Below are 136,913 nucleotides of genomic sequence, written 5' to 3' on the forward strand. Positions count from 1 at the left end.
AGACTTAAAAACGGAATCTATTAATGGGGTAATAAATTAGTTTTTTTAATTAAAACTGTTAGTTTGAACAAACAGATCTGGTAGTTATAAAGCAACTATATCAGTCTCCCACTGTCCTTCTACTCAGCTTCCCTACATCCTTGAATGAAATTGGGCAGGTTCCATAGCTTTTCTGGATACCCTTAGGCCACAAAAGTTTCTCTGGTGACTCTAGTCCCCCAAACAGTCTTAGTTCATTAATAAAATGGCCAGTCCCTTATACTTGTCAAATTCTCCAACTATGCTCAAAGTTAAGTTTTCCTCCATTCTGCAGCTAGGCCTGATTCGGGCTGAATATCTACAGTGGCAAAGATGCACACAGCGGGCTTCTTGACTCATTCTGCCAGTATTATCCTGCCCCTCCTCATCAGCCCCAACTCAACTCCAGTTGAGGCTTCAGACCTCAGGGTTGAAAAGGAATGGGAAAGGAGAAGGGGTAAGAGCAGCGATACACTGTGAAACTGTCTTCTTAAAGACGTTTATAGCTGATTCATTTTCCCATGGGCTCGTCAGTGGATTCTTAGGCAACAGGGGATCTTTTACCTATTAATACAATTTACCTGTCCTAGAAAAAGTTATCATCTTAGACTGGGAGCTTACAACTATCTCCCTCAGTCTCTGCAGTCTGACTGTACTCCTTCAACATCTTCCTGCCAAGGTCTCCTCACCCCTACAGGTAGAATTTTATGGCAAGGTCTTGGACAAACTCTCACCACCTCTTTCTCTTTTGTGGCCCACACTGGTTATAGAGAAGCTCTCGGGCATTTGTTGCAGTACAAACGCTGACTATACAGCCTGTCCCCTACCCAGTAATCAATATTTCCCCTTCTGTCAAAGCAAGCAACCAGTCTTAGGCCTACTGAAGTATCTTTTCCTGTGAGTAAAGTGAAAATAAATACTCCTGGCCAGGCGCGGTGGCTCATGCCTGTTATCCCAACACTTTGGGAGGCCGAAGCGGTGGATTACAAGGTCAGGAGATCGAGACCATCTGGCTAACATGGTGAAACCATGTCTCCACTAAAAATACAAAAAATTGGCCGGGCGTGGTGGCGGACGCCTGTAGTCCCAGCTGAGGCAGGAGAGTGGCGTGAACCCAGGAGGCAGAGCTTGCAGTGAGGCGAGATTGTGCCACTGCACTCCAGCCTGGGCGACAGAGCAAGACTCCATCTCAAAACAAAAAAAGAAAGAAAGTAAGTAAGTAAATACTCCTTTCTCCTCCCACTTTGGAATTGTAGAATATTTCCCAAATGCTATGGTTTGAATTATTGTGTCCTCCAAAATTCATATGTTGAAATCCTAACCCGCCTGGTGACAGTATTAAAGGTGGGGCCTTTGGGGAGCTGATTAGGTCATGGGAGCACAACCCTCATTAATGGGATTAATGCTGTTATAAAAGAGGCCAGAGAGAGACCCCTCACTCTTCTGCCCTATGAGGACATGCAAGAAGATGCCAGCTGTGAACCAGAGAGCAGTCCCTGAGCAGACACAGAATCTGTGGGTGCCTTGATCTTGGACTTCCCAGCCTTCAGAGCTGTGAGAAATAAATGTCTGTTGCTTATAAGCTACCCTGTTTCTATAATAGTGGTTTGTTACCCGAAGCAAGACAGACTAAGACACCAAGTTTGCTCCAAAATTCTTTTTCTTATTTTTAACTCTCCTTTTAAGTCTCCCCCAAGTTCTGATAGGCAGCTAAGGGTTACAAAACCAGTTCTCAGACAACCCTTTTACAATCCCCACCTTGGTGGTCCAGAACTTGGGAGTAGGTGGCAACTATTGTTTTGTAATCAGTGCCAGAACTGATCACATTTTTTAACATCCTGTTCTTAATACTCTTGCAATACCTGTTGAGATAATTAAAAGCACATTGGAATGTGACAAAGTCTGTGTCAGAAAATGTGGTAAAACTCTCTTTATACTGGTTTTAATGCAATATTTTTATACGTGATATTACATGTACAAGTAAATCTTTAAAAAGGGAAAATGTATATTACATTTGCATGCCAATATTAATGCACCTGAGCGTTTGCATCACAACACAAAATTTTAGTTGTACTATTAAAAGTGGCATATCCAGGTGTATGATTTCCCTCTTCAATTACCTCAGTGACCACATGCATTCACGTCCCTCCACAGAGCTCCATGGGACCATTTCCGAAGAATTCATAGGCCCCCAAATAGTACTCACATGGAGAATTTCCTTGCCACCAGAGACCTGGGGAATGAGCATAGACCTCTGGAAACTACTCGACTATGTTTTTTCTCACCTGTCTCCAATTTGTCTACAAGTGGCTAAATGTGATATAAAAGTAATTGCAAATAAAGTTGGCCTTAAGATTAATTATAATAACACAGCACAGTTTGGTTCTCTATAAAATATGTTAATATAAAGCCATTTGCTCTCTTCCATAGACATCTTTGTGTTTGTAATACTTTCTTTCCTTTCCTTCTATTTAAAAAGAAAGAAAAAACATATGATGGGTATAGAATCTATTCTACCCAAACTATTAATATTTCATGAAAATATTTATTTCTTAATTTATCTTTACCTGGCTAAGCAAACTATATGATTCTAACACTTTTAGAACAAAACAGATGTTAGGAATCATTTGTTCCAAACTGCCTATATAAGTTTTCTATGGCAGCTATAAATTACCACAAACTTGATGGCTTAAAACATAAACTTATGGCCAGGCGCAGTGGCTCATGCCTGTAATCCAAACACTTTGGGAGACTGAGGTGGGTGGATCACCTAAGGTCAGGAGTTCAAGACCAACCTGACCAATATGGTGAAATTCCATCTCTACTAAAAATACAAAAATTTGCTGGGTTTGGAGGCGTGTGCCTGTAGTCCCAGCTACTCAGAAGGCTGAGACAGGAGAATTGCTTGAACCCAGGAGGCAGAGGTTGCAGTGAGCCAAGATCACACCACTGCACTCCAGCTTGGGTGACAGAGAGAGACTCCATCTCAAAAAACAAAATAAAATAAAATAAAAACAGAAATTTATCCTCTCATAGTTGTGGAGGCTGTAAATCTAAAGTCAGTGTCACCAGCAAAAATCAAAGTTTCTATCCCCTCTGGGGGGTTTAGGGAAGGATGCATTTCTTACCTCTTCCTGCTTCCAGTGGCTGTTGGCATTCCTTGGCTTGTGGCTGCATCACTCTAACCTCTACCTCCATGGTCACCATATTGTTTTCTCCTCTTCTGTGTAATTTTTCTTTCTGTTTTCCTTTGATAAGGATACTTACAATTACACTTAAGATTATCCAAGATAATCTCCCTATCTCAAAATCCTTAACTTAATTACATCTGCAAAGACCCTTTTTCTATTCAACGTAACATGTATAGGCTCCACAGATTAGGGCTTGATATCTTTGGGGCCCTTATTCAGCCTCCCACACACTGCCAATGTTAGAAATGAAGAAACTGAGACCAAGAGAGAAATGTTGCCCAAAAGTCATGCAACTAGTTAGAAATAAAGTCAACACAAGAATATAAATGTCTTGATTCCAGTTGAGTATAATCCCCTTCATTGCAATGACTCTATGATATTATATCACCTTTGTAAAATTGCAAAATACATCTGAATATACATACCTATTTTCAAAGCTGGCATCCTAGTATATACTAGTTGTGCATAAACTTCATACCGTGTCAATTCCTTCTCTTTTAATCACTATGTAGTATTCTGTTGCATCAGCTTAGCAAAATCTGTATCATCATACCTAAATTATTAAAAATTTAGATTGTTTCCAGTTTGCTTGTTTGTTTTGCCAGTGAATATTCCTGTCCTGCAATGAATATCTCTGTGCATCTTTGCACCTTTGTATTCATTTTTGATTGATTTCTAATGACAAAATCTTCTTTCTCCCCCCACCCCCTGTCCCCCACCGCCCACCCTGAAACAGAGTCTTGCTCTGTCACCCAGGCTGGAGTGCAGGGGTGTGATCTCAGCTCACTGCAACCTCCACCTCCCGGGCTCAAGCAGTTCTCCTGCCTCAGTTTCCCAAGTAGCTGGGATTACAGGTGCGAGCCACCACACCCAGCTGATTTTTGTATTTTTAGTAGAGACAGGGTTTTGCTATGTTGGCCAGGCTGGTCTCGAACTCCTGACCTTGTGATCCGCCTGCCTTGGCCTCCCAAAGTGCTGGGATTATGGGCGTGAGCCACCGCGCCCAGCCAATAAAATCTTGGAAACAAAATTGCACAGTAACAGATATGCCTATTTTTGAGGCTGTAAAACAAATTGCCCTCCAGAAAGAACAAACAGCAGTATTTATGAATGTCCTTTGCCCGCCACCCTTACAACAGGATTTGGCATTCTTCTTAAACTTTACTTATCTGAAAAATTAAGAAGTGTCTTGCTGTTGTTTTAATTTGAGGTTTGCTAATCTTCAGCCATTTGATGTATTATCTGATGTACTGACTACTTATTTTTTGCCTATATTTCCTTTAGGAGCTGTATTTTTCACATTGATTTGCGAAGATCCTTAAATAAGTATATTAACCCCCTAAGCATAAAAATTGCAAATGTTTTTTTCCCAGTTTATTCATTTTTAATTCTTTTAATATAGCCAATTTGTCTGGATAATATTCATTCGTTTTTGAATTATATTTATTGCATTACATTTTCTCCTGACATCGAAAGCTTTACATTGTTTCTTGGTTAAATGTATCATTCTTTCCTCTTGTATCATTCTTTCCTCGTAAGGTGCCCACGGTTCTACTTGGTGCCCATATTTCTTAAAAGAGAGTGGCATGACATGTCTTGGGAAACAAAAGGGAGGAGCTGGCTCAAGCACAACCAAAGTAATTCCATCCATTGTGCCAATGTTACAGGAAAGGGGCCCCAGTACGGACCCCAAGAGGGGGCACTTGGATCTCGCACAAGAAAGAATTCAGGGTGAGTACACAGAGTAAAGTGAAAGTGTATTAAGAAAGTAGAGGAACAAAAGAATGGCTACACCACAGACAGAGCAGCCCTGAAGACTGCTGGTTGCCCGTTTTTATGGTTATTTCTTGACAATATGCTAAACAATGAGTGGATTATTCAGGCCCGCCCTTTTTAGACCATCTAGGGTAACTTCCTGATGTTGCCATGGCATCCGTAAACTGTCCTGGCGCTGGTGAGAGTGTAGCGGTGAGGATGACCAGAGGTCACCCTCGTGGCCATCTTGGTTTTGGTAGGATTTAGCTGGCTTCTTTACTGCAAACTGTTTTATCAATAAGGTCTTTATGACCTGTATCTTATGCCGACCTCCTATCTCATCCTGTGACTTAGAATGCCTTAACTGTCTGGGAATGCAGCTTAGGGGGTCTCAACCTCATTTTACCCAGCTCCTATTCAAGATGGATTTGCTCTGGTTCAAATGCCTCTGACAGCAAGACACATAAACAGCTGGAGAATGTTAAAGACGGCAGTGTGAAAGATGACTGTAAATATCATCAAGTTCAATCCTTTTCAAACTTTGGAAACATGAAATTCCAAAGAAATGCCACAGGGCCCCTGCTAGGACCATGGGACTTCTGAGCAGGTGGCCCAGGACTCTACTTCAGCTTCAAACAGAACAGCTCAAATTTTATCTTTTTCTGCATTGGACTAACACAAAATGTTTACATAATGTTACAAAATGTTTACACTCCTATGTGTTTGCCCTCTTAAACTGCCCTTAACACTCTTAAATTTGCCAACAAATGTTTAAGTGTATGGTACAGTAGATCATTAAGTACAATGTGCTAAACATGATGTACAGCAGATCTCTAGAACTTTTTCAACTTACACCACAAGAACTCTCTACTTATTGAACAGCAATGGAGGGGGAAATGGGGATTTGCTGTTCAATGAGTATAAATGTTTCATATTTTTAAACGGGCTCCTTAATCTGATCAAGAGCAATACACTTATTTATAAAAGCCACTAGATGGCCTCCACTTTCTTATCACCGTCACTGTTTTGGTCTGCACTCAGTAAGAACTCCCTAAATGTGACCTGAATTAATTAAGTCACTTGTCTGAGGCAACACAGTTAGTGGCCAAGCTGGGACTGGAACCTAGGTCTCCAGATTCTCAAGTCAGTGTTATTGTCAGAAGCGTGTGAACCAGAACAACTCTATCTTGAATGGGAGCTGGGTACAATGAGGCTGAGACTTACTGGGCTGCATTCCCAGATGGTTAAGACATTCTAAGTCACAGGATGAGATAGGAGGTCAGCAGAAGACACAGGTCATAAAAACCATGCTGATAAAACAGGTTACAGCAAAGAAGCTGGCTAAATCCCACCAAAACCAAGGTGGCCACAAGAGTGACCTCTGGTCATCCTCACTGCTACACTCCCACCAGCGCCATGACAGTTTACAGATGCCATGGCAACCTCAAGAGTTACCCTATTAGGTCTAAAAAGGGGAGGCATGAATAATCCACCTTTTGTTTAGCATACCATCAAGAAATAACCATACAAATGGGCAACCAGCAGCCCTCGGGGCTGCTTTGTCTATGGAGTAGCCATTCTTTTATTCCTTTACTTTATTTTTTATTTTTTATTTATTTATTTTTGAGATGGAGTTTTGCTCTTTCACCCCAACCGGAGTGCAGTGGCGCAATCTCCGCTCACTGCAACCTCCGCCTTCCGGTTTCAAGCGATTCTCCTGCCTCAGCCTCCCGAGTAGCTGGGATTACAGGTGCCCACCACCAGGCCTGGCTAATTTTTTTGTATTTTTAGTAGAGACAGGGTTTCACCATGTTGGCCAAACTGGTCTCGAACTCCTGACCTCGTGATCTACCCAACTCAGCCTCCCAAAGTGCTGGGATTACAGATGTGAGCCACCGCGACCAGCCTGTTCCTTTACTTTCATAATAAATTTGCTTTCACTTTACGGACTCGCCCTGAATTCTTTCTTGTGCAAGATCCAAGAACCCTTTCTTGGGGTCTGGATTGGGACCCCTTTCCAAGAATTTTATTGTCAGAGGCGAGTGAACCAAGCAACTCCATTTTTTTTTTTTTTTGAGACAGAGTCTAGCTCTGTCGCCCAGGCTGGAGTGCAGTGGCGCGATCTCAGCTCACTGAAACCTCCGCCTCCCGGGTTCAAGCGATTCTCCAGCCTCAGCCTCCGCCCACCACCGCGCCCAGCTAATTTTTGTATTTTTGGTAGAGACGGGGTTTCACTGTGTTAGCCAGGATGGTCTTGATTTCCTGACCTCGTGATTCACCTGCTTTGGCCTCCCAAAGTGCTGGGATTACAGGAGTGAGCCATGGGGCCTGGCCCAGAGAACTCCATCTTAAACAGGAGCTGGGTAAAATGAGGCTGAAACCTCCTGAGCTGCATTCCCAGACAGTTAACGCATTCTGAGTCACAGGACGAGATAGGTGGTCAGCACAAAATACGGTTCATAAAGATCTTGCTGATAAAACAGGTTGCAGTAAAGGAGCTGGCTAAATCCCACCAAAACCAAAATGGCCACCACGAGAGTGACCTCTGGTCGTCCTCACTGCTACACTCCCACCAGCGCCATGACCCAGTTTACAAATGCCATGGCAACATCAGGAAGTTACCCTATATGGTCTAAAAAGGGCAGGCCTGAATAATCCACCCATTGTTTAGCATATCATCAAGAAATAACCATACAAATGGGCAACCAGCAGCCCTCGGGGCTGCTCTGTCTGTGGCGTATCCATTCTTTTACTCCTTTACTTTGTTAATAAATTTGCTTTCACTTTGCACTGCGGACTCGCCCTGGATTCTTTTTTTTTGCCAGATTCAAGAACCCTCTCTTGGGGTCTGGACTGGGACCCCTTTCTTGTAACATTATGACTGCCATTGTCACACTGTCTACAGTTCTTATGGCACTAAGTTTAATAATATCTGCTGGATAATTGCCCTAATCTCCTGTTCCATGGAAACACAGATGCACACTTCAACTTTCTCCTTTAACCTTTTCCAGCTGTTTCTGTGTCTTGCCACAATGGATGGAATTACTGTGGTTGTACCGAAGCCAGCTCCTTCCTTTTATATATTCAGTTCATGGTTGGTCATGGCTGGCTGCCCTGGCTTTCTCTAAGACTGGCCTTGCTGGGATGGGATAGAGGGTCCCCTCGTGGCTGAACTTGAAGAGGACTGGCTATGGTAACACTTAAGAGGTTTGTGTTTGTTTTTATTGTTGTTGTTGTTGTTGTTGTTTTTGATACAGAGTCGCCCAGGCTGGAGTGCAGTGGTGCAACCTCAGTACACTGCAACCTCTGTCTCCCAGGTTCAAGTGCTTCTCCTGCATCAGCCTGCTGAGTAGCTGAAATTATAGGCACTTGCCTCCATACACAGCTAATTTTTGTGTTTTTAGTAGAGATGGGGTTTCGCCCTGTTGGCCAGGCTGGTCTCGAACTTCTGGCCTCAAGTGATGAGCCCACCTTGGGCTCTCAAAGTGCTGGGATTATAGGCATGAACCATCGCACCTGGCCAGTTTGTGCCTTTCTCACGAGCTCTCAGGTGTTGTGATGCTGCTGGGCTGAGGACCACACTTCCAGTGGTCTATGTGAAATTAGCAAGCAAGTCTCCAGAAAAGACCTAGAGGGAATAGAACACAGGGGATAAATTTGGTGACAATGATGCATGAGCTCTGGTCTCAAGAAAGCCAGCACTTGGGAGATTTCTATGGTGGGAGGCTCTGCAAATCCTCCAGGAAAGGCTTGAATATGGTCGCAAGCCACAGAAAAGTCAGGAAACCAAAACTTCTGTTTTGCTGGAAGCTGCCTGGGTTTACAAAAAATACACAACTGGGCTCAGAAAAGCTAATGGGTGAGTCTTCTAATGAACCATCTACATGCCTAGCACCCACCCGGGGATCAACGAGAGCCTAGAGTCCTGGATTGTTTAATAAGATCCACTTACTAGTCTCCCTTGACTTTCAAGTTAACACCTCACCGAGATAACTTCGCATGCACTGGAGTGGCACCTAGCTCCATGGTGGCAGGAACATTATCTGATTGGAGATGATCGTCATAAAGGCTTTGGGACAGGAGCATTTGCTAAGTTGGTTTCAGTGAGACTTCCACAAAGCTCCTTAAGCAGTTTGCCTCATAGCAGGCAATATTCAGTCTTCCTCCCTCTGTGGCGTTATGCGTGGGCTTGGAGCTTCATTAGCCTCAGTTTAATTTTTACCAGATCCCTGCTGAGCATACACAGAAGCGATTTTTTAATTGCCTTTTATATATATATATTTTGTGCCTTCCTTTCTTCTTTTCTTTCATTCAAAAAAATTTATACAAATACTTTCGCATAAGGGAGACAAGTCATTGGTGAAGTTTGAAGTTTTGTTTGTAGGGTGTTTTTCAGGCATCAGGGTAAAGAATATTATTCTCTTTTTAACACTGTACAATTAACCAGCACTTTGGGAGACCAAGGCGGGTGGATCACTTGAGGTCAGGAGTTTGAGACCAGCCTGGCCAACACGGTGAAACCCCATCTTCTCTACTGAAAATACAAAACTTAACTGGGCATGGTGGTGTGTGCCTGTAATCCCAGCTACTCGGGAGGCCGAGGCAGGAGAACTGCTTGATCCAGGGAGGTGGAGGTTGCAGTGAGCTGAGATTGCACCACTGTACTCCAGCCTGGGCAACAGAGGGAGACTCTGTCTCAAAACAAAACAAAACACTATACAATTCAGAAACATATACATATTTTTGTCAATAATGGGGGATATCTTCCTGTAACAAAATGAAGAAAAAACAGCCCCCAAAATATGTTTTCAAACACTGTCTTGCACGTAAAATTATATTATTCATTACTTTGCTAGAGTATAAATTTAATTTCTGAAAAAGATAGTTATATTTAATGCTCATCTTGCAAATATCTTTTATTAAAGAAAAACATTAGGCAGGGCACAGTGTGGCTCATGCCTATAATCCCAGCACTTTGGGAGGCGGAGGCAGGCAGATCACCTGAGGTCAGGAGTTTGAGACCAGTCTGGCCAACATGGTGAAACCCCGTCTCTACCAAAAATACAAAAATTAGCCCAGCGTGGTGGTGCAGGCCTGTAATCCCAGCTACTGGGGAGGCTGAGGCAGGAGAATCTCTGGAACCCGGGAGGTAGAGGTTGCAGTGAGCCGAGATCTTGCCACTGCACTCCAGCCTGGGCAACAAAGAGCAAAACTCCATCTCAAAAATAAACAAAAAAACAAAAAACCACATATTATTTTCATTTCTGTTTGTCAGTTACAAGCTTGAGACAAACCAGAGATAATTTCATTTTAACTTTCTGAGTTTGTTGACAGCACTTTTCCTTTCTAATCCTTTCTTGAAGATCCAGGATTGGGTAAAAGAGGGGTTTACATTAGTCACAAGTTGGCCTTCCTCTTCAGAGAAAAAAAACAAATGTTTTGCTGGTGTTTGGTACATTGTGGAGGGTTTTCTCCGGCTCTGACCTACAGCTACTACATTGAGAAGTCTTCCTGCTTCGATTATATCACTGAAAACTTCATGTTATTTTAAAATGTCCCCTGCCACAGCCTCGATTCTCCCGAGGAGCATATTCCTTTCCATAGAATGGGCATTTTTCAAACTTAATATCTTACATTTGATTACCATTGGTGCATATTTAAGTGTCGTCTTGCTCATCTTGTTTATTACATATATGTATTAAAAACTAATAAAAACAAAATAATGCAAAAAATGAGCGTTTCATTTTGGCATTCTCCCTATTACAAAACCCTGCAGATGTTTGGCTGCCTGTGATATATTTTGGGGGGTGGAATTTGCAACTGTTATAATTAAGCAATACCATTAAGTCACCCGAGAGTAAATTAGAAGCTAAACTGGTGCTGTGTGCTCAGGAACCCAAGATTATGGGCTGAGATCTCTATTCAGTGTATGAAGTCAGCTCCCTTCAAATTGATTCTGAAATAAAAGGTGTTATTTCTACTCCCCACCCCCAAAATACATAAGTGTATTAAACATGTCCCTAATATTGATTTGGCATGCCAGTTGTAATCTTAAATTGTAGGGGGAAATGTTTTTGTAAATAGAGCTATTTCTGTTTTGCTACTACTGTTTCAGCCATAATGGGCAAGAGAAGTGTGTAGGTCTGGATTATTTCCAAGGATTTGGCTGGGTTCCACTGACTAAGTAGTGGAAAAAAAAAAAAAGAAAAGAAAAGAAAAAGGAATCAGGAGAAAGAAATAGCGGAAAAATAGCCCCAGTATATATTGTTGCAATTAGAATTGGATAGTTAATGCTACTTTTCAGAGTCTTCCTTACATAATACTATCTGAAGCAAGACCATCAAATCCCAACAACCCAAAATACAAATTGTCAGCAATCTCAGTAGAATATTGATAACGATGGTTGTCACCAGTGGCAGTTTAAGCAACCTATAATCAAATATACCCAGAATATTAACAATTAAAAACATGTTGAATTGTCTAATACAATTAAAAGATAAAATCTTGAACACACCATCACGCTAAGCTCCTCTCTTCAAAGATAATTCAAGTTGACCAGTCTAAGACAAAATGATTACCTAGCCCCTTGATACTCAGTATGGTCTTTGGAACAGTATCAGGAGCATAGTGTGAGAACTGGTTGGAAATCCAGAATCTTAGGCCCCACCATGGCCTACCAAATCAGAATCTACATTTTAACAAGATCCCTCAGTGATTCGGTGCATATTTACATTCGAAAAGTACATAGACCCTTTACTTCCTATCTGCTTTTGGATACCTTGTTTAGCCTAAATTCACAAAAACTTTTAGTCACCAAACTGTGGTGTCTCCAATGCATATTTTCCCCACTTTTCCACTTGTCAGTCCTTCTTTGACTTTGATGATATGGCTGATCTTCCAAAAGCCACACTTTATTTTGGCAGTTTTCCAGAATTCTTTACAAATACCCACTATGCAGAGGATTGAACATCCTCTCTCGTCTTTCCAGAACAGCTTTCACTGAGGTTCTTAGAGGAATGTTGACAAGATATTGATGCTGTAAACATTTTCAATTTAGTCCTTAGACTGATCTTTCTGCACTTGAATTGTTAGGACAAATTGCTTTTATCTTCATAGTTGTCATATGTCTCTCCAATCTCACAATCTGCATCAAATTAGCAATGCAAGTTTAGGAAATTTGTTTGTTTGTTTTGAGACAGACTCTCGCTCTGTCACCCAGGCTGGAGTGCAGTGGCATAATCTTGGCTCACTGCAATCTCTGCTTCCTGGGTTCGAGAGATTCTCCTGCCTCACCCTCCTGAGTAGCTGGGACTACAGGTGCCCGCCACCACACCCAGCTAATTTTTGTATTTTTAGTAGAGACAGGGTTTTGCCATATTGGCCAGGCTGGTCTCGAACTCCCTACCTCAAGTGATCCACCCTCCTTTGGGAGCAAAGTGCTGAGATTACAGACATGAGCCACCGTGCCTGGCAGTTTATGAAGTTTTCTATTCTTCTTTCAGTTTTTCTTCTACAGATACTACTCAGCTTTTCTTCTTCATTAGTCTGGGCTTAATCCATTTTCATCTGGCAGTCTTTACGCAGAGGGAGCCTTTTTCTAAAGTAACATTTGTGACCAATCAGGAGTCTTCCCCAGAATAACCCTGAAGGCTTTCTTCCATGCCCTTCTCAAGCTTCCACTTTTTCACTCTTCCTTATCAACAGAGATGAATTAATGTTTCCCATTCTCCATGATTTTGTTAGAAGGTTGCAAAAGTATCAACATATGATGGCATATACCCTCTAATGTTTTGCTTTAAGAAAAAGGGAGACAAGGCTGCGCACAGCGGTTCACACCTGTAATCCCATCACTTTGGGAGGCCAAGGCAAGTGGATCACGAGGTCAAGATATCGAGACCATTCTGGCCAACACGGTAAAACCCCATCTCTACTAAAAATACAAAAAAAAAAAAAAAAAAAAATTAGCTGAGCGTGATGGTGTGAGGCTGAGGCAGGAGAATCACTTGAACCTGGGGGGCGGAAGTTGCAGTGAGCCGAGATCGTGTCACTGTACTCCAGCCTGATGACAGAGAGAGACTGCATCTCAAAAAAAAAAAAAAAAAAAAAGAAAGGAAGGAAAAGAAAAAGGGAGACAAATATAAACCTATCTGCATGAAGTTCATTGCCTTATGTTCCTAAAGGTAAAAAAAGATTTAGTTATGGCAAAGTCCAATCAACCACTAATAATAACTAGTATATCAACCAAAAGGTCAAAGTCAGCTTTGTAGTTGAGCCAGCCTCTATAGATTCTTCCCCTTCTCTCCCAAAATATGCTTACTTTTCAGTTGCCATCATGATTATATTCAATATAAGATTTTGCTACATAGGGTTTGCTTTTATTTCTAGCTTGCATTTCAGTATAGTCATGACATTCACAGTCTTAAGATCATGTATCACCTGAGAAAATAATGAGCCAAAATGCTTGAATCCAGGAGAAATTTCTACAGAGCTGCCTTTGACTCTCTATTCACATGGAGTGTGGTGTTTCTTGTTATGGGATAATAATCTGAGAAACAACATCTGGCCAGATCCACTGCTTGGTTTCAAACTGCACACTACTTTAGTATGTTAGAATAAACACTCCTTGAGTACCTATTACACACAAGGAACAAAAGAACAAAGGAACAACTCTGACAGTTATTTTGTCTTATTTCTTCAAGACTTTTCTTCTCAAATCCATCATGAGGGCCTCCCACCCAATTTGAAAGGTCTCTGTGGCTGTCCCCACTCCTGGAGGTGTTCACGTCAGCCCTGGGAACACTATCAATTCAGGAGAGGCCTTGAATATGGCTTGAATACGACTTTTCAACTCCCCATGGAAGCACTCTCCCAACCACCTCAAAGAGCAGAGCTCTTGATGGCAAATCAAACATAATTTTAGTTAATATGTGTCTTAGTCATCTCAGTTTAATTTTTTGCCCTCCTCTCTCCATGGGCCATTTTTCATATGACTTCCAATGGTATGAACAATTTCCCAGCCTCTTGAAACTCTATGTGCTTAGCACTGTGGGACCTAATCAGGTTTTCTGAGCAGCTCCATGCTGTGTTCTCAGCACTCGGGGGCAGTGGCAGACAGCGCTAAACTAAAGTGGGGGAAAATATGTTTTCCCTTCCCTATTCCCAAGTCTGTAGTTGGCTCTCAACAAGTTCGCTTCTGATATAGTAGCCAGTCATAAAACCTTATCCTCATATTGAGAATCACTGCCCTCAAGACACATCCAAAGATGCTGAGACACTTGGCTGATATCCGACAGCAATTTGCGAGAGACAAAGGAGAGAGCACTCGAGAGAGCACGTCTCTGCGCTGGATGCTGGATTTGTGTGTCATTGACTGGGCAGAAACATGCACACGAGCAAGTCAAATCTCATTTGGGCGAAAGTCCTATCAGGTTAAGCTATATCTGCTCCAATGTGGACTGTTTGTCCAACTGAGACGTTCTTTAATTTGGAGGGACTCTTCATTCTATTCTCCTCAGTGCTCCCTGGTAAATTTTTTCTTTTCCATATGGTAAGTTTTCGGTTTCTGAGCCTTTTTGTAAGCTTGCCTGGAGCTTCATACAACCACTTTTACAAAGGAGGATCACCAAGAGAGAATATGCAAACAGAATTATGAAGTTTACACAAACTCTGACTGATTCTAAAACTAGAAACAAGTTCGAGTCAGCCATTAGGATCTAGAAAAACAAACCTCACTTATAATAATAGGATGCTCTGAGACATTCCCTACTTTATACTTTGTAAATTAGGCTGCTGTGCTCATTATTCACCCCTCAGGGTTGGCGAGAAGAGCACTGGCACCCCAGGTAATATTTTTTGGCAACCCCTCCCCAAAACAACAAAGCCAGTCCCCCACCGCTCTCTCCTCTCCATTCCTCAGGTCGCCCCATCTCTCTAATTGGTATTCATCCAACGCTGAACAGTAGCTATCAGTACTTGATGATTAACAGCCTTGTGAGACCTTATGATAGCAGCAAGTTGGCTCTTGTATCCACCATTTAAAAGGGACGCTTGAATGTGAGATTCTTGTTTCAAAGAGGTACAGATGGATGGCATTGTGTTGCCACCATCTGAATGGGCAGCAGGAACAAGGGATGTATAGTTCAACGAAGTGAAGAGGAACACCAGAATCCCTCTGCAGTGTTCCCTGCAGCATCGCCATATCCTGGGGAACTTTTAAAGCTTGATCTGAGTCTGCATCACTCAAACATGAATCAACCACTTGATGGTTTAGTGTTGAAATGCCCCTTTGCATTTCAAAGGGCCTTACGATTCTCACTTTTCCCACATTCTGATTTCTGTGCAATCACATCCCCTTTACTCCCACCAACCCCAAATTGAGAATTCCTGACTCCCTATCTTATAACACCTTCACTGAGTCATAGGACATTGGATGTTCATCTAGACTAACTAGACAGCAGCCCAGAGGTCCATGCAGAAATCTACTTGTCTTCTGAATGGCCCTGAAAGTCTCTAGTTATGAAGAACTTTGCATGTTGGGATTATGCTTCCACCATATGGGGCTCTTTGCTTTGCAGTGGAGTTGGGCACAGGATTTCAGAAACATGTTTTGGGTCTCATGGAACTACCAAGTATTGTTTGGATTGCACCAGATTTTACAAGCCATGGAGCAAATTGTAAATATTTCTGGATACTGGTGCACATTTTATAAATAATTCTGGCAGGGTTTTAATTCTCTAGGACTTCAGGGGTTTGTTATATTCAATTTTGTATTATTTGTTCATTTCCATGTGGCCTTATTTCTGCAAACACAATTTCTTGAAAAATGGAATTAAGTCCAGATTTGGCAAATACAAAAGGATGATATGTAACATTTCTCTCATAAACTGGTTCTGAGCAAAGGCAAAATGAACTCATTTATACTTAGTAAAACATCATTGTAAATTTATACATAAACATCGAAAGGCAAATTTATATTTTAAATTTCATCAGTCTTTACAGTTGCTATTCTAGCATCTCTCTGGGGTGACAAGGACTCTCTCTTTTGGTCAGTTTTAGACCCAGAACCTCACAGGGCCGATACATTTGACTAGAGGAAGCAATGACTAAGGGGCCCCAGTGCCAAGTTCCCTTCAGTAGAATTATTTCTTTTCAGAATACTTCACACTTAACTACCTGCATTGATTCTGCAGAGTGACCCAAGGGGAAAGAAAATTGCTCTATTGCCTTTTTTTTTGTCTTTAAGAGACAGAGACTTACTCTAGAGTGCAGTGAAGGATCATAGCTCACTGCAGCCTCAGCCTCTTTGGCTCAAGTGATCCTCCCACCTCAGGATCCCAAAGTGTTGGGATTATAGCCATGAGCCACTGTGCCTGGCCACTACTACCTAATGTTTTAAAAAATTCTGAGCTGGCTGGGCGCATTGGCTCACGCCTATAATCCTTTGGGAGGCCGAGGCAGGCGGATCACAAGGTCAAGAGATTGAGACCATCTGGCCGACATGATGAAACCCTGACTCTACTAAAAATACAAAAATTAGCCGAGTGTGGTGGCAGGCATGTGTAATCCCAGCTACTCAGGAGGCTGAGGCAGGAGAATCGCTTGAACCCAGGAGGCGGAGGTCACAGTGAGCTGAGATCATGCCACTGCACTCCAGCCTGGGTGACAAAGCGAGACTCCGTCTCAAAAAAAAAAAAAAAAATTCTGAGCTGTTCATATGATTATGTTCTTTCTGCCTAAAATACTCTTGAAGCAGATGTCATGATGGGAGCCCTTCCTGGCCGCCTGCTTAAAATTGTAACCCCTCTAGCCTGAATCCCAATCCTCCTTTTCTGCTTTATTCTTCCCCAGGCCACTGCACACACACATCCACACACGCACACACACATGCGCACACATGCACAAACATGCATGCCTTACTAGACATCTCCTTGAGGAAACAGATTTTTGTCTTTTTTAAAGTCCACTCCACAAAAATCAAAAATAAAATAAAGTTGAGTCTAAAGTTTTAAAGTTCACTCTGCAGTTTTAAAGATCACTCTGATGTTCCCTAGTTCCGGGAATAGTGCCTAGCACAGGAGACACACTCAGTAAGTATTTGTTGAATAATCAAATGAATGCAAACCCATAAACAACATATGTACAAAAACACACTCTTACGACCACACCTTCAGTGTAGAGCCCACACTTCAATATTCGCTTTTCCCCTAGACCTTGTCTCATTAGGACTCAGCCTCTATTTGATATTTCTTTTAGCCTGCTTTCATCTCTATAGAAAAGTCTGAGGTGGGAGAAAATGGATTTCCTGAATTCTGCTCTTGACTGGAAGTAATAGCCAAGCTTTTTATATGACTATTCAATGGCTTTACTTCCTCAACAGCCTCCCTCTTCAAGTCCTTCAGTATGCACTGACTCTCTCTCCACCAGGCCACACACCACCACTGCAATTCTTGCTCAATCACTAAATCCAAATGGACAATTCTCTTTCTCTCTTTTTTCTTCCTAATTTCTTTCCTTCCTTCTTTCCTTCCTCCCTCCCTTCCTTCCTTCATTCCTTCCTTTTCCTTTTTGGTAGCCAACATACCACATTTGCTGGGTTGGCAGCTCACTTCATTGCATACATCTTGCCCTCCTGGCTTCTAAATGCCATCTCCCTGATTTCTGGTTAATCTTCAGTCGGCTGTGCATATCCATTAAATGCTAGAGTATTCAGGGCTCGACCTATCGCCTATAATCAATGACTCCCAAATGTCTGCCTCCAGATCAGCTCTTGCCTCTCAGTTTCACACTGTATTTTTACCTGCTCATGTGTCACCTCCCCTTGCTGTCCCACAGCCCCCACCCCAGGGCCATCTACCCAGAACCATCCTGCTCGTCTCCATGTGCTCTCACGGAAGGGCATCGCCATCTGCCTGCTTGACCAGTTGAAAACCTTGGATCTTCCTCTCACCCTCAAACTACCTTCATGTGAGAGTAGTCAGCAAACCAGGGGCAAAAGCAGAGGCTTTATGGGGGCAGAGCAAAGCCAGGCTTAAACCTAAACTCTGTGAGATCTTGGGCAAATCACTTACACTGTCTGAGCCTTAACTTTCTCACACGTAAAGTGGAGATATTTATTACCTAATAACACTATCTGGCTTTAAATTTGTCATAAGGCCTCATTTAAACATTTTACAAAAAGGTACCCATCAAGTGCTATGCTAGGCAGTAGGGTTTAACAGTGAATAAAATAAGTTGCTGCTCTCTGGAACACGTGAGATAATGAGGTACAGCTTTTTATCCTTAATCTAACAGAGCTCAGAACACAGATAATAGTTTCCATTCTCAGCAAATGCAAGCTATTTTTATTATTATCCCAGTCACTATGATATATTAAATCTACCCTATCAATACATATTAAATTTATACCAACCCCCTTGTTCCTGCCCCACCCCCCACCTCAGTTGAAGCTCTTAATATTTTTTGCCTGAATTATTTGCTGGAATTTCTAACCTTCTAAAATGTTTTCCAGGCCAGACACAGAGGCTCAGCCCTGTAATTGCAACACTTTGGGAGGCCAAGACAGGCAGATCACCTGAGGTCAGGAGTTCAAGACCAGTCTGGCCAACATGGTGAAACCCCATCTCTACTAAAAATACAAAAATCAGCCAGGTGTAGTGGCGTGTGCCTGTAGTCCCAGCTACTCAGGAGGCTGAGGCCGGAGAATTGCTTGAACCCGGGACGGGGAGGTTGCAGTGAGCCGAGATCGCACCATTGCACTCCAATCTGGGCGACAGAGTGAGACTCCGACTCCATCTCAAAAAAAGGTTTTCCTACTACCATTCGTACTATAGTGTTCATGCAAATATTTAAGCACCTACTTTGTGTTAAGCACTATTTAAAAACCTGAGGCCATGACAATGAACAAAACAGACCCCAAAATTTCTTGTTGTCATGGAAGTGACATCCAAATGGGTCATACTTACCTCACTTTAATTCATTCTCCACAATGATGTCAGAATGAATGATGTTCTGAACTTTATGCTCAACTTTCAGGCCTCAGCTGAAACGCCATGTGTTTTTCCTCACCCCTTGAACAGGGTTGGGTGCCCAGGACAGCTGTCCTCCTAATGTCCTGTCTTTCTTCATTGTGGTCTTCATCACTCTTGAAACTTTCTAAAGACAAAGTTCAAACTGTTTACCAAGGTATAATCTGTAGTCTTTGCAACTGCTCATGGGCCCAGCTCATGTCCTGCCACTTCTTCAGGAGCACAATCTGTCCCCACCACAGCAACTTACCAGCAATTCCCCAAATGCACGGCATGCTCTCAGCTCTCTAGGCCTTTGTTCATGCAGGAGCTGGCATTTCTTGAGACCTCTTATAGGTCAAATGTGGTACCAGGAACTTTTAACATATTATCTCATTTAGTCCTCGAAACAACCTATCTCAGTCAGTTTTGTTTTTATGTCAAGGGACAGAAACCAGTTTATGCATAAAGGAGACCTACAACAGAAGAGTCCAGGGGTAAAAGTGGTGTCAGGCTTGGCTTCACTGCGGAAAGAGCAAGAATCTTGGGGTCTGGTTCTCCTTTTCCCACTTCTGAGCTCTGGTTTCTTTATATTGGTTCCAAACTTCCTATGCCCTATGTAATTTTAGGTTCAAGATTATCCAGAAGAAAAGGAAGAACTCAAAAAAATGAGAATTCAAACAAAAATCTAAAAATTGAGTCTGGCTGGCCCTCCTCATGTGTCCATTCCTGAACCAATAGATGCAAGGTGCCGATTGCCCAGTGTCCAAGACACACACCTCCCCTCGAAGCTGAGAGTGAACTCCGAGGTTCACCCACAGATGAGACATGGTTTCCCCAAAGCAAAATTAGCATACAGTATAACCAAAAAGAGGGTGGAAACAATAATAAAAATAATGAACACCTATTAACTAAAACCATGATCACAAATAATGCCCTCTCTTCCCCAACACTGTCCTCCCTTTTTTTTTTTTTTTTTTTTTTTTACAGTTTTGGCAACTGAAGTGCATAAAGATTAAGCCACTTGCCTACAATGACAAAGGTCAGTTCTCTTTTGTGTGGCCACTGCTTCTTAATGCCTCTCTGTTCCTTTTACTTAGAATGGTCTTACCCTGTCTCCTCACCTGTCAAACTCCTAAAGGTGCTTTGAAACTCAGCTCGAGTGTGACTTTTGAAAGCCTTCATATACACATCTTCTCTACTACCCCAGCTGATAAACTCACACTTCACTGAGCACCCCCTTACTCCATAACTTCCCGTATATTCTTCCACAAGCCTTGACTTTTGTTTGTCTCTGCAGAAAACTGTGACTTAGGCTAGGCGTGGTGGCTCACTCCTGTAATCCTAGCACTTTGGAAGGCTGAGGTGGGTAGATCACTTAAGTTCAGGAGTTCAAGACCAGCCTGGCCAACATGGTGAAACCCTGCCTCTACTAACATACAAATAAATTAGCTGGGTGTGGTGGCACATGCCTGTAATCCCAGCTACTCAGGGGGCTGAGGCAGGAGAACTGCTTGAATCTGGGAGGCGGAGGTTGCAGTGAGCAGAGATGGCACCAGTGCATTCCAGGCCAGGCAACAGAGTGTGACTCTGTCAAGAAAGAAAGGAAGAAAGGAAGAAAAGGAAGGAAGAAAGGAAGGAAGGAAGGAGGGAGGGAGGGAGGGAAGGAAGGGAAGAAGAAGAGACAGAAAGAAAGAGAGAGGAAGGAAAGAAAGAAAGAAAGAAAGAAAGAAAGAAAGAGAAAGAAAGAAAAGAAAGAGAAAGAAAACTGTGACTTATTAATCTGTAGACCCCCGGTGCCCAGTACAGTGGTTAATAAGTTTGATGAATAAAATTGAACTAACGTGGTGCTTTAATTTCACAAAATAAAAGATAGCTGATTGGCTCCATTATCCACATGAGGAAAACTGAGGCTCTGAGAAGTTATGTGTAACTCTCATCTCACAGGCTCTTGGGTCACCAGGGGTTGGTGCTGGGCTGGATAACTGAGCTAAAAGAGGCTCAGGGGGAAGTGAGTCTGAATTGCTGTGAAGTGAGTGTGAAACTACATTCCAAACAATGTTGGGAGTTAAGAGAGGAACAAGACAGAAAAATAGAATGCTTGGGAGCAAGTCGGCATTAACTAAGCAAGGAAGGTTCTGGATAATAGCCACGAAACAACAGAACTGTTCACACGTCCAAGATTTATATTTACTAGCAACTGGGTGGGATTAGTCAGGAAATGTTGAAGCCAGGGCTCAAGTAGAGGTTCTCTCCTTCAAAGCCAAACGCTGTTTACATCATTTTTTAAGGTATAAAGCTCTTGGCTTACCTTAATCCACTTTTAAGGGTTGTAGATGTCATTCTCATCTAAAAATTTAATTGATAATTTTCCTGTGTGACTCAATCTTGGAAGAAGATTCAGAATCAATGTAGAAATGGAATATTTACTAAAATATTCATTTCCATCTTTATGTTAGCAGCAAAATGGCAGGCGAGGCAGAAAGAGAATTAGGGGGCACATCGCTTCAGATAACATGGCAAACAGGGCGCACCCTGCCTTCTCTGGAATCCGACAGGGCTATCCCCTGCTGCCCAGTCTTGCCAGGTACAGAGGATCCCAGTACCCGGAAGAGCAGCCTAACACCCGGCTGCTCAGATCAGACCGATTGTTCTGAGCAGAGGCGCTGATAACAGTGGGCAAGAAAACTGCCTTCCAGGAAGGGTGAGGTATTCAGAGAAAACAATCCTTTGTTTCCTGGAGGAAGGTAAAAAAGATTCACAAGAAGGGGAAACATGAATAAACATGACACATTGACAATATTTTGGCCTACTAATAATGTGATTTGGAGGACTTTTTTATGACTCCTGTTTTGAGAGAACTATTTTAAAGCCTTTCACCCATCAGGCAGACCTAGTACTGTTAGCTAGACCGATTAATTTTACATCTGTTCTAACATAAATAGCCAACAGGCATATTATTTCCAGATTCCTAAAGGTTAGTGAATAACAGTGGAATTAATTCTTAGTACATATGAGAACAAACATGCTTTCCCCCTATTTATGTCCCCTTTTTTTTGTTTGTTTGTTTTTAGTAGATGACGGTGAGCAGAGCTTTCATTTACAGTCCCTGGTTTCCTACCAAGGTAACATGATCCTTTGGAAATTTGGAACTACAAGGTTTTGGAATCTGTATTACAAGGATGCTACAAAATTATGAAATTCACCAAAACTGTTATCCTGGATTTGGTTTGGATATGCTCCTAATAACATAACAATTCCAATTTTGTTAACGTTCAGTCTTCCTCATGGATTTACCCTGAGACTAGATTCTCCATCCAAGTCTAACCCAACTGGGGAAAGATATATATATTTTTAAATTTCACATTTCATTACTTTAGCATTGAATTGGATATTATTCAAATAGAAAGAATAGAAGAATACCTCTGGAAGCCTAGGCCTTCAGAGAATATCAAGATGAATTAATTATTGTCCTTACCCCCAAGAAGTATATAATCTAGCAGGAGGTTAAGACAGTAGGCTGTGATCACTTATATGAGAAAGCTTCATTCAAAATACAATGTGGATTCAAAAGAAAAAGATGGGTTGAGAGACAGAGGTTGTTGCAATTGAGAAGAGCCTTGAAGGATTTTAATAGTAATCTATGGGGGTGGGGAGGAGAAGATAGAAAGTTGAGGATGTCCCAGAGGCCAGGAATACATGGGACACTCTTACTGTTGATTTAGAAGAACTGCATGACTCCGCCGGATGCAGCAGCTCACACCTGCAATCCCAACACTCTGGGAGGCCGAGGCGGGAGGCCAGGAGTTTGAGACCAGCCTTGCCAAAATGGTGAAACCCCATCCCTACTAAAAATACAAAACTTAAGCAGGCATGGTGGTGTGTGCCTGTAATCCCAGCTACTCAGGAGGCTGAGGCAAGAGAATTGCCTGAACCTGAGAGGCAGAGGTTGCAGCGATGTGAGATTATGCCACTGCACTCCAGCCTGGGCAACAGAGCAAGACTCTGTATCACCAAAAAAAAAAAAAAAAAGCTGCATGACTTTATCTTTCTCTGTGAAAACAGATTGAGTGTTAAAACTGCTCCATAGATTTTTTTACATTTTGTTTTAATCATCACTGCTGTTGATCACGAATCAGTAAGCAAATCCTTAAATCTGTGAACATAACCATCAATAGAATCTGCATAAATCAAGCTAGTTTAATGGCTAATGTGGATACACTAGATTTTCTATTAAAGATTCAATTTGTTATCTGCCAATTGACCCCAAAGTTCTGGTCCAGGTATAGACAGCAAGTAGACAAGAGAGCTCAAAGTCGGAACTCACCCCTTGGTTCATGCACACATGGTATTACGTAAAGCCACTGTCTCCACTTTCACAACAGGTTTCTCAGAAACCACTCCCCTGAGAAACAGTAGTATTAACTATTTATTAGTGAAGTTTCATCATACATTGTGCATCTTTCCTTTCCCTTTTCTTCAGCAATATTGCAGAGGAAAAGCAAGCTTAACATAATATACATGATCATAACCCAGCAGATGAACTGTAACCAAGGAGAACGGCTTCATCTAGTACAAGAGATGCAAGGGCTCTTTACTTGGTCTCAGATGTCCTCAAATGACCACCTTCTCTATCTCTTTAGGTTGCCCTGCCTGGAAAATAGGGCTAATTCAACTAACCTAGATAACTCGCACATGATGGGAAAATTAGCTATTTGGGGTTCGTTGAGTGCATTCAATATGAAAAACACGACGTATGTCACAAACAGGGCTGTGACTTCAGGGAAGACAAGAAACAGCAGGCACAAATGAACTTTTAGAAAACAAAGGCCCTATTCTCATGTAAATACTCCACAATAAAGGCTATAGAAAGAAAGCAGCAGGAAATATAAAATATAAACAGAATATTTTCCATGAGGAGTCAGCAGATTTTATCAAGTTAATAAATTATTACAATAGAGCATATAAAATCAAATTCATGCAGAATCAGACCAGAGAATATAATGTGTGACTGCTGGGATTATCTGGTGGGAAGGATCGCATTGATTTTTATAGAGCACTGGATCTGGGAGATTTTAAAATTAGGCAACGATGATGACCCAGTTTGGGTGGGAAAAGCTTAGAGAATCCATTCAAGGAAGAATACAGCCCAAGAAGAAGTCTCTGGAGGTACAGTTATTTCTAACCTTTCAGACCTACATGACATAAGGAGAATTCTGAAAACTGAATGCAAAGAGGAAACATTTTATGAACTTCAGTATCCATTTCTCATTGTCATCACCCTGGCACAGAATTTTAAAAGGCAGGCAAAGTTTATTTACACTTAAATAGAGATTTGAGGAAACTAAAATCAAACTTGTTTTCTCGTTTTTACCAGTATATGAGAGAACAAAGTTGGGTAAATTTTCTTCTGGGCTCTGATGAAACCAAGAAATCTTTACACAAAATAAAAACCATAGCATTAAATACAAAACATATTAGAAGTGGGTATGTCAAATTTGAAACTTAGTGGTGGCCAGGCACAGTCGCTCACACCTGTAATCCCAATGCTTTGGGAGGCTGAGGAGGGCAGATCACTTGAGGTCAGGAGTTCAAGGCCAGCCTGGCCAACATTGCGGAACCCCACCTCAACTTAAAATACAAAAATTAGCCGGGCCACCGCACATGCCTGTAATCCCAGCTACTCAAGGAACTGAGGCAGGAGAATTGCTTGAACCTGGGAGGCGGAGGTTGCAGTGAGCCAAGATTGTACCACTGCACTCTAGCCTGGGCGACACAGTGAGACTCTGTCTCAAAAAAATAAAATAAAATAAAATAATAAAAATCAGTGGAAAATTTGTAGGAACACTAAAAACTACAAAAAAAAAATTATGTATTAGTTAGCTATTGCCAAAAACAATGCTGCATAACAAACAACCACCAAAACCAGTAACACACAAGAAGCACTTGTTTTCATGGTTCTGTGAATCAGACAGGTGATTTTGATCTATGTGTCTTTCATCCTCCTTGGACTAGTGGGCTAGCCAGGCATGCTTACCTCATGGGTCTAGGCTCAAAACTATAATTTTCACCCAATTCTGTTAGCCAAAGTAAGGACTATGGACAAGCCCAAAGTCATGAGCATGGACATATACTCCATCCATGTCATGAGGATCCAGCAAGAGTAAAGAACTGAGAATTCAATCAACCACATTTTGTTTCAAAGTTACATATCAGTACAGCTCTGAAAAAATGGTCCAGAGATCAAAATGGACCTGAATACAGAAACACAGACTTTTAACAAACTATTCATTGTAATGATGATGTTTTCAATTTCCTTTTCATCTAAGTGTATATTTTCCCTTGTGCATATAACAATTGTAATGGCTGACACTAACTTGTTTTGTTATAACTGCTTAAAAAATCTACAGCAGCCAGGCACAGTGGCTCACGCCTGTAATTCCAGCACTTTGGGAGGCCAAGGTAGACAGATCAACTTGAGGTAGGGAGTTTGAGACCAGCCTGGTTAACACAATGAAACCTCGTCTCTACTAAAAATACAAAAAGTTAGCCGGGCATGGTGGCATGCATCTGTAGTTCCAGCTACTAGAGAGGCTGAGGCAGGAAATCGTTTGAACCCAAGAGGTGAAGTCTGCAGTGAGCCAAGATCACACCACTGCACTTCTGCCCGGGTAACACAGTGAGGTTCCGTCAAACAAAACAAAACAACTAAGGCATTTTTCTTTTTAAACTTAAAGAACTTTATAACGGTTCTATAATACGGAGAGATCAGATCCCCTGAGATGCATTCCCCATATACTGAAAGGTTTTGAAAGTGTTATTTCTGCAAACTACAAGGAAATTTTTAAGAAGAGTTCTACCATGTTACTGCCTCCATCCTTAGAGGCTAATTCCACTCCATGAATGTTGGGAGCATTTCAAACTAAATGAGGAGTGGAGGCAGCAGCCCCCAGATTTATATTCCATCTTCATTAACCCAATGAAACTCACAACAGGCTCTCAGAAGAGTTAAAGGCTCTCAGAAGAGTTAACTCTCAAAAGAGTTAAAGACACACTTTTAAGCTCAATTACCCAGAGAATCTTTTCCATTTGCAATATCAACTGTCCCCGTGCAAGTCTTCCTTCTTTATCACCAGAAATATTAAAAATGGCTTCTTAAGATATAACTTTAGCCAATCAGATAAAAATATCAGTAATGTTCTATTCTGGTAAAGAAACAAACACTTTAACACTGTTGGCTAAGAAATAAGTTTATACAAGTTTTTTGAAAGCAATCTGGTGATGTACATAAAAGTTAGCTAGCTGATATGTGAAAATATCATATCCCTTGATACAGTAATTCTACTTCTGAGAGAATCTGAAATAATTAGCTAAGTGTAAAAAGAAGTATATATACAATGTTCATTGTTGCATTATTTACAATAATAAAAAAAGCAGAATCTACCTAAATCTTCATCAATGGGAAATTTGGTAAATAAGTAATGGTACTTCCTTCCATATCATTGAATATTAGGCAGTTCTGAAAAAAGGCAAAACTATTTATCCAATCATGATAAAAACCCAAGATGTATTATTGACTGAAGAGTAGCAGATTAAAAACTGTAATCGTATATATAATTTGTTTGTTTGTTTTGAGACAAGATCTCATCCTGTCACCCAGGCTGGAATACAGGGGCATGACCCCAGCTCACTACTGCCTCGAACTCCAGGGTTCAAGTGATCCTCCCTCCTCAGCCTCCTGGGTAACTGGGACTAGAGGCATGCACCACCACACCCAGCTAATTTGTGCATTTTTTGTAGAGATGGTTTTTGCCATGTTGCCCGGGCTGGTCTCAAACTCTTGGGCCCAAGAGATCCACCTACTTTAGCGTCCCAAAGTGCTGGGATTACAGGCATGAGCTACTCCATCCTGCCATACATACATATAATTTGTGTGTATATTTTCATATATTATATGTACATTCTATATGTGCATATGTATGTGTGAAAAGCTACATACCAACCTATTCACAATAATAATCTCTTGGGGGAAAGGCTTGTTTTAGTAGTGTGGAGGTAATAGTTACTTCTGTTTTTTTTTTTCATGCACTTCTGTATTATTTGGATTATTTGTAAAGCATATATATTACTTTTACAATACTTTTTCAACTAAAAAAATCCTTTCAACTGTTTTCACTTCCTCTGTCCTCCATACCATCTAAACACAATAAAACCCTGCCAAAATCCCACATATGCAGAAACCAAAATATTTGTGTAAAATGTGTCATTGTAAAGTAAACAAAAGGTTGGGGAGCCTCCACAGCTATCCACTGGTAGTTCTGGGTCAGGTGCCAGATCCAAATGTAGTTTAGCTGTGGTTTGGTTTGTCTGCTAGTAGTTGTGTCTATTCTGGTTTAAATATCAATAGAGACAATTCTGGGCTCTGTGCCTGGCTGGGATGTCAAAGAGTACCAACGAAAAATTCCAGTTATATCCTGGTTAATCAGTATCCGTTTCATAGCCATGAAACAGACGCTAAGTCTAGAAGACTTAGTATCTAGAAAACTTAGTATCTAGAAGTCTTCTAAGTCTAGAAGACTTAGTATCTAGAAAACTTAGTATCTAGAAGTCTTCTAAGTCTAGAAGACTACTGGGATGTGGCAACATACCCTTTTCCTTCCCACTTCCAAAGATTGGGTTTACCTGCCCCTTCCCAAATCAGGCTCCACCCCAAACCATTCTCACCCCTCTACCCCCAGTATAAGAAACTCAGGCTGCCCCTGTTTAAGAATGGAGGCTGAATGAGGACAACAGTCAATACCAATCCCTCTAACTTCACTTACTGTGGGTGTCTTGTTACAGGATCTACCATATTTCTAAACCACAAGTCCCTAAGCAGAATGCTTTCATGCACTTTTTTCATTCCCTTCCATATTCCCCCAGTGAGAATTTTTTTCCATTGTCCCTTCAAGAGCCAATTCAAATGTTGGCTCCTTTATGTGAAGCCATAGAAATTCTCCTTCTTTACTCTGATAAAATGCTTCACTGTCCTCTGATTTTCCCCACTGCTTTGTACTTCTGTCACTGCAGTGAGACACACTGTCTTGCTCTGCAGTTTGTTGTGTACATGTGTGCCTTCTCAAAAGGTCATAGGAGACTTCAATAACTCTCTCATCATCACCCTCAGATGTCTTACCCTTTTTGCTTGCACCATGCTTACCCAGCAAAATCTAAACTACTTGTCTTTTGCACTCCTCCACTAGGACTAATGAAGAATGAATAACAATGCAAACTGCTGTCCTTACCCACTCTATGGTCTCCAACAGTAACTATACCCTGAGCACTGTTCAGAGTGGCCCCTTTCCCATCATCTACTCCAAACTTCCCCATCCTAATCAAGCCCCCTGCCCTCACCAGGACCCTTCCCCACCCTGAGCAGTTAATTTGGATTACTCTTTGAGAAGGAGAAACCACTCATCAGGAACTGTCTCATTTCCTTCTCCCATTTCCAACTCTCCCAAACTTATAACAATGTATGTATCCACACTACAGAGGATGCGGTTGGTGCCACTCCAATCCCCTTCACTGGCAGGTGCTGTTGTCCCTCGGTTGTTCTGAGTGCTGACTGTTTAAAATTCACAGTTACCCCCTTCTCTACAGAACTGCCCTCCGTCAGACAGGATCCATCTAGCCTGGAAGGCTATGCCCTGTTCCCCTGGTGGGCAGACCTTGGCCAGTGTATGGCCAGCACAGGGAGAAAGGCCAGTCTCCTGCCTCAAGGTGGGGATAAACTGGTGGTGCAGTTTGTGATGCAGCACCTCCCTCCAGAATCAGGCTGAAGTTAGTTTCCAGTGAAGGTCACACTGCGGCTTAGCTTCCTTCCCCTGCCCTATCCTAATTCTCTCATTCCCCTTCTCCTGAGAGCATTTCCCCTGTGTTAGTCTGTTTTCCTACTGCTATAAAGGACTCCCTGAGACTGGGAAATGTATAAAGGAAAGAGGTTTGACTCACAGTTCAGCACGGCTGGGGAGGCCTCAGGAAACTTAAAATCATGGTGGAAGGCCGAGGGGAAGCAAGGCACCTTCTTTACAAGGTGGCAAGAAGGAGAACTGCCGAGTGAAGGGGGAAGAGCCCCTTATAAAACCATCAGATCTCATGAGAACTCACTATCATGAGAACAGCATGGGGGAAACCTTCCCATGAACCAATCACCTCCACCTGGTCTGCCTCTTGACACGTGGGGATTATGGGTGTTTGGGTGAGGGAGAAAGGACAAGATGGAGGAAGGTGAACAAGGCAGATAAGATGGCGCAGTTCCGGGTTCTTCATCAGCGACTTTCCCGTGCCCGGGAAAAACACCGACTGTCTACGCCTGCGCATTGTGACGTCAAAACAAAGAAATCCAAACTTATCCAGCCACGCCTATAGAGACGCCCTTATCCCCGCCCCCGTCTTGCCCACCTCAAGCCCCATCCATAAAAGGCCGCTCCCGGAAGACATCGGCGCTAGGAACCTCCCCCGAGAATGCCGGAGCGACTTCCTCGGCCTCTACCGCAGGAGACCAGTGAAACTTGCCCTTTCCTCCTTTACATTGGCTAGCTAATAAAGTTTTCTTAGTTTGCCTACTCGCCTCATCTCTGGCGCCTGCTCCTGTGGTCACATAAAACAAATCAATGGGGATTACAATTCGAGATTTGGGTGGGGACACAAAGCCTAACCATATCATCTCCCAAAATCATTTGAAGAATCTCTGTCCCAGGCTCTGCTCCTAGGGCATCCATGCGAAGACACACACCGATACTCATTTTCCTTCCCCGTCAGTGTGGAAGAGATGACGCTTCCCCGTCAAAGGCCAGCGTACTCTGGATCCCACCCGCTCCAGCCTCATCAGAGTTCTGGTTCTGTCTTCTATCTTCTCTCTCTCCTGGAACTTCCAATGTGGCCTTTTTTCATAGGGTCCTTCCCATGCGCATATCTGTAACATCACCCTTTCTGAAACCTAAACTAAACAAAAACACCATCAGCCCTTTACCTCCCTCTTGCCTTCTTTCTTGCCTTCATAGAAAAGACATACTGAAAAAGCAATCTACAGATATTGTTCTCAGTTTTTTACCTCCTTAGGATAGCATAATTCTCCAAGACACAGTATACTAAAAGTTAAAGATTTTAAGAGAAACATAAATTTAGTTTTGACATGTTAAATAAGTCTGAGATGCCTATTATATTACTTTTAAAATGTTGAATAGGCAATTGATAATAAGGGTCTCAAGAAGTGATGTGCTGGTAAATATTTAACTAGCTCTCCAGAGAGGGGGCCCTGCACACATACAGATGTACATAAGTTTGTATATATTTTACCGACATGAAGGATGTTGCAATGGCTTGTATGTTTGTGTCCCTCAAAAACTCATGTTGAAACTTAATCCCCAATGCTATAGTATTAAGAAGTAGGGGTCTTTAGAAGGTGATAGGCCATGAGGGCTCTGCCTCCATGGATGGGATTAGTGCCTTATAAAAAGGATGGAGGGAGCAAGTCTGTCCTTTTTTCCCTCCACTATGTGAGGAGGCAGCAAGAAGGCACCATCTTGGAAGCAGAGAGCCAACCTTCACCAGACACTAAATCTGCTGGCATCTGGCTCTTGGACTTCCCAGCCTTCAGAACTGTGAGGAATAAATTTCTACTATTTATATTCACTCCAAGGTATATTATTATAGCAGCCTGAATGGACATACACAGATGCATAGTACCTAGTGTATAAATAATAAAATACACAATACACTTTATTGTAAATTCCGTATCACCAATCAATTCTCACCAAATGTTTTCATTGATTTTTGCCAAACTCGTGTATCCACAGTCAATCAATGCTTGCAATTGATGAATGAGTGCAGTCACCACATGAATGTTGGTTGATATTTATGTTTATATTAAGGAGTAAGACCAAGTGAAATGACGAAGTTGTGGGCCAGAACTGCTCTTGTTCTTCAATAATATGAGTGATTTTGTGCTGAATTGGATCAGTTTTTGAGTATTAGAAGAATATTTCAATTGTTTGTGTTATTCATAATGTAACACCTATAGATATGACACACTATTCAGCTTAATCTACATTAACATTTTCTTTATCATTTTCTGAAGTCTAGACAATCAACAAAAATAATAAATGAAGTACCAATTTGTAGCATTTCCCAATTTCCATGGTGTAAATATTTCTACTGTGGCAGTTTTCAAGTGACCAATGTAACATCACTAAACGCAAAGTTGGAAGTGATGTGTGGTAGTATACCATTAAATATTCTTTCTGCCATACAGATGCAATAGACATACATAATCTCAAGAGCACTGATAACACAGAAATGTAGCAAACTAGAAAATAATGAGTTTTATTACTTTTGTCTTTAATATACTTTATTTCATTGTAAGTTTGCACAATTTTAATAATGTCTCGGCTTAGCAACTGGCTTACAAAATTCCTGAAATTTTAACAATTGGCTCTCATGAGATGGTGCAACACACACTATTGGTTTAAGGTGAAGTGGAGAGGTGTAGGCTGGGACATTAAGCACACAGGTAGCAGTCTAACCAGGGATATGGATGAAATTCCTCCTGGGAGAATATATTTAGTAAGAAGGTAAGAAAAAGCAGCAAAGGATGAAACCTGGAGGATACCAATTTTTTTTTTTTTGAGACAGAATTTTGCTCTGTCATCCAGGCTGGAGTGCAGTGGTATGATCTCGGCTCACTGCAACCTCCGCCTTCCAGTTTCAAGTGATTCTCCTGCCTCAGCCTCCCGAGTAGCTGGGATTACAGGTGCTCGCCACCAAGCCTGGCTAAGTTTTTATTTTTAGTAGATACAGGGTTTCACCATGTTGGCCAGGCTGGTCTCAAACTCCTGACCTCATGATCCACCCGCCTCAGCCTCCCAAAGTGCTGATATTACAGGCGTGAGGGATACCAACATTTAAAGGGCAGGCAGTAGGAAGCGAGTAAGAGATGAGAAATAGCAGATGGAGAGGTAGAAATGCAGCCAGGAGACAAGGTGGTCAAGAAGCCAGTGGAGAAGAGTGATTGAGAAAGAGGGAGTGGTCAGAGGGTAAAAGAAAACCAAGAGATGATGACCAGGAATGGAAATTATGCAGTCATTTACAGGATCTCTTGTTATTCATTCAACGTTTTCTGAGAATTCACTTTTAGTGAGTGCTCTGGAATGCTTGGAAATCAAATGTACTAAAGTAGGACCTTTCAGTCTTACTGTAGACTGAGACCCAAAACACACTCCACATGAGGCCCCAGCCCACCTAGACGAGGTTTGCCAAGGCTTTCCTCCCAACCCCCATCTGAAGGCCATAAAGAGAGTAAAGTTAAAGTGATATCAAAATGGGAATTTCTTTGAAGAGTTTTCAGGGCTGTGTATGATAACTCCATGGGCATTTCAGTTACTTCAAGCCCAGGATGCCTTTCAGAACCACCTTGGAATCACCTGAAGTTTCTGGGGCTTGGGAGACACAGTAGACTGATGTCTGACTCATTCCAGAAAAAAAAAAGAGTACAGGTGACAGATGGCCTGAGGTGGCACAGAATACATTCCATAGACACAGAGTCCAGGGCTACATTTGAGGACTTACTGTACTACCTCTAATAGGAACCTCAGCCCGGAAATTTTGTAAGGTATCACGCTGAAGAGTTTTGCCAGAGGGCTAGGTGACCTCTGCATAAATGTTGGGGGTATCATATGTCTGGATGGAGATCAAGGGGACAAAATAGTCAGCAGTAAAATTCTCAGGACCAGAATTGGACACAGCCACACATTTACTGTATTGAATTTTCTTTCCTTAGTTCCTGTGACACAATTTCTCCTGCTTTTCTCTCTCTTGATTTCTCACATTGTCTGACTAGTTCTTCTTTATCCACCCACTCCCTCCGAGTGTTTACATCTTCAAGGTTTCAGTTCTCCTTATATTTCAGTAACTCCCCTGGCAGTATCATCCTCTCCCATGGCGCCAAATGTTACCCCTGTGTTTTATGACACATCCTATAGCTCCAGCCCATCCTATCTCTTTGGTTCGGTACTTAGACTCCCAATGGACTATAAGCAACTCTAAATTAGCTGTCTCATGGGGTCATGAAACATGAACCCTACATCTTCCCTCTAAAATCTTTGCAAACGGCCAGAAGTATATTAAAAACTTTTACCAAAAAATCCAAAGTTCTACTCCTAGATTTTTACTCCTATTCACTCCTAGAAATGAAAACATATGGCCACACAAAAGAATTTGTAAATAAATGTTCATAGCAGCATTATTCATAATAGCCTAAAACTGGAAACAATACAAATGTTTATCAGCTGATAAACGGAGAAGCAAAATGTGATATGTCCATACAATGAAATATTACTCAGCACTACAAAGGGGAAAACTGTTACACATGACATAGATCAGTCTCAAAATCATGCCAAGTGAAAAATTCAGAAACAAATGTTTACGTACTGTACAACTTCAGTTAAATGAAATTTCTAGAAAAGGAAAAACTATATAGCAACAGAAAACAGATCTGTGGTTGCTGGAGCCAGGGATGGGGACAGGTTTTGCGTACAAATGGGCATGAGGAAATGTCTTGGACTGGTGGAAGTGTTCTAAGATTGGATTGGTGATGACAGCTACCCAATTCTATGAATTTAGTAAAATTCATTGAGCAGTACACTTAAAATGTGTGAATTTTATGGTATGTAAAGTATACACCAATAAAGTTATTTAAAAGGAAGTTGCAGAGTAATATGTAATGCACATAGCATAACTAAATCATTTTAAAAATAAACACAATGTAATATTTACATCTGTGTGAGCCCAGAAACAACTCTGGAAGGATACATACCATTTCATTACTGCTGATTATCTCAGGGGTAAAAGGTGAAATGAATTATATTCTTTACACATATTTAAATATGTTTAACAGTATAAATAACAGATATACTATGCTTTGAAATTTATTTTTTAAAATAACAGAGGAAACTAAAGATTTAAACAAAACAGAAGGGCAGCAAGAGACTCAGGTCTAGCAAGCAGCAGTAGACACTTATATATGGTAGAAAGAGTAACATGGGCCAGGCATTGTGGCTCACAACTGTAATCCCAGCACTAAGAGAGGCTGAGGCAGGAGGACTGCTTGAGGCCAGAAGTTCAAGACCAGCCTAGGCAACACAGCAAGATCCTCTCTCTACTTTTTAAAAGAGTAATAGAATCAATTGAAAAGGTGGACTGATCTGAAAATAACTCAGTTGGCCACTCCCTTGAAAGTCAGAGAGAAATCCAAATGAACATGAGTAGAAGTAAAAAAGAAGAAAAGTGCTATTCCCACTACTGAAAGAAAAGCAGAAGAAAGGAATATTTCTGTGTTAAGTAGCAAAGCTTTCTCGAGTACTTGAAAAACCAAAAGCTGACAGAATTATATGGCCAACCAAAAATAAATAGATACAGTCAAAACAAGAATAATAGGAAGGGGGATTTGCCCTGCTACATATGCATTCATTCATGTTTTCAGTAAACATTTATTGAATACTCGTATATACCAGGCTCTGTTCTGGGCACAGACACTGTAACCAAATACAAAGGAAAACACAATCTCAGTTCTTGTGAAGCATATACTCTAGTGGAGAGAAATAGGCAACACATGAAAACTCAAAATATGTGTGTGTGTGTGCATGCATTACAAGTTTATAATATGGTATGTGAGTTGATGATAATAAATTGGAAAAAAATTAAAGAGGCATATGGAGTACCCAGGGGGAAGAGGTTTCTATTTTAAATGGGTGGTCGGGGAAAACCATACAATTGAGGTGACATTGTGCAGAGACTGGAAGAGAGGAGAGTGGAGTGAGCCACGTGGATACCTACGGAAAAAGCAAAAGCAAAGGCCCTGGGACAGAAGTGTGATTGGCAAGTTCAAGAACAACAAGGAGACATGTGTGACCTCCTTACATTAAAACATACTTTAAACCTAAAACAGTTAAAGGGGTGGGTTTTAGGGCAAGGATAAAATAAAAAAACAAGATAAATAGCCCAGAAAAAGACTTCAATATATGATAAAAGAAGCAACAATAAAGCCAGAATGACATCACGTAAAGGGGGCAAAGGGGAAAAAAAGGGAGAAAATAACTTCAAAATGTTAATGATGTTTATCAATAGATAGTAGAATTATAGACAATTTTAGTTTTCTTCTTTATGTTTTTCTGTATTTTTGAATTTTTCTAAAATTAGCACGTATTACTTTAAGAATGTTTTTAAGAGCAATGAATTAGTCTAAATGTATTGGTTAATATATTTAAGGAAAAAATTTTATTAAAAATTACAGATTAAAGTTATATGTTTTAAAAATCTAAACATTATAAAACAAAGAAAACATAGGTAAAAGTTAAAGGACTTTTCAAGCTTTCAAGCAATAAAATAGACATATTCACCTCTATTAAATAATCAATCTTATATACATATAAAATACCAAAATGAAAAAACTACTTTTTAAGTATAAATTACTGCTTAATTATCTTATCCAAGTAACTACATTACAAAAGCATGATTTATTATCTATTGAGCTTATCCAAATATATAAGGAACCATTTAAAACCAGTAAGCAACAGATAAATAGGCAGACATGAATAAATAAGGAAATACAAATGGCTAACACATAGAAAATACTTAATTCAACTCATACTAATAACCAAAGAAATAAATATCAGAATAAACTACCACTTTTATCTGTGAGATTAACGAAGACTTACTTTTTAAAAATGCTAAGCCAGGCCCAGTGGCTCACACCTGGAATCTCAATATTTTGGGGAGCAAAGTCCAGAGGATCACTTACGGCCAGGAGCTCAAGATCAGCCTAGGCAACATAGGGAAACCCCAACTCTACACAAATTTTTAAAAATTAGCCAGGTGTGGTGGTGCACTCCTGTAGTCCTAGCTATTCAGGAAGCTGAGGCAGGAGGATCATTCACCCCCAGGAATTGAAGGCTGTAGTGAACTATGATCATGCCATTGCACTGCAGCCTGAGTGACAGAGCAAGGCCTGTCTCTAAAAAAATAAGTTATTAGTTAAAAATTTAAAAATGAAAATGCTAAAAATTGACGAAGGAGGATTAATATATACTCAGTCTATTCTAGGAGTATAAATTAGTATAACCTCATTAGAAAGAAATATGGCAGTATTTATCCAGAGTGTTACAAAAGGTTTATATCTTTTGACAAGATAATCCCATTTTAGGAATCTATCCTAAAGAAATAACCTCAAATAATAACAATGTACACTTGTCTAGCACTTACCACATGCCAGGCGCTACTATATCTAACGTATTAACATGCAATAACATTGAGAAATATGAGTAATATATGTATATTAACTCATGTAATCCTTACAACAACCCTGAGGTAGGTAAGTATACTATTCTCTCTAGTTGGAGATACAGCAACTGCAGCACAGTTTCAATTGTTGCCCAAGGTTTCAAAACTAGTTAGTGATGAAACTAAAGAAGCAAGACTCAAACCCAGGCAGTCTGACTCCAGGTCGTATGTGCTTAACCACTCTGCTGCACTGCCTCTAAGGATAAACAGAAATACAAAGATGTTTGCCTCAGTAATACTGATGATAGGAATTTCCATAAGAAAAGCCAAATATTCTACAATAGGGGAAATGATTAAGCAAAAGACAGTGTAGATAACATAGTATACTTATTTTTTAAAATACAGTTTTTAAATTATAGGTTATTATTTAGGTTATAGACTCTAAGAAACTTTATTAAGAAAATTAAAATGACATGGTGTACTGAAAATGCAAATAATATGGTGTGGTTTTAAAAACATTTATATTGTACTTTCTCTAGTCTAAAGCACTATCAATTGTAAGAGTAAGACATATTATTATTTTACGTTATAAAGAAAGAGAACAAATCCCAATTTCAGATATATTAAAATGTGAACTCAATGGATCTCAGATTTTAATTCCAACTAGGAGGTATTCTTTCTCTGAAGATAATTTTTGATCTGAGTTTCCAAATATGAAACTCAATGCAGTGTGGCTATTCTTTTAGGCCTGAATGTTTATACAAAGTCCTTTCTCCATTGTGGCAACCTTATTGATCCATTAGCCCAAATATGAGTCAGCGATCCTTCATATCAAGGAGCCCTTGCTATCTATGTTGGATAGAAGAGGAGAAATTATTACTAACAATTACATATGCCAGACCAGAAGCCCATCACTCCCACTGTAAGGGAACTTTATAGCAGAGGAACTTGGGAATTCTTCAAAGCCGTAAAATATTATAAAGACAATAGGTTTAAGAGGTGGCTTGAAAGAACATGGTTGAGTGAATACTATGAAGTAAGGAAAGCCATTTGGAATATCACAGATTATTTAGGGAAAATTATGCAGAGGGACAGAGCAACACTGGGAAATAGCAGGAGCACTGTTAAGGTGGAACTGGCATGGAGCCAAGGCTATGACAGCATTGTGAAGCACAGAGGCGGAAGGAAGCTCATGATGGTGAGACTGTTACAGGTATATTGTTGTCTATACTGATGAAAGAGCAAAATAGTGCACGCTTTCCTAGCGAGTCGGATTCTAACGGTTTAGCTCTGGGCACAGACTAGCAAATAACAGACACTAAAGAGAGAAAATGTTGTCATCAATGTCATCATTCCATCTGCATTCCCAAAAAATATCTTCCACCAAGGAGACTTTTATTTTATTTTATTTATTTTTATTTATTTTTTTTTTTGAGACGGAGTCTCGCGCTGTGTCACCCAGGCTGGAGTGCAGTGGCGCGATCTCGGCTCACTGCAAGCTCCGCCTCCCAGGTTCATGCCATTCTCCTGCCTCAGCCTCCGAGTAGCTGGGACTACAGTCGCCCGCCACCACGCCCGGCTAGTTTTTTGTATTTTTAGTAGAGACGGGGTTTCACCATGTTAGCCAGGATGGTCTCGATCTCCTGACCTCGTGATCCACCCGCCTCGGCCTCCCAAAGTGCTGGGATTACAGGCTTGAGCCACCGCGCCCGGCCGACTTTTTTTTTAATTGAGGGGCAATGGGGCAGTTAGCTACGTTTATCATTCTAATTATTGCAATGCTACAATTCATTAATAAATCAGTGGTATGACCAAGCATCTACTCTAGGCCTACTCAAAATGAAATGTACCCTTCTAGTATACAGCTTAAGTACAGACATTTATACAGGTTCACAATCTCCTCTCCAGCCTCGTGGGGCCAGATGTATGCATGGACAGTATATTACATGGCACCTCCAGGGGACTCTGAGTCAGATAAAGAGACTATAACCTCAGCATGGGTCAGACCAGGTTTTACAGCCAAATGACCTCAGGACTGGTCAGGATTTTGGAATTTTGCTAAGGCACCACGGACTCAGGTTAAAACCCTTTTACCTCTAACCCATCTATTTTACTACTTCATTTTCAATGTATGAATCCTAAATGTCTGTATACATCCTAATTAATAACATTTCTAATACTCAATTCAACCAATATTTATGGAACTCCCATTACATAACTGGGCATTATTCTAGGCATCATTCTAGACATGGAGTGATCAGTAGTAGACAAAACAAAACCACTGCCTTCAGGGAGCTTTCGATGACTCCCCTTGGGCAATAATTCATAAATGAGCTATAAATAAATTAAAGAGTTTAGTGTTTGATTCCTAAATCTAGTCATAGCTGCCAAAAAGACCAGTGACCACATCATATAACACAGCTACTTACATTTTATCATATCAATGTCAAATACAGGAAATTCATAATCAGGCTTTCCATACAGCTTTTTTTTGTGCTATTCTTTTAGTAAACATTTAGAATATATAGGATATATGTAGTCATATCCCCATTTCCCTCCCTAAAACTGCTTATTAAAACTGCCACCCTAGCTGGGCACGGTGGCTCACACCAGTAATCCCAGCACTTTGGGAGGCCGAGGCCAGTGGGTTGCCTGAGCCCAGGAGTTTAAGACCAGCTTGAGCAACATGGCATCCCAGCTACTTGGGAGACTTCAGGAGAATCGCTTGAACCTGGGAGGTAGAGGTTGCAGTGAGCCGAGATCGCACCACTGTACTCCCACCTGGGCAACAGAGACACTGTCTCAAAAAAAAGAAAAAAAAAAGTGTTCTGCATCCTTAATGTTTTGTCTGTTTTAAACAGAGTTTCTGCTACAAGTGGACTAAAATCTTTTCATTATGATTTTGGACTTTAAAATTTTTGCTTATAATTCTGTTTTTGCTTATATAATCCAAAGTTATATCTTAAATAATTACTTAGGATCCTTTCTTATCCCTATTAATGCTTTTTGCCTTACAGTTTGATATTAATATACCTGCATCTGATTTCTAAATTTTGTTTAGTAACGTCTCTTAATAAGCAGAAGTTGGGTTCCACCCAACCTAATGTCCTTAAATGAGTTTAATCTATATACATTTATTGTGATCACTGATGTATTTACACAATTTTATCTTCTTTTGTATTTCCTAAACACCTTCCCCACTTTTTTCTCCATCCATTCCTCCCATTGGATGAGCATATTTTCTCTATTCTTCTTCTTTTTTCCTTTCTTCCCTTTACTGGCTCTAAATTTCTGAATTGTATGCCTTCTCTTAATAATGACTTTTACATTTTATTATTATTAAGAGAGTCTGGCTGTGTTGCTCAGGCTGGAGCGTAGTGGTGTGATCTTGGCTTACTGCAACCTCTGCCTCCCAGATTCAAGCCATTCTCATGCCTCATTCAGCCTCCTGTGTAGCTGGGATTACAGGCGTGTACCACCATGCCCAGCTAATATTTTGTATTGTTATTAGAGACGGGATTTTGCTATGAGACGGGATATTAGAGACAGGATTTTGCTGCTCTGGAACTACTGGCCTCATGTGATCCACCTTCTTCAGCCTCCCAAAATGTTGGGATCACAGGCGTGAGCCACCATGCCCAGCCTATGTTTTATTGTTTTACCTGAACATTTTCCAACTAAGTTTTTCAGTTTTCCTATTCTCCTGACCATGAAAACCCTTTAGCATGCTAACCCTTTTGTTGCATGCATGCAACCCTTTATCATGACCTATAATCTATTCATTGGTCATGCTTCCTATCTTGTCATTGTATCTTAGTATTGTATCAGCTATTTATTGCCACAGTAATGCTGCATAACAAAGAACCACACACACAAAAACAAATCAGCAGCTCATGTAACAATAAACATTTATCTTAAGCTTAATAAACATTTAAGCTTAAGAGTTTGCACAGCCCAGCTGATCTGTGCTAGACTTGCTTATGCTTCTGCAGTCAGCAGACTGGTTGGCTGGGTGACTCTACTGATTTTGGTTAGGGGTTAGCTGGTGTTGATTGTGCCAGTTCAGCTCTGCCCCATGTGTCTCTCACATTCCTCCAGCAGGTTAGCCTGGGCATTTCCATGGCAAGGGCAGAGGTACAAGAGTGGAAGCAGAACTCCACAAGGGCTTTTACAAACTTCCCTATGAGTCAACAACCAACATCCCCTTGGTCAAAGCAAGTCACATGGCCAAACAGAATCAAGGGGCAGGAAAGTAAGTCCCGCTCCTGAGAGAAACATTTTAAAATCTGTCTTGACTTTTATATAAAAGGGGGACATGGACTTAAGGGCTACAAAATGAGGTCATTAACGGAACCAATGTATCACACTTAACGGTACCCTTTCTCACACCCAAAAAAGTAATGTTTCCTCTCCATAATTATTTTAGTTTGACAAATTTTATATAGTCTCTATTCTTGTTTACATCCTACACCTTTCTACTGGATTATTTTCTTTTGCTCCAGTACATCTTCTATGGATGATGAACTCTCTTGGTCTTTGCAAGCCTGAAATGTTCATTTCGCCCTCACTTTAGGATTATATAGCTTGGTGCAAAAGTTATTGTGCTTTTTGCCATTACCTTCAGTGGCAAAAGCTGCAATTACTTTTGCACCAACCTAATAGTTTAGCTGGGTGTAACATTTAGACTGATTTATTTTCCCTCAGTATTTAACTCTCCTATCTTTTGATTACTGCAGAGAATTCTGTCTAAATTTTCTTTTTAGTGTGTGCCTTTTCTTTCAGGTAGTGTTGAGATTTTAACAGCAATGTAATGTGTCTGAATATGGATGGGATTCATTTTTACTAACTCTCGTTGTAACTTGGTTAAGTTACAATCTGCATATTCACACAGTTGTGGAAAACTGTGAGCTTTCATTGTTTTATATTTTACTATTATTATTTTATTTTTACCAATGCTTCCATTTCCTTTTGCTGAAGCTCCCATAACATGTCTTAATTTTTCCTTCATATACATCTATTTTAAAAATCTTGTTTCTTGGTGCTCTGGTATGGGGCAATTTCTCACACCTTCGTTTCACAGATTTTAACTGTGTACAGCCTATAGTTTATGCCAATTGAACTGATCCAATTACTACATTTTTCACTTAAAAGCTTTTTTTTTTTTTTTTTTTTTTAAGAGGCAAGGTCTTGTTTTATCACCCAGGCTGTTCTACAGTGGTGTGATCATAGATCACTGCAGCTTCAACCTGCTGTGTTCAAGTGATCCTCCGGCCCCAGTCTCTGAAGTAGCTGGGACTCCAGGTTCAACACCCAGCTAATTAAAAACAATTTTTTTTGTGTAAGTAGAGACAAGGTCTCACTATGTTGCACGTAATACGATTTCCAAATGGTTTTTACACATACCTGTTATTTCACTTGTTTTTGTTTTATAATATCTGAAAATCTATGTGGATGGATGGGTTATCTCTTTAAACATTCCAAAATACATTATTTTAAAATCTGTCAGACTTTTAAATAAAATGAATGTTACGTGGTGTGAATGCAAGGTTCCAAGTTAGTTCGTTAACATATTTTGAACGTTTGGTTCGTGGGCTTGTTTAAAACCAGAGGTTCATTTTTCTCTCTCTTCCCCACCCTTCCTGCTTCCTTCTGTGCATCCATTTGTCTCCCAGATCCCAAACCAAGTCTAGAACCAAAACTTTGAGAAAATTTCTTCCTATTCTCCTAATGATTCTAGAAATTACTTAAAATCCAATACTAACCTTCAAAACAGCTTGGTTCAGTTCTAGATCGAGAGGCTAAATATGTATCTTCCAGCATCATTATGTCCAGCTTCCTCAAAACAAGGCCCTAGGTGGTGGCTGGCAAGAAGCGAGCTTTTGTCAGTTTTCTTTTATAAATAGGTGGGAAAGTGGGAGAGTCACATTCTAGCCTCTGCCTTAAAGCAGCAAACCTGGCTCCATTATCTTATTGTATTATTATATTATATTATTATATTGTTATTATGTATAGTATTTTTCAGCTCAGTTACTCCACAGGAACCAATTTCTCAAGTATCACTATAAACTTCTACACTCAGAACCTAGGAGGCTCATGGTTTCTGCCTTCCTTTGTTACATTTTTATTCCACTTTTGGTCCATAGAGATGCTTACCTTGTTTGAAACTGACTCTCTGTAGTTTAATTCTTCCTTGATTGGTTTCTATTAGTAGTAGCAGTATTATATGTATGGAGGGTTACATCAAAGTATGATATAATGCCTTCTCGATCAGAAGTCTTTATATGGAATATTCAAATAAACACATACACCAAAACACACACACTTTCTGACCTTGAATGACATTTGAAATAAAGAATTTATTAAGTAAAAATGTAAGATACACATTTTTAGTGATACTAATGACTAAACATGAACTGTTATTATCTTCCAATAGATTGTTGCAAATTATGGTTCAAAGCCACTTAATCATCAAACATTCAGGTAGAATTTTATTTCACAGAACCAAAAACAGTTAAGTGCCACTGATTTGCAGCTTGGAATTCAATTCCTTCTTATAAAATTCCAGTTATAACTTATCAAAAATGGGGGTGTGGAGGATGAATGACTTTCAGTCTAGCCTGAGAGTTGTGAATAAAAAAAAAATGCTGTGTTTATTTAGAGAGTATTACCCTTTGGAGCCACCGTTTGCACTAATGCATTTTACATTAGCGTGTCGCATCAGGAAATCCTGACTTTTTGGTGCCAAGGGGGTAATTAATATCAGTTCATGTTTTCAAAATGGTTGTGTTTATGTGAGAATGAGGACTGAACACTAACATGTAGAGCTTGAAGTATGAAAGCTTGCTGTGAAGCAAGATCTTGGGAAAGAATGGAATACTGAAATTAATGAACAGGAAACAGGATTTCTTTGGATAGAATATTAGTGCTAAAAAGAAAGCCAAACTACACTTCCTTGCTCTTAATTTTCTAAGCATTAACAGGCAAAATTCCCTAGTATAGCCATATTGATAGAAAAGAAGGTAAAATCCTTGATAGCTATATGCAATATTTTCATCTACTGATATCAGGAGTCCTGATAAGTATCATTTCTAAATACCATTCCATAGCTAATATAGTTACAGCTTCTGTAGACATAAAACTCTACATTTGCGCTAAGCTGAGTAAGACCTACTATTAGAGTAAAATGAAAACACTTTTGGTGCATGTTTTTATCTTCAAAGAAAAGATGGCAGAGAAACTAGAATCAAAGTACGCATACTATAGAGTGAAAGTCAGAAAACTAAGGAAGCAGCAAGAAAGCAGAGAAAAAAAATTCAAAGAATCAATTAAAGTGATAGAAGTCAAAACAAAGCTAAAATCTTCAGAGATAATATGAGGTACTACTTATAAAATGCTCAAAATAAGTACATAGAAAACATGATATTTATAAAATATATAATTATACAGATACCAAAGATCAATATTAAGTATATTTTTACCAATACTTTTCAAATTAACCAAATTGATTGTTACTAAATGTGGCATTCCCATTCATTCAACTGATGGAAAGCAGAGAGCGATCTTAGAGAAAATGCTACAAAATTTTGGCCTATTTCACCAGTCATGAACATGAATGGAATGATTGTAACATATGCTAAACACACAATACACTCACTTGTCATTCCTAAAAATTGATTCAATTCAGAACATATCATAGAGTAATATGAAGTGGCCACTACTGCATCACCTTACATCAGAGTACAGGATTTGCTCCTATCACAAAGGGCTTAATATCATAGAAGTGTTATTTCTCTCATGTCAAAGTCCAAGTTGATAGGTGGGAGAGGAGAAGGCTTCATGACAACCATTTTCAGGGGACTTTTGATTCTATCTACCTACACTGTCATTCTCTGGAGTATCTTTCTATCTGTAAAGCCAAAGCTCCCTACCAATAGGTCATGTTCCAGCCCATTGGAAAAAAGAAAAGAAAAATGAAAGCACCGTTTTAAGAATGTGGTCTAGAAGCTGTACACGTTACAACACATAGCCTCCTGGATTGAACTTAAAGTCATATGACCACACCAAGCTGCAAAGGAGGATGTTAAATGTCTCTAGGCAGGCAGCCATGCACCCATCCAAAACAAGGGGTATGTTTTAAAAATAATAATGGAGGAAAATCATTATTCCTAGGAGAGACCAAAAATGATAACAACCTTTCAGAATATTCAGGATTTCTTATTCACCTATTTTAATATTAAATAATATTTTAATATACTATATCATGAGAAACCCTCTCAGGATATCACAGTTCAAAATTATAACATAAATGCATCAACTCACATATCTAAGTTTCTTTTTTGTTTTTTGAGACGGAGTTTCACTCTTGTTGCCCAGGCTGGAGGGCAATGGCATGATCTTGGCTCACCGCAACCTCTGCCCTCCTGGGTTCAAGCGATTCTCCTGCCTCCTGAGTAGCTGGGATTAAAGGCATGCGCCACCACCCTGGCTAATTTTGTATTTTTAGTAGAGATGCGGTTTCTCCATATTGGTCAGGCTGGTCTTGAACTCCCGACCTCAGGTGATCCACCTGCCCCAGTCTCCCAAAGTGCTAGGATTACAGGCGTGAGCCACCACACCCAGCTCTAAGTTCTTAAACTATGGATTTCTATCAGGAAAAGACAAAATAAAAAATATATACACATTTACCCATATATCTAACATATCTGCATATATAATACATATATACACACACATATGTATATATGTACATATGTGTGTGTATATATATGTAAAACAATCTCCCATTCTCAAGTTTATAAAATTGGGCAATAAATTACACATTGTCACCCTAATTATAGGTCTTTATTAATAAAAATTATATTGCATTGTCTATTTCTGAGACTTCAATTTGTAAACAATAAAACAAGGTTTTCTACTGATTTCTTAGTTTTTTTGTTGTTAGTAATCAAACAGAGATACTTTGGGGCAGCTAAAAAGATAGTCTATTAGCAAGGCACAAAAAAATTAAAGAGCTTTTAAACATCAACAAGCAAAAATCTCTAAAAGGTTGTAATCATTCTTTATAAAAACACACTTCAATAATTTTCTTACTATTAAGAAGCTAGGGGACGGGCATGGTGGCTCATACCTGTAATCAATCCCAGGACTTTGGAACGCTGAGGTGGGTGCATAACTTGAGGCCAGAGTCCGTGACCAGCCTGGCCAATATGGCGAAACCATGTCTCTACTAAAAACACAAAAAAATTTAGCCAGGCATGGTGGCACACTCCTGTAATCCCAGCTACTTAAGAGGCTGAGTCACCACAATCCCTTGAACCTGAGGGGCGGAGGCTACAGAGAGCCAAGATGGCGCCACTGCACTGCAGCCTGGGAAACAAAGCAAGACTCTATCTTTACCAAAAACAAATAACAAAAAAGCTAGTGATTATGTATAACTTTGCAGATAACTTTTATCAAATAAAAAAAACACTGTGTTACAGAAAAACAACTCACAAGTTTACGCCAATTAAATTAGATAGTTAAATGGAATTAACTAGTCCTTGAAATGGAATACATAAAACATAAACAAATAGCTTTAACTATAATTAATTTTTTAAATTAAAGGAATAGAGTGGCTTCTCAAATCACTGGAAGAAAAATGATGCTTAAGCAACTAGTTATCCATAAGAAAAAAATTAATGTCCTAAATTATACCATGTACAATAAGTTTCAGAAAAATGGAAGCAAATATGCGGAATATTTTTACAAATTTGACAGCTGGGGGGAGTCATAAGCCAAACTTTTGACTACATAAAATCTTAAAGCTTTAATACAGTGAAAGACATCATAAGTTACAAAATAATGGACAGAAGAGACCTGCAACATATAGAAGAGAAAAAGGATTAACTGTGCAGGGACATATGTAATTTTACATGTGTGTGCACACACCTGTGTGTGTCTGGGTATAATTTCCTCTCTCTTACACAACAAACATCCCAACAGAAAAATAGACAAAGAACATTAAAAGGCATTTTATAGCCAAAAAAAAAAAAAAGTGTAATAGGCATTTAAAATGATGTTCAACTTACAAATAAATGCAATACAAATAAAATTCAGAGATAACATTTTAAAAAATTGATGAGAATTGCAAAAATTAGTAAGACTAATGAACTGGTGCTGCCAATGGCATACTTTTTATGTTGATACTTTTTGCAACATCCATAGCCTTACACCTAAGATATTAAAAATTTACTATATAGAAATACCCCAACAACACACACAAAAAAACCCCCCAAAAAACTCTGCAATATAGCTTATAAAAGCTTTGTTTCTGCAACAGTAAAAAATTAAGAGGCAACAAGGGAACTGGGAGCATTCAAGATATTTCTAAGTTAAAAAGAAAAGAAAGTTGCAAAATAATATGTAGTATAATTCCATCTTTGTTTTAAAAAACAACATATACATTGGCTTATTACGTAAAATTAAATTGGAAGAAAAGTACCAAATTTTTAATAACTGTGACTTTTAATGGATGAAATTATGAAGAATGTTCCCTCTTTGTCTGTCTGTTAATCTTTTATTTAACATGAATGACTTCTTAAAATGAAAGAAAAGGCAATGACTTATACGTACAAATTCTGAGGTGGTTTCTAATTCAATGTTAACATTGAAAATACAGAATTTAGGAGTAAGAAGAATCTTCAAGTCCTTATTTTTTAGATATCTTTACTGGAATTATCTAAGAGATTAAATAACAGTGTTTGCTTCTATTTGGGGATGAGTGTATGAACAATCAGAAGTCTGGCCATGAGTTGCTAAGTATATAAACTGGGTTACCATTACATGGGGGCCCACAGCACCATACTCTGCTCTACACTTGGGTATGTGTTTAAAAATTCCATTACAAAATTTTAAGACAAAACCAAAAACAATGTGCCACCTGAATAATGCTACAGAATAATAACATACTCCCAAATAACAGAACTAGCACACTTAGCATATTTTGAAATGTTTATTAATAGTCACCCCACTCTTTTCTTAGTAATACTTTGTTTCTGGAATTTTACGGGATAGTATATTACTTTGATAAAATGCAAACTTTAGTTGTAGAATATATAGTCTGTACAGAAATGTCAAATCTAGCAGACAGCTACTGGTAAAGTTATTCCTCTTACTAGGTATCAGAGGAGTAAGGTAATTTTTGTCACCACCAATTAAAAACTTTTACGAAATAGGACTGTTATAAAACAATTAAACCTTGCAAATGCACTAGTCTCCAGGAAGAAAGTCCTGGAGGAAATTCTGCTTATTAAAATTGCAATTTTAGTTTCCATTAAAAGGAGAATAAGACAACAGAAGATGAGTTGGCAAGACAAATTATTTCTTAATGTCAGTTGAGCTTATTTCAAATGAGATAACGTATCTACACCAGGTTGGGTTCAGTACAATTCTGACTCCTCAACTCATTTATCTAATTCAGTCATCTTGATTATAGCCTCATGGACTTCATTTTCAGAGAAAGAATTCTGTAACAAACAGCCTACACAACATGCTGATTACTGAACAGTTAATTCTAATTAACTTGGGCATGGCAAGAGAATTTTGATAAAGTCCTAGAATACAAATATAGTCTGCTTATACTGGACTAACTTATACAAACACCCACAGCATAGTCTCCAGACAAAACAAGAGAGTCAAAGAGATCTAATTTAAAGAAACAAATGAGAAAATTAAAATCACAAATAATTTATTCTTCCGTTAGAGTTGATACAGTTTTAAATAGCAACAAAGTACACAGTGGTGGAAAATTGGCACAGAACCTACAAGCATTTCAATCACAATAAGGCTGTCCATGCTTTATCTGTTCAAACTTGATGTCCATTTTCTACTGACTAAGTTGAAAGAAAAATCCTGTTCTGGCCAGGCACGGTGGCTCACGCCTGTAACCCCAGCACTTCAGAAGGCCGAGGTGGGCGGATCACCAGAGGTCAGGAGTTCAAGACCAGCCTGGCTAACATGGCGAAACCTCGTCTCTAATAAAAGTACAAAAATTAGCCAGGTGTGGTGGCAGGTGCCTGTAATCCCACCTACTCAGGAGGCTGAGGCAGGAGTACTGCTTGAACCCAGGAGGTGGAGGCTGAAGTGAGCTGAGATTGCACCACTGCACTCCAGCCTGGGCAACAAGAGCAAGACTCCATCTCAAAAAAAAAAAAAAACACACACGCACAAAAAAACCCTATTCTGACCTTGAAACACACAAACACACACACTCTCTCTCTCTCATACACACAGAGACCCACTGAAATTCCTCCTTTTGATTACAGTATGTTGAGAACAGTATGTTCTGTTTATTCAAATTTATGGCACCCCTTCTGTTTTGTTTCCAGTTAGAAGCGGGAAAAACCAATTCAATTATAAAGAATACATCTTATTCCCTGGGCATAGGCAACTGTGATGAAAATAGCAACTTACCTTTGGGCTAGATGTTTTCAGATTATGCTTAAATAACCGTGGTTAGACATTTTTCAATGCATGCTTTCCTGCCCCACCAATCTCCCTGAATTCAGCTAAAATAATCAGGCAAAGGACAGTCTCAAATAATGATTAAAAATATGCCATGCTAATAAACAAGGTTATCTAGAATGCAACCTCTGTGCTTTAAAAACAGATAGAATAAACCTCATCAATAAGCATTTTCCTAAATATCTCTTTGTGTTATATTAACCAACATAGAAAAGGGAAAAACATAAAAGTGTCCCTTTATAAATGATATTATTTCCAAATAAGAAAGTTGAAATAAAGGTTTGTAAAGTCTCCTAAACTATTCTGTTCAATAACCAATTATCCCTCAATGTTACAAAATAAAATTACTGGATCAATGTTGACTCTTCTTTGATATCATTTATAAAATGTTTTGATATTACTAAGTTCCCTGATAACTCAAACAAGGTAAAATTAACACTTTCATTTTCAGTTATTGCTATTTTAGAAGAGGATTACCACTTTCATTTACATGAAACTGTTTTACCAAAGCCTCCTCACATCCAACATAAAGTAATTCTTATTGCCTCACATTTTAAAACAGTATTATAAATGATCTTTATAAAAAGGTTTAATCCACAAAACTGGAAGGCTTTTAAAAAATGTCTTTTTACTCAAAACTGTATCACAGTGCCCTTGATTATCTAATAGATAAAAGGGATTTGAATTTCCTCTATGAGAACAGAACAGTGGACATATGGTGTGCTTTGTCTTCCCCTCACCTTTATCTTTATAGCACATCATTTTGAGACCAAAACAATCAAGCATCTACCATGCTCCAGTCCACATCAACAGAGGATTTCTGATTCTGTCCAGTGCGTAGTGTACCGCCTTGCATATTCACCACATGAAATAAACATAATATACAAAATATTGCTGCTGTAAAAAGTGTACATTTCCCTCTTCCCCTTACAAAAAAATCTGTGGAAAAGTATTAAATTCCCTTACCCTTCATAAACATACAAAGCTGTTCACACCTTTCAGTCTGTAACAGTCCATTTGAAACACAGTTCCAAAATCATCACAAATTGGTTATGTCATTGCATTTTCTGTCCAATGTTGCCATCTAGAGTAGAAATGTGAAATCAAGAGTATTTTTGAGCTACTAAAGCCTTTTATAACTAAACCACAAAGGCTGCTTACTGATGAGACAGCCACTTATCCACAAGGTTTTTCCAAAAACTAGATGGAATGGAAGGATCTCTTCACAGGGAGGTGTCCACAGTGCTGAGGTGACAATATGGCTGCTGATAGATACTGGCTATTGGAATGTAAGTACTTTTTCACTGCTGGTAATTTCCATACTGTCCCTAAAAGATAAATTTAAAAATATAATTAGATAATAGTTACAAACGAATCATTTCTAACATTGTAATACCACAAAAAAGCGGCTGTACCTACAATAAACAAATTTTTTTATATCTTTAGGTACACCGTATCACCCTGTAATTTCTTCTGATATTATATTCAATTACAAATGAATTTCATAATCCAAAATATGCTAGGGATTAGCAAATGAGCCTAGAATAATACTTGTCAGGGTGGGAACTTAAATGTTTAGTGAATTTTGTTGAATGAATTGAGCAGGTATTGAGTGAGAAGTTCTAGTTCTAAACTCTGATGTAATATATATGGAATGGAATATATATGTATGAAAATATATGGAATGTAATATACATATATGAAAATGGAAAGGTATGTGGGAGGTAAAAGGTAAAGAACCTTCTATTCATACTAACATATTTGAGCCTTTCTTTGAGGTCAACAAAGTGTCAGTAGAGGTATTTAGACAGGCCACAGGGACATAAAATCAAGGAAAGTTGGTTTTTTTGTGTTGCCTGTTTTGTTTTTTTAATAAGGTAGACTTGAAGACCCTCAGGATGACAGGATGAGACAGAAAGGGAATATAGATAAAAAGGACACAATGAAGCAGCACAATTCTGTCGGGGGGGTGAACAATGTCCAGTATACATCTGTTCAGGTTAACTTTTAGAGAAGAGAAGCAACATCTTTTCCTTTAAAACAGAAGAACGGTAGAAAAAGGACATACTATGAAATATGTATTTCATTAAAAATTTCTTAAATGTGTTTAAAATAAATATTCATAAAAGCACTAATTTTCAAAAAGCATGACTCACTGGAAGCATATAATTAGTTAACTGTTTCCTTTGGCTAAACAACTCCCTCTCCAAGTCATAATATAACTTGAAAACATTCTACACTTGAAATACTTTTCTACCATAAGAAACGGTACCCTAAAAATCTACATTTCCACAGAAGTAAATACACATCACAATGTGTTGAATGTCACCATAGATATGATGGAATAATGAATTAAACAGAAATAAGGATTTTTTGGGGCTGGGCATGGTGGCTCACACCTGTAATCCCAGCACACTGGGAGGCCAAGGCAGGTGAATCACTTGAGGTCACAAGTTCAAGACCAACCTGACCAACATGGTGAAACTAAAAATACAAACTAAAAAGACATAAAAATACGTCTTTACTAAAAATACAAAAATTAGCTGGGCGTGGTGGTGCACACCTGCAATCCCAGCTACTTGGGAGGCTGAGGCAAGAGAACTGCATGAACCCAGAAGGCGGAGGTTGCACCACTGCACTCCAGCTTGAGCAACAAAGCGACTCCATCTCAAAAAAAAAAAGAGAGATTAGGGATTTTACACTAGTGTGTTTTACAAAGTTATATTCAGTTAAAGTCAATGATCATCTTGAAGGATTTATGGATAAAATGACATCATGTCTAAGATTTGCTCTAAAATACTCTGAAAAAAATAGTGTGGGGGCAGATAAAACAACACTGGCAAAATGTTGATAAACTGATGAAGTTGGGTGATGGGTACACAGATGTTCACTATACTACTCTCTTTATTGTATGTGTGTAAAATAAACATAATAAAAGGTTTAAAATAAGAAACTTATTGCTTAGCATACTGGAGCTTATTATTCCATTGTTATAGATTGTCTAAATATTAAATCTGAGTTTAAGTCCCAACTCTATTGCTAACTTCCGATTTGAGTCTAAAAAAAGCTCTGTTAGACTCAGTTTCTTCACTGAGCAGTGGGAGAGTAACATATACGTCTCTGGATCACAATTTCCCTTCTGTTAATGGCTACATTAATTCCTGTACCTCATTTGTTTGCTATGATGCTTAAATCATAACAAACATGAGAGGACATGAGAAAGGGCTTTTTAGAATTATAAATCAGTGACTCCCAATGCTGGAGGGAAATACTCCCCTAGTCAATGTGTAAAATGAGATGCTAATGATGAAAGTGAGTTGCAAATATAAATGATGTGAAAGCAGAAGAGAGGTTAAGAACCACTGTACCATAATAAGCTATAATTTATCAACTATATTATGAACTACTTGAAGAATGAGATCAGGTCAATAATGTATACCAAATAAATTATATCCAAGCAACTGTGAACACTTATGGAAAAAATACTCATCATCATCATCATAAATATGGAAAACAAGACTCAGAAATTAAGTATAATTACAAAATAGGTAAGTTCTCTAAGTCTTAGCAAACTTAGGAGAGTTCAGACAGGAAAATGTTAACACAGCCTAAATTAATTAGAAAAATATTCCCAAGAATGTGGGAGCCTTGAGAAAATACTAAGATCTGAATAGCAGAAAAAAGAAAAGAAAAGGGGGCAATTCAAATAGAAGCAACAGCTGAAACAAAGGCACAGAGGATAAAATATAGAATACTTAGGGAAATGAGAAGAAAGAATACGCAATAATGAGGAGTAGAAGCTAATAATATACCCCGATAATAATACCTTAGTATGTGTCACACATTGTAGTAAGTGCTTTGTGTCCGTCTATAATCTATATAGTAAATATTATCTCCATTTTATAGATGAAGAAATGGAGGTACTGAGAGTGTATGTAATTTGGCCCATACTTGATCACAATGCTAGGACCAAACAAAATCACAATCATGCCTAAAAAGGTAAGCTGTGTATCTGTAACCATTAACAAATTCCAAGGTGGCATTAAGGATTAAAAGTATGGGTTTTGGAGCCAGAAACCAATTTCTAGTGCTAACGTCACCACTTAACAGCTTCTTATCCTTGGGCAAGTTGCTTAACCTCCCTTGAGTTTCAATTTTATCATCTCACAAGGGTAATTATAATCTCTATTTTAAAAAGTTACTCAAGAAGAAAAACATGAAAATGCTCTGTGAACTACTCAAGTACTCATTAACAGTATGGGTGGCAGTGTGGTACACAGTGAATAGAGCATGGGCTTTCAGCACTCAGCAGTAGTCATGCAGCTTCACCATTCCTCAGTTGTGTCATCTTGAGTAAATCACTTGAACACTCTAAGCCCCACCTTCTCTCTCTTTGCTTCTTCAATTTTTAAAAAAATTCCTCTGACTACAGTATAATTTTAATGGGAAAGAAGACAGTATGGAAGATCCTGCTGTGATGAAGATGGGAGATGAACACGGTCTAAACTAAGATAAGGGAGTAGGTTAGAGAGAAATGGCTGGATTCAAAAGCTTTTCGAAAAGAAGATCAATAACATTTGTCATTTATCAGAAACGGGAGGAAAACAAGGGACACTTAAATATCAAATAGGCACTTGGCATTCTAGTTTGGTGATACACTCCTCTCTTTGATATAGAATACAGAAAAGTTTTGTCAGAAAAAAATACAAATTTATTTTGTTTCTGTTACATCTAAGCAGAGCTGGCGAGTAGGCATCTGATTTCCAGAAGAGAGATCCAGACTATAAATAGAGATTTGGGAGTCAACAGCACGGTGAACTGAGACCTTGTGAATAAATGAGAATGCCTAGGCAGAGTATATTGAATGAGAAAAGTCCCTAAGGTAGAAACCTGAGCAATACCAACATCTTTACATTTCTTTCCTTCATTCTATTTATCTAATCAGTTTAAAATCTTAACATTATTCCTTCACAATACATTTTAGGGGTTTCCTCTTATCTCTGGTCTTGTGATCATGCATTCAAATCTAGAAAGTAATGGCCTTATTTACTCAGTGGTTTATACTTTATTCACCAATATTTATTGATTATGTGCTGTGCTCTACTAGGTGACAGAGACTCAACAGAAATAAAAACAGACAAAGCGATGCTTTTAAAGAGGTTACATTCTAGGGAAAGAATATGACAATAAACAGTAACAATCTGTCAAATGAAGAGAAATGTTGAAAAATTAATGCACATTTCTATTCAAGATGGATTTATTTGGCAGCCTGAAACAATATTAAAAAAAAAACTACACAAAGCCTATGATAATCATATTCAGGACACACAGGACAGAGCCAACAAAGGACAATGATCCCTCAGACATGGTAAACAAACGAGGCCAGCCCTCTGATTACCACAGCTAACTGCCTTGAGAGTTTCCAGTCTGCAGTACATGAAGGGGAACTGAGGCTAAGTCTGCCAGATGTTCTGACTTAAGGCGATAAGGCTTAGAGTCTGGAGAGAAAAAGGTAGCTAGAGTTAACAGGACACAGTACCCTAGAAGAAAGATCTGCCTAAAGAGACAACTCTGGAGATCTGCAGAGGAACCCTCCTCCTATTCAGCATAGTACAGATATGCAAATGTGTGAGGAAAATACCCAAGGCTGAGGCAAGAAACACCCAAAAGGATTAGGGGAAACAATACTTGTTTGTCACGTAGGAACAGAAACAGTGCTTATTCCCATCTGCCAGAGTAAAAAGCCTTACAAAAGAAAGGGCATTGGGCAAAATACCCAAAAGGCTCTTACCTTACCAGTGATGAATATTTAGCCCAGGACTAAACACTGCTCTTTGTCCTGCCTAAAATATCTTAAAAGCAATTTCAGAAAGTTCAAACTGTTTGTAACTTACTAAACTGAATCCCAAAGCAAAACTTAAGAATATTTCTAGGCATACAAATATCTTCATAACCCAACAACATAAAATTCACAATGTCTAGAATTCAATCAAAGATTATCACACACACAAAGGAGGAGAGAAAAAAAACCTGATTAAAACTGACCCTAAAATGACACAGATTATTAGAGTTGGCAGAAGAGGATATTATAAGAATTATACTTGTATTCCGTATGTTCAAAACAATTAAGGAGAGACACGGAAGATATTAAAAAGACCTAAACCAAACTTCTAGAGATGAAAACGACAAAGTCTGAGGTTAACACTCAACAAACTCCAAGCATAAGAAACATGAAGAAATCGACACCAAGGCATGCTCTCACCAAATTGCTCAAAACAATTTGGGCAAGAGAGAAATTTCTTCAATCAAACAATTTGATAAAGGGAAAATCTTAAAAAAAGAGAAAAAAGACATATTAACTACAAAAGAACAAAGATAAATGACAGCAAATGTCTCCTTGGAAACAATGTAAAGAAGAAAAGAGTGGAACATCTTTAAAGTATGGAAAGGAAGAAAAGCGTGGAGCATCTTTAAAGTATGGAAAGAAAACCAAAACAAACTGTCCACCTAGAATTCTATACCCAGAGAAAATGTTTCAAAAATGAAGGCGAAATAAACATTTTTTTTCAGACATACAAAAGCTGATTATTACCAGGACACCTGTATTTTAAGAAATGTTAAAGTCCTTCAGGCAAACAAAAATGATACCAGAAAGAAATATGAATCTACACATAAATAATGAAGAGCACCAAAAATGGTAACTACATGGGTAAATTTTAAATTTTTTTCCCTTACTAGTTAAGTATCTCTAAATTATTTCTCTTAGACAAAAATAAATTCAATATACTGTGGTATTTATAGCATATACAGAAGTAAAATTTATAACAATAACATACAGATCGAGAAGCAGACTATCTTACGGTTCTTGCACTATATATAGGCATACTATCACTTGAAGACACTGAGACACGCTACATAGATGAATCTCGAAAATATTAAGTAAAAAAAAAAAAAAAAACCACCAGTCACAAAACTCCACATACTGTATGATTCCATTTATCTCAAATGTACAGAATAGGCAAATTCATAGAGACAGAAAGTAAACTACTGTTGCTGGAAAATCTCCAAATATTTGAAAACGAAATTACAGACTGAATATTTATGTATTTAAAGCTGAGTAGTTCAAGGGGAATGAGGAGTGACTGCTAACAGGTTTATCAGGTTGGTGAAAATGTTTTAAAATTAGAGGGTGGTGATGGTTGCACTTTTTCTTGAGACAGGATTATTAGCTCTGTCACTCAGGCTGGAGTACAGTGACACAATCACAACTCACTGCAGCCTCAACCCCCTGGGTTCAACCCCCTGCCTCAGCCTCCTGAAGAGCTGAGACTACAGGCACATGCCATCGTGCCTAGCTAGTTTTTTGTAGAGGTGGGGTCTCACTTTGTTGCCCAGGTTGGTCTTGAACTCCTGGGCTCAAGCAATCTTCCTGCCTCAGCTTCCCATAGTGCTATAATTATAGGCAGGAGCCACCAACCCTAGTCTACCTTTTTGAATATGCTTAGAAACCACTGAATGGTATACTTTAGAATGGTGACTTGTATGACATGTGAATTATGTATCAATAAAGCTGTTTTTGTTAAAAACATGAGAAAAATCAAAGGAAGGTAGAAAAAGAGGAAAGGGAGAACAAAAACCAGATGGGACAAATAGAAAAAATAAAGATGATATACTTAACCATATACATAATCACACTAAACATGTCAAAAATCCCAATTTAAAGGCAGCAATAGTCAGACTGGATTTTTAAAAAAGCAAGATCCAACTGACTACATATGCTGTCTACTTGAAATATAATTCAAATATAAAAACACAAATATGTTAAAAGGATGAAAAATATATTATTCTAATACTAATCAAAAGAAAAGTGGTATTGTAGTATTGATATTAGACAAACTAGATTTCAGAGCAAAAAATATTAGCAAGGATAAAGACAGTTATTTGACAACGGTAAAGGAGTAAATTCATCAGAAAGATTTGAAAATCTCCAAATATTTGAAAATAAAATTGCACACCTCTGATGTGTCGTGGGTCAAAAAAGAAATAAAAAGTGAAACCAGGATGTATTTTGAACTGATTAAAAATAACAGAATCAGATACAGTTTAAGAGTACTTAGAACTAAACATCTATATCAGAAAGAAAGACAGTTCTTAAATCAACGGGATTACAACTTCAAACTTAAGAAACTGGAAAAAGAAGAACAAATAAAATCCAAGCAAGCAGAAAAAAAAACAAATAATAAAATTCTGGGCAGAAATCAAAGAAACAGAAAAGCAAATGGGCAAAAGGCAATCAATAAAATCAAAAGCTGCTTTTTGAGAAAAATCAATAGGTAGATTAAAACTAGCCAGATAAATGAGGATAAAGAGAGAAAACACACATTATTAATATCAGAAATGAGAAAGGTAATATCACTATATAGAGATATTAAGTGATGATAAATTATTCAACAACACAGATAAAATGGACACCTCCTATGAAAAATACACAAAACATTTACTCAAGAAAAAACCAGATAACCTGAAAACCCCCTATATTTCATGAATTAAATTTATAATTTAAAAATTTCTCACAAAAAAAACTACAAACCCAGATGGCTTCACTGGTAACTTGCAGCAAACATTTTAGAAAAAATAATACCAATTTTCTGCAGATCTTTCCAGAAAATTGAGGGGAGGAAATTCTTTCCAACTCACTCTATGAAACCAGTGCTACATCAATAACAAAACCAGACAAAGATGTTACAAGAAAAGAAAACCAGATTCCAAAATTTGTCATGAAAATACAGATATTCCTTGACTTACCATGGGGTTATGTCCCAATTAACCCACTGTAAGTTGCATACATCATGTAATTTATTAAACACTGCACTGAATGATTGTATGGTTACCGGAAGTAGAGCTTCTACTAAATGTACATCACTTTTCACAGCATTGTGAAGTCAAAAAAAACCCGTAAGTTGAACCACTGTTAAGTCAGGATGCATCTGACTGGGACTACAGGCACATGTCACCATGACTGGCTAGATTTTTATACAGGTGAGGTCTCACTTTGTTGCCCAGACTGGTCTTGAACTCCTGGACTCAAGAGATGCAGATGCAGAAATTCTTAACAAAATTTTAGCTAATCAACCCAACATATAAAAAGAATATACATCATGACCAAATGGATTTTATCATGACCAAATGGTATGCAAAGTTGGTTTACATTTGAAACTCAAACAATATAATTCAAAAATTAGCAAACTAAAAAAGGAAAACCATAATTCCCTCAATAGACAAGGAAAAATTATGTGACAAAATTCAACATTTATTCTCAATAAAAATTCTCAGCAAACTAGAAATATAACACCTAATAAAGGACAGCTACAAAAAACCCTACATTAATATCTTATATAAGGATGAAAAACTGACAACTTTCCCCCTAAGATCAGGAACAAGACAAAAGATGTCTACTTTCACCATTTTTATTTAACATGGTATTGGAGTCTCTGGCTGAGGCAAGCAGGAGGGTGGGGAAGGAACATGGGGGAGTATTCAGATTGAAAAGGAAGAAGACTTTCTTTATTTACAGACAACATGATTTCTATGTTTGAATATTCAATGAAATCTGCAAAAACACTACTAGATGTGTGATTTTAGTAAAGTTATAGTTTTGATAAAATATCAATACACAAAAATAAGCTGGCATTTGTATGGACTAGCAACTAATAACTGGAAATTAAAATTTTAAAAAATTTACAATAGCATCAAAACACATAAAATACTTAGAAAATAAATGTTAAGACCTATATACTGAAAATTATATGACACTGTTAAAATTTTAAGGGACATAGGCCACGTTCATAGGTTGGAAGACTAAATAATACTGTCAATTCTCCCCAAATTAATCTATAAATTCATGGCAATTCCAATCAAACTCCTAGTAAGCTTTTATGTACAAACTGACAAGCTGATTCTAAAATTTACATGGAAATCCAAAGAACCTACAGTGTCAAACAACTTTGTATAAAAAAAAAAGTTCAAAAACTAATACTACCTAATTATAAAACTTATTATAAAACTTATAAAACTATAGAAATGAAGATGGTGTGGTGCTGGCATAAAGATACATAAACAGATCAATGGAACAGAATAGAGTTCAGAAACAGACACATGTTTATGGAGAACTGATTTTCTGCAAAGGCAAAACGACAATTCAGTAGATAAAAGATAGTCTTTTTGGCTGGGCATGGTGGCTAACGCCTGTAATCTCAGCACTCTGGGAGGCCAAGGCGGGCGGATCACAAGGTCAGCAGATCAAGACCATCCTGGCCAACAAGGTGAAACCACGTCTCAACTAAAAATACAAATATAAATAAATAAATAAATAAATAAATAAATAAAAGTAGCTGGGCGTGGTGGTGCACGCCTGTAGTCCTAGCTACTTGGGAGGCTGAGGCAGGAGAATCACTTGAACCTGACAGGCAGTGGCAACAGTGAGCTGAGATCGCGCCACTGCACACCAGCTTGGTGGTGACAGAGCAAGACTGTCTAAAAAAAGAAAAGATAGTCTTTTCAACAAATGACGCTGAGAAAAATAGACATGCATCAGAAAGAAAAAAAGCCATGCAAACTTTATTTCGTACTTCACAGCATACATAAAAATTAACTCAAAATGAATCATACACTTAAATGTAAACTCTAAAATTATATAACTTCTAGAAGAAAGTACAGGAGAAAATCTTTGTGACCCTCAGTTAGGTAAAGATTTCTTACACATATGATCCCAAAAGCATAATCCATAAGAGAAAAAAACTGATAAACTAAACTTCATCAAAATTTAGATTCTCCCGTCTTTGAAAGACACTATTTACAGAATGAAAAAACAGACAGGATGAAAATATGTGCAAATGAAACCTGATTAAGGACTTGTATCTAGGATATACAAAGACCTCTTAAACTCAACAATAAAAAAAAAAAGAATCTTCAATTTAAAAATGAGCAAAAGATTTAAACAGACACTCCTGAAAAGAAGAAATATAGATGGCAAATAAGGGAGAGAAGATGGTAAACATCATTAGTCCTTGGGGATACTCAAAGTTATGAGGCGTTATAACACACCTATTAGAATAAATAAAATTTAAAAGACTGATTCATACTACATATTGGCAATGAGTTAGGAAGAATATGGGAGAAATCATATACTGCTGGTAGGAATGTAAAATGGTAGGAATGTACAATGGTACACTACTTTGGAAAACATTCTTGCAATTTGCTGAATTAAATATATACCTATCATATGATCCAACCATTCCACTCCTAGGTATTTACCCAAGAAAAATGTCCCCAGGGACTTGTCCATGAACGTTCATAGTACTGTGTCTGTAAAGCCAAATGTCCCATCTGTAGATCAAAGGATAAACATAGTACTTTGTCTGTAAACCCAAATATCCCAACTCAATGGACAAACAAATAGCCATATAATGGAACACTGCTTAGTAATAAACAATTATTGGCACAAACAACATAAGTATCAAAACAATTACGCTGAGTAAAAGAAGCCAGATAAAAAAGAGAACATACTGTATTATTCAATTTCTATACAATTTTGGAAAATGTAAACTAACCCACAGTTTAATTAAAAGGTCAGTGACATGGTCTGGAAAGGGGATGCAAGTGGAGGGATTTCAAAGGGGCACAGGGAAAACTTTTGGGCATGATAGATACTCCATTATTTCGATTCTGCTGATGGTTTCACAGGTGTGTATAAACATGTCAAAAAAGATCTGTACACTTTTATTACATGTAGTTTAATGGTATGTAAATTATATTTCAATTAAGCTGTTCAAAAAACTATGAAAAGGGAAAAAGAGTGATGCAATGGAGGGTGTTACTGTCTTAGGTGGTCAGTGAAGGACTCTCTGAGATGATATGGTGACATTTAAGCAGAGATTTTAATAAAGTGAGGTTGGAGGCACTGCAGGCATTCAGGCAGAAGAGGGGGTAGCAAATACAAAGGTTCTCAGGTAGAAACTCACTTGATGCATATAAGACACAGCAAACAGGCCAGTGTGACTGAAGCAGAGTGAATTAGGGCAGCAAGTAGTTGGGACATAAATACGCAGGCACGAGGAGGGTAGCATAGGAGGTAGGAACACAAGTCCTATACGGCCTTGTAGGCCAGTATATCATATGGCTTTTACTTAAAACATCACAGGGTTTTAAGCACAGAGTTGACTAATGTCTTTAAAACATTACTCTGGGTTCCATGTGCAGAGTATCTTGTAGAGGAGGCAGGATAAAATCAAGAAAACCAAAAAGAAGGATATATTGCAACAGTCCAGATGAGTGCTAGTTGTGACTTTCAGTTGGGTGAAAGGAGACTGTGAAAAATGGCTAGATATTGGATATATTTTGAAGGAAGAGGTGAGGAGATTTGCTAATTGACTGGATGTTTGCTTTGCAAAGAGGGGCATCAAAGAGGACTGTAGGCTTTTAACCTGAGGAACAGGAAGAATGGAGCCACTGTTTATTGGGATAGGGAGGACCGATGGGGAAGTATCGTAGCAATTTCTACCCTTTTAATTTCTCCCCTTTTATCTTGCATATTGCTATAAGAGTAATCTGCCTAAACTACAATTATAATTATGTTAGTATTGGGTTTCAGAATCTTCATTGGCTCTTCCTTGGTACTTCACACTTAAATATAATATTTCCCAAGGAATATTTCTCAAGATCTGAGTTAGAAGCTCCTTCCACATAAATCTTAGCTTCCCTTATCTAAGTATTTATCACACTATATCATATCATATGTTTACCTGCCTGTAGCCATCTAGACTTAAGTTCATAAAGGCTGAGTCCATGTCTATCTTATTTCCCAGTATGTTCCCAATCTTCGCATGGCACTTGGTATATAATAGTTGCTCAATAAACATTTGCTTAATGAACGGCTTTAAGTTTAGGAGATTTGGAAATACATTGACTTAGAAAGGAAAATGGTGAGTTTAGTCTACAACATGCTAAAGCTGAGGGAATCCAAAGACAAGAGATGTTCTGTACATTTGGATAAAAAGGAGCTGAAACTGGGTTGAGAGGTAAGAGCTAATACTGAAAATAGAGGGCAGGATGATTCAGAGGCTAGAAAAAAAAAAACAGAGTCAAGAACTGGTATTAGGGTAAAAAAAAAAAAAGGAAAACCAATATAAAAAAAAAAGAATGAACCAATGTAAACGCAAGAGGAACAAAATGGTTCAGAAATATAGAAGCTAAAGAAGACCATTTAAAAATGAAAAAGGAAAATGTGCCAATAGCTAAAGTGAGGTCAAGGAAGACCAAGATAGCTGGTTGACTATTTTACCTCTGCAGGACCTACTACAGTATCAAACACGTGGAGAATAAATATTTGTTGAATGACGGAATACATGATCAGAATCTCACTTTTTAAAAAGTTCAGCCGTAGATTAGATTGAGGCTAAATTTGTTCTGCTCAGGAATCCTGCCTTTAAATACTCACTAGCCACGACTTATTTCACTTCTAAAACTTAATAAAACCTCCAACTGATCCTTATGTTTTGTTCGAGTATATTTTGGAAAAATATTACTTATCTATTCTTGCTTTTTGTATCTCCTTTGTCTTAAATAAGAAGTGCCAATACAAGAGGGTTGCAGGCGTGAGAGAGGGTTGATAAACGAACTGCTCACGCCTCAAATTCTAGTTATCACTGCATCTGAGTTTTTCCTCAAACCAGATACCCACGTTGGCCCTGAAAGCCTAAACTGCATATTAAAGACAGTTCCATGTTAAAAAATAACCTATTTTAGATAGTTTAAGTGGTGAACAAACCAGACCACCTTCACTGAAAAGCACAAACCTGAAACCAGCCTAAAGGAATTGCCATAATAAATCATTTCCATAATAATTCAGAGTATATATGAGTACATTCATAAAACAATGACTGTGGTACAAGTCTGAGGAATTTAATGACAAAAAGAAGAAACTTAAATGAACACTGGGTTCAAGGGAATCAGTCATCATAGGATGAGATACACTTCTAAATATCTGAAAGTAGAATGACAAGTAGAGGAGAAATAACAGTTGAAACAATAGTAATGTGTGGAAGGAGGCAACAGAGGGCAGAAAGTTTGAATTTAAAGAGATGGGATATTATGGGTGTGAAGGAAGTGTAGTGGATATGCTGGAGTGAAGTGGAGTGCTAATGAAAGCATCAACACAGATGGACTCCACATCTCAGTAGCTCAAGGCAAAGTCTCAGCAATAAACATCAGGGAGGATCATAGAAATCACTAAGGTTACCAGAGGTTGGGAAGAAAAGGGATGAGAAGGGATCAAGGAGTGGGAAATAAATGAATTAACACTGAACTGTATGTACATTCAAAAATGGTAAATATGATAAACTCTGTATATATATTTTACCTCAGTAAACAAAGTATGCCTGAGGGTAAAGACCAGAGAGACAGAGAGAGAGAGAGAGAAGATATATGTAGTTGTCTTATGTTAAGGCCATGTTTTATATGATAGCGTAACTATGATCAACTGTGTTATTAAATAGTATAAGACTCTAAAGTGACATACTTCTTAACAAATGTACCATAAACATTCCCTCATGAGGGAAACATGAGGCTTCAAGTTAAATTAAAAAAAAAAAAATGGCCGGGCACGGTGGCTCACATCTGTAATCCCAGCACTTTGGGAGGCTGAGGCGGGCGGATCACGAGGTCAGGAGCTCGAGACCATCCTGGCTAACATGGTGAAACCCCGTCCCTACTGAAAAGACAAAAAATTAGCTGGGCTTGGTGGTGTGCGCCTGTAGTCCCAGCTACTTGGAAGGCTGAGGCAGGAGAATGGCGTGAACCCGGGAGGCGGAGCTTGCAGTGAGCTGAGATTGTGCCACTGCACTCCAGCCTGGGCGACAGAGCGAGACTCTGTCTCAAAAAAAAAAAAAAAAAGTTCACTTAATCGAGAGTGAACAAACAATGTGGTAATTCTGCAGCCGTTCAAACTACTTACCTGGTCGTATCCATAAGGCCTCTGCTGGGGTGGCTGTGGTGGTCCAGGCTGTGTTGGTCTATATCCTCCATACTGCTGACCTTGTCCCTGTGGGTAGTTAGGATACTGAGGACCTGGACCACCCTGTGAAGGACCTGCAAATAATTAACACAACAAAAACCCACATAAAAAGTTAAGTCCCTGGAACTCAGGGAAGGATTTGAACTGGAGAGATGTTACAATATTTTTCTATCTAAACTTAAAAAAGATAGTTTGGTACCTTGATTTCCTCAAATGCTTTCTGAAATAAATCTGGATGGTAATAATAAGAGTAAAAATACTGTAATGCTACTTCACTGTAATTATTGTACTATGCCCTAGCCATTACAAAATATATTTCAAAATGGGTAAAAAAGACTCAGGGAGTTGTAAAGCAGGTTAATTCTATGATGATAAGAAAATTAATCAATATATCTGGTAGCATTAACCAGTATGAGCAAGAGGAAAAAGAGAAAGCAAGAGGCAGATTCAAAGAAAAATACTGAAATAACTTCTGAATAAAGTGGAGGAATAAATGATATTTACAACTGTATGACTCTAGATTTATATTTGCAATCACCAAAAGTATATGTCTATACTATGCATTGACAAATTACCAAAGTATTTTAAAATAGAAACTAAAAACTTGAAAACCCACAGGTTACATGTGAAAAAACTTGATTCAAAAGTTACACTGAGAATTAATCACCTTTAATACTTTATCCATAAAAATGATTACAAATTCCAGAGATGGCAAGGGACTGATTTGGTTTGCTAAACAATTATGTCTGTTTTATAAACTCTACTACTTTCCATTGTAAGGAATGCTTCAAAAAGCATAAGCTGGGCTGGATATAGTGCCTTACGCCTATAATCCCAGCACTCTGGGAGGCTGAGGTGGGCGGATCACCTGAGGTCAGGAGTTTGAGACCAGGTTGACCAATATAATAAACCCCATCTCTACTAAAAGTACAAAAATTAACTGGGTGTGGTGGCACATGACTGTAATCCCAGCTACTCAGGAGGCTGACAGGAGAATCGCTTGAACCTGGGAAGCAGAGGTTGCAGTGAGCCAAGATCGCAACATTGCACTCCAGCCTAGGCAACAAGAGTGCAACTCCGTAGGAAAAAAACAAAACAAAACAAACCAAACCATAAGCTGAAAAGCTTTGACACTTAAATGTTTTCTATCATAGCCATTCAAAACCTGCCATAAAAACACTGATTTCAGAGAAAAGTGTCAAAAGAGAACAAGTTTTCAAGCTTAAATAAATTATATCAATCTTTTATTTATTATATATTCAATTATTAAAACTTTATCTCTAGTGGAAATAAAGGTTTTTTTTGACAATACAAGCCTATAGATAAACAAAATAGAAATTTCTCTTAGGATTCCTGATGTCTAACAAAATAGCATTTAACTATAATATACTTTAACAAAAATTAAGCTTTCTTTCACCCTCTCTTACCATTGAAGATATTTGGAAGCTATTTCTCTTAAGTCAACGAATTGACCTGATTTAGCTGTATTACATCTGTTTTCATGCAAATGCAATAAAACCAGAATACTGTATTTATTCAAAGTATAAATACTAAGTAGTCACAAAATGAAAAGACCGTTTGGGAAGGGCAAGAAAGTTCCTTTATGAAAGAAAAAAACCCATGGAATATTTCTAAAGTCACATCTAGAATTTGGAAATCAGAATTTAACATTTTTAGAAAAATACCTGACTCCCAATATCTGACTGAGTTTCAACATATATGCTGAGGGGGCAAGAGAATTTTAGTCTGACCTTAGTTCTAAGATTTGCTATCACAGGTAGACAGAGATGTCTATAGCAATGGCAGAGCTTAAGTCAATGACTAAAAATAATAAGGTATTACCTATGTGAAAAAGAGACCCTGGTTAGGAAGAGGTGGATTCAGTATTCGTAAGCAGCTACTTTCCTTTAAAAAGAGTTATATCTAAAATGGTGATAGTAGCCTGAGAGTTAAGACTGAAATATTAGGTCCTCATCATTCCCCACTCCCTATCTAATAAGTTAGTCAGATATCCAGGTAGTAGGTATTGTGAGTATATAATAGGAAAATATTGCTACACTTCCCCCAAATTCTGTATGACACATAGCTGCAATAATTCATCCCGATGGATATGTATATTGCTATTTAACTAGGGAATGTCAAAACATTTTCATTATGCATTCTGAATAGATCCCATTTTTACTCAAAAAACAAAAAATCAGTATATCTTAAAAAAAACTGTATTGGCCATTAGTTTTTAAAAATAAATTTGCTAAGCAGATTATATACATATGGTCAATAATTATCCAATCATCAGTTTTCCAAGCACACACAAGGCTAGGCATGACAAATAGGTCTGATAATTCATTTTTCATGTCTTTTAAATGACTCCACACCTTACCTTTGGTCAATGAACCATCTCCAATTTGTAGTTCTTTTTAAATGGATTACTAGCTTATCTAAGAGCAACATTTTAAACCAACATTTTAATAGTAGATTAGGCTAAAACTGAATTTTCAAGTGATAATTCTTGGAAAAATAAGTATTAAACATCCACTTCCATATTTTAAAACAATCAGCACCACATTGTTTTCGTGATAAAAATAAACTGTACAAAGCTTTACCGTAGCCCTGTTGCTGTCCTGGGTAACCTTGCTGCCCTGGGTACTGCTGCTGCTGGGGTGGATATCCCTGTTGTGGAGGTGGTCCCTGGTATGCATCTTGCTGTTGGCCATACTGTGAATTTCCTACAGGATAATTGGAGAAGAGGAAAAAAAACTGAGAAGTCTGCTTAAGTAACTTTTTTCCCTCTAAGATGCATAGCCAACAACACAAGAACAAAATGAAATGCCATATTGATTTTTAGAAGTTAACAAAACAAAGAAAAAACTCAAACCAAACAGAAGGATTTCGGCCAAACAAACTGCAGTTAAAGCCAATTTTGCAAGGTTGAACTGCAGCATTTTCAGCGTCTCTGCCATACGAGCATTACATTTACTGGAACATCACAGTCATAAGATCATGACTATGCTAAATAAAATAAAAAAGACAAAATTAAAGACAGCTACAAGAGCACACACTAGCTACACGAGATCAGCAAGCTGTTTCCTAAAGGCACTATACTTATATGTAAAATTATACATATGTAAACACACACGAGAAAAAAAAGTTGGATGGATTTATGTTCAAATAGAAAATTTCCACTGAGGAAAAAATTATTTTTAATGTTTTAGTCTTTTTATTAATGTTAGAAATGGCAAGTCATGGTTATACATTTTAAATATTTGTAAGGAAATTATTTTGATTGTTTTGGGCTCCCTGCACCTTTCAAGACAGCCAGCAACTAGTATTCTACAAGAGCTTTGCATGGGTAGAAGTTGTCTTATGCAAGAATTTTCATTCCTGTAGAAGGGGATATATATGTGTATGTGTGTGAAGGTATATAGATACCTCCTTCGTAGTAATGTTGTGAGGAATCCTCATAAGGCCTATCGTAGCCTTGTTCAGGATACGACGGTTGCTGATAACCGTAATCATTATGACCTACATCAATTCGACAAGAGACAGGAAGAAACGTTAATGGCCACTGAGTGAAAACCCTAAAAATATTTAAACTTTCAGATAAAATTGAAAAAAAAGGAAAAGAAATGGAACATAAAAAATAATTTCAATTGCATTAGCCAAAGATTTACCAATGTGATTGTTTTCATATTGAGATAACGTGCAATTTTTTTAAAAGCAAAAAGCAGTAGTTTTAGAAACATTACACTTATTGTCTTAAATCTGATAATCCTCATTGAGGGAAAAAAAAAACTATCTCCCATTTTAAAAAAAGAGAATAAAAGTATCTAGGTCTTTCACATGTAAATAACCTAAATTAAATTAGAATGAACAAAGGAAGTAATTATCATATTTTGTCAAACACCTGTTCTGCTGGTCTCCAATTCCACAGCATATGCTAAAAACAATGCAAAATATAAAAGAGCTCCATAAGTTTCTCCCCTGAAAGAAACTGAAAAATTTTCACGTTCTAACATTTACTTGCATAAACTTAAGTATCTCAAAGTATCTTCAGATGCAAAATTATATATCTTAATGCTGCCATTTTGGAAATCTTTAGAAAATATTTCAAGTATCATAAACATACATCTTCATAAAATTAATATTGTGTTGAGAGTATATCTTCAGTTTTAAAGCACAATAAATTTTACCTTCGAGATAATTGGACTCTAGTGAAAAATAATTGTCTCACTCTCTTTTTAAGTTTCACTAAGAAAATGTAGGAAATAACCTTTTAGTTACCTAAAATCTAAACTCAATTTTACAAAAACGCCTAATTAAGGACACAGGAATAAAAATTACAAATAAACGTTATTCAGTGCTCTAGTATTCTAATGTTCCCAAGCCACCTCATAAATAGCTACATGAAGGGTTGGCAAACTATGGCCTACAGTCTTAATATGGCCAGTGGCATGTTTTTGTAAATAAAATTTTATTGGAATACAGTCATGCCCATTCATTTCAGTATTGTCCACAGCTGCTTTCATGCTACAATAAGAGTTCAGTAGTTGAGACCAAGACCATATGGCCCACAAAGACTAAAGTATTTATTATCTGGCCCTTTACAGAAAAAGTTTGCCAATTCCTAATCTATATATTTACTAACATAAATATCCGGACATGAGAGAAAAGAGCCAATGTTGTTTACAAATATTAATTGTCAATATAAATAGAATACTCTATGTAAATGTCAGATATAAAGTAATACACACCTATGCAAAAATGATACCCTTCAAATTAAAATCCACTAATAAAATGAAAGAAAGTAACCTTAACGTTTTGATATTTACAAAATAACAAACCAATATATTTTGAACAGAAAGGTTATACTATAACAAAACAAATTTCACATTTCAAGAGACAGCCAGGATCAAAATAACAATGTCAAGTTTAACTCTTTAAAATGTAATTAAAATTTAAAAACATAGAAACAATCATTTATTTTCGGCCAACTTCTCAATACATATAATTTAACAAAGATTTCACCTCTTTAAAATATGTATAGCTTACAACCTTACTAAAGTTTTTAATTAAAAAAAAAATCTTAATACCATGTTTACATATGAAAAGAAAAACAAAACAAAACAAAAACCAACGTCCTTAAGTACAAATGTACCTTTATGCTTTAGGTATTAATAAAAAATGACAGGCAAGATGTTTTTTCAAATATCCTAAATTATATCTTCTTGCTAGCTTACATGGGCTGCTAGTCAATGTCTGCTAGTACTTTAGCTTTAAGTTTCTTAGTTTCTCTGTTCAGTAATTTATATTTACATCAAAGGATCATATATGTGAACAAGGCTTTTGGCAAATCCTAACAACCCACATCATTTTGTAATGTATTTTTGAATTACTTTTTTCTTCTACATTGTATTACAAAATTTTCAAGCATACAGAAAAATGGATGAAACTACACTGTGAAAACCTACTTGTATGCTTGGATTATTGCTATTCAAATTTTCCTAAAGTACTGTGCATCTTACTAACCAATTTTTCACAAGCCACCTTCTACAAAAAACAAAAAACAAAAAACCCTAACTAAAAACCTTATTTCCAAATGCCTGTCCCATTCTACTCAATCTCTACACAGCTATATTATGGATATAATTTGGTCTCCCAAATTTTTCTCAAAGGCAAGCACTAATGTAAACCTTAGTTTGTTGAGAAGTATGAAACATTAATTAAAATGATGAGATTTGGAAAAATAACTCAAGAACTACATTCTCTATGCATTTGTACAATGAATACAAGTCAACTAAGGGTGAACTTTATGTTATGTGAATTATATCTTAATGAAGCTCTTATTAAAAAAAGAGTAAATCAAAAAACACAAGCTTTTGCTGAAATCAAACAACCCTAAATATATTACAAAAGGATCCTCTTTTATATAAGGATTCCAATGACAGACTGTGATTCCTGATGGTATTAATGGAACAGCTACACAAAATACACTTTGAATTAGATTATAAACTAATGCTATCATTGGTACTTTAGAGTACTGAAGTGTTTCTAAATTTAGAAGAAACAAATTGTTAGCTTCTTCATCCTCATTAAAATGTTTTTATATAACTCTCTACATGAATACTAGGCAGAGATAGAAAGTGGGAAAGTTAACATCAGGAGAGATTACCATCAGGGTAATACTGCTGGTTCATGCCTTCTGGAGGACCTTGTCCACCATGACTGTATTGGTCCCCGTAATAGTCTTCCTGGCCTGAGTACTGCTGTGGTGGGCCTGAAAAATGACAACCAGTCAAGAAATAAATAATGTATTCTCTATGTCATCAAAGGCTTTCTTTCTAATTTGATATTATGAAAGATTATTTCTCAACTATAGATTCCTGTCTCCTGATACCTGCATTTCAGATACCTTTAGCTATTCATATACATACGCATACAGATACACACACAGCAGCTCCACATACCACATTTACTAAAATCAATGTTAAGACCATACATGCAATATCAAAAAACACCAACTCAGAAAAACAAACGCTAACTTCTTAAAAATAGGTTCTAACTGGTAGCAAATGTATTTCCTTTGCTGTGAAGTAAAATTGGGTTTATTCCTGATCCTTTATTTAATAATTTTTCAAAAACAAAACAGTATTTTCTGTTGTAAATTAGTGAGCTTTCGATATATAATTTTATGACATAACTTTTTCCAGAAAATAATAGATAAAAGAAAGCTGTGTATCAAGAAGTTCTTATCTACTTTGTGACAGTTTTGTACCTAGTAGAACCCTATCATTTGTTAAAAAAACAAAAAAAAGAAGAAAAAAGAAACACAAAGTCCTGACTTTGTCTAGATTAAAAGGTCATTAAAATGTACAGCCTTTCAATTACATGAGGTAGCAAATTTTCCACATGGAATCTCACCCTGTTGAGGAGGTCTATAGGGAGGAATCTGTCTCTGACCCATCATATGATTGCCTTGGTTAACTTGACCCATCATTCCCATGGGTGGCTGCTGTCCTTGGTAATGCTGTCCGCCTCCCTGTGGCATATTGTATTGCTGAGAAGGAGGCTGCTGATGCATCATTGGACCTGAAACAAGACACAACATTATATACATAATTTTTTGTATATAACTTTAACATCTCAAGAGAAATAAGATAATCTTTTATCATATAGTCCCCAAAATATATAATGAAATGCAGTAAAAACTGATTTCAAATAATAAAAATAAGTCTTTGAATTAAAACTCACATGGCTAAAATAATCTGCAAACAAAACAAAATAACCAGTCCATGGTGGTTAACTTGAAATCCGGCCGGGCACGGTGGCTCACGCCTGTAATCCCAGCACTTTGGGAGGCCAAGGAGGGCGGATCACGAGGTCAGGAGATCGAGACCATCCTGGCTAACACGGTGAAACCCAGCCTCTACTAAAAATACAAAAAATTAGCCGGGCGCAGTGGCAGGCGCCAGTAGTCCCAGCTACTTGGGAAGCTGAAGCAGGAGAATGGCGTGAACCCGGGAGGCAGAGCTTGCAGTGAGCCAAGATCGCACCACTGCACTCCAGCCTGGGCAACAGAGCGAGACTCCATTTCAAAACAAACAAACAAAAATCCACTAGAAGATGATTCTTAGTCATTTTTTAAAACAAAATGATATAATATATGAACATCTTGAATGTATTTTCCATTACACACTATCTAATATTTATCTATACCATCTTTCTTGAGAAGATATCATCCTCATGCTACACTGGGAAATACACCAAAAGTAAACTTTACAAAATCACACAGCAAATCAGTGGTTAAACAAAGGGAGAGAAACCAAATCTCTAGATTTTTACTTTGTTCTTTTTCAATACTCACTATATAATGGTAGACAGGGAAACTATACAAACACTAGAATTTCATAAGTTTTAATTTAGGACAAAACCTTAAAAAGTCTTCTTTCCCTTTCCCAACTACAAGATTTACAACCTAAAAAGACCTCCTTGAAATCAAAAGGCTATAGTGCTTAATATGTTAAAACACACATACATTACATAAAGACTCTCACACCTCTAAAAACACACAGCAGAGACATGCAACAAGGTGTAGGCTAAGAAATCTGAACTACAGAGTTTCCAAAGTGAGCAATACTGGGGTAGCCAAACTACCACTGCTATAGTATCACACTGGCAACAGTAAAAACATATCACAGGAAACAATCAACAATGGCCATAAAGTCCCACATTGCCATCTAATAATGTTAAGCAGCTCCTGAGAGGTTTACTGGGCCAAGTTATGGTATGGTGAACTCATCATTTTGCCATTATAACCATTACTATCTCAGAAGTACGGATGAGTCCTTTCCCAACTTGCTGCTTATATAGCTACATATTCCTCCTCCCCCTTGAGTGACTTGGAGAAAATTTAAGTACAAAAGGCAAAGTACTAGAGAGCCTGGAAAGGTTTCACAGATGAAACTGCTCAAATGAGCCAAAGTTCACTATTTAATTACTTAAACAATTAAAAACAAAACAAGCCCACCTCTTGAAATACATTACTGACTTACAACAGCAGCAATGATATAAACAGAAAGACTTCACATTTTCAATCAGAAGAACCGTTTCAGAGCTGTTTTTCTCCTATTTGCCTTCCATGCTTCTGTTTCTTTTTTCCTTCTTTTCAATTTTATTATCATAAATGTGAATATAAGCCTCTCAAAAACTCTGGGACCTTTCTTTCAACAAGCAAATACACTCTTAGTAGAGACAAAGTGGCTGGGTGAGAGTACAGGCGAAGAGAACTTAATACTGAATGTACCCTACAACACTGCCAGTTACATGCTTTCACAGTCATTTCCTATAAACTCCTAACAACTACCATAGGTAAGGACCCTAATTCTCAATTTTTTTAGCCAAGGAATCTAAAAATCAAGATTACACAGCTAACAGATATAAACTGAGAATAAGACAAACCTCAAATTTGATTTCAAAGCACATGTTTATTCTATTTTTCACTGCCTCTGTTAAAAAATAAGCTATAACAAATTTGTAAGCCCGGCGCAGTGTCTCACATCTGTAATCCCAGCACCTTGGCAGGCTAAGATGGGTGGATCACCTGAGGTCAGGAGTTCGAGACCAGCCTGGCCAATATGGTGAAACCCCGACTCTACTGAAAGTATAAAAATTAGCTGGGCATGGTGGTGCACACCTGTAATCCCAGCTACTCGGGAGGTTGAGGCAGGAGAATCGCTTGAACCCGAGAGGCAGAGGTTGCAGTGAGCTGAGATCATGTCATTGCACTCCAGCCTGGGCAACAAGAGTGAAACTCTGCCTCAAAAACAAAACAAAACACAACACAAAACAAATTCAGTAGTTCCAAAGCAAATAATCTGCAACAAAAAAGTTCCAAAACACTAACTAGTTTAATAGCAGTTATAACTTTCAAATATATGTTGTACATACTAAACTGTTAAACACTAACATTCATAATTTAATAGGTAACCTGATCGGACATTTATGTAATTCATTTTCAGTAAATGAAGGTTTTGCCATTTCTTCTCCAACACTTTCTAAAGAACTCCTGTCTTAACAGAAGGTAACTATATAACTAAAACCTGTAATATTAGAACCAAAATTAAAAAGTAAGCAAAACCACAGTAGCCAAAAGAAAAAAAAAATCCAAAAAGATACATAACAAAACACTAAACCTTGCTCTAAAGGAAAGCAAAGTAATTGTAGCTTAAGCCCTAGATAGAAAAGACCATGCCACTTGTGCTTTATCGTTTGGGACTGGCAGCAATTCCAATCCCAAAGAGCTCAATTACTACCCTTCTTTTACTGTCACTTCTCTCCCTCAGAGGATCCCAACATCCTCTGATCCTGAACATTTCAGGATCAAACCTAAAACCACAGAGAGAATGGAGTCAGCTAACACTACCAAACCACAGTACATTTCATAATTTTCCTTGAAGCCTTATTTATCCATTAAACAAAAAAAATTATGACTTTATGACATCAATTCTGATTGTTTAGGAAGTATATTATTTTCCTTCTTAGGATAATTAAATTATGCTACACTGGCAATGTATATTATCTCTTGAGATACTAATGAAACTAAGAGAAGTAAACTCAAAAGGTTATCCCAAAATGTGTTCTAAAAATTTGTACTGCAGAGTGAAATAGCATTACAAAATGCGTCTTTTATAACTATTTTCTGCAAACAATGGTATCATACATTACTACAGACTTAAAGGTTATTCTTCATCTTTTACATAAACCATTTTGATGTTAAGACACACTACAAAGCATGACAATACATATGCAAAGACCCTACTGATATCTTAATTACCTAGAATATATTTTTGCAAGTGTTTTGCAAGGGCATATAACAAATACTTACCATCAGCACATTATTTCTTCCCATTTTGAGTTTTATATTCTAATAGACATTCTATGAAAACAACACCCTTTATTTTAAACACATGTAAAATCCCCCCAAATTACCATATCTTATATTATTGGAATTCTTTGCTCCAATGAGATGGTTAATACTTAATTTTATCTTAAGTCAGTGGTCAAAAAGAAAAAAAAAATTTTTTTTGAAGAGTAAGTCAAGGATCAAATTTATTGAGTACCTATTAGGTTCAACACCCCAGGCTAGAAGCCATGGTGATACAGAGATGTGATGAGCACTGTTACTGTCTATAGTGACACACAATTAGCTAGACTGAAAAAAATAACTTTTAAATACTTAACTACAAAGAAAACATTGTTTTAATCTGTCAAGAATTCTGAATGATGTAATTTTACAAATATTCTACATATATAGAACGTTGATACATATACACATGTATTTCACATCTTCAGATGCAAACCAATACACTAAAATTTTAGAAAAACTGTACCATTAATCTATGAATTATTTTAAATAATATTGTTTAAAATGACAGCTGACATTTAATGAACACTTATTATGAGCCAGGCACTAAGCTAATAGCTTTACCTGTATTATTTATCTTCCCCAAAGCCCTAGGAAACGGGTAGTATTATTATCAACTTCTTCACAGACAACAACATTTAAGGCTCACAAACATTAAGGATCTTACCCAAAGCTGTACTGCTAAGAAAGGCTCTAAATTAGTTGCATAGCTACTAAAGGGTCCAAAGCACGTGCTCTTAATCACCATGTGTACTTCCTCTCTAAATTGAAATCACACTTTTCCCATGCCACTATCTCCTGTGAAAACAGTACTGTAGAACACATCTCTATCACTGTAATATAAAAATCTTAAAATACAAGAAATTTCTTCACCCCACCTACCTTTTGTAAGCTTAAGACCATGAAACTCCATAGATAATACCCTCCTCAGGCCTATTTTCACATTCACATTTCATCATTTACTGCTCACATTTTACTACTTGTTCCTTAACCATTTAATCTCAAACTAATCCAATTACAGCTCTTATTTGGAGTTATTTCTAATAATTTATTTGCAAGAATCCCTGTATTCCAACAAACTCAATTAGCTAACTTACTATCTGCTTAAATAGCTGCTTAAAAAGAACAGGATTCTTTACTTACCTAAATTATACACCTGTCCACATCAAGAATTTTTAGTAGTTAATAGGATGTTTAGACATAATATCAAGGATAAAAGAACAAGAGCAAGAAAGAAAATGTAGGATGACTATCCCAGCTCAGTAAGGTCACTGCAGCCAAGCACAAATTTAGCTGAGTTTGACAGCACCCAATGAAAAAATGGAACCATGATTCTAGCTAGTAAAGAGAACAGCTCCATTAAGAGATACAAAATCTTTCGTAACATTAAAACTTTAGAAAAAAATTTCATAAAAGTTTTAAAAGGTATAAAAAATAGTATCAATAACAATTTTGTTATTGCCATTTGTTTCTTTAGTGACACAGACCATGTTTACACACAGTTATTCACGCTAACCATTTCTTCAAGCTGGTTATTCTCAACTGTGGGCAATTTTGTCCCTCAGGGGACACTGTTATAGCAAGAAGATACCTGTCCAGCTAATCAGTCAACAAACAGGATAAAGCAATGAAGACAACAAGATACAGTTCTTCAATTCATAGAACTCAGAGTCCAAAGAAAAATAATTAAACACATTTTTAAAAAAATTATGTAATTATAAGTAGTACTGCTTAAAGGATTTTAAGTATATAGACTACTATACTTAAGTGAATTTGCCTAATAATTTAAAATATAGTGAAGAGGTGTTTTTTATTTTATGTTGTATGCTTTTCATATTTTTTTAAATTTTTTTTTTTTTTTGAGACGGAGTCTTGCTCTGTCTGGAGTGCAGTGGTACAATCTCGGCTCACTGCAACCTCCACCTCCCAGGTTAAGCAATTCTCCTGCCTCAGCCTCCCGAGAAGCTGAGACTACAGGCACACACTACCACGTCCAGCTAATTTTTGTATTTTTAGTAGAGACGGGGTTTCACTATGTTGGCCAGGTTGGTCTCAAACTCCCGACCTCAGGTGATCCGCCCACCTCAGCGTCCCAAAATGCTGGGATTAGAAGCATGAGCCACCACACCTGGTGAAGATTTTTCAAATTTAACATTAGTTATTTTGATAATCAGAAAAATTTACTGATTACTAAAATCAGAAAAAAAATCAGAAAAATTTAGTAAATTTACTTAATTGGGATTTCCTGTAGCTCCTTTCATCCTGGATGGGGGTTTTAGGTCATGCAGGCGGTAAAGGATCGAGATTGGAGACTGAGATCAACCACATGGACAAGCGATTTGTCAAATCTACATAATACAGCCCCAATAAAAATTCTGAACACTGAGGCTAAGGTAAACTCCCCTGGTCAGCAATATACCCTGTGTGTATTATCACACATCTGTGAGAAGAGCACAACATATACTGACTGTTCAAGGAGAGGACAACACAAACTTTGCATTTGTTTTCCACATTTGATCTATCAGCAAATCCACCCTACCTTCAAAATACATGGTAAATATCCCAAAACTGACTACTTCTGATTACCTCCACAGCTATCATACTATTTAAAGCCACCATCATCTCTTACTTAAATACAACAAGAGCCTTTTAACAGGTCTCCCTATTTCACCCTTGCCCAATTACAGCCCATTTTCCATACAGCTGCCAAAGGCATTTTTTCAAAACCATATATTCAGATCATGCTATTCCAGAGCTCAGAACTTTCCAGCAGTGTATCTCCTTCCACAGAATAAACTCTAAAATCCTTATAGACTAAAAGACTTTCAAGGCCTAGCCTTCAACTATCTCTTGGACCTTATTTCTTACGACTTTCCACCTTCACTCACTCAGCTCCAGTTCGACAGGTCTTGCTATACCTCAAACACACCAAGTATGCTCCAGCGCATACTTGCTGTTCCATCTGCCTGCGCCACACTCTCTTTCGAGGTATCTGCTCACCACCCTAAAATGGCATACATCCTTATTTTTCTTTTTCCCTTTACTTTGCACATTTCTCTTCATAACACATAACATTATCTGACATATTTGTATCTGAATCCTTAAGATAAACGGAGAGCTTTTAACCTTATAACATTTATATTGTTAGGAACTTACTAGCATTTCCCAAAGTGTCTATAAAACTTCATAGTCTTCACTTTACAGAGTAGTTATCAGACCATATCAATGACCATGCAAGCTGAAATCATGCAAAATGATCTTAATAATCAGTAGGAAAAAAATCGTAATTATTCCATGGCCTTTAAAAATTCAGTCAAAACATTGAAAACTCTATTCCTGTCAGTTAAAAATACATAGGAAAATGAGAAAAAATTTAATTCACTGTAATTTTAAACATTAGAAACATTGAGAATTGGCCAGGTGCAGTGGCTCACACCTGTAATCCTGTACTTCGGGAGGCCAAGGTGGGTGGATCACTTGAGCAGGAGTTCAAGACCAGCCTGGCCAACATAGTGAAACCCCATCTCTACTAAAAATACAAAAATGTGCTGGACATGGTAGCGTGTGCCTGTAATCTCAGCTACTCGGGAAGCTGAGGCAGGAGAATTGAAACACTTGAACCTGGGAAGTGCAGGTTGCAATGAGCCAAGATTGCACCACTGCACTCCAGCCTGGGTGACAGAGGAAGACTCCATCTCAAAAAAAAAGAAAGAAACACTGAGAATTAAAGTGTTTCACTTCTTTGTAAAAATCCTATCAAGAATAATTTGAAAAGTAGTTCCCTTCTCCTAATGGTATATATGACAATTTAGAGTAAGTCTCTCTTCCACAGCTTAGCAAATTGTCATACTCCTTTCTAAGTTTGGACTGGCATCCAACATTTTATCCTTTACACTTTCAAAGTTGTGAAATAGGCCAGGCGCGGTGGCTCAAGCCTGTAATCCCAGCACTTTGGGAGGCCGAGACGGGCGGATCATGAGGTCAGGAGATCAAGACCATCCTGGCTAACCCGGTGAAACTCCGTCTCTACTAAAAAATACAAAAAACTAGCCGGGCGAGGTGGCGGGCGCCTGTAGTCCCAGCTACTCGGGAGGCTGAGGCAGGAGAATGGCGTGAACCCGGGAGGCGGAGCTTGCAGTGAGCTGAGATCCGGCCACTGCACTCCAGCCTGGGCAACACAGCGAGACTCCGTCTCAAAAAAAAAAAAAAAAAAAAGTTGTGAAATATTTCCAAGAATTTCTTTAATGTGAAATATTTTGCCAGTCTTGCTTCCTCTGGGACATCTTCATCCTTTTCATCACAACTACTTCTCTCATTTGTATCAATGAGTTCTCCTTCATTAAGCACCTGCAGTGCATACCCAGATTCTTTCAAATGGCAGTTACGTCAACATTCCCACAGTCAGCAATTTCTTCAATAACTCCATTTACATTGAATTTGGATTTCATTTCCAGCATTATCATTTTTCATTTCTTTGTTGCACTTTTATCTATGTTGGCCAAGTCCCTCTTTCAATTATCCAGGTTTGTAAAATCTCATATAGGTTTACTGCTGGGAGCCAAGGAAGCAACACAACAAGCTTTGCTGTATGTGCATAAACTAACTGACAGATGCACAGTGACCAATCACTGACAAAATCTAAAAGTAACACCCATCACTTATCATGACAGGCATCTGTTATTTATGTAAGTGATTTGCAGACTGAAGAGACAGCAGCTAAGAATTCGTACTTTATATAATTACTCTTAGTTAATGTACCATAGTAACTGAAATTCAAATGGTGGTGTTGGGGGAAAAGGTGTTATTTAACTTAACTGTGGTAACTGATATTCAATGTGTATCAGAATCGCATACAGCAAGGCCTGCCTGTTTTTCCATAGGATGTCTGCTTCCTCATGCACAGAATGACAGTAATAGTACCTTACCTACTACCTCAAGGATGTGAGAATTATAGAAGACATGCAAAGCATTTTGATAGTTTCGTTTCTGTTAGTGTATGGCACTAACAGGTACTCATTGAATATTAGCTGTTACTTTTGATAAGCAATATGCCAAAAAAGAAAAGAACAAAAGCTCCATAGTAATATACTCGTGTTAACTGAAATCAAATCAGTTTCTTTACTAAAAATCTTCTCAGGCCTTTTAATAGTCTAATAACCATGCTGAACCTTCCAAAGTATTTTACTAGTAATTAGTAAATCTATTAATACCATAACTTAGCAAATGCTGGGTCAAAGTTCTGATATAACTGGGAAAGAATTACGTTTTTTCATGAATATTACCATTTCAGAATCCTATCACTAAAACTATTTTAAAAAGTTAAATTCCAGCCAGAAGCGGTGGTTCATGCCTATAATCCCAGCACTTTGGGAGGCAGAGGCAGGCGGATCACAAGGTTAGGAGATTGAGACCATCCTGGCTAACACGGTGAAACTCTGTCTCTACTTTAAAAATAGAAAAAACTAGCCGGGCGTGGTGGTGGGCGCCTGCAGTCCCAGTTACTCGGGAGGCTGAGGCAGGAGTGAAATTTGGGCGAGCCAGTGAGCTGATTCAGCCACCGCACTCCAGCCTGCAGCATTGAGCCATGACCCGGCCAAAAATTATATTTCATCATAAGGAATTATCAACAGATTAACATTAACTTCTTTTATCTGGGTACATTTTAGTGCTGTTTATTTTATAATCAAAATCTAGAAAATTTTATTCCAAATACATTAAATCCTATCTTACAGTCTTTTTTTTTTTTTTGAGACGGAGTCTTGCTCTGTCGCCCCAGGCTGGAGTGCAGGTCAGATCTCGCTCACTGCAAGCTCCTCCCGGTTCACGCCATTCTCCTGCCTCAGCCTCCCGGTAGCTGGGACTATGGCGCCTCGCCACCTCGGGCCTCGGCTAGTTTTTTGTATTTTTTTAGTAGAGACGGGGTTTCACCGTGTTAGGCAGGATGGTCTCGATCTCCTGACGTTGTGATCCACCCGTCTCGGCCTCCCAAAGTGCTGGGATTACAGGCTTGAGCCACCGCGCCCGGCCTTACAGTCTTAACTTCACTACATTTTGTAACTGAAATCGTGTTAAGCTGGAAATATGCCAAATATTTTAACAAACAATTACCAGAGCAGAGCGCCACTTACTGGCTTTTAGTTACTATTCACAGAATACTTAAAAGAGAAACATGGTACAATTTCATTCTGAGATTGGTAATAAACTTTAATGGACTTACACCACTCTTAAGACGAGTATAGCAGCACCTCCACTGAACATTCTAATGGCAAATTATTTTAGAATTACCTTTTAATGCTGAAACACACCATCAGAAAATATCCATGGAAATCAAGGGAAATTCATATAAATTAATACATCCTTAATAAGTAAAATGAACTACAGAGCAGGTGTTTATTTTCTCAACTTTCTAGCTCTAAACCAAATGTTTGGTTCGTCATTGCTTGGCTTCAAAAAATAATTCTCAACAATAAAGAACCTCAAACAAACTGTCCAAAAGACATAAAAATAAATAAGCTTAAACAGCTAAATTGAGCAAAGAGATTTAAACTAGCTTCAAACTCAACATTTCCTTTTTATAGGCATGACTGTCACTCACTTTAAACTTATATTTTTATGAACCAGCTAAGAACCTGACAATAATCATTTTACTTTCAAAGGTTAATAGAGCACTCTAGTCAAGAAGGACATAAAGCTTAGTTACCTTGGTTTGGCTGTATATTCATATTTGGTCTGGGACCATAGTTTCCCATTGGCTGCCCTTGACTCATTGTCATCTGATTCTGTACTGGCATGCTCTGTGACGATGGCACAGAATGGTTGTAACCTCCCATGGATCCATGGCTACTTGAAGGCATATTCATGGAACTGTTTGTCATATTGAGTTGATTGGGTCCAGGTCCCTGCATAGGCATATGGTTAGGCCCTTTGAAGAAAAATGATCAGAAGCAAAATACGAAAGTTAAACAGATGGTCCATACAAAAGTACCTGGAAAGAATATATTTTTTGCATTATTATAGTAATACCAAACAATAATTAATCGATAGCAAAGTAAATGGTTTATAGGAAAGACTGTGAGGTAGTTATTTCCATTTTACAGATTAAGAAATTGATGCTTTTGAAAAGTCAGGAGCACTCTGAAAAAGAAGGGAGGACTAGCTTCTTTATAAAAGAGCAAAACATATCATAAGGTTGGAGTAATTAACTGTGAACATAAATGAATAGACTAACAGATCGATTGACTAGAACACAATCTAACAATAGACCCAAATACATAGCTGAGTAAATAATCACAGTAATATTAAGTATTAGTGAGCAATAGAAAACTAATTCAGTAAATGGTATTGTGACAACTGGGGAGCCATCTGGAAAAAACAAGTTGGACCACTATCTCCTTTCTTCCACTAACTAATTCTAGATGAACAGAAAACTTAAAACATTTAAAAAGAAGAAACCATAAAAGAATTTCAAAAAGGAGAATTTTAAAAATAATAATGGAAGGACCTTCTTAAGTATGCCAGAAAACTCAGAGCCATAAAACATTGATAAATTAGACTATATAAAATTTAAAAATTTGCATGACACAAAAAACTCAAAAATAATAAAAAGGTAAATCAGAAAATATTACTTATAGATATATCACAGACCAAATTAATTACTTAACATATGAAGTAAGTAAAAGATCACCACCAATAAAAGTATGGGCAAAGGACATAATGAGGGAACGACTCGTTCACACAAAAACTACAAAAAGGTTCACCAACATTAAAGGATTGATTGCCTCACTTAAAATAAGAAGCCAAATTGAAACTATGAGATCGAACTTTCACCTTTCAGATTCTCAAAACTCAAAAGTTTGATCTAACTATATTATGAATAAAGCAGCACTTTCATCCACTGTTGAAGGAATATAAATCTTACTTATATTTCATGGGGAATCAAGCTTGTGGAATCAAGGGTGGGATCAAGCTTAAGGAAATTTGTGATGACAAACAACAATTCAAATAAAGTAGTTGTCTCTCAATATCTGTGGGAGATTGGTTCCAGAACCACCCACAGATTTCAAAATCCATAAATGCTCATGTCCCTGACATAAAATGATGCAGTATTTCCACATAGGCTATGGACATCCTCTCATATACTTTAAATCATCTCTACATTACATGTACTACATAATACAATGTAAACGCTAAGTACATAGTTGCTATACTGTATTGTTTAGGGAACAGTGACTAGGAAAAAAGTATGTACATGTTCAGTACAGTCGCAATTTGCTTTTCCAAGTATTTTCAATCCACTGTTGGTTAAATCCATGAATGTGAAATTCATAAATGCAGAACTGATGGATATTACTATTTTTACACAAAGCAATTTGGCACTGTCAAATTTTAAAATACGTATACCTTTAACCCAGCAATTTCAGTTCCAGAAATTTATGCTACAGATACACAAATTTTTGTGAGCATGTGCATTGACACACACACAAAATACATATATATGTGCATATATATTTTTACAGGCAAATTCATGGCAGTATAATTCATAATAATAAAAGACTAGAAGCCTATATTTCCATCCCAAATGTTCGAATAAATTAAACTTGTAAAACAGAACATGATACAGAGACCGAAAGAATAAGGCATCTATTTACATATGTAATAAAATAATGGTCTCCAAGCTATATCTTTGAGAAAGAAAAGATACATAATACGGCCGGGCGCGGTGGCTCAAGCCTGTAATCCCAGCACTTTGGGAGGCCGAGACGGGCGGATCACGAGGTCAGAAGATCGAGACCATCCTCGCTAATACGGTGAAACCCCGTCTCTACTAAAAAATACAAAAAACTAGCCGGGCGAAGTGGCGGGCGCCTGTAGTCCCAGCTACTCAGGAGGCTGAGGCAGGAGAATGGCGTGAACCCGGGAGGCGGAGCTTGCAGTGAGCTGAGATCCGGCCACTGCACTCCAGCCTGGGCGACAGAGCGAGACTCCGTCTCAAAAAAAAAAAAAGATACATAATACTATTTAATGAGTGCTATCATTTGTACTTTTAAAAAAAAAGAATAAGAAAAAAGGAAATATACATGCATTATTTTATATAGAGAAAATATCTCTTATGTTTGTTTTCTTTTTTGAGATGGAGTCTCGCTCTTGTTGCCCAGGCTGGATAGCAATGGCGTGATCTTGGTTTACTGCAACCTCCACCTCCCGGGTTCAAGCGATTCTCCTGCCTCAGTCTCCCAAGTAGCTGGGATTACAAGTGTGCGCCACCACACCAGCTAATTTTATATTTTTAGTAGAGACGGGATTTAACCATGTTGGTCAGGCTGGTCTTGAACTCCTGACCTCAAGCGATCCACCCGCCTCAGTCTCCCAAAGCGCTGGGATTACAGGCATGAGCCACCCCACCATGCCCGGCGAGAGAAGATCTCTTAAGGACAACTAGAAACCAATGACTCTCTAGAACTATCTGGAGAGGTGGCAACTAGGCATCCTTTGATACCCTTTGATTTTGGTCCCATAGGCATGTGTTACCCAGTTTTTTAAAAATCAATTAATTTTTTTAGGCTGGGCTCAGTGGCTCATGACTGCAATCCCAGCACTTTGAGAGGCCGAAGTGGGTGGATTACCTGAGGTCAGGAATTTGAGACCAGCCTGGCCAACATGGTGAAACTCTGTCTCTGTTAAAAATACAAAAGTTAGTCAGGTGTGGTGTTGTGCGCCTGTAATCCCAGTTACTCGGGAGGCTGAGGCTTGAACCCAGGAGGCAGAGGTTGCAGTGAGCCGAGATTGCACCACTGCACCCCAACCTAGGTGAGAAGAGCAAAACTCTGTCTCAAAAAGAAAAAAAAAATTAATTTTTTTAAAAAGGGAACCTGAGACTGAGTAGCAATCTGACCAAGATCAATGAGCACATAAGTAGATCTAAAACGGAGTCTACATAATGAAATATACATTAAAAACAAAACTGAAATAGGAAACGAGCCAAGATGCAAACTTGTGCGCATAAAAAGTTGGCTAAACGCTATAAGGAACAAATAAAGAAAATGTAAGTTACTGGCCTTCCAATTTCTCCTGCGCTTAACTGTAACTCCATAACTATCGTTAGCGGAAATTATTGTTAGCAGAAATTCTGTTTTGTTTTTTTTTGATGGAGTCTCACTCTGTCGCCAGGCTAGGGTGCGGTGGCATGATTTCGGCTCACTGCAACCTCTGCCTCCTGGGTTCAAGTGATTCTCCTGCCTCAGCCTCCTGAGTAGCTGGGATTACAGACGCCCAACACCACGCCCAGCTAATTTTTTGTATTTTCAGTAGAGATGGGGTTTCATCACATTGGCCAGGATGGTCTCGATCTCTTGACCTTGCGATCCGCCTGCCTCAGCCTCCCAAAGTGCTGCGATTACAGGCGTAAGCCACCGCGCCTGGCCTGGAGAAATTCTTAACTATTGTTTTGGAAGCTCTACAGTATTCTGAACAACCTAGGTCATAAGTGGTTGATAATAACTAGCTTATAAAAGAATATAACTACTTCAGAAGGCCTTACACAAAACCAAAATGTCATGTTAACCATAATTGTACTGCTGCTCAAATACTTCTTTGGCCTTAGGCTTCAATATTACATAGAGAATTTAAGTCAAAATCCTAATTCAAGGTACCATCATAAAAAGTCACAAAACTCCTAACTAGCTAACCTGCACTACCCCTACCTTCCCAGTTCTAAAAACTGTGTGTGCTGGTGAACTAAATGTTGACTTGGCAAGAAGTTTTCTCTTGACTACAATATGACTACAAACTGAAAAGTAGTGATGTCTTTATTCCTACCTCCATACTGGATGTGTGTCATCAATGTTGCAAGCCTTAGCAGGAAATAGGAGACCGCCACTGAAACACCACTGCCCTCCTATATGATCAGTCACACCTCAACCTTCTATAAGCCAGGCTACCTTGCCTCTTTTGCTCTGTGCTCTCTTTTGTTTCTTTACTGCACCCATCATCCTTGGCCACCAATGCTATCAATCAACACAATCGGCTACAGAAAATAGTATCCTAAAGATGCTAATTACTAATTTTAATAATTGGTCTGTTATTTTATTTCCGTTACTGCTAACTGTATAATGCCTTCTTTTTATCAATGAAAATAACTTTTGTCTTAGAAAGTAAAAATATTCTGATACCTAATATAGATAATATTCTACCAAAAATTATGGCTATGGATTGATGCTACTGTTACAAAAACGAAATAGTGTAAAGATACTTTTCTGATTAAAATTTCAAACCAGCAAAAGGTAACTAAATCAGCATCCAATGTCTTAAAGCCTATCAACCTAGTAACCCTAAACTTAAAATTGACAAATAGAAAAGAGAATGGCTCAGTGTATAAATAATGTAAGAAAGTTTACATTATTTTTCAGCCTTTAATTTTTGCTTTAAAATCCATTCCCATATTTATGTTATGCCATAAACATATATATTAAAAAATATAGATTCAGCTTCAATAGTATCAATGAGGAAATACTAAATACACCAGCACTTCAGAGACTGTTTTGTTTGTTTCTCCGTGTGTTTTTCCCAGTGATACTGTTTCTGAGATCAATCAATATTTAAGTAAATAAAAACTCAGGGAAATGTTATATTATCTTTTTTTAACAGACTTTAATTCTTAAGCCATGGTGCAATGCCCTTTTTTTCCAAAAAGCTTCTAAAGCCAACTGTATTGCAGTTTCAGACAGACTAAATTTAGCCAGTTCTGTTCATCAGAGGAATGCTGTGTGTCAGCTACATCAAAGCCCAAGGGCAGCCTGATAAACACTGAATACAGGTCACGTAGCTCTGTAGCTAACAAACTCTAAGAGAGCTTGTACTCGGGGGCATTCAAAGCAGTTTTGTCATCAACAATCTAGTATCCCTTGAGCCCCCATGTCGTTTCAGTTGCTAAGCAACTCTGGTGTTAATGTCTTAGAGGAGAAAAACTTACCAGGCATCTGGCCGTTCATCTGGTTCTGCATGTGTGGTGCAGGAGGACCCCCACCTACCATTCCATCTGAAGGCATGTTGTGAGAGCGTGGAGCGGGGGGAGGGCCGCTCTGATTCATCCCTCCAGGACCCATAGGCATATTCTGTGTGGGTGGCTGAAAGAAGACAGTTTAGTAAAACAAGAGAAACAGACTCATATATTAAAGATGCATAGGATAAAAGAGTTGCTTATGTTACTAAATTGCATAAGAACAAAAACACAAATGCATTTCAAATTCTTCTAATGCATTTTCATGATGAACATAGTTAATAACGCCCAAAACTTTAAAGCATATTTACTTTAAAAAAATCTCAATAGTGAAGATTAAAATGTTAACATTCTATACAAAAAATTCTCATATGTTAAGCATTTCTAATGTGTCTATTGTTATTATCTAAATTACGTGAAAAAAATTAAGTGTCCTTTCATTATTGATGTATTGGACATATTTATTATTAATGATGGATTTTACCTAAAAATATACAGTAACAAAAAATGATGAAAGGACTCTAAGTCCCAAAATGTGCCATACTTTACACTATTTCGGGGTGGAGGATAGTGGCAGCAGAGGAATGTTTTAAAACATGAAGACAACAGTTCAACATTTTTGTGCCGACTCGTGCTATAGATTGGAAACATTACTGATGGCCTCCAAGGGTACAGAGACAGCTGCCTCAAAAGGATGCCCTTGGCAAATTTCCTAATGCAATTTTGAAGAAAACCACTAACTAACCTTCAGAGTTCACAAAAGGGCAAAAGGAAAAACATAGATATTAGGTGGTCTGCCACAACTGGGTCCCTTCTTAGGGATATTTTGGTGGAAAAAGCAAATGGTTAGTTTCTTTCCAAACCCCCATTTTTAATACTGTAGGAGGAGAGGGACGCATTATTCTTTAGGAATCTATTTCTGGCTTCTTTCTGTACTTCGATATTCTAAATGTAATGTCCATTCCTGTAATATCAGTTGTTCTCTTCTTCCTACATTTAAAAATGGGCAGTTACTGTACACCTTTCCATTTTATGAACACAATTCTCTTTGGCACACTTAATAGACATACATTGTTCTTTGGCCAGCACATTAAATACTCAAACCTCCAAACAGTTAATAATCACTAACATTTACAGAAATAAACAAGTTTACTCTAATAGCACACATTTTAAAATCAGAATTTTAATTTCTTCACGACTAAATCCAGATGAATGCTCATTATTTTCTCTTAAATTCTCATATTATTTCTCCAACTTGTATTCTTTAAACACTTGATAACCTTGTTCAGTTTTCACCAAAACAAGAAAGAAATACCAAACACCAATTTCAGACACATTATCTTACTTTTAATCATACTTATTTATCATCCTTCAAACCTGGCTACCTTAACCCTCTTCTGTCTGAAAACAGAAATCCTTCTTCCCATATTCTTGTCCAATTTTTCTTTTAAAAATTCATGTTCTTACTCTTAATAGTGAGGTCATTTTCTTGTAATTCAACTAATAAAACATCATTACTGTTGCCACCATGCTAGAATAACTTGTATCAAACTAACCCTCTGCTAAATAAAACTCATAAAATCTAGACAAAAAGTAAAAACTGAAGGCACTAAAGAGTGACTTATACAAAGAGGAACAGAAGGGGCTACAACTCTTGAAAGAACGGAAGCATATACAACCAGCTCCACAATTATCTTGGCTTTTTCCTTGAGTTTGCTGAGTAACAGGGAAATGGAGCTCAAGTAGAAAGTGCAGTCCAATCGGACTAAAGAAAAAAAGAGTCAGAATTTTGACTATCAAAGAGCTGGAAACTAAAGAATAAATTTCCAGAGAAAAAGGACCACAAGAGGGCAAACATTCAAGAAAACTAGTTGAAATTGCAGATAGGAGGCTAAAGAGCTCAGCAGAGATTCCAGCTGCTGCTCACTGCTGTGGAGACAAAGACTGGAGTGTAGGCCCCACCAAGTTAGAGGAGCCTTCATAAATAACTCCAGCTCTCTGTTGAGACTACCAAAGGGCCAGCTACTCCTTAAGACTAAGGTCAAAATTGAAATAGATCAGCCCTAAAAAGTCTTACAACCAACCTTTAATAGATTCAAGGTGACCTCTTAATACTTCACATACCAAAGGAAAACTTAATTCTCTTTGGAGCAAAGTAACACAAACTAGAGCTTCTATAATTGTTCAACCACAATGTCTAACACTCTTAAAAATTGCAAGGCTTTCTAAAAAACAAAAATAAATGACCAACACCCACTATGATAGCTGCAATAACATAAAAATTAAAAGTCCAGAAAAATAACAAGTGTTGTCAAGAATGTATAGAAATTGCAACTCTCATATACGCTGGTAGAAATGTAAAAGCGTACAGTCACTGTGGAAAAGAGTTTGACAGTTCCTCAAGAACTTAAACAAAGAGTTACCATATGATCTAGCAACTCCATTCCTGGTACATACTAAAAAGTATTGAAAACACACACTCATGCAAAATTTCTACACAAATGTTCACAGTGGCATTATTCATAACAGTCAAAAACTGGAAAAAACTCAAATGTCCACCTACTGATGAATGGATAACAAAATGTGGCATATGAATACAATGGAATATTATTCAGCCAGAAAGAAGAAACACTTACACATGCTACAACATGGATGAACCTTGAAAACACTATGCCAAGTGAAAGAAGATGGACACATAAGGCCACACAAATTTTATGATTCTATTTATAAGAATGTCTGGACTAGGCAAATTCACAAAGACAAAGTAGATTTGCTGTTGCCAGGGGATGGGCAGAGGGGGAGAATTGAGACTGACTGCCAACAGTTTTCACTTTATTAGGGTAGTGAAAACATTCTGAAATTAGATAGTTATGATGTTTACATAATTGGGAATATACTAAAAACCACTGAATTGTGTACTTTAAAATGGTTAAAATGGTAAATTTTATATAAACTGTATCTCAATTAAAAAAAAGAATGGACACCCAAGAGAAATAACAGAAAATTTAAAAAGACACTTAAGTCATTCAGATTTTGGAGTTCCAGGCCAGACGTGGTGGCTCACGCCTGTAATCCTAGCACTCTGGGAGGCCAAGGTGGGCAGATCACTTGAAGCCAGAAGCTCAAGACCTGCCTGGCCAACATGGTGAAACTCTGTTTCTACTAAAAATACAAAAAAAAAAAAAAAAAAAAAAAATCAGTCAGGTGTAGTGGCACATGCCTGTAGTCCCTGCGACTTGGGAGGCTGAGAAATGAGAATCACTTGCACCCGGGAGGTGGAGGTTGCTGTGAGCTGAGATCACATCACCACACTCCAGCCTAGGAGACACAGCAAAACTTTGTCTCAAAAAAAAAAAAAAAAAAAAAAAATTATAGAGTTACCAAAGACTTAAAATAACTGTGAGTGGTATGTTCAAGAAATAAATAAGGTCAGGCATGGTGGCCCACGCCGTCAGGAGATCGAGACCATCCTGGCTAACATGGTGAAATCCTGTCTCTACTAAAAATACAAGAAGTTAGCCAGACGTGGTGGCATGCGCCTGTAGTCCCAGCTACTCCGGAGGCTGAGGCAGGAAAACTGCTAGAACCCGGGAGGCGAATGTTGCAGTGAGCCAAGATTGCACCACAGCACTCCAGCCTGGGCCGCAGAGCGAGACTATGTTTCCATAAATAAACAAATAAACAAACAAACACAGGACAGATGGAGAATTTCAGCAAAGTCCTGTAATTCTATAAGAAAGTCAAATGACAATTCCAGAACAGGAAAATATAATTACTGAAATTAAGAAATCATTAGGTTAGAAACAGCAAAACAGAGATTTAATGAAGAAATGAATTGAACCTAGATACATCAAAGTATTAAAAACTAAAGTCAGAAAAAATCTTAAAAGCAGTCAGTGAAAATAAGACATATCACCTGGAAGGGAAGAGCAATAAAACTAACAACTCATTTTCATCAGAAATTACAGAAAATGAAGATAACAAAATGACATCTGTAAAGTGCTAAGACAAAAAAAGAAAACAAGAAAACCAACCAACCAGCCCGGAATTCCACACTAAGAAAAAAATACCTTCTAACATCAAGATGAAATAAAAATAAGTTTAGATGAACAAAAGTTAAGAAAACACTTGTTATAAGAGAACAAAATATATCAAGCTAAAAGAAAATGGCCCCGCATGGAAGTACAGAACTAGAGGAGTTAGTTAAGAGGAATGGAAAAGTAAGTATATATGGATAAATATATATTAATATTAACATTTAAAATAACAATAACAATGACTCTACTGGTTTAAACAAATGTAGAAAAATAAAGTATAGGACAAGACACACAAAAGACTAAGCTAGGCCAGGCGAGGTGGGTCATGCCTGTAATCCCAGCACTTTGGAAGGCCGAGGCGGGGGAATCCCCTGAGGCCAGGAGATCGAGACGAACCTAGCCAACATGATGAAACCCAATCTCTAATAAAATTGGAAAAATTAGCAGGCGTGGTGGCGGGCACCTGTAATCCCAGCTAACTCAAGAGGCTGAGGCAGGAGAGTTGCTTGAGCCCAGGAAACAGAGGTCGCAGTAAGCTAAGATCACACCACTGCACTCCAGCCTGGGCAACAGAGCAAGCCACCATCTAAAAAAAGAAAAAGACAAGTGAGGTAAATGAAATTAAACCACTATAAGCTTCTTGCATTTTTCAACAAGTGTTAAAAATGCAAATTTAGACTAGAACCTAATAAACTAATATTTTAATATTTTAAAGATGAATATTTTAATCTCTAGGGCAACTACTTAAAAATACATGCACACATGTTAAAGATATATACTGTAAAATTATGTGTAAAACCAAATAGAAAAAAATAACGCTTGATTAAAGAAAGTCAAGAAAGCAACAAATAGAAAACAAATACCTGCCTTGTCAGACACAAATCCTCGTATATCATGTTCCACATTAAATGTAAATGGACCCATCATTCCAATTAAATATCAAATACATTATATTGGATTTCAAAACACATAACTATATTCTATGTACAACATAACTACTTTAAATTCAAGGGAACAGATACGTTAAAGGAAAAAAATAGAAAAAGATATCATGCAAATACTAATTAAAAGTATGATGATATTGCTATGTTAACATTGAATAGCTGCCTTAAATTATTAGTGATACAGAGAGATGCTTTATTATGATAAAAGTTCAACAGGAATGTTTAACAATCATAAATACGTATACATCTCACAACACAGGTTCAAAAATTTATAAAGCAAAAGTTGACAGAACTAAAAGGAAAAATAGAATAATCCAAAATAACGACTGGAGATTTTAAGATACTTCTCTCAGTAATTTATAGAAGAAAAAAAATCCAATGAATACAAAAAAAATTGACATTACTAGTAACAAATTTGTTTGATCTAATTTGTATGTATAGAATCCAGTAACTGTTCAATACACATTCTTCTTAAGTACTCAAGGAATGTTGACTGAGCTGAATCATATACTGGGCCATAAAGCAAGTCAATAAATATCAACAGACTGAAATCATATAAAATGTATTTTCTGAGCACAGTGGAATTAAATTAGAAATCAACAGGCCAGTGCGGTGGCTCACACCTGTAATCCCAGCACTTTGGGAGGCCGAGGCGGGCGGATCACGAGGTCAGAAGATTGAGACTATCCTGGTTAACATGGTGAAACCCTGTCTCTACTAAAAATACAAAAAATTAGCCAGGTGTGGTGGCGGGCGCCTGTAGTCCCAGCTACTCAGGAGGCTGAGGCAGGAGAATGGTGTGAACCCGGGGAGGCAGAGCTTCCAGTGAGCCGAGATGGCCCCACTGCACTCCAGCCTGGGCGACAGAGCGAGACTCCGTCTCCAGGGAAAAAAAAAAAGACACCAGTAACAAAATTAATCATAAAATAAGAAATCACAATGGATATTTTAAAAGATTTTTAATTGGTCATGAAAATGTAGTATCAAAATTTGTGAGATGCAGTTTAAGCTATGTTTACAGGACCATTTATAGCTTTAAAATGTCTATTTAAAAAAGGAAAGTTGAAAAATAACACTATCATCCTTTATTTTCAGTAGTTTAAGATGGCAAATCAAACCCAAAGTAGTAAAAAGAAGGAAATAATGTAAACAAGAACAAAACTCAATGAAATAAAAAGCATTAGGAGAAAATTAAGCTAAAAGTTGGCTGTTTGAGAATATTAATAATCAATGACCCTTGGCAGAAATAATCAAGAAAACAGACAGAAATTCCAATTTCAGAAAAATTAAAAGGGGCGGCATTAGTACATATGTTATAGATAGTAAAAGGAAAATAAGGGGATATTAATATAGGCAGTAAAAGGAAAATAAGGAGATATTAACAACTTTATGACAATGTATTTAATAATTTAGGTAAAATGGACAACTTCTTTGAAAAACATAACTTATAGAAACTGGCACAGGAAATAGAAAACTGGAACAATCCTCTATCTGTTAGAGAAACTGGATCCATCATTTAAAATCTTCCCTGAAGAAATCTCCTGACTCAGACAGCTTCAACAGGAAATTATTCTAAACCATTAAGAATAAATAATACCTCACACTATTTTCTTCCAGAAAACAAAAAGAATGGGATCAGTTCCCAATTCTTTATGAAGCTGCCAAAACCTGACAAGGACATGAAGAAAATGACAGGCCAAAACATCTCTCATGAATACAGACACAAAAATGTTAGACAAAATTTTAGCAAATCAAATCCAAACTTATGAAAAAGATAATACATTATAACCAATGAAATTTATTACAGGAACATAAGCTGATTTAACTTTTGAAAATTAATCAATGTAATTCACCAAATCATCAAAGTAAAATCCATAAAACCATCTCAACAGATAAAGAATTTAATGAAATTCAGTATCTACTCACAATAAAATCTTTCAGAAACTAAGAATAAAAGCATTCTTAATCTAATAAAACTAACTTACAAAAATTTGTACAGCCAACGTCATCTTACTAATGAAATATTGGATTCTTTCCCCTTGAATTCAGGCATAAGACAAGAATATACATCACCATTTCTACTGAACAAAATAAATAAACCAACACAAATCCATGGTATAAAGAATAAAAGAAAGGAGAAAACAAAGTAAAAAGAAATAATGATTTATAAAGAAGACTTACAATTGTCATTATTTGCTGATGACATAATTAAGTGCATAGAAAACCCGAAAGAACCTATAACAAACCATTAGAATAAGTGAATATAATAATTAAGGTCAATATATAAACTATATTTCTATATATTTCAAAAAACAATTAGAAAGTGAAATTTAAAAACCAACAGCATAACTGCATCCAAGAAAACCCAAAACACTAGGAATAAATCTAACAAGAGATGTGCAATACCTCTACACTGAAATATTGTTGAGAGAAAGAGTTCACAAAATGGAAGGATATGCCATCTTTGTTGACTGGAAGATTTATCAACAATACTGTAGAGGATAATCAATTTCCCTGATGCTGACCTCAAAATTCCATGCAATCCCAATAAAAATTCCACAAGCTTTTTGCAGACTCACAAGCCGATTCTAAATTTTGCATGAAAATGCAAAGGACCCAGAATGGCCAAGAAAATCTTGAGGAAGAACACTAGAATATACATACATTTATCATAAGCTACAATAAATAAGACATAATTAGTACAACGACAAACAGACCAACAGAACAGAGAATTAAGAAGCAACCCACATATATAGTCACAACAAAACAACTTACATCTAATGGTTAAAGAATGATCTTTCCAATAAATGGTGCTGGATCAACTATCACATGGACAAAAATGAACCTTGAGTCCTATCTCAGATTATATACAAATTTAATTTGCAATGGGTCATGAATAAACAAACTTATACAACAAAATATACATGTATCTTCATATCATCATGACTATGACATAGGAAAATATTTCTCAAACAGGATACAGAATTATCTCTTCAAAATATTGATAAGTTGGACTTCATTTAAATTAGAAACTATTAATCAGACACCACTGAGAATAAAAAGACACAATTTTCAAACTGGGAGATACCTGCAATATATATAGCCAACAAAGGACTTGTTCCAGAATATATAAAGAACACCTACAAATCCATATATATGTATATATATATGACTATTTTAAAATTTTAAGCCCATTTTTAAATTGAGTTCAGTCTACATACACAGAACTCAACTTAAAAATGGGCAGAAAAGGGATATTTGGAAAACCTTTTGGGGATAAACACTGTTACCTTGATTATAGTGGTGATTACATGGATTTGTCAAAAACTCATCTAACTATATACTTAAAATGAATGGATTCTATTGTATGTGAATTATACCTCATATCACTTTTTCCCTGAGCACCAGAATTATAAAGTCCCCACTGTCTGCTCCAACATTTTCAGATATTCTTCCTTCATAATACTTACTACAGCTATAATTTCAAATGTGTAATGATTTAAGGTCTGTCTTCCCCGTTACAGGTTTAAGTTCTGTAAGGACTGCGCCCATGATTATATTTGCTTATTACTGGAGCCCCCAATCATCTAGTAGCAAATAGAGGAACTCAGTAAGTATTTGTTGAATGAAAAGAGATTGTGCAATAAGAACACCTCAAGATTTAAATTAGGAGGCAGTATCATTCTGCCAACTTTCATGTGTTTTAATTATCAAAATTGCCTACTCCACCTTCACATCTCCACTTGGAATTCTATCAGACACGAAATCTCTGATACTTCCCCTCACCCTCAAGTCGCCTTATCCATATTCTCAGTGATGGTAATTCCATCTTTCCAGTTGCCCTTCTGAAAACCATGGAGTCATCCCTAACGTCTAAGGGACATTCTTTCGGTTCCCTAGTATTTTTGCAAGCTACTTTCGCTGATTTTAATATAGTTCTGGAAATCTGCGTGCGCACGCGCACACACACACACATTTCTGTTCTTCACAGTAAGATATATCTAATCTCTTTACCTATCTGGACTCAATTAGTCTTCTGAATTTTATATATACTGTCCAGCAAACAGTGAACATCATTTTTTTTCCCTAAGATACTTGAAAAAGAAGGTAGGCAATGATGTTGGTAAAACACTCCCTATAATATCAATTCAGAAAAATGTGCCCCCGTAGACAAATTTTCTATGAAATACAGGAATACTGCCTTTGTGGAACTTTCCACAATCCTTAATGGCAGAAGTAATCACATCTTCTGCTGTTTCAAATGTACTCTGAACACAAAGTATTTCTAAAATAGCATGTTATACTGTAGAATAACTATTGAGTTGTCTTTCAATTATATAATTTTTTGGTATATAAAAAGTTTTGTTACACATTCTTAAAGGAATCAATTATCTTTCTCTATAGTTTTCTCTTTTGCTTTTATTCTCAACACAGCCTTCCTCACTTCAGTATCAGAGAGATACAGATGTCTTAATTTGCACTAAAACTCACAAAAATAAACACTTCAGAGACATTTCACTCATAGTCTTGCTTCCTGTTTTTAATATCAAAATGTTTTAACTAGACACCTTTAATTGTGCAGCACCATGCTAGGTACCACTGAAAGAAAAACACTTGGACACCAAGCTATGGCAGGTGGAGGAAAGGGGAGAACTCTGAGATGACCACCAAGCTTCTGACTAAGAGAACTATGTGTTTATAATACTACTTGCTTGAGACAGAAAATATGAAAATACTGGCTGTGAACTTTTTCCCCCTTTTTATAGCAGGGAACAACAGAGGGGGAACTGAGGAGAAATGAGTTTTGTCCATATTGTTTTGAGAGGCCTGTGGAATGTCCAAATGGATATGTATATTGGAAGCTGGATTCATGGCTCATACTCATAAAAAGATCTATATTTGGTAACCATCAATGTTTAGATGGAACACCTGAAGTCAAGAATATAGGAAACCATGAGTATGGATAAAATCTCTCAGGAAGAGTGCATATAATGAGAAAATGTTCAATAATGGAATAGCAACATTTAATGGACATGGTAAAAATGATGAGCTGAGCAGTCAGAAAGAGAAAAAGATAACTATCATGGACACTAAAGAGTAAGTTTCAAAGGAGAAAATAGTCAGTATTATCATGCTTACCAAAAAGACCAGTGGTCCCCAACCTTTTTGGCACCAGGGACTGATTTTGTAGAAGGCAATTTTTCCACTGATGGTGGCCGGGTGGTGGGAGGGGCAGCGAGGGATGATTTCAGGATACAACTGCTCCACCTCAGATCATCAGGCATTAGATTATCATAAGGAGCATGTAACTTAGATCCCTTGCATGCACAGTTCACAACAGGGTTCACCTTCCTAAGAATCTAACGCTGCCACTGATCTAACAGGAGGCAGAGCTCAGACAGTAATGCTCTCTCACCTACCGCTAACCTCCTGCTTTGCGGCCCAGTTCCTAACAGGCCACAGACTCATATGAGGCCATGGCCTAGGGTTTGGGGACCCCTGAAATAAGACATTACCCTGTTTATCAAACACTTAAAACATTATTAAAATATCAAAATTTAAGAAAAGTTATTTCCATAACTTTAAATGAGAATATAGATGCTTTCTTTTTTTTTTTTACTGTAATTAAAAAAACAAGGTACAGAACAGTGTACATGGCAAGGTTCTACTTGTGTAGAAAAGAGCAAGGTATGTATTTATATTGGCTTTTATTGCATAAAAAGCAGGTGGAAGACAGAGGTTGACAGTAGGTTTTTGCATGGCTTTTTGTAGTCCTTGGTGTTCTAACCATAGCAAAGTTACCTATGGTAAAAATTTAGTAAATGTTACAAATGTAATATAACCTGCTAATCTTCAAAATGTTCCACAGCTCTAAGCATGTGTTCCTTCACCTTACTTGAATCACACCTGTAAAAAGGAAACTCTATAAGACCAAATTTTAGTCAGAGAAGTACCTTAACAGATGCTCTGCCAGGACAGTTGCTGAACCTGAAGACTAATATTATCATTTTTACTAAAGCGTGTGGAAGAAACAGCTAATCACACGCTACCCAAGGGCTCTGCTCAGAACGTCAAATATGATGTTATCAAAAAAAATGCAACTTAATTTCAAACAATATATAAAATATAATACTACATAGCTTCAACCAACTTTTATTAACAGGTCAGACTTTTATTCTTTGTACAGATATCTTTGTAAAAATACTTACAAAAATTTTAAGTATATATTTAAATAAATTTAAAATTCAAGAAGTGTATTTGGCTAAACTGGGGATATTTCAAACTCAGTACTCATAATGAATTAAGTAAAAACAAGATAAGGAATTCCAATCAGCTTTCAGCCTTCTTTTAAAATCAAGACATGCTTTTATGTACTCAACTTAGTGGATGGCATCACCATCAGTCAAGTCTCCAAACACTCTCTTCTACTCTTTATATCTACTCAGTAACTGAATTCTGTTAGTTCTACTTCAAATACTCCAGAACCTAATGCCCCTTTCCATCGATATCCTCCAATGTGTACCTATATCTTTATTATCATCATCATCACCAATATTCACGAGTACCTTTACATGCTGGACACCATGAACTGTTTTACTGCATTCTAATAAAATATATAATAGGTATTATCTTTCTCATATTGTAAAAATGATTCATGTTAAAAAATATCAAGTGAAGCTGACACCACAGAAACAGGAATTATATTTTTCTGAAATCCTCAAAATGTCACTGGATACTCCCTTTGAAAGGCAGAGAAATTTAAGGTTCTTTATACCTAATTGTACATTAGAATTACCTAAGAAGCTTTTGAAATACTGTGACAGGTCTGCCACAAAGACCTACCAAAGGAAAAAAAAAAAAAAGAAAGAAATACTGTGACAGGGCCCTCAGCCCAGATCGATTAAGTTACTGGAAGTTTCTAAAAGTTTTCCACATAATTCTAATGTGTAGCCAAGGCTGAGAAACACTAGACTATATGATTATCTAGGTTCTTTCTAGCTTAAAAATGTTTGATTATACAGAAATACTTTCAGATTGTGTGCCTTAAAATGAACTACCACAATAGAAAGAACTATTTTCTCCCCAAGTTTTTCTCAAAGAAAAATTAATGAATAAAAACTTTTCTTGATTGAAATTGTTCTCTCATAATTCTTTGCTAAACAAATGGTGCCTACCACTTTGTATATGCTAATATTAGATAATAAAAAATAAATTAACAATAACTAACATGAAATCAAAACTTAGAAATGCCATCTCTTCAAAGTATGTTTGAGAAGGAAAAATCTGCATACACAAAAAAATAGCCGCACTTTCTATTGGTAAAACTGTTCCTAGGTGGGGGCAGGGGATGAGGACTGAAAAATGACCTATTGGGTACAGTGTTCCCTGCTGGGGGTAATGGGTGCACTAAAAGCTCAGACTTCACCACTACACAAGAAATCCACGTAACAAAACTGCACCTGTACCCACAAACCTATAAAAATAAATTTAAAATGGTTCCTAATTATGAAAAGAATTATGTCAATAGTTGTTTCAGAAATTAAACACCAACTCTGAGAACCAACATTTAAATGATGCCTGCAAGGTTTGCCAAGAATAGAGTAATAGAGGCCCTATCTATCTACACTAAATGGAGCCAAAGCAGTGCTCATTTTGAATTGTCAGCTTTTTATAAATTCTATGTCTATTTCTCTGCCATCTTGGCTGTTAAGTAACACTGCATGTATATATGTCTGTTTACAGAACAACTTCTCCCATTTTTGCTATTTGCTGCCTCCTGGCTTAAAATTAAGAAAACAAGTCGGTTAAAATGTGTGTAAGGTGAAGAGTAAGTTTGTTATAAAGTTATAATGCTTTGTCATCAAGAAAAAAGACACAAGGCTGAAACTAAGAAGCGAAACGCCTAAGTGTTAGTGCACTGGCATTAGAAGTTATTTTCCTCCTTTTATTCTCAGTGTTTAGATTCTTGACTTTTAGATTCTAGCTAGTGCTCGATCTTGGCCAGTTCCAGACACATGAAATAGAACTATAAATAAATAATAATTATCTTTAGAGGACATGAGAAAAAACTGAAAGATAAACTTACATATAATTATGAACACATTTCTAATTACCACCCTATTAACTGAAATGAAGTGAAAAACCCCATTCTAGAAAACTTAAGGAAAATCATCCTAAAACATAACAGTTCTTTTTCAGACTCAAATATCTCAAACTATAGTTAGTAACACCCCATCAGCAAAGAGCAAAAAATATTTTTAAAACACCAGAGCAGATCTAAAAAAGAACTTATAGAAATTCTAGAAATAGAAAAATATATATGAGGAACTCAAGGGATAGGTATAACAGATTAGGCCCAGTGAAAAATGAACTGGAAAACTGGTCAGAAAAAAATATACCTAGAATGATAAACGGTTGGAAAAGTCTAGAGGGATTGAGAAACATAAGGATACAGTTACAAAGTCTAGTCTAAGTTTAACTGGAGTCTTATGGAAGAATTATTTGCTTGAAGAGATAATGACTGAAAACTTCCAAAACCGATGAAAGACATGAACCTACAGATTTCAGAAATCTCAACAGACACCAAGCAGGATAATTAAAAAGAAATCTTCCAATAACTAACTACAGTGTGAGAAAAAGAAAATTTAATTAAAAAAAAGAAACCCACAGCTAAACATAACTAAAACCGCTAAAAATCGTAGACAAAGCAAAACTCTTAAATGCAGTCAAATAAACAATTACCTTCAAAATATCAACAATTACATTGATAGCTGAATTTTCAATAGATACAAGACAGAAAACAATGCAAGGATAAATGTAATGTGCTAATAGTAAACAACAACTAACCTAGTATCTGTCCTTGGAAAATATCTTCTAAGAATCATAGTGAGCCAGGTGTGGTGGCTCATGCCTATAATCCCAGAACTTTGGGAGGCCAAGGCAGGAGAATCACTCGAGGCCAGGAGTTTAAGACTAGCCCGGGCAATATAATAAGATCCCATTTCTCCAAAAAATACAAAAATTAGTCATACATGACGGTGTATGTCTGTGGTCCTAGCTTCTCAGGAGGCTATGGCAGGAAGACTTCTTGAGCCCAGAAGCTCGAAGCTGCAGTGAGCTATGACCATGCCACTACACTCCAGCCTGCGTGACAGAGCGAAACACTGTCTCCAGAGGGAAAAAAAAAAAAAAGACTGATGGTGAAATAAAGGCATTTTCAGACCCAAACCAAACCACAACAAAAATACTGAAGGTATGTCTCACCAGCAAAGCAGTGCTAAAGGAAATACTAAAGTATGTTCTTTAGGAGGTGGAAAAAAAAGTGATTTAAGCTAGAAGGTCATAAATGAAGAGAGGAACAGAAAGCATCAGAAATGGTAAGTAACTATGTGAATGAATCTAATGAATACTGATTTCAAAAAAAAAACAGTAATAACCACCACTTGTGGGTAAACATACAGAGACTTAAAATACATGACAACAACAATGAAAAGGTCATTGAGGGAAGGAACAGAAATGAAGTATCTGATGGTCCTTTGACTGGGATGTATGTTATAATCTATACAGTAACCAATAAAAGAATACTAAATATGTAAGATTTCCCAACTATAAAGAAAAAAAAGGAATAATAAAAAAAAATTAATTATTGGCAGGGCACAGTGTCTCACACATGCAACCCCAGCACTTTGATAGCTAGACTGAGTTTAAAAAAAAAATCTACATCCTACTCATAATATCGTATCTCTAACACAAGAAAAAAGAAAGGAGAATATCATGGAAACACCAAAGAAAGCTTATTTAGCTATACTAGTATCAGACAAAGTAGACTTTAAAAGCATTACTAGAGATAACAAGGGATAATTCATAATGATGTTACAGGTGGGGCACAGCACTTTGGGAGGCCGAGGCAGGCGGATCCTGAGGTCAGGAGATCGAGACCATCCTGGCTAACATGGTGAAACCCCTTCTCTACTAAAAATACAAAAAATTAGCCAGGTGTGGTGGCGGGTGACTGTAGTCCCAGCTACTCGAGAGGCTGAGGCAGGAGAATGGCGTGAACCCAAGAGGCGGAGCTTGCAGTGAGCAGAGATCACGCCACTGCACTCCAGCCTGGGCAACAGAGCGAGACTCCGTCTCAAAAAAAAAAAAAAAAAAGAGCTACAAGGAAAATCAGTTAATCCACAATTTGACTTGTACATTTTAAACATACATCTCTCAGTAATTGATGAACAAACAAACAAAACACTGGAAAGGCAAAAAAAAAAAAAAAAAAAAAAAATTCATTAAGGCTAGAGGATTCAAACAAGATTAACACACTTGACCTAACCTAATAGACATATATAGAACTCTGCACTCGGTGGCTAGACAATACATATTCTTTTTAAACACACATGAAACATTTGTAAAAACTGACCATATGCTGGACCTTAAAACAAATCTCAACAAATTCCAAAGAACTCAAACCGTAAAATGTTATTTAACCACAATGCAATAAAGCCAGAAATGAAGAAAATAAAATACCCATGTTTGGAAATTAAGAAATATATTTTTATCAACCAATGCATTAAAAAACAATTATGAAAATTAGAAAATATTTGGAATTAAATAAATGTAAATATACTACATATCAGAACTATGATTAGAGGAAAACTTATGCCCATTTTAAATGCATTAGAAAGCTGAAAATTGATGAAAGAGGCATTCATCTAAAACTCAGAAAAACAGCAAAATATACCAAAAGAAAGTAAAAGGAAGAAAATCATAAAAGACCAGAAATAATCATAAACAAAAACATACATAAGGTGACCAAGGGCAAAACTATTTCCATAATAATAAGATGAGGTTTGCCTTTTATGCTAAGTTCACATTTATAATGATGGTACAAAAGCAATAGTGGATATAATTGCTGGAATCTCATTATAAATCAAGGCAATGACATCAAACTATTATTAGTCAGTGTATTACTGACTGCCCCACACTTGCAGTTGAAAAAAGAAAAAGATAGTTTCAATTAAAAATGTACTTGATGAAGCAGTAAAAATTATTTAGTAAATTCTCCATGTCTTATAAATAAATATTCAGTGACAAAATGGGAAAATAATAAACATTATCTGTCACAAAGTAAAATAATCAAGAAAAAGCAGTTTGTGATTGAGTTGCCAGCTGAACTAGGCACCGTTTTCACAGAACACCGTTTTTACTTGAAAGAACAATTGTTAACTATATTTATCCAGGCGTGGGTATTTGGCAGACATCTTCTCAAAAACAAACAGTGAGCGAGAAAATCAACTGATAACATCTGTTGCCAAGATCAAATTTGAATTTTCAAGCAAGAATTTGGAACATGCAAACTTATCTATCACCTTGAGCTTGACAGCATCCCCATACTTAGGCACTTTTCTGATGAGATTAGAAGTGATTTTAACCAATGTAGTCTTTGGTATCACACAAAAAAATATGTTAATGTTTGGAAGAACTGTTTAACTCAGTAAACTTATACTTTCCAAATCACCAAAGCATGATGTTATAAAATTATACATGAGCAAAAATCTGTTCAAAGTGTAATAAAGACCAATGGGCTTAAATGTACCACAATAAGAAAAATATAATGATACAATTTAAGATTCCATATCGCAACTAACCTTAAAAAAAAAATTAAAAAGAGTATTGATATCTGCTGTAATATCAAACAAGGTTATGCACAAAAATCTGAAAAGGCTATTAAAATATTCTTCCCCTTTCTAACTACATGTCTGTGTGAGACTGCATTTTCTTCTTCTACTACAACCAAAACAAGATACTACAATAGACTGAATGCAGAGGTAGATGTGAAAATATAGTGTCTTCTATTAAGCCAGACATTTAACTGAAACTTGTAAAAATGTAACATGATGCCATTCATCTCACAAAGATAGTTATTTTTCCTTTAAAGAATGTTATTTATATTGACATGCAATAAGTTTATTATTTTTAACAAACTAATTTTTTAAATTTGTTTTAATTTCACAACTGAGAAAAATTTATAATTTATATTAACAATATAACTCACATCAAGCTCTTTTAAGTCCTCAATAATTTTTAAGAATGTAACAGGGTTCTGAGACCAAAAGGTTTGAAAAATGCTGCAACAGAGCACAATCAAAACCAAAAGTTGATTCTTTGAAAAGACTTAAAAAACCCATAATAAACACCTGGCAAGAGTGATCAAAAAATATTTTAAAGAAGAAGTCACAAACAATGACATTAAAAAGAAAATTATCACTACAGATAGTGCTGACATTATGAAAATAGGATTGTTTCAAGAGCTTTTACTTTATTTTCATGCTAATTAATGTTCAAATTTATTAAAATGCTAAAAACCACAACTTACCAAAATAGGAAATTTATAAAATATAGAAATTGTCATATAACAATTAAATAAATAAGTAAATAAAAACTTCCTTGCAAAGAAAATTTCAGATTCAGATGGCTTTTCTAAAGAATTATACCAATCATTTAACAAAGAAATAAATATTATGTAAATTCTTCTAGATAAGAAAAAGTAGAAAATTCTCCACCTCCTTTTATAAAGCTAGCATAGCCTCAAAATAAAAACCAGATGAAGGCATTATAAGAAAGGAAAATTACAGGTCAATTACACCCATGAACAAAGATGCAAAAATCCTAACCAAAATTTTAACAAACTGAATATAGCAATTTCTTTAAAAACACCATGACCAAGTGGGTCATCAACAAGTAGGTTAATTACAAGAATGCAAGATTGACTGAGCATTAAAAGTGTATCAGTATATTTTACCACATTAACAGATTAAAGAAGAAGAATCTTATGATCATCTCATTTGATGCAATAAAAGTACTTGATAAAATTTAACGTCCATTTAAGATATAAATTTTTACTTTGCACACCAGAAACAGAAAGGAGCTTCCTTAATCTGACGAAAGTTATCTACAAAACACTACAGCAAACATCATACTTAATGGTCAAACAGTGAAAGCTTTCCCTTTGAGATCAGGAACAAGACAAGGATGTCCTCTATCACCACTTCTATTCAGGAATGTACTGGAGGTCCTAGCCAGAGAAGTAAGGCAAGAAAAAGAAACAAAAGGTGTAAGGATTGACAAGAAAGAAACAAAACTGATTATTCAGAAATGATATGATCGTGAATACAGAAAACTGAAAGCATCTACAGAAAAACATAGAAGAGCTGAACAAGAATGTGAGATTTAAATCAATTGCATTTCCATGTGAACAGCAAATGCAGTTAGAAAATAAAACTTAAAAAACAAACACTCGATTTAAAGTGGCCTCAAAAAATGTAAAGTATTAAATATCTAGCAGTAAGCCCAATGAGAGAGGTGCAAATCATCTATAGGGAAAAATCATAAAACGTCATTGACAGACATTAAAGGACTAAATAAATGAAAATATATGCAGTGCTCACGATTTGGAAGACTCAATTTTGTAAAGATACCAAGTCTTCCCAAACTGATTTACAGTTAAGGTAATCTGAATGAAAATCCCTACAGGATTACGTGTATGTGTATATAACTTGACATACTGATGTTTAAGTGTATACGGAAATGCAAAGAACCAACAGCCAAGATATTCTTGAAAAAAAAAAAAAAAGGAGTAAGAACTTCTTGAATATATATTAAGTACGACGAGAGTGGAATTCATACAAACAGACCAAGGAAACGATATAAACAGATCAGACACAGACCCACATATATATGGACACCTGATACAACATATACTACATGACAAAAAAATATACTGTGTTTCGTTTTTCCAAGAAATAATGATGGGACAAAAAACTATCCACATTGAAACAAATGAAACTGAACCTATTCCTCACATCATTCACGAAAATAAATTCTACCTAGCTGGTAACCAAGTTCATGACAATTGCCACATGAAGAACTATTTCAAGTTCAAAACAAAATGTATTGATTAAAATATCCCCCAGTGGGATGTATCTTAGGGACAGGCATTTTATTGTTAGTGGTAATTTTGGTATCATTACATTGTTCGATGTTTTATACAAAGTAGTATAAAGCAAATCACAAAAACAAAGAAGCTATGAAATACTTGAGTTATGTCAGAGGGACACAGGAGCCAAATGAAGAGGCTTCCATTGATCAGAGAAACAAAATTTCAACATAACAAAGAATGACTGCAAGGGATTTAAACATTAAAAATCCAAAAATGTATTAAGTTCAGAAAATAAAAACAAAAATATTAAAATGGTAACCTACACAGGTTGCTAGAGACTCACTCATTCTGAAAATTGATAAAGGGAAAGAATCTAGTGTTTATCATGCGTGACGTTTCCATGGGGACTCTCTAGTTTCAGGATAACCAAATATTTAATGAAAGGAAGTTTCTCTCTTTAAAATAATTACAGCTAATAAATGCAGGAGGGATTGTAAAATTAGAAATTCACCATTCTGTGATCCCAAAGTGAAATACAGGTTCTGGTCCATGAGCACCAATGACTATTAAAACTATTAAGTGATAGGTAGACAGGGAACTTCATAATGGATTGATTAGGCTGGTATCAAGTATACCCACTAATCAATCGTAACATTACTAAAAATGGAACGACCAAATATGTTCTTCCTGATCTGATATTATGGGAAATACAAAGCACCACCAACAAAATACTCTTACCAAAAATCTAAACCTCACTAATTAAGTCTCTCTAATTACTAGTTTACATGAAATAAGAGAAACAAAGGAACACGTTAAAAGACCATGAGAATACAATTAGCCAAATCCAGAATGTTAAAAATTCTACACAACCTATGACCCAGTTCCTTTAACAAATAAATGAAGATTTAAAAAGATAAAATGATACAGATTAAAAGAGACTAAGACACATATCAACCAATGTACTATGTGTACCTTGTTTGAATTCTGAGGCAAACAACTATTTAAAAATTTAGAGTTTTTTAAATCACTTCTCGGCCTTTTGGCTAAGATCAAGTGTAAAACATTTAGGTTTGTTTCAGGTAACAGATAAAAATTGAAAGCAGATTGAACATTATAAGACAGACAGAAATTATGGTTAACTTAGTTGGGTAAGAGAATAGTCCTGTCTGCTAGAGACGCATATGGAAATACAGTATTTACTGGTCAAACTGTAAGATGTCTGGGACTTGCTGTGAAATACTTCAGATTTACTAACAAATTACTTGTGCATTTAAAAATTAAAATAAATAGGTAGGTAGGTAGGTGGACAGGTAAATGAACAACTTTCTCAGGGACAGAATCAATTTTAGGTGAATTCAAATTAAATATAAAACAATAAAGCAAAATAATAAAGCTTTTAGATAACATAGAATACTTTCATATTCTCAGAGTAAAGCAGGATTTACTAAACAAAACTTAAAAATCATTGAACAAAAATATGCCACACCGTAAGTAACTATAAAGATTGTCTACTTCACATGATTTTAAAGGTACTTACTGCTGGTAAAAGAGACTGCATATTTTGATTAGAATCTGCTATTGTAGCAAGGTACACCAAGTTTGTGTGCAACATCTGCTGATACCTATTAAAACAAAACAAATATCAATATTAAAAAATAATTTTCTTCCTATCTGCCTAAGTACAAATAGCATTGTAATCATTTCTAAAGTTTCATTAAAAATTTGTTACCTGAACATCAATAGCACTTCAATTTTTCCTATGCTGTACAAGTTCCAAATAATAAATATTTAAATATAATGAGCTCAGAGATCTTACCATGTATGCTAAATAGTATTATAATTATTTTATATGCATATATATCTCAATTCACAAACCAATACTATGAGGTAGGAGCTCTTTTCTCCATTTTACAGAAGAGAAACTAATGTTCAGAGAGGCTGATAACTTGTACAGATTGCATAGCTAGTAGATGGAATAACTGACATATGTAATAGGTCCATACTAGTACATTGAGTTTTTTTTTTAAAAAAAGAACTAAATAAAAGAATCTAGTGAAATGTGCTTTTCCCAGCCGGGCACGGTGGCTCACACCTGTAATCCCAGTCCTTTGGAAGCCTGAGGTGGGCAGATCACTTGAGGTCAGGAGTCTGAGGTTGCAGTAACCCAGCTGCACTTTCCCTCAGTCTTTCTAATTGGCTGTCACTGTGGGGGCTCGGAGTAAAAGATCTGTGAAGAAGGCACATCTGTAGGTTTGTTTTCCTGAAGACCAGTGAGCCTCACCACGGACCAGGGGAGCTTTGTAAATGCCTGCATAAAATGTTTTCCTGGCTCACGCCTGTAATCCTAGTACTTTCTAAGGCCAAGGCGGGCAGATCACCTGAGGTCAGGAGTTCAAGACCAGCCTGGCCAACATGGTGAAACCCCGTCTCTACTAAAAATACAAAAATTAGCTGGGCGTGGTGGTACACGCCTGTAATCTCAGCTACTCAGCTGAGGCAGGAAATTGCCTGAACCCAGGAGGCAGAGGTTACAGTGAGCCGAGATCGTGCCACTGCGCTCCAGCCTGGGCAACAGAGTGAGACTCCATCTCAAAAAGAAAAAAAAAGAAATATGCTTATCCCTTTCCTTCGGCCATTTTCATTTTGCTAAAAACCTCAAACCCAAGTACGGTCAATATGTTCTGCCAAAATGTAGGAAAGGGGGTGGGAACCACACATTTTTTTCCTTTTCACTACTGTAGCAGTGACCAACAATTTATGCCCACTGTGTTTATACTACCCATCTATCAGGACTCAGCATATAAAGAAGGCAATGAATAGGCAATCTCCAACTACAGAAAAAAAGAGATACGCTAAAACAGGATAGAGGAAATGTTACAACACCAACAACACTCAATATTAACTTTAAGAAAATAAAACAAATTCTCATTATCAGCATTATGTGGTTAAACATGCTTATTGTAATCCTACCTACGAATTAGTTTAGCTAAGCTTCTCTTCACAATTTTAAAAAATTAACTGACAAAACCATATTAAAATTAGCAGTGACCCAATCACTAGTGTTTTGTCTCAGTGCAGGCATACAAGCCCCATGAGTACAAACTTAAAACCTACATCAAATTGTTAGGCTTTCTAAAATTTCATTTACTAAAAATGCTAAATACAAATCAAAACAATAAAAATAAGTTTATTCAGCTAAAGGGCTCTAATTCAGATTCCAAATTAATTCATTTTCTAAAATAGACACCATAAAAGGAATCCTAGTTTTTCTTTTGTTCGTTTTTGGTTTTTTTCATTTGTTTGTTTTTTTGAGACAAGGTCTCACTCTATCACCCAGGCTGAAGTGTGCAGTGGTGCAATCATGGCTCACTGCAGCCTTGACCTCCTGGGCTCAAGCAATCCTCCCACCTCAGATTCCCAAGTAGCTGGGCCCACAGCCGCATGCCACCACACACAGCTAAATTTTGTATTTTTAATAGACAGGGTTTTACCATGTTGCTCAGGCTGCTCTCAAACTCCTGAGTTCAAGCAATCGGCCAGCCTCAGACTCTCAAACTACTGGGATTACAGGCGTGAGCCACCGTACCTAGCCAAATCCTAGCATATTCTTTGCTACTTATTTTTTTCCTGCTACAAACAACAGGTTTCACAGCTTTTTTTTTTTTTTTTTTTTAAGAAAGGAAATAACACTGTTCCTTGCTGACCTTAAAATAACACTTTCACAAACAAGGCCATGTTTTTAATGCTTTGCCTCACATGGACGCTACGTTGTCCAATCAGACATGATACATCTCTGATAGCTAACTTAACATAAAATGGACAAAGAAATAATTATATTGTACTGAATTATACATAATGGTTAATTGTGTTGTTGAAATTCTTCAACAGCACTAACAGGGACCACTAGCTGGAACTATTTCATTATTCCATAGAGATCTAGAAAGGAACTTAAAATATAGTGTTCCATATCTTGCCATTTTTTAAAAAAACAACCAGCCATTTTTAATTAGAACACATAACCTGTTTCAGTCTAGTCCTTCAAGTTTTCCTTTGCTTGAGTATTAGTATGGTTGCATGACACGAGATTTGCTGAGGACCACTAACCAAACCATACTAACAGACGTGGTTTATTCATGACCCTTTAAGAAAAAACTGTAGTATGCTGATTAGTACTTGACAAAGCCAGTGTGAAACTACTATTAAATCTAATCTGCCACACTCTTAAGGTCTCATATGTAAAATAATGGAGTTAAAGCAGGACTCTGAAGTTGCTTGCAGTTTTAAAATCTATAAACCCAGCATCTTTTATGAAGTAGTTTCATTTTAAGACATTTGCCCAACCTTCTCTCAACCATCAAATCTTTTCAATTTTTAATTGTGAAATAATTTTAAACTTACAGAAAAGTTTCAATAGTAAAAAGTCTCGTATATTTTTTCTTCCAGATTCTCTAATTGTTAGCATTTTACCACATTTTTCCTATCATCTCTAAATACACACAGCAATACACACACACATACACATGCACTCACTCACTTTTTTCCAAAACCATTTGTGAGTCAGTGATACCCCATTACTCCTAATACTTCAGTACTGGCTTCCTCAAAACAAGGCTATTCCCTTATATAACAGGACAACCATCATGCTGAAATTAACATTGATATATTATCACTATTTAATCCACAGAATTCATTCAAATTTCTCCAATTGTCCTAATATCTCCAAATCATTTTCCCTCGTATATGGAGGTAGATAAAAATGAAAAATTGTAATTGGCCTTTTCTAACTTCAATATGTTTATTTTCTGTAAAATTGCATTATTTTATAGTATTCATCAAATAAGCATATTCTTTTTTCTTCTTTTGAGACAGAATCTCACTGTCAGCTAGGCTGGAGTGCAGTGGCGCAATCTCGGCTCACTGTAATCTCTGCCTCCCGGGTTCAAGTGACTCTCCTGCCTCAGCCTTCCCAAGTAGTTGGGATTACAGGTATCAACCACCACGCCCAGCCAGTTTTTGTACTTTTAGTAGAGACGGGGTTTCACCATGTTGGCCAGGCTGGTCTTGAACTCCTGACCTCAGGTGATCTGCCCGCCTCGGCCTCTCAAAGTGCTGGGATTACAGGCGTGAGTCACCACACTCAGCCCAATTAAGCATATTCTAAGATGATTGAAGTTTCAAAGACGAACATTAACAAAAAAGTAGTAAATACTCGTATTATTTTATAAGTTTGTATACAGGTCACCTAAAAAGCAATCAGCAAATACTCCAGGAGAATCTGGACTCAGCTAACAATAGTGAAATACTAAAAATGATATTAAATATATTTTCCTCAGAAACTTTGGATATTTTTATTCTATATATAGTTACGTTTCTCACTGAAAGAGTTTACTTTCTTAATGTTTTATTCCTAAAACAGTATATGTTGTGCCGGGCACAGTGGCTTATACCTGTAATCTCAGCACTTTGGGAGGCTGAGGCAGGAGGATCACTTAAGCCCAGGAATTCAAGACAAGCTTGGGCAACAAAGTGAGACCCTACCTCTACAAAGAAGTGAAAAATTAGCTGGGCATGGTGGCATGCACCTGTAGACCCAGCTACTTAGGAGGCTAAGGTGGAAGGATCACTTGAGAACAGGAGGTTGAGGCTGCAGTGAGCCATTATCATACCACTTGGACTCCAGCTTGGGCAAAAGTGAGACCATGTCACGAAAAACAAAAAAAAAATAAAATAAAATATTGTATGTTGACAGGAGGGAAAAAAGGAGTATATAAGGTAAGGGCTGTTATAAAACATATTCAGCATTTTATTTTTGATGATGATACTGTCCTAGTAAATATGACAAATATTCTCAAATACCCATGATTATTAACCTATTAAAAGAGACAGTTCACCTCCCAAAGAGGCCACTAAGAGTAACTCATCAATTACTTTGAATAAAGTAAAATGGACACTATATTTGTTGACGTAATTACAAAATTAAGCTGAAAGTAATTTCATTTTATAAAATAAACCTTACCTAGAAGCTACGAATATTTATTAGACAACGGGAATACACTGTATAGAATAAAAGTTATCTTCCAAACTAGATTTAAACCTTAACTCTTTTAAATTACGATGAATGATGAACACTAATTTTTTCTGTTGTTTGAGATTTATGCAACTCCAGAATAGTTTGGACTCACCCTAAAATGCAAAAAATAAGAGCTGATTTAAGCAAACATAGGCTGATTTACAAAATGCTCAAATCAAATACCACAGTGAATCAGCAACACATTCTCACATGCATTACCAGAATTTAAAGGAAGAGGGTCCAGGCATATGGGCTCCACAAGCGATTCAGACCACTGACTCAAAAGTGTAATATTTGAATTTGTGTGTGTGTGCAGATAGCAGTGATAAAGCAACATACACAAAGGTACTACCAGTGAAAAGTCTTTGGGTAGTAAGAATATGGTATTCATTCTCTTATTTTTACATATTTTTGTTTTCTAATTTGCACATACTGCTTTCATAAAAGTTATTTTTAATTAAAAAAAAACACACAAAACACTGTTTCAGGCAAAGTTATCACATCTTAAAGAGTTGTTAAATTAAAACTGGAGTATCAATTCCCAGATGGCTGTCATGTAATGTTTCTCTTTATTTTCCTTTTGCTTCTCCCACAATGAGAAACAAGAACACCTGTTAAGGTCAAGAGGAGCTGTTTTTCTCGTTACTCACGAACCAATACTGACAACTTGAGAAAGAAAGAATATCTGAAGAACAAAAGAATGAAATTAAATCCACCAAAAAGGGCAGAATTTAAGATTCTCCCTAAGTAAATTTAAGCCCCATTTGCTTAAATTGTTCACCAAGTATATGTAAGAAAAAGGTCTAATCCAATACATAGAGAATGAGGGAAATGATCATATATACACTTGAAAAAGTTGAAAATATAAAGAAAACAGTGTAAACTTTTGCTGACTCAGTTGGTTCTAGACCTAAACATACACTATCCATGACATATACTACCCTTGGTTCTATGTGGAGTTCTTAAAAGCCAAAGGTAAAAATAATTTCAGTTATTCATCACTTAACAATGGGGACACATTCTGAGAAATGTGTTGTTAGGTGATTTCATATTGTTGTGCAAACATCATCAAGAGTACTTACACAAACCCAGATGGTATAGCTTACTACACACTGAGGCTATATAGTATAGCTTACTGCTCCTAGGCTTCAAACCTGCAAAGCCTTTTACTGTACTGAATACTGTGGGCTGTACTGTAGTGAATGGTAAGTATTTGTATATCTACAATTATCTAAATAGAAAAGGTGCAGTAGAAATATGGTATTTTAACCTTAGGGGTATTATAGTAGAAGTATGGTATTTTAATCTTTCGGTCTGCTGTTGACCAAAATAGCATTAGGTCGTGAATGACTGTATTCTAATCAATGCCTCTAAGCTTTATCATTCCATGGCTGACTTGAGGAAGTGATCTCCTTATTACTGATGATTATCCACAGTTAAACTAAAGAAGTAGATTAAGTTAATTTTTTAAAGAACATTTTCAAATACATGGACAAGATTCATCTAAGTAATAATATATGTAACGGAAACAATCACATAAAATGCAAAACACACAAGAGATTAAACAGTAAGATAACCTAGCACTCAGATCTTAGTTTGTAAACATCATTCTCCAAAAACAGAATCAGGGCTTGGAGAAACACGGGTGACTACCAACCTGCACAGGAAAAAAATCAGGAAGAACCTAGAACATTTTGTGGTATCAGAAAATAAGAAAATGCTCAAAAAATAATGAAGACATATCAAGAAGCCAGCCTGAGGGGCTCCCATTGGCCAAATCTGGAAGAATTAAAGAAAATAAATAATCAAGTAAGAGATTATAACCTACAAAATGCAGTAATAATGTTTAAGTCTATTTAGAGATAAATAAGTGAATGAAAGAATGAAGGAATAAAGGAATAGGAGAAGCACAAATTTCTTCCTCACAGTAGGACTTAAGTAAAACTAGAAGGAATGATACATTTAGTCATCATGGGTAACCACCTAAAGTGATAACTATTATAGGCAAAAATCATTGGATTTTTAGTGGATGCTAAAACTAGTGTGTTGAAGTATGATGAGAAACAATGTAAGTATGCCTCAAGGTATTAGATATGTATGAATTACAAGAAATAGCAACTTTATAGTGAACGAACTACAAAGTTATGATACCACCTTAGTTAAGATACCACCTTAACTAAGTCATCAAAGTTATCACCAATATTGGGACAAGCTACTAACATACGGCTACTGAGGATGCACTGTGAAGGACACAATATCAAGTCAGTGGTACTCCTGCTAAAAGTGTATAGCGTGAATTTCATCATAGGAAACACCAGTCAAATCCTAAATGAGGGACATTCCACAAAACTACTGGTCTATACTATTCAATAATGTCAAAATCATAGAATATTTTTAAAAGACCCCCAGATTAAAGTATACTTAAGACACAAGACAACTAAACACAACACCAGATCCTGCACTGGACCCTGGACCAGAAAATATGCACTAACGGGACAACTGGCAAAATTCAAAAAAGCCCTAAATATTAGATAATAGTATTGCACTCTTGATTTTAACAATCATACTCTGGTAATTTAAGAATATGTGCTTGTTTTTAGGAAATACACACTGAGATTATTAAAAGTAAGAGGGATTCATATCTGCAATTACTCTCAAATGTTTCTGAAAAGCATTATGGGGGAGAAATGAATAAAAAAGCAAGTGGGCTATGTTATCGTATAAAAACTTCAGTACAGCGCATACAGGAATTCTTTGTACTATCTTTGAAATATTTTTGTAAGTCTGAAATTATTTCAAAACAAAAAGGCTTTTTGTTTTTTCTTGTAGTCGGTGTTAAGTAGAAACAGATCTCACTGTTGCCCAAGCTGTTCTCAAACTCATGTCGTCAAAGCAATCCTCCCACCTCAGCCTCCCGAAGTGCTGGGATTTCAGGCAAGAACCATCGTGCCTGGCCAAAACAAAAAGTTCTTTAAGACACCACTTTTCAGCAACTGGATGTGCAAAAATATTTTAAAGATGTCTAATATTCACTGCTCACAGGGATAGCTGAAAGCTAGGACTCTAAAAACCTGGCTGGGAGAAAGCAAACCAATACAATCTTTTTGCTGGCTAATTTGGCAACTTAGTATGGTCTTTAACCCAGTAATTCCATTTCTAAAGCTGTAACCTACGTAAATATTAAAAACAGTATCTATCAACGTGTACGCATAAATAGGAACGCATATATGTAAATGCACAGAAAAATGTTTGGAAGGATACATACTAAAGCAACAGAAGCAGTCACCCTATGGAGGGGAAGGAGATAAGATAGTGAGTGGCATGTAAAAGGTGACTTATCTCCACAAACTCACACTTTATAATTTTTTTTTACAATGACCATATATGACTTTTTAAATTTAAAAATATTTTTAAACAAAGGGGAAAAAGTAATGGCAACCTGGAATTAAACAGCGGTTAAATCAAATGACAGCAAGAGACCAATACAATGTGAAAACCAAACAAAGCAAGGGCCAAGGTTGGTGGGAATTATCTGCCTGAGGATACACCAGTGAGGTCTCTAGGAAAGACAGATGCATCCCAAAACCAGGGTGAGAATAGTCAGCCCTCAGTATCCACAGATTCCACATCCATAGTTTAACCACCATGCATTGAAAATATTCTGGGGAAAAAAAAAAAACGGATGGTTGTGTCTGTACTGAACATGCAGACTTTTTTCTTACTATTCCCTAAACGATACAGTTTAACAACTAGTTACGGAGTATTTACATTGTATTAGGTATTATGAGCAATCTAGAGATTATTTAAAGTTTACAGGAGGACGTGAGTAGGTTATATGCAAATCCTACACCATTTTATGCCAGGGACACGGGCATCTTGGACTTTGGTATCCATGGGGAGTCCTGGAATCAATTCACCATGGATACCAAGGGTCAACTATATTCTACAGCTGTGTTGACCAATATAGCACCCACTAGACACAGTAAAATATGGCTAATCCAAAATGAGATGTGTTATTAAAGCAAGATGCACAATAGGTTTCCAAGACTTAGAACAACAAAAAAAAATGTAAAATATCTCAATATTTTTATGCTAATTGTATATTGAAATGATACTATTTTGGAACTAATGGGTTAAATAAAATGTATTACTAATATTAATTTCACCTGCTTTTTACTTGTTTACTGTGTCTACTAGAAAATTTAAAATCACACATGTGGCTCGCATTTGTATTTCTAATGGACAGTGCTGTTCTAAATACTTTTGATAATATATTCAACTCATTCTACCACATCAGATTCTATTAGGGCATATTATTTACTTCAGATACATAGCTTTAAGGTAGAAAGTTTGGTCCTTATGAATGACAATCAATTCTCTATTTATTAGATATAAGCTTTGTTTTCTCCACCACATACATGGATGCAACTCAATATCCTACATAAATGAAGATCTAACTTTTCCACAGATCAGACTACACATATATTTGAAGTCATTATTGTATCATGCAGGGTAAGAAGTATAAGAAACGAAGTGATACCCAATCTCCTCCCAAAGAAAGATTTCTTTTATAAATTAACAAGTCACACAAAAGCTTGTACACAAATGTTCATAGCAATATTATTTATAATTAGTCAAAAGTACAAACAACACAAAAGGCTATCACCGATGGATAAATAAAATGTGGTACAGCTGCATAATGGAAAAAAATACTTGCCAATAAAAAGGAATGAGGTACTGAAACATGGTTCAACATGAATGAACCTCAGAAGTACTACGCAGAGTGAAAAATGTCAGTCAAAACTGACCACATAGTATATCAATCCATTTATATGAAATGTCACAATGGGCAAATTCACACAGAGAGTAGATTAGTGGTTGTCAGAGGGTGAGGGGCGGGGGGGTAGTGACTGCCAAAGGATACTCAGTTTCTTTTGGGGATGTTAAAAATGCTGTAAAACCGACTGACGTAATACCAGCACAACTCTATGAATATACTAGAAAACACTGAATTGTACACTTTAAAATAGGTGAATTGTATGGTATGTGAATTATTTCTCAATAAAGCTGTTAGTAAAAAGTAAAAAATTAACCAATACAAAAAACTGAATTTAAAAAAAAAGTTTTTTATCAATCTTACTGAGAACACTCTGAGGTCTTTCCTTTATTCTGAGAGTCCATTATACACTGAATAAGATGGTTATTGTCATCCAACATCTGAAACAGAATTAGAAAAGGTTTAGCATAAAACTAGTGCATCAAGTAAAATAAAAAACTAGAAAATTCAGAGAGGGAGGGCATTAGTAAATACTGCTTGTACAAGAACTCTAAAGTGTATCCCTTAACAAAATACTGTCCCCCCCCCCAAACAATCATTACATATCATAAATCATTAAGCAAACACGGAAACATAAAAAAACAAAATTTCCTTAAAATGACTTTGTTAACGTTGCTACCTGCTGTTACAAAGTATTTTAAAATTCATTTTAATGATAAATATGATTTAAAGCAAGATTAGTGAATCAGCAGCTCTTTTGCATAAAATTTCATTACGTACTGTTTAAATCTCTTGTAAAATTATGCCATGCACAGTTCATATGGACAATGTTTTCAGTAACTGAGTTTTTTTCCCTTCAGATTTCTAGAAATGTTGCATCTATACAGAAATTGAATCCTCTTGGGTCTTTTTAATATATATGATAGCTCACAACAAAAAAATCCTAATTTTACACCTTTGGAATGATAGCATGTTTAATCAATAACGTTTTAATATTCCAATTATTCTCCCTCTGAATAAACAAGCCCAGAAACGAAAATCTGAATTCTTTTATATCAAACATTTAATTACCTCTGCTATCTGTAATAGAAGCTTTAGCCAATTAAGACTAAAGTTAAGAGTCCAAGTTGGCTTTTCATCATTCTAATGGTTTGGATTAGTAAAGAAAAATTCTGTACTTCTCCAGAATGAAATAAATACATGAAAACTTCAGCCCAGGAGTCTTGATGAAGTAGCTGGCTAGTTTCCAAGTTTTATAACAGCATGGTTTTGTGATTCTCCAATTATGAGATAATAATTAAACATAGTAATTTCTATGCATGTATAATATTTGTTACAGACTTTATGAGTTTACTTCATAATTACGCTGTCTCAAAAGTTTAAGAGGAAAAAGATACCGATTTATCATTCTATCATCTTTTAACAATTCAAAGTAATCTTGGCTTTGAGGGTTAAATAATTCATCTAAGTAAAGTGGAGCTGAAGAAAGAGTACTGATTGTAGCAATTAAAAGGCCAGTTAGTTTCAGTGCCAGTTTTGCCATTTTGAGCAAGTCACTTAAGTTTTCAGAGGCTGATTCAGCTCCAAGATCAAGGGACTCAGGAGATGCTCCTCCAGAACCTGCCCCACCCTACCAGGATTCAAAAGTATTAGCACAATACCATAACCACTCTATCTCAATAAAAGGAACATCCATTTAACATTAACTGTCACTTTTTTCTGCAGTGAATCACAATCTTCACTTACTGGGGGAAAAAAACCACTAACATGATCTGCTAATAAATGCAGTTATTTCTTAGATAGAATCATTGTATGACCAAAAAAAAAAGTCTTTAAAATGCACGAATCAAATCCTCAACCTAATGATTTCACAACTTATCTCCAGTATATTCCTCAAACTACTGAACGTCACCATTAAAATATGTGTCTCACATCTAATATCAATCTCTCCCACTGCAGAATAAGGAACTTAATTTGGAGCCCATGTTTCTGTTCAGCTGAGAATGGAAAAAAATTGATCACCATACTCGGAATTAATCATTATCCATGATAAATATCTTAAGACGTATGTAAGAGAAACTATAGAAAAAAAGAAAAACTCTGGACTTTTCCTGTGTACAAAAATAAAAAAGGTGAACCCCCCAGAAACGCAGTTTTGCGTAAGTGTGTACTTGGAGCTGTTTGCCAGGCTGTAGACTTAACTCAGAGTACTATATGAAAGCATTGCATTTCCAGGCACTGCCAAGCCCGTTTGTTCATAAAATAAAGCAACAGTTGGGCAAATGTCAAAAGCCACACTACGAAGAACCTGACAGTAAACAGAAACCGATTAGCATAATCTATGTGGTCTGAGTGGTACTAAAACTTGACCTTTTTTTCTATTTTGATCTTTGCTACACGGCATAAAACAAAACAAAAATATTTAAGGTAAACTGCTAAATATAGCAGCAACTTTTGAAAGTCTAGGTCAGTAAAATTTAGAATGCTGCCTTGCTAGTAGGCAACAAGGGGTAGAGGACAATAAAGAACCTTTGTGTTCCGACAGGCAGTAACACAGCAGCGACTGTAGCAGCACTATCCTTTAAAAAGGAGGCAGCTCCCTGTGTATTTATCACGACTTATATTAACTGGTTACGACAGAAGTCTCCACCACTAGACTGTAAGCTCCAGGAAGGCAGGGACCATGACTCACCACAGTCGCCTCAGCGCCTAAAATAGGCGCTCAATAAATATTTGCTGCAGAAGTAAATGAATAGGCGGCGATGTAGAAGGGAAGAAGAGGCTCTGGGGATAACCTCAGAGTCCATGGGGACCTTTCTTGCCCGCTCCTCAGACTCTACTAAGGTTCCCTCCAGCGTTCCCCAAGTTCTCCTGAGAGCTCCCAAACTCGGCTGAGTTTGCAGGGCAGCGACCTGCGCTCCGACTTCCCTCCGCCAGCAGCCGCCCGCGGTGGGGTCCGCACGAAGCAGCCGCGGAGCGCGGGGCGGGGCGACGCCAAAGTAACTCCGGAGCAACGCGCGGGGCCCGGCCCGACACACGCCCTTCCCAGCGCGGCCGCCGCCGGGCGCACGCGCCCCGCCGCCCGAACGCCGCCCCATCCCTAGAGAAATCAGGCGGCGGCTGTTTGGGCTTTTGTGTCTGTAGAAAAGGGCGTAAACGCCCGAAAGACTCCGAGAAAAACCGGTTCACCCTCTTCCGCCACCAACTCAGGCACAGCCCGCAGCCCCGGTTCCCACACACGGCTGCTTCCCAGCAGGCCCGCCTCCGCCCCTGGCCCGGCCCGGTCGACTCCGGGCCCGGCCCTTCCCCCCGTGTCTGTCTCTCCCAGAGGCGGGAAGGGCCTGGCATCCCCAACCCCGCGCGGTTTCACCTTCTGAATCGCAGCGGGAGTGATCTCCCCCTTGCCTCGCTGCCTCGGGGCTGCGAAAGCCACAGACATGTTGCCGCCGTCACCACTATCTGCAAGTCCGGAGCGCTCCGGGTGAACGGCAAACTGGGGGAGAGACGCCGGCCTCTCGGGCTGAACCACCTCGGGAATGCGGGGAGGGGGGATGCTCCAGGGCCAAGCGGACGGCCGGCGGGGCAGGCCTGAAGGAGGCACTCTGGCCCAGGGACGTCTCGTTTCTGCGCACTCTGGGGGACCCCCAGCCCCGGCCGAACTTTCTTGACTGTCCTCGCATCCCCCGACCTCTCCTTGTGGGCACCCCCTGGCCTTTCGCGCTAATGGTAGAGTCGCGCCCTAGTCCTCCCTCCGCTTCAGCGATTCAGGAAATGGTCCCGCCGCCGCGGGAGAGGGAGAGGCTGGGGCAGCTCCTGTCACAGGAAATGCGAGCGGTTCGAGCCGGCCCGCCCCCTTCGCGCGGTTGCAATTTGCCTCCCCCGCGGCGCTCTGAAGCGTCTCCCCGACTGCGTTGCGGAGCGTGCCCTAGACCTAGTTCAGTTTTTCCAACTTTATCCTTACTTACGCCTCCTGGCAAGAAGTCGCTGCCCCGAGATGTCCGGGCAGGCCGGAGAGGGGAGGAAGGTCAGGACTCTGGAGTTCGTGCCAATCCGTGGAGCATCTGCCGAGATAGGACAGAGGTGGAAGGATAAGGTGAACGCGGATTCGCTGGTTTAAATGGCTCGGCTACGCCCCAAATGCGCACCTCCGAGTCCACAGTCTCGCACGCACGCACAAAGTCGTGCATAACAATTGGAAAGTAACCCTGACCCGAAACCGAGACACCAAGGTTGTGTCCAGTGCTCGGGGGCAATCGGCCAACTTGGCTGGAGCGGACAGAGAAGAGCTCGCCTCGTGGGACAAACCCTTAGCAGGAAAGTGGGTCGATTTCGTCTGACTTGGCTCTTTGGAATTAAGTTGTGAAACAGGGCATCCTCACTCTCTGTTTTTTTAAGAGTGCTTAGTGCCTTGTAAATTAGGCCCAAGCTGCCAGGCTTCAAGTCAGTGTAAGGGAAAAACGCAAAATTTTCAAATTACGGAAGGAACACTGACAAATGTGGGTTTTGTGTTGCCGTGGGGTTTTAAAGTATTCTGTAAATTTAGACTTCCATATAACACAAAGGGAAAGTTTATATAAAGTGTTACACAACGTTAATGAATAATAAAAAATAAATATTTCCATTTTTCATATAAATTGGAAAAATAAAGAAAAAATACATTGTTTTAAAAATGTAATCACTTGAGGCCAGGAGTTTGAGACCAGCCTGGGCAACAAAGTGAGACCCCTGGCTCTACAAAAATTTTAAAAATTGGCTGGGTGTGGTGGTGTGCACCTGTAGTTCCACCTACTCGGGAGGCTGAGGTGAGAGGATCACTTGAGCCCAGCGGGTGGAGACTGCAGTAAGCCATGACTGCCCCACCGTACTCCACCCTGGATGACACAGCAAGACCCTGTCTCAAAAAAAAAAAAAAAAAAAAGTATCAAATAAATGCTTTTCACAAAAATGTCAAGAGTTTCATTGATTAAATCTGGATGCATTGTTTATTAGACTTTATACTGGAAACCTAGGGTACAATTGTGAAAAAGCTGGACATGGAACCTCTTCTCAAGGAGCTTATACACTAATGGGACTAACAGACCAGAAATAAATATGTGTATATGTAAAGTCCCAAGAAAAAATAGCCAAAAAAAAGGGGGGGGGGGAACTAACAGAATGACAGGGACACCTACATGAGTTAGTGTGAAAAGTATTCCCCATTATATTTAAACTGAGACCTAAAGGATGAAGACTCAAGCTGTTCTAAGGATAAAGGGAAGAAAGTTTATACTCCTACTGATAGCAATTATTCTTAAAAATTTAACTGTTGTCTTTCACTATTCTAAGCCTTGAAGAAAACACTCTGGTGTAGCTGGACTTAAGGTAACCACACCAAATTGGAAAACTTCTGTCGAATTTGGAAACCAACACTTGTCTACCACTATCACTGTGCACTCAACACCTGGCATGCAGAGTCATGTCTCATGCTTTACACAAAAGTACCTTAGTACTTAGTAGCTAAGAACAATATCTCAATAGGAAACATGAATCGTAAATAGTCCTACTGCTCCAGTTCTGTGCATTTGGCAGATAGCACTGAAACTTCAAAGGGCAACAAGAACCAATAGCAACACTTGTCTAATTTCCATATCCCAGCAAAAAATAAATAGTCCAAGGGGGCTTCTATTCCAGGGAGGCACCCGGAGATAGGTACCTTCTTTGTTTAAATTACAGCTTCCCAAGGTGAGAAAGGGAAATCCACTGAAAACAGGTTACAGGTTGCCCTGAGGTGTTTATTTCTTCAGAGTAGCAGGGTAGGGCCTAGAGCACCCATAGCCTCCAGGTATGGATAACCACAGTCTTTTCTGTGACACCATGTATGCTGTAAAAATACCATTATTTTCTGTGTCTGATCACATGAAATCAGTTGAAAAGCATTGTTCTGTAAGTCCAGCCAGAAAAGAGAACTACTTCACCCTCAAGCTTCCTTGCTAAAACGCAATCAGTCCAATCAGCCTGACCTGGAAAAACAGAAAATTCGGAAAGAGGAAAGATTGAGACTGAAGCCTGAAAGATCTTTCTTAAAATTTGGGGGCCTTTGTTGTTTAAGAGTCCTGAGCTAGGGAATACTTAGGGGAACATAGTAAGTCCCATCTCACCTGACCATTAGTTTTGAGAGGAATCCCAAGGTAGACTGAGTGGCAGCAGAGTTGGTAGAAGGAAGAGAATAAACAGTCCCTAGCATTTAGTTAAGGAAGTAAAGGAGAATAAATAAGGGAAGTTGGCCTAAAACTGGGAAAGTCCTCTAAGGACTTAAAGGTAAGCTACTCAGGCAACCATCTCCCCAACCAAAAAAATCAGTCCCACTATTTAAACTGCTCTTGAATGAGAGACATCCCACTATTTAAACTGCTCTTGAATGAGAGACATCCAAAGAAGGAATTCAAGTCACATAACCAAGAGGTAGAAGGAGTTTGGAATAATCCTAAATTGAAGAACATATACAGTGGATCAGAATAAGAAAAATAATCTGCGTGAACAGTTAATTCTTGATTACTCACACTAATGAATATGAAGTAGGCAGATTTAACCAAAAACCAGATTAAAACAAATTGTCCATGTTTGATTTTTATGTTTCAATTTTTAAACTGTTTTATGTAAATCTGTACTCCTTAAAATACACACACACAAACACACACACACACACACACACACATATTTGAGGCAGGGTCTCACTCTGTCACCCAGGCTAGAGTGTAGCACAATTTCAGTTCATTGCAGCCTCGACTTCCCAGGCTGAAAAGATCCTCTCACCTCAGCCTCCCAAGTAGCTGGGACTACAGGCATGCACCACCATGCCTGGTAATTTTTGTATTTTTTGATAGAGACAGGGTTTCACCATTTTTCTCAGGCTGTTATCAAACTCCTTTACTCCTGGTCTCGATCCACCCTCCTCGGCCTCCCAAAGTGCTAGGAGAACAGACGTGAGCTACCACACCTGACCGTGTATTCCTTAAATATATTTTTATGAACTGACAAAGTAAAGTACTCCTGTAATATGTTCAATATTTAGTGAAACTATATAACCATGGCATTAAAAATTATCTTAATCCACAAAAAATATGTATGAATAGATAACTAAAATAATTTTGCTTTCATACAAGCATTTCTTTAATATGTATGTTTTAGAATTAGTAGAGTATCTGTACTACCAAATGTGCTGGTATTTTAAGCCCCTGAGCTGTCATAAATTTTTAGAATACATTGGGAAGGCATAGACCAAGCCTGTCTACTCATAATTGGGCTCAGAGCAAAACCCCTCAGGTAATATCTTTCAAAATATTTCTGTTCACAGTCCCTGTGGCATTTGATGAGTCAATTTGAGTTGTGGCTCCCACAGATTTCAAGACCGTAAAGAAAGAAGCATACATCTATATATTTATTTAATCATTATTCAGGCAAGAACAAATCACCCTTCCCAATTCTCTGTAAAGGACTTTTATTTTTGATACTACGGAAGGTTTCATTCAAAGTAGACTATAACAAAGCCTATCGGAGGCATTTTCATCTCTTCTTATAGTATCAAATATAGAATGAATTAAGTATGAACTGAATCAATTATATTTTTTGGTTCAGTGATATAGAAAAGCATTGCTTTTTAAAAAAAAATAATAATAATAATTCCTATGGAAAGCTTTCACTCTTTGTGAAAGATGCATAGGTTTGGAGTTCCCAATTCTTCTACCCATGGCGTAATACTGGACAGGTCACTTCTACATCTCACTGAACTTCCTGAAAAGTAGCTGCCATATCTAAAAAGCTATTACAAATAATGTTTATTTATTTAGCATTTATTATGCACTAGCCTCTGTGCCTTACATTAGATCCTTTAATTAAGCGATTACCTTCCATTAGATCCTTTAATTAAATCTCAATTTTAACATATAAAATGTGTACAAATAAATGGGATATTGTAAATTACTAAACAAGGACAAGATTTGTAATGTAATAATATAATAAGGAAAAATGGACATTTTAGAACTATAATCCAAAGTGCTTGATAGGGCAGTCTACCCTTGGAAAATTTGCTGACCTTAAATATCAAATGTTCTTTTTTCACATTTAGCATGTTCTGTGCCCTTGTGCATGATATGCAGTTATTCTGCACTTAATAAAACAATGTTACTGTTATTGAACTATTTCACAATTTATAGAGAGGATTATGATATATTATCTGTTAACTAATTTCGCTATGAATGGGTGTAGTAGGCAGAATAATTTCATCACCTTAAAAATGACGACCTCCAAATCCAGAACCTGTGATTATGTTAGGTTCCATGGCAAAGTGGAATTAAGGTTTTAGATAGAATTAAGGTGGTTAATCAACTGACTTTGAGATACTGTGATTAATGTGGATTATCCAGGTGAGCCCAATGAAATCATAAGTGTCCTTAAATGGGAATCTGTGAGGCTGAAGACTCAGAATTAGAGAGAGGGCATCTTGAGAGAGAGATTCGATCGGCCCTTCCTGGCTTTGCTGACATCGTGATTTTAGCCCAGTGAGGCCTATTTCAGACATGTGACTTCCAAAACTATGAGATTAATAATATGTGTTGTTTTAAACCACTGAATTTGTCATAATTTGTTAGATGAGCAATAGAAAGCCGATACAACGTTGTTCTCCAGTATATCATTTATGTTTGAATTAGACATTATGCAGTAAGAATAGATAAATTATTAAATATATTACAAAATACGGTGTCTTAAACTAACCTAACAATTATATTTATTATATGTTTTCCTTAAAAGAAAAATAATATAATATTGTGGAGATTATAACCTATAGAGATAAAACCCATGCTAAAGCCAGTACAAAACATAGAGGAAAAAAAAATTGCACTGTTGGGGACAATGTTATTTATAAGTACACTATAATACGTTCAATATGCACATCGCAAACCCAAGAACAGTGGTTCTCAAACTCAATGGTCTCAGAAATACTTTGCATCTTTAAAAATTAGCACGTGCCTGAAAGCCCTTTTGTTTAGCTGGGTAATATCTCTTAATATTTACCTAATTAAAAATTAAAACTTGGAAACTTTTAAACACAAGCAGAGACTCCATTAGCTGTCAGGGCAATGAGATCGTCGCACATCATGCAGACCCTGGGAAAACTACTGTACACTCATAAGAGAAAATGAATTTTAAAAGACAAAATACCTCTAGTGTCATTACAAAAATATTTTTAACTCCTTGAACCCATAAAAGGATACAAAGGACCTCCAGGGATCCCAACATGATACTTCCTAGCATCAATAAACTTTAAAATAATCATATTTACAAACAAAACTGGTATAACTATTAATAAGGAGGATAAAACAATACTAAGAAGTATTCAAATAACTCAAGAAAGGGTAGAAAAAAACTTTTATGAAACAAATATAAAAAAAGTAAGATAATAGATTTCAAGCCAAGCATATTGATATACTAAAAACAAATAGTCAAAAGACTCCAGTTAAAAGGCAGACATGGTTGGGCACGGTGGCCCATGCCTGTAATCCCAGCACTTTGGGAGGCTGAGGTGGGTGGATCACGAAGTCCGGGGATGAGACCATCCTGGCTAACACGGTGAAACCCCATCTCTACTAAAAATACAAAAAGTTAGCCAGGCATGGTGGCACGCGCCTACAGTCCCAGCAACTGGGGAGGCTGAGGCAGGAGAATCGCTTGAACCTGGGAGGCGGAGGTTGCAGTGAGCCGAGATCGCGCCACTGCACTCCAGCCTGGGTGACAGAGCGAGGCTCCATCTCAAAAAAAAAAAAAAAGGCAGACATTGGGAGAAGCACTTCTGATACTGGTGGAGGCTTTTGACTAGGAGTTGTCCAGGTTCTTGTCGTGTTGAAAAAAGAATTGAAGAAAATGCACAAACAAAGCAATGAAAGAATGAAACAACAAAAGCACAGATTTACTGAAGTGAAAGTACACTCTACTGCGTGGGGGCAGGCTTGAGCAAGCAGCTTAAGAGCCCTGGTTGCAAATCTTCTGGGGTTTAAATATCCTTTAGAGGTTTCCTGTAGGTTACACCCTATGTAAATGAAGAGTTGGCTCATGATCAGAGGTTGAAGTGAAGGCTCAGCTTCTGACCAATCAGAAGCTGAAGTGAAGTTACACCCTATTGCAAATGAAGACTTGGCCTGTGACCAATCAGAAGCTGAAGACTCCCTGTCTCCAAACCCTATTCTCCTGCCTCACTTCCTAAATGGTGAAGTTAGAACTTTGCCTCCGTAAATCCAATCCTCCATAAAACAACAGGAAAACGGGGGAAAAAAGGTCTTTGTAAACTTTTGCAGAAATCCTAAATTAACCAAAGTCTTGCAAAGGCTACTGTATATTTAAGAAAATGGCTGAATCTCAGTAAGAATAGTAAGCTTTGTAACTTTTTAACTTGCCCTATACTCCATCCACCTCTCCCAAGCTCCGTGGCATACTTGAAAACCAGCAGACTCACAACCATGGTACTTGTAAAAATCAGCAGTATACCAGTCACTGGAGGGGACAGAACAGTTTTGGAATTAACAACAACAAAGCTGCATCCCCAGAGATCTGTTACTAGTTGACCTGTCAGGCAGGTCTCTGACAAAACTAGATTCATAGGACATGTCTTTACTTGACCTCAGAATATACAGTGGCAATTGCTTAACATCGCAGCTGCCTGAGACAGAGATCCCATTTGGAGTAAACAAGAGACTGGTCCAAAAACTGAAAAAGAGGCCAGGTGCGGTGACTCAAACCTATAATCTCAGCACTTTGGAAGGACAAGGTGGGATGATTGCTTGAGCGCAATAGTTCAAGACCAGCCTGGGCAACAGAGTGAGACTTTATCTCTATTAAAAATAAAAATAAAATTAGCTGGGCATGGGGGCATGTGCCTGTAGTCCCAGCTACTCGGGAGCCTAAGGCTTCTTGAGCCCAAGTGATCAAAGCTGCAGTGAGCTAGGATTGCATCACTGCACTCCAGCCTGGGCAACAGAGCAAGACCCTGTCTCAAAAAAAAAAAAAATAATAAGTTAAAAAAAAACTGAAAAGGAAAATTAGGGAAATGAGATATACACAGGAGACTTGCTTTGAAAAGCTCTGTCATATTCTTGGAGCTGTAAAAGGCCACATGCATATGCAGAATTGTGCACATGCCCAGGTACAATCTGCAGAGGCCCTAATCTCTCATTTTTGTTTGACCCTGAGGATCTGAGAAAGCAGGAAGTTAAAATGAAAGCAGAGTTTTTAACTGATGGAGAATTGAAATTACGCCCCAACATATACATAAAGCCCTGGCAAAGGGAGAGAGATATATTGGTTCAAGGCATTTAAAAAGAAGTCTTGACCCATACATCACCTGGTAACTAGCTAATGAAGTAGAAATTTCATAAATATAGACTTTAGATAATTATCACAGCAAAGTCATAACCGAAGAGCAACAGTAAATGATGGAGAGGGAAGAATATGAGTTACCATATTAACGGTACCATGAAAATGTACACTTGTCAACAAAAAAATTGTCAGGTGAAGAAATCAGGAAAGTGTGGATTGTAAACAAGGGGAAAAAGCAATCAATAGAAACTGCCCCTGAGGAAGCCCAGATATTAGACTTGCTATACAAAGGCTTTAAATCACCCATTATAAATATATTCAAAAACTAAAAGAAGTGATGTTTCAAGAATTAAAGAAACTTTCCCCCCACTTCCTGGCTGCCTAAGGATTGACTGCCATCACAAACAAAACAGTAACTATTTCCACGAGGAAGTTCATGACCTATCAACTACTTCAGAGGAAACAAATGGGCATCAATGTCCTTCACCCTGGGAAGGCAACAGTACCTAAGACAGAAATTTGGGGGAAGCGAGCCAAAATGTACAATACCACACTGGATGTCATCTTTGAATTTGGATTCATAACCTATTTTAGTGGTGGCAAGACAACTGGCTTTGGCATGATTTCTTGGATTATGCAAAGAAAAATGAACTCAAACATAGACTTGCAAGACATGGCCTGTATGAGAAGAAGACCTTAAGAAAAACAGCAAAAGAAATGCAAGAACAGAATGAAGAAAGTCAGGGGGACTGCAAAGGCCAATGTTGGTGCCAGCAAACAGTGAGCTAGAGCAGGAGTATAGATTCTGCAATGACTAATGACTTTATCTGTGCTGACTGCATAGAGTTTTCACAAAAGGATTAATAAACTGAAAAAAAATTAAGAATTAAAGAAAAATATGAAAACAATGTTTCTCACCCCCAAAAATATTAAGATATTATTTAAAAACACAAAAAACAAAAAAATTATTGAAATGTACAAAATCTGAAATAAAAAATTCATGAGAAAGCCTCAAAAACAGATTAGAACTAGAAGAAAAAAAATCAGTAAATTGCAGATATGTCAAATGAGATTGTATAGTATGAGAAACAGAAAAAATAATTAGGAAAAAGTTAACTTCATTTAGCCAGGGATACAAGTATGGTTCAACATACATGAGTCAATAAATGTGATATATAACATTAACAGAACCAAAGAAAAAAAACCATATTACATTTCAATAGATACTAAAAAAGTATGTGATAAAATTCAACATCCCTTCCTTCATGGAAAAAAAAAAACCCCAACAAACTGGGTATAGAAAAAACATACCCCAAAACGATAAAGGCCATATATGACCAACCTGCAGCTAACATCATACTAAACGGGGAAAAATTGAAAGCCTTTCATCTACAATCTGGAAAAAGACAAGGATGTCCACTTTCACTACTCCTATTCAACATAGTACTGGAAACCTTAGCCAGAGCAGTTATGCAAGAGAAAGAAAGACAGGGCATCCAAATTGGAAAGGAAAAAGTCAAATTATACTTGTTTGCAGAACCATAATCTTATATTTAGGAACATAGAAGATCGAATACAGTAAAGTTGCAAGATACAAAATCAACATACAAAAAATCAGTAGCATTTATATATGCAGTGAACAATCTGAAAAAGAAATCAAGAAAACAATCGCATTCACAATAGTTACCAAACAAAAAAACAAAGAATAAATTTAAACAAAGAAGTAAAAAAGTCTACAAAGAAAACTGTAAAACACTGGTGAAAGAAATTCAAGAGCACACCAAAAAATGAAAAGATATTCCATGCTAATGAATTAGAAGAATTAATATTGTCAAAATGTCCATACTACCCAAAGTGATCTACAGATTCAATGCAATCCCCGTTAAAATACCAGTGACATTTTTTACAGAAATAGAAAAAAATTGTATGAAACCACAAAAAGATCCTTAATACTCAAAACAATCTTGAACTTTCAAAGAAAAGAAAGAAAACCAAAGAAAGAAACCAAAGAAAGAAAACCAAAGCTGGAGGCATCCCACTGTCTGACTTCAAAATATACTATTAATACAAAATATAATATTAACACAAAGCTATAGTAGCAAAAACAGCATGGTACTAAAATAAAAACAGGTACTAACATAAAAACAAATAGACTGATGGAACAGAATAGAGAAGCCAGAAATAATCCACATATCTACAGTGAACTCATTTTCAACAAAGGTGCCAAAAACATACATTGGGAAAAGGACATTATCTTCAATAAAAGGTGCTAGGAAGACTGGATAAGCACATGCAAAATGAAACCAGATTCCAATCTCTCACCATATACAAAGTCAAATCAAAATGGATTAAAGAATTAAATGTAAGACATGAAACTACTAGAAGAAAACATTGGGGAACGCTTCAGAACACTGATCTGGACAAGATTTTTTTTTAATTTTTTTTTTTTTTTTTGAGACAGAGTCTTGCTCTGTTGCCCAGGCTACAGTGCAGTGGCATGATCTCAGCTCACTGCAACCTCTGCCTCCCAGGTTCAAGCAATTCTCCTGCCTCAGCCTCCTAAGTACTTGGGATTACAGGCATGCACCACCACGCCCAGGTAATTTTTGTATTTTTTGGTAGAGACAGGGTTTCACCATGTTGGCCAGGCTGGTCTCAAACTCCTGACCTCATGATCCACCCACCTCAGCCTTCCAAAGTGCTGGGATTACAGGCATGAGGCACTGTGCCCAGCTGGGCCAAGATTTTTTGGATAAGACCCCTGAAACATGGGCAACAAAAGCAAAAACAGACAAATTGGATTATATCAAGCTAAAAAACTTCTGCACAGCAAAGGAAACAATCAAGAGTGAAGAGTCAACCTGAGGAATGGGAAAAAATATTTGCAAACTATTCATTTGATAAGGGATTAATAACTAGAATATATAAGGAACTCAATAGCAAAAAAGCAAATACAATCCAATTTTAAAATGAACAAATGATTTGACAGGCATTTCTCAAAAGAATACATGCAACTGATCAACTCCACTAATCACTGAAGAAATGTAAATCAGAATCACAGTGAGATATTACCTCACCCCAGTTAGAATGGCTATTTTCAAAATGACAAAAGATAACTGTTGGTAAAGATGCAGAGAAAGGAAACTTATACACTGCTGAGGGAAATGTAAATTAGTACAGCCATTATGAAAAAAGTATGGTGGCTGCTCAAAAAAAACTAAAAATAGTACTACCATCTGATCCACCAATCTTGCTGCTGGGTATATTTGCAAAAGAAAGAAAATCAGTATGTTGAGGAGATATCTGCACTCCCACATTTATTGCAGCACTATTCACAATAGTCGAAATATGAAATCAACCTAAGTGTCCATCAATGGATGAATGGATAAAAAAGGGGTGGTGTGTATAAACAATCAAGTAGTATTCAGCCATAAAAAAATGAAATCCTATCATTTGATACAACATGAATAGAATTGGAGGATATTATAATAAATAAAATAAGCCAGGCACAGAAAGACAAGTATCACTTGTTCTCATTCACATGTAAGAGCTAAACAAACAAACAAAAATTAATCTCATAGAGGTAGAGAGTAGAATGGCAGTTACAAGGGTCTGAGAAGCATAGAAAAGAGAGGAAAATGGCTGGGCGTGGTGACTCAGTTGCCTGTAATCTCAGCACTTTGGGAGGCCAAGGTGGGCAGATCACAAGGTCAGGAGATCGAGACCATCCTGGCTAACACAGTGAAACCCCGTCTCCACTAAAAATACAAAAAATTAGCCGGGCATGGTGGTGGGTACCTGTAGTCCCAGCTACTCGGGAGGCTGAGGCAGGAGAATGGTGTGAACCCAGGAGGCAGTGCTTGCAGTGAGCTGAGATCGCGCCACTGCACTCCAGCCGGGGCGACAGAGCAAGACTCCATCTCAAGAAAAATAAAAAAGAAAAAAAAAGAAAAGAGAGGAAAATGAAGAGAAGTTGGCTAACAAGTACAAAATTACAGAGAGAAGGAATATGTTCTAGTTTTCTATAACACAGTAGTGTAAATACATTTAACAATAGTTTATTATATATTTCAAAGTAGCTAGAAGAGATTTGGAATGTTCCCAACACAAGAAATGATTAATGCTTGAGGTGATAAATATCCCACTTACCCAAATGTGATCATTATATATTGTATGCATGTGTCAAAATACCATATGTAACCCAGAAATATGGGTAATCATTATGTATCCATTTTAAAAAATTAACTTTATTTAGAACCTTAGAGACCTGCAGGACACCATCAAGCCCACCAACATACACATTATAGGAGTTCCAGAAGAAAAAAGAAGAGAAAAAGAAAGATTATTTGAAGAAATAATTCCCATAATTTCTAAATTTGATTTTTAAAAATTAAACTGTGTATTCAAGAAGTGCAACAAATTCCAAGTAAAATAAACCCAAAAGAGATCCATGCCTAACCGTACCATGGTCAAACTGCTGAAAGACAAAGAAAGAGCCTTCAAAGCAGGAAAATAGCTCATTACATACAAAAGATTCCTTTTTTTTTTTTTTTCAGACAGAGTTTTGCTCTGTCGCCCAGGCTAGAGTGCAATGGTGCCATCTCGGCTCACTGCAAGCTCCACCTTCCAGGTTCACGCCATTCTCCTGCCTCAGCCTCCAGAGTAGCTTGGACTACAGGTGCCCACCACCATGCCCGGCTAATTTTTTTTTTTTTTTTTTTTTGTATTTTTAGTAGAGACGGGGTTTCACCGTGTTAGCTAGGATGGTCTTGATCTCCTGACCTCGTGATCCACCTGCCTCGGCCTCCCAAAGTGCTGGGATTACAGGAATGAGCCACTGCACCCGACCAGGATTCGTAATAAGATTAACACCTGACTTCTCATCAGAAATCTCAGAGGACAGAACAAAACTGGCAACAGCTTTCCAATATTTGGGTTAATGCTGAAAGATCACCCAGGACAGTTATTCCAAAACTTTAGCTTTCAAAATGTCTGCTATTCCATGTTTATAGGAGCATGCAGTTGTAGGCAGTCATGTAGCTAAGGGACATTTTAAGGACCTAGGATGCTTCTACCACTAGCATAAGAGGAAATCATATATACACACACATATAATGTATATATATTATGTATATATATGACATTATGTATGTGTGGAGGGTTAAATGGCACAGTAGAAAATTTCTCTCTCAGTTCAGGTTACTATAACAGAATACTACAGACTATATAGTTTAAATACTAGAAATTTATTTCTCACAATCTGAAGTCTGGAAGGTTTGAGATCAGGGTGCCAGCATGATGGAATTCTCGAGACAGCCCTCTTCCTGGTTCACAGATGGCCATCTTTTTGCCGTGTTCTCACATGTCAGATAGTAGAGAGAGAGTGCAAGCTTTATTTTGTAAAAATTAACAAACTTATTGTGAGTTATTTGGCAGTTGTTAAGGGACCTAAAATCACCTGAACAATTTCAGAAAATAAAAACAAAGATGAATGCTATTGGAGAAACCCCACCCCCGATATTCAACATGGGTTCTTTTCTATTTCCCTAAGCATTGGCTGGTCTGAGACATAAAGAGAAAGAGTACAAAAGAGAGAGATTTTAAAGCTGGGTGTCGGGGGGAGACATCACATGTCGGCAGGTTCCATGATGCCCCCGAGCCATAAAACCAGCAAGTTTTTATTAGCGATTTTCAAAAGGGGAGGGAGAATACGAATAGGGTGTGGGTCACAGAGATCACATGCTTCACAAGGTAATAAAATATCACAAAGCAAATGGAGGCAGGGCGAGATCACAGGACCACAGGACAGGGCGAAATTAAAATTGCTAATGAAGTTTCGGGCACACATTGTCACTGATAACATCTTATCAGGAGACAGGGTTTGAGAGCAGACAACCAGTCTACCAAAATTTATTAGGCGGGAATTTCCTCATCCTAATAAGCCTGGGAGCACTATGGGAGACTGGGGCTTATTTCATCCCTTTGTCTATGACCGTAAAAGACAGCCATCCCCAAAGAGGCCATTTTAGAGGCCTACCCTTGGGGTGCATTCTCTTTCTCAGGGATGTTCCTCACTGAGAAAAAGGATTCAGTGATAGTTCTCCTATTTGCTTTTGAAAGAAGAGAAATATGGATCTGTTCTGCCTCTTGTTCCTCACCTCAGTGACCCGCCCACCTTGGCTTCCCAAAGTGCTGGGATTACAAGTGTGAGCCACCACACCGAGCCAACATTCTTACATGATTCTCTTAGTGGTTTTCCCAGAGATTACAACATGCCTTCTGGACCACTTGAGTTGAATATAAGTTAGAAGTTTTACTACTTACTACGATAATGAAAGGAAGTTAGAATACTTAACTCCATTTGCCCCCTTACCAAAGTTACATATTATTTTGTCACAAATGTTAATACTCATAAGCCCATAAGAGTTTATTTAGTGTTTATTTGAATTTGTGCATATACATTATCCTTAATGCTCTTCATTTCTTCTTGCATCTCTAAACTTCCATCTTTGATCATTTTTTTCTGTCTAAAGAACATTCTTTTGTATTTCCTTTCTTGAGTGTCTGCCAGTGACTGGTTTCTGCTTTTGAAAAATACCTTAATTCTGCCTTGTAATTTGGAACATTTTCCACTAAATACAGAATATCATGTTTGCATTTATTTCATTTTAGCAAGTTGAAGATAGATTCCCATTGTAACCGCCTGGATATCATCTGACAGTCCTATTGTGGCTCCTTTTTTGGTAATATGTCTATTTTTTTCCTTTGGATAGCGTTAAGATTTTCTGTCTTTGGTTTAAAGTAGATTTATTGTGGCTTTTCTAAGTGTGAATTTTATTCTGCTTGGTGGTAACAGTTTTTCCTGAATCTGTTGCTTTATTCTTTTGTCAGTTTTGAAAAAATTCTAAACCAAGTATCCTTTTATGTTGTTTCTACTCTATTTTAAAATCTCTATTCTTCTGGTACCCCAACTATACATACATTAGATTTTTCAACATATCCAATATGTTTCATTTATTTTTTTCAGTGTTCTTTATCATTTTATCTGTGGTTGCTTTGATACAGATTTTTTTTGAACTATCATCTAGTTCTTCACTTTTCTCTTCAACTAGGTTGACTCATTTTAAAATCCATTCATTGAGCTCTCAATTTCCATTAATGTAGTTTTCATTTCTACAATTTCCAATGGACTGTTTATTGACACTTTTAGTCCCTGCTGAAAATCTCTATCTTGTCTTTAATCCCTTGAAAATAATTATCTTAATTGTTTTACAAATATATATCTGATAAATTCATTATCTGAACTTTCTATTCATCTCTTTCTATTGCCTATTGTTTCTCTCGTTGTTTGGTAACATGTCTTTTGTGTGCATGGTTATTTTTGATGGAGCAGAACATATTGCATATGAAAAATTGCAACAATTATTTGAGACTCTGCGTGATATTATTTTCCTGTACAGAGGATTTACTTTTGCTTCTGGAAGGCAGCTAGTCATCCAGGGACACTAACAATGCTTTATCCTAGTGCTTTAAAGCTTTTGGCCTCAAGAACACTTTGCCTCTTTAAAGTTATTGAAGACCTCAAGTAGTTTTTTTTTTTTTTTTTTTTTTTTCTTCATGGGTTCCATCAATATTACCAAAATAGAAATTAAAAGATACTTTATTTATTTTTTTATTTTGAGACAGAGTCGCGCTCTGTCACTGCGGCTGGGGTGCAGTGGCATGATCTCCGCTCACTGCAACCTTCGCATCCCACTTTGAAGCAATTCTCCTGCCTCGGCTTCCTGAGTAGCTGGGATTACAGGTGCCTGTCACCACACCCAGCTAATTTTTGTATTTTTAGTAGAGATGGGGTTTCACCATCTTGCTCAGGTGCTCTTGAACTCCTGACCTCAAGTGTTCTACCTGCCTCAGCCTCCCAAAGTGCTGAGATTACAGGTGTGAGCCACCACGCCCAATCTGATATATTACTTACTAATTAATGAAAAAATAAACTCATTGTATATTGGCATGTTTAACATATTTCTATTAAAAAAACCTGTATTTTCCAAAATTTAAAAAAATAGTGAAAAGAGTAACATTGCAAATCTCTTCAATGTCTAGCTTAATAGAATACAGCTGAATTCTCATATCTGCCTCTATATTCAAATGGCTAAAATGTTACTTTGGTTGAAATATGGGGGAAAAATCTAGCCTCATAAAGATATATATGAGGAAAGAGAGGAGTATTATTTAAATAGCCTTTTTAGATAACTTCAGATCAATCATCCAATGATTTCAAATCACTGGATATTCCTTGATACTAGACCAACACTCAAAAAGTGGTAGTTTCTTTAAGTTAAAATGTATAACCTAGTTTCAGTGGGGTCAAGATGGCCAATTAGAAGCAGCTACAGTGCTTTGTACTCATGGAGAGTATAAGGGTCAGAGAAAGCAGAAAGAAACATGAAAATGGCTCAACAGACAAAGACAGGTTTCTTTTGGAGAATAAACCAGAGACAGGCTTCTGGCCGATTTAGGTCAGGAGCATTCTCTCTTACAGACTAAGGGTATTTAAGGGTTTAAGGAGGAAGAGCTTATCGCAGGCTCGGAATGTTTCTGGAAGGGAGTTTAACTCAGGACTGGAATGTTTTTGGTCAGAGATGTCTTTGTGGTTTATGGTCATGCTAACATTAGGCATAGGCTGAGTGTTTGGGGCTGGATTTAGGCGGTTTTTTAATCAAAGGGAACTTAAAATGGTGCTGTTTGTCCAAGATGGCAATGCTCCTGCTCTGTCAGAGAGGAATGAAAGGGGTGAGTAAATACAGCACCTTCAACTGAAACATCCAGGTACTCACATTGGGACTGATCAGGGAAACAACTCGACCCACGGAGAACAGAGAAAAGCAGGGCAAGGTGACAGTCTACCCAGGAGCTACACACAGCCAAGGGAACCCCTGGCCCCAGCCAAGGGAAGCGGCGAGTGAATGTGTGACCCCGGGAAACCACACTTCTCCCATGGATCTTTGCAACCCTTGGATGAGGAGACCCCCGCGTAAACCCACTCCACTAGGGCCTGGGGGTCCGACACAATGTTGTCTGGAGCCTCAGCAAAGCAACTGCTCAGGCAGTCACAAAGACCCAGGAGCTTTACATATTCCAGCCCTGGGATCTCCAACAAAAATGACTGCAACTCAGGCAAGGTAGGAGGTCGGTACATACCCCTAGGAAGAGGACTGAATCCAGGGACCCTCATTTCCACAACACTTCATAAGACTGACTGGCTTGGAATTCCAGCTAGCCACCGGCAACAGGGTAGCCCCTGCCTGAGACAGAACAGAGCCAGGGCTGGGTGGGGGCAGGGGCGGGGGGTGGGGACAGACTGCCATCTTTGCTATTGGAGATTCAACAGTTCCAGCATGCCTATGGGCTTTGGAGAGCCCAAACGGTCCAGACAAGAAAGGGATACCCCAACACAGCACAGCTGCTTTACCAAAACATGGCCTGGCTGCCTATTTAAGCAGGACCCCCATCCAATTCCTCCTCAAGGGGCAGGAGCTC

The 136,913-nt window shown here is 37.5% G+C and overlaps 1 protein-coding gene across 6 annotated transcripts; it reads right to left on the minus strand.

The window, feature by feature from the left end:
- Window positions 1–47,988: 47,988 nt before the first annotated feature.
- Window positions 47,989–120,117, minus strand: SS18 (SS18 subunit of BAF chromatin remodeling complex). Of its 6 annotated transcripts, none has more exons than XM_021930007.2 (12): window positions 119,993–120,117; window positions 116,391–116,467; window positions 106,718–106,802; window positions 86,240–86,393; window positions 80,972–81,193; window positions 70,770–70,937; window positions 70,021–70,125; window positions 67,281–67,373; window positions 66,455–66,577; window positions 63,792–63,925; window positions 60,095–60,166; window positions 47,989–50,109 (listed from the first exon to the last, which is right to left on the minus strand). In XM_021930007.2, exons 2-12 carry the CDS (start codon window positions 116,465–116,467, stop codon window positions 50,083–50,085), a joined length of 1,260 nt encoding a protein of 419 aa, XP_021785699.1. In that variant the 5' UTR covers window positions 119,993–120,117; the 3' UTR covers window positions 47,989–50,082. The 6 variants fall into 6 exon arrangements, with proteins under 6 accessions (XP_021785699.1, XP_021785698.1, XP_021785700.1 ...); XM_021930006.2 differs by lacking the exon at window positions 119,993–120,117 and adding an exon at window positions 119,398–119,794; XM_021930008.2 differs by lacking the exons at window positions 67,281–67,373; window positions 119,993–120,117 and adding an exon at window positions 119,398–119,568.
- Between the last annotated feature and the right edge of the window lie 16,796 nt (window positions 120,118–136,913).

Source organism: Papio anubis, chromosome 19, assembly GCF_008728515.1.
Source record: "Papio anubis isolate 15944 chromosome 19, Panubis1.0, whole genome shotgun sequence".
NCBI classification, from domain to species: domain Eukaryota; kingdom Metazoa; phylum Chordata; class Mammalia; order Primates; family Cercopithecidae; genus Papio; species Papio anubis.

Coding starts and splice junctions, on each gene's coding strand:
- SS18 (XM_021930006.2), bottom strand. CDS start 119,466: ATGTCTGTGGCTTTCGCAGCCCCGAGGCAGCGAGGCAAGGGGGAGATC. Junction 86,394..106,717: donor TGCAGTCTCTTTTACCAGCA/GTAAGTACCTTT, acceptor GTCTTCTTTCAG/CCACCCACACAGAATATGCC. Junction 63,926..66,454: donor AGGACAGCAACAGGGCTACG/GTAAAGCTTTGT, acceptor AATTATTTGCAG/GTCCTTCACAGGGTGGTCCA.